Raw genomic sequence first — 115,337 nt, forward strand, 5'->3', positions numbered from 1 at the left:
GCGCGGGGCCGGGGCGGCGAGGCCGGGCCGGGGGCGCAGCGCGGGGGCGCGGGCGGCGGCGCTGGCTCACCTCACCCGGAACTGCTCCTTCCACACCTTCCCGCTACTCTGGCACAGCTCGCGCAGCCGCCGGCAGGTGCTGGACACGCGGCCGATGTCGGCGGCCGTCAGCGCGCCGCTGCACAGGATGTACTCCAGCACCTCGCCCGGCAGGTTCACCAGGCAGCTCAGGCCCGCCGCCTCCGGCGCGGCCTCCTCCGCCAGCGCCGGCACCACCTCCATCGCGCTGTCGACCGCTGCCGCCGCCATCTTGTCCGCGTACCTGGGGCCGCCGCGCGCGCGCGCACGCCGGGGCGCCCCGCCTGGCCCCGCCCACCCGGCTCGAGGGGCAGGCACGACATCGCCCCGCCCCCGCCCGCGGCCACGCCCCTTCGGCCCGGGCGGCGCGCCGGGACTGCGCCGCAGCCAAGGAAGGGAAACGCGTTTTGGGAAACAGCTGCGCCGTGGGCCCGGGAGCCGGGAACCGACCGTCGTGGTAGCACGCATCTTTCTCCTGTGGGCTGAGCGCTTCCTGTGCATGAGCTCATCACACTGTCCCGATAACCCTAGGAGCTGTTATTCCGCCTAAGTCACAGATGGGGAAACTGAGGTTCTGGGAGATGCACAGAGTTGCTCAGAGTCCCTTGTCCTAGATTCTAATCCAGATGCGCTTGACTTCTGCTTGACCGTAGTAACAACAAACCTAGTATTCTTGAGTGGGTACTGTGCCAAGCACTTGACGTATATTCTTCAAGGACTCCTCATGTGAGCATTCTAGAATAGGTACCGTAATTATACCCATGCTACAAATAAGGAAAGCCAGACTCATACAGGTGGGAGTCACTGGTTCAAAGTCGCAGAGACAAAAGTGGATTTGAACCCTCAGAGCAGGGGTTACCACTCAGGTGTGAGTGGGGCCTTCTGTGTGTACATATTTAAACCCAATCCAGTGTCATGCCCTGTGCTGTCTGCCCTGGGGATACAGTGGGGAGTGAGATGGTGTCCTTGCCTCCCAGGAGCTCAAAGTCCAATTCGGGGAGCACACAGATTTAGAACAATCTGTTGTCAGTATCTGGAGGCTCAGTAATGTTTTCCTCCCAACTTGGAAATCAGAATGCGCTGAAGGAGTTCAACAAGTAAGCTTATTGTCAAGGGATGGTGTTAAGCCATCCATGGCTCCCTATTGCCCTTAGAAATAAATCTGAAATCCCTAACGTTGTTGGAAAGGGAAAGACTCCTGTCTGCCTGTCCTCACCTCTCTGAAGCCATTCTCTCCCTCACTAGCCATGCCCCAGCCAGGCTGGTCTTTTTCCTCCTGCTTCTGACCCTCACATATAAACTATTCCCACTGCCCGGCATGTGCTTTGTGCCAGCACGTCTTCCTTCCAGCTGCTCCTCCTCTGCCTCTGTGCCTTAGCTTAACCTCTCCAGATGCCCTCTCTTCTCTCACCCCAGCCGCGGCACCAGCTATGGCTTTTTCCCCAGCATTGTGCAATCTTGTAACTATTTACTTAATTTATAACTATTTGTCCAACCTGTGTCTTTCCGGCTAGATGGGAAGGTTTTTCAGGGTCAGGACTGTGCTTGATTAACCCCGGATGCTCCGTCCCTTGGCCCAGGCCCTACACATAGCAAAGTCTCAATAATTATCTTTGATTGCAATTGTCTAACCAGTTGTTTAGCTAAGCAAGTCACTTAGCCTGCGGCCCAGTTTCTCGTCAGTCAAATGGCGATAATAATAATAATGCTGGCTACCTGGGCTGGTGTGAGAATTAAATGAGTACATTTGCATAAAGTGCAAAGAACTGTACCTGGTACAGAGAAAGTGCTCAATAAAACCGTGTTATAGAGGAATGGGGAGAAACTGCTTAATGGGTATAGGGTTTATTTTGGACTGACGGAAATGTTTTGGAACTAAGTAGAGATGGTAGTGGTCCAGCACTGTGAATGTCCTAAATGCCTCTGAATCACTTTACGTGGTTTAATTTTATGTTTTGTGAATTTCACCTCCATAAATTTTTTTAAAACTGTGTGACTGCATGCATTAGTCAGCTCAGGCTGCCATAACAAAATGCCACAGACTGCATGCCTTAAACAACAGAAATTTATTTTTTCGTAGTTCTGGAGGCTGGAAGTCCAAGATCAAGGTGTCGGCAGGGTTGGTTTCTTCCGAGGCCTCTGTCCTGGGCTTGCAGACGGACGTCTTCTCCCTGTGTTCTCACGTGGTGTGTGTGTCTATAAGGACACCAGTCATATGGGATTGGGGGCCCACTCTAATGACCTCATTTTACCTTAATGACCTCTGTAAAGACCCTGTCTCCAAATATAGTCACATTCTGAGGTCCTGAGGGTTAGGGCTTCACGTAAGAATGTGTGTGCGGGGTGGGGGTGGGGGCACTGCTCCTGCTGTCATTAACACAGAAGAGTTTAGAGGAGCCGCTGGTGTCTGGCAGATCTGGGAGAGAGTCTGGCCCTTGAGGCTTCTCAATTCAGTGGGAGATTCCAGGCCTTGTTCTTGCCTTGCCCCTGCAGACGCTGTTTACCACCTGCTTCTTCTCAAAATGCTGGCTCCCCTTGGCCTCCGTGGCCCCACCCTCTCCTGGCTCTTCTCCTACCTCCAGGGCCGCTCCTTCTCTCCTTTGCCGCCTCCCCCAGATGGTACACGTTGGGGTACCTTGGGGCTCAGCCACAGGCCCCCTTCTTTCACTTTCTCCCCCCTGTCTACAACTGGAATGATGATCCAGACCCGGTTTAAATGTCCATGTTTCCCTCTTCGGCCCAGCCTGCCTCTCTGAGATCTAGACTCGCTCAGCCAACTGCTCACCTGACATTCCCTTTGGGGTGCTGAAAATTAACTCATCCGAGAGCAACTCACTTCCCCCAACCCCCCTCCACTTACCTTGTCCTCTCCCAATGGTTGCTGCCTTGGGAAAGGCTGCCCATCCATCCTTTCCTGCAAAACCAGAACTTGTCACCATCCTTGGCACCTCTCTCTCCCTCACCATCCATATCCAAATGCCCCATAGAGGTTAACTTCTCCGTGCCTCAGTTTCCTCATCTATAAAATGGGGATAACAAAGCTCTTCCTATTAAATGAAACAATACAGATATATCAGTTACTCTTGCAGCATAACAAATAGACCCAAAACTCAGCAGCTTAGGACAACTCTGTTGTGCTCTTGGTTTTGTGGGCCAGGAAATGGAGAAGGGCTCAGCTGGGCAGCTCCGAATTGGAAGCAGGTGGCAGCTCGAGAGCCCGTGCTCTCAACCACTGCATGTACTTACTGCTGTCAGATCCCACAGGCCTGGAAAAAGGGCTGAGATTTTATCTTAATTGTCCTGGGAAGCACCCTCCACATTCAAATGCCCAGCAGAGGCTAAGTTCTCAGTGCCTTAGTTTCTTCAGGAAACAGGGAAGAAACTGGGAAGCCCTGTCAGCCCTGATGACATTCAGACCTTGATAAACCAAGTTTCCACCCAGTCGGGCAAAAGGTAGAACCCACAACTGCACAGACAGTTGGTAAGCCATTCTTATGAACGACTATTGCTTTCTTATCAATGATATCCTGGCCCTCCTTCTTTCTTCCTGTCTTCTGATCAAACATGACCAAGATACTATCAGGAAAAAGTTAAAATCTCTTGCCCTTCCACAAAATCCTCTCCACGACTCTAGAAAAGATGGAGAACAGTTTTATCGAACAAGCGTTAAACCAGAACTTGATGTACGTTACAGGTTATCTGCTGATGAGATTACAACGACAGAGAAATCCCTCCCTTTGTATATACACCCAGCCACTGCATTACATCCATGCTCTCGAGATTAATGGAAACTTGTCCTCAGGTAAGAGGACCCAACCACACCTGTCCTAGTTATTCATTCTTTCCTAGTTCATCCTTAGCTCACCTTGTAATTGGGGCACCCATTGTGCTAGCTAATTGCCCTTGTCTCAAAGAATAATAAAACTTCTCATCTTTGTGAGAAGCAGGTGCTTACCCCTTAGAACAAGATGCTCAGGTTAAACTCCCATGGTCACAGGGAGATAAGGACACTATCTTCCCTGATATTTACATTTCAAAGAGATAGTTCCTAGGTCCCTAAGAAAAACATTCCTGGGTTGTAATAGTGGCAGGAGGCATATTTAGCCTTTAAAAAGATTTGCAAAATGTAGTATACATGTACAACGGAATGCTATTCAGCCATAAAAAAAATGAAGCCCTGATACACGCTACAACATGGACGAACCTCGAGAACATTATGCTAAGTGAAATAAGCCAGACACGAAATGACAAATACAATCCCACTTACATGAAACATCTAGAATAGGCAAATTTATAGAGAGAACATAGGTGACCGGTTACCAGGGGCTGGGAGGGAGGATGGAATGGGGAGTTATTGCTTAATGGGTACAGAGTTTCTGTTTAGGGTGATGAAAAAGTTCTGGAAAGAGACAATGGTGACGATTACACAATATCGTGAATGCCTTAATGTCATTGAATTGTATGCTTAAAAATAGTTAAACGGTAAATTTTCCGTGATGCGTATTTTACCATAATTTTAAAAATAGCACTCACAAAACGGATTTACATACATGTCAAAGAGACAGGAAAGATTTACACACACACAATTTCACAAAGAAATGCTCTAAGAAAGGAAGGAGGGAGTGGATCTCTTCCCCTTTGGGCATCAGGGAACATGATCAGTTTTTAAATGTACCCTACAAAACCCTCTTGCTGGATGGCTGCCTGTATTCAACGAAGAACTGGTCCCCACTACCCAAGTTCCTGCTTAAAATCACCCAGCACAAGCCCAAATCCTGGGGTAATCCCCTCCCAGCCCGTCCTGCCTGCCCCTCCTCCCACCCCGAGTTCCTCCAGGGCGCCCTCTCCCTGATGAGGCAAGCTAATAAGTCCGTATTTGTGGACTAGACGTCTCTTTCTGGTTATCTTTGGCTGGAGGACTTCAACATCCGTCTCCACAATCTTTGAGAGAGCCCATTTCAACCCCCTTCAACCTCTTCAATGGCTTTCCTTGTTCTCAGAATAAACATACGCATCCTCTCTCTTCTGGTCCATCTCCCCAGACTCTCCCTCCCACTGGCGAGCCTTTGTTAATACAGTTTCATTTTCCCGGAGTGCTGGCTCCTAGCTCCTAACTCATCCTTTAGCTTTCAACTCAAGCGCTTGCCTGCAGGAACGCACATCTGCTGACCTGGACGAGGTGAGCTGCTTCTGTCTTGTGCCCTGACAGAAGCCCCTTCCTTTCGCACAGTGCACACTCCCAGATTGTCACAAAGCTCACCTTGGCGTGATTGTTGAATTCACCCCCCAGCATGGGCGGATCCAGGTTTTGTGGGGCCTGAAGCTTAGACTGCTTGGAGGCCTTATTTTCGAGAAGGAATACAGAAGGATGAGTTCATAAGAGGAGAGCATGTACGTAGAATGAGAAATGAAAGGGCCTTGGGTGGGGTCTTTGCAAGTGAGAGGCCCTGAGGTTGAGCTTCATCAGCTCCAGGGGAAACATGTCTCTTACTATATAATGGTAACCTCTGACACAGCAGAACCTCCGTCCAATTTTGCTCAAATATTTGTTGAATGTACTGCTAGGGTACGTGAGAGGACCTCACACTCTCCTATGAGACTCTTCTTCAGACCTACGAACCCCTACTATCGCTGTATGTGTGTGGCTTGCTCCCTCACCTACCAGAACTCTCATCAGAGTCACCTCACTGATGGAGGCCTTCCCTGATCACCTTATTTAAACTCTCCATCACTCTGCCCTGCTTTGTATTTCTCCAAAATTACTTACTCATCACCATCTAACATACTCCTTTTTTTTTGTTGGAGGAAGATTACCTCTGAGCTAACATCTGCTGCCAATCCTCCTCTTTTTTTTTGCTGAGGAAGATTGGCCCTGAGCTACCATCTGTGCCCATTTTCCTCTATTTTATATGTGGGACGCCTGTCACAGCATGGCTTGACAAGTGGTGTGTAGGTCCTTACCCAGGATCCGAACTGGTGAACCCCAGGATGCCAAAGAGGAACATGCAAACTTAACCACTGTGCCACTGGGCCAGCCCCTAACATATTGCTTTATTTTTTTTTTTAAACACTTATTCTCTCTCTCCTTCCGGTAGAATGTGAGCTCTACTATTTGATCTCCAATACCTACAAAAGGACCTGACATATAGCAGGTCCTCATTATATTTCTATTGAGTGAGTGAATTAATCCTCTAAGTGCAGCTCAATTGAGTTGAAAGTATTTTGCATGTGGGTGGACATGAATCTCGGAGGGCCGAGGACGGACTAGCCTAGGCTGAAAATGGCCTCCAAACACGTTCACAGTCTAATCTCTAGAACCTGGGAATAGTTCCTATGATGGGTATTTTTTCCCCACACCACCAAACAATTCTCCAACACCAGCTGGGTGTCCTACCATTCAACTCAGTTCCGACACGATCTACCTGAGACGCACTATCTACCATCGAGCTGGAGACAGATCCACAGGTTAAGGGTTCAGTCCTGCAAGACCACCCTTTGCAAGTCCACGTGGTCCCTGTGCTTCTGATAGACGGCTACGGATTGGGATTTCCACAACCCCCTCCTTCTGTTTGATTAATTTGCTAGATCAGCTCCCAGAACTCAGAGAAACATTTTACTCATCATATTGCCATTTTATTATAAAAGGATATAATTCAGGAACAGCCAAATGGAAGAGATGCACAGGGCAAGGTATGGGGGAAGGGCTCGGAGCTCCCATGCTCTTGGAGCGCACCGCTCTCCCTGAATCTCCACGTGTTCACCAACCCTGACCAACCCCCATCTCTGAACCCCGACCTTTAGGTTTTTATGGAGGCTTCATTACATAGGAGTGATTGATTAAATCATTGACCCTTGGCGACTGATTCAACCCCCAGCCCCTCTCCCCTTCCTGGAGGTCTGGGGGGGGGGGGTGGGACTAAAACTTTCGACCTTCTAATCACATGGTTGGTTCCCCTGGCAACCCATGCCCATCGGGTGCTTTCTGAAAGTCACCTCATTAACATAAACTCAGGTGCGGTTGAAAGGGGTTTGCTAAGAGTAATAAGGCTGAGGGCTGCCTGTGGCCCAGTGGTTAAGTTTGCCCACTCTGCTTTGGCAGCCTGGGGTTTCGCTGGTTTGGATCCTGGGTGCGGACATGGCACCTCTCATCAGGCCACGCTGAGGTGGCGTCCCACGTAGCACAACCAGAAGGACCCAAAACTAGAATATACAACTGTGTGCTGGGGGGCTTTGGGGAGAAGAAGGAGGAAAAATAAAAAGAGTAACAAGACACCTTTTTTTTTTTGAAGATTTTATTTTTCTCCCCAAAGCCCCTTGGTACATAGTTGTGTATTTTTAGTTGTGGGTCCTTCTAGTTGTGGTATGTGGGATGCCGCCTCAGCATGGCTTGATGAGCGGTGCCATGTCCACGCCCAGGATCCTGAACTGGCAAAACCACAGGCTGCCGAAGCAGAGTGTGCAAACTTAACCACTCCGCCACAGGACTGGCCCCACAAGACACCTTTATTGCTGTCATTACAGGAAATTCCAAGGGTTTTAGGAGCTCACTGCCTGGAACGAGGAGGAAGAGCAAATATATACTAATTATAAATCACAGTATCACTGTCACCTTACATGGCAAAAGGGATGTAATTTATGGATGTAATTTAGTTAGGAATCTTGAGATGGGGAGATTATCCTGGATAATCTGGGTGGGCCCAATGTCATCACCAGGGTCCTTATAAGCGGGGGACAGGAGGACGGAGTCAGAGACAGGAGATGTGACGAAGGAAGCAGAGGTTGGAGTGATGCTGGGCCACCAGCCAAGAAATGTGGGCAGCTTCTCGAAGCTGGAAAACATAAGAAAATGGGTTCTTCCCTACAGCAGTAGCAATAGGAAAGCAAAAGAGAATTAATACAGATTTTAGTTTTCTACTGTTGCTGTAACAAATTACTATAATTTAGTGGCTTGAAACAATACAAATTTATTATCTTACTGCTCTGGATGTCAGAAGTCTCGAATAGGTCTTATGAGGCTAAAATAAAGGTGTGAGCAGAGCTGTGTTCTTTGTGGAAGTTATAGGTGAACATCCCTTCTTGGCTTTTTCCAGCTTGTAGGGGCCACCTGCATTCCTTGGCTCATAGCCGCGTGACTCTGACCTCCGCAGCAATAATGCCGCATGCCAGGGAGATTTTGTGGTTGTTACTCAGCATTCTTGTGGCAATAGGTAATGAATACATAGTGGCAGATAAAACACACACACAGCTATTGCAAAGCAATACCTCCAATACGCCAAGCAGTCGGTACAGGCAGGAAGTATAGTTGGAGGGTAGAGGAATGGCAGAAGCTAAGATGGGGAGGAAGGAAAATAAGAGGTGCGTTTAGAACCACTCGGGCAAATCCACAGACGGCAAGCTCTGTGCGGAGCAGAGGAGGAAGCTGCAGCTGAGACGGCTGCTTGTGGCCAGCGCAGGCACTGAATGGTGGCTGGAGGGGTTGGTCCTCCTCTGGTCCCTGGTGGCACCGAATGCCTTTTGAGCACAGGCATGATGGGAGGAAAGAGATATTTCTGGAAGAGCAGTGTGTGCTTTTCAAGGAAGGCGATGCCACTAGCTTGGAGGAAAAAGGACCAGGTGTCTCTCTCCCCACGGATTTCACCAGCAGCTTTTCTGCTAATAACTGTATTTCCATGAGCGACTCTTTTCAAAGCCTTCAAAAGAAAACGGATTCAATTACTCACTGCATCAGGTTTAATTAATGCCACAGATACTACACCTTGAGTTTATAGGATGTGTCAGAGGCTTTCTCACAGTGAGTTTCCTTACCACCCCCTTGCCCACACCCCCACGGGACCAGAAATGGGAGCGGAGGGGAGGAAAGTGAAGCTCACCACCCTTGAAGATCTCAAAATTCTCGGAAACAGTAAATTAGGGAGGAGCTGAGAGGGCGAGGTTTCCAATATCAACTTCTCACCTCACCTCCGAGATCCAGCGGAGAAAACTGAGATGCAGAGAAGCCAGGAGACCACCCACCCCCATTCCCTCCACCTCAAGTCTAATAATACAAAAGACTTAAGTGTGTTTTTTAAAAATCATTTTACTAATTCCTTGAGTTGTAATCTTCTGCTATTTGATTAACTTAATCTTATCTTCCTCCGGGGCCACGGCTAACGCCGTTTCTTTTTAGTGATGGGAGTTAAGCTCTAGATTGTGCCAACTGATTGTAAATACTCTCCCTGTTTTCGCTCTCTTGGTGATTCTGCGAAGAGTATGATGAAAAAAATAGGTACATTTTTACTATGTAACTGACTGTGAAGCGTGTATTCTATATTGATCTGCAGTGACTCAAAAATCCTTTTTCCCCCTCCTCCACTTTTTTCCCCGCCCCCTTTTCCTTTCCATTGTGGGTGGGAAGCTTCTGTTTTGGTGTAAACTTGGATTTTTCACCTGGTTGCCAGGCAACAGAAGCCACTGCAGTAGGGAGGCATATAAATGTTAAATTGTCCCCAGCCACCTCTGAGGCTGGGCCTGTCAAAACTACAGTGTGTGTGTGAATCATGTGGGGGGAGCCAGTTAAAAATGTGGGTGTCACTAATCATCAGGGAAATGCAAATCAAAACTACACTAAGATATCACCTTACACCTGTTAGAATGGCAAAAATATCCAAAACCAAGAGTGACAAATGTTGGAGAGGCTGTGGAGAAAAGGGAGCCCTCATACACTCTTGGTGGGAATGCAAACTGGTGCAGCCACTATGGAAAACAGTATGGAGATTCCTCAAAAAGTTAAGAATAGAAATACCTTATGACCCAGCCATCCCACTACTGGGTATCTATCCTAAGAACCTGAAATCAGCAATTCCAAAAGTTCCATGCACCCCTCTGTTCATCGCAGCATTATTCACAATAGCCAAGTCATGGAAGCAACCTAAGTGCCCAGCAACTGATGATTGGATAAAGAAGATGTGGTATATATATACAATGGAATACTACTCAGCCATAAAAAAGGACAAAGTCGTCCCATTCACAACAACATGGATAGACCTTGAGGGTATTATGTTGAGTGAAATAAGCCAGACAGAGAAAGACGAACTCTGTATGACTCCACTCATAGGTGGTAGTTAACATACGGACAAAGAGAACTGATCGGTGGTTGCCAGGGGAAAGGGGGGTGGGAGGAGGGCATTAGGGGTGAAGCGGTGTACCTCCAACATGACTAATAATGATGTATAACTGTAATTTCACAAGGATGTTAACTTTCATAACCTTAATAAAAAAAAAAAAAGGAAAACCTACTTACATCTAAGAGAAAAAAAAAAAATTCGGGTGTCAGACCTTATGCCCCACGAGTGCTAATGGGCAGGTGGAAGGAGAGGCTAGGAACTGGCTTTTAAAATGAGTGTTGCCTGTGATGGCAGGTGGTCTGTGGAGGCCTGAGAAACCCAGTGCAAGTATCAAATGGCCAATGACATCAAGATGGGACAGTTTGAGCTTCAATAAGAGAAAAGGGCCGGGAGGGTTGGAAGGAACCAGAGTTGGGACCTACTCGTGCATAGGACTACTCTCTCATCTTCTATCTTGTTCTACGTGTGTTGCGTATATTAACCCTAACACAACGCAATCAAGTTGAAACAATCACAGCCCATTTTATGGTGAACAAATGGTACAGAGAAGCTGGGTAACTTATCCAAAGTTGCACAGCTAGAAAGTGGATGAGCCAGGATTTGAACTGCGACAGTCTGGGTCTCTTAGCAGCAGCCCTGGGTGGTGGTTAAGAATGTAGATTCTAGGGGCCAGCCCAGTGGCGCAGTGGTTAAGTGTACATGTTCCACTTCGGCAGCCTGGGGTTCGCCGGTTTGGATCCCGGGTGCGGATATGATACCGATGGTCAAGCCATGCTGTGGAAGGCATCCCACATATAAAGTAGAGGAAGATGGGCACGGATGTTAGCTCAGGGCCGGTCTTCCTCAGCAAAAGGAGGAGGATTGGCAGCAGATGTTAGCTTAGCGCTAATCTTCCTCAAAAAAAAAAAAAAAAGAATGCAGATTCTAGAGCGTGACGGTCTGGGTTCAAACTCCACCTCTAACATTTATTTACTAGCTATGTTGACCTTGCACAAGCTGTCTGATCTCCTTGTGCCTCCGTTTCCCAAGTTTTAAACTGGAGAGAGCAATGACAACACGTCAAAGTATTCTTGTGAAGACTGGCATTTAATAACCGTTAGCTATTATTTTCATTAACTAATGGATTTCCGTAAGGTAGTGTGGAGCCGGGTGCTGAGGAATTCCCTGACTCTTGCTCCTTCTTTGACCCGCACCTCACACTTGAACTTGGGCCTGAGGCTCAGGGATGGGGCAGAGGAGTCAGGAATGCTGTGTGGGGAATGTGTGGTGTGGGGCCAATTACTTTGTAATTTAAAAGGCTGAATACTGAGTGGTTTGTGCTTTATGACCAGGAAATAGGTGTGAAGGTCAAGATGGCCTCAGCAACCAAATGGCCATGTCCTGAAGGGCGTGATGAAGCCTTAGGGGCCCCATCTCCAGTTTTCCCTCTTATAGAAACCACCTTGTCAGGGCATTTGGGGTCAGCGCCTCATCCATCCTTTCAGTGCATCAAGGTCTCTTCCTTTTGGAAGTGGGTCTGAAGCCAGCTAGGACTTAGGTTTCAGGGTCCTTGGGGTTGTATATACAGGGGAGAAGGGCTGAGGGCGAAGGTGGTACAGTTTCCTTGGGGCCCTTTGTACAGAGGCAGCTGTGATGGGGGAGGAGGGTGGAGAGGATGCTGAGATGTGCCACCCAGATCCGTGTCAAGGGTCAAGAAGTCTTCTTGCAGCTGCTGGCAGTGCCCTCTGTGGGTCAGCCCCTTGGGGGGTGGCGTCCACTGCAGGGAGCTGCCTGGTCCAAGACTGACTGATGGAGGGGTATGAAGCCACCTTCTTGTCCCAAATAGGGACAGCTCTGGAAGGTCACCTTCAGAATGACCTTCCCTTCCTTTCCCCGAAGCACTCCCCGATCCGCCTCTGCCACCTTGTCTCAGAGTGGGCTTCCTGGGGTCACCTGGCCTTTGGCAGTGGACAAAGGCGTGAGAAATTCCAAGCAAATCAAAAAAAAGACAGCAGTCAGTCAAGTTGAGTCCACTTTTTAATGTTTTAACCATAATGCAAACAGGCATAAGTAGACTTTTGTTGAATTCCATCAAATCAGAAGATGAGAACTATACAGAAGAAGAGCATGCGGCGAACACAGCCTGGACAACCTCGCAGAGAGCATGGGGCGGGCGTCAGTCCTTAGAGGAAGGTGCTGGAGCACACGGGACACTTGGCGGAATTAGCAGCATCGAGAGCTCAGAGGTAGGGGAAGTCCGAGTTCTGACAGCGTGTGTGTGGGGAGAGGCGACTCCCGCTCTGGCCACCTCCCACTTCCCCAACCCTGAAGGGAAACCCATGGGGACAGCAACGAGGAGCGACCGACGGCGCCTTCTGGAAAACCACTGCTGAGCCCGGAGTGGGTCTTACAATCACCATGACAACACAACAACGAGGAAAACAGGGCAGGAGCAGGGCAAGGGGCACGGAAGGCACTGGGCCTCCATGGGTCTTAATCAGAACAGACACCAAGGGCACAGCATCTTACAGAAATGGAACTGTCATCCTTCCACGGGTGGGAGTTTGTGAAACCACACTTTTTATTCCCCCTCAAAAGCCTTCAGGCCTCAGTTGGGCATCAGATAATGGAAAAAACCTTCGGGCTGAGGAGATGAGATGCACTGCTTACTCCACAAGGTCCGTGATGAGAAGGCCTGGGCAGCCAGTAGAGATTCTGTTGCCCCCAAGGGACACGTGGCAACGTTTGAAGACGTACTTTGTTGTCACAGTTGGTCAGGGCTGCTACTAGCATCTAGCGGGTGGCGGCCACGGATGCGCTCAACATCCCACGATGCACAAGACAGCCCCCCCACAAAGGATGATCCAGCCCCCAAAGCCAAAAGTGCTGAGATGAGAGACCCCTGGACTAGCGTCTCCTAGAACTTAGGAACCAAGGCTGGGCACTGTGATGGCCTGGAGTGATTTTCTAGAAGATTGTGGAAGGCAGCATCTTAGGGCAGATTTGTTGCCGCCTGCCAGGGCCACCTGGTTAAGAAGGGGCTCTGTCCTGGATCAGAGAGACATGCCCTGCTTGTTCAGAGCTGTTCAGATATTCCAGGTCAAAACCAACTCAGACACATCCTGAGGCATATGGACTGCAGACCGCCTCCCTTGCCTGTGGCTTTGATAAGTATTAGTAGAGAACAGACCCTCCAGACAGACCTGCCTCCAGGGGCAAACGTTTACCTACGTCCTCACATATGAGACACGTCACTGTTGGGGAGAGGCAGCTTTTGACACCAGGAAGGGACGGGCAGTGGACCGAGGACAGGGCAGGTATGAGAGAAAGAGCAGAGGCTGGTGTCAGCCCCCAAAGGCCAAATTCAGGTTGGCGGGGACCATCTGGGTTGAGTCCCTGGGGGGCCAGGCCCCTCCCTCAGCCTCTCCAATCTGCTTGCCTCCATCCGAGCTCCCAGCCTTTAATTCTCCGGTCAGACAGCACATTTGGATGTGGGGGACTTTACGAGGGTTGAGGGAAGACAGGGAGTACGGACAGGTCATGTAGGAAGCCCAGAGGAATATTTTTTTCCCTTTGTCACCTGCAGGCAGTCTCAGATTAACTTGCCAATTCAGAAAGAAGGCTTTAAGGGTAAGGTGGGCACAGTGACATCCTGCAGGTCAGGGGCAGTGGCGATGGAAATATATAAGCAAACATGGCTGGTTTTCCTAAGGGCATGAATTAAAAGGCCAGCCTGGGGGCTGATGCTGGAGGGGTGAAGGGCCCGGACATCCAGCTTGCCCATCCTGGCGGGAACCGTCTACCCCATGATCTAGGTCAGAGATCTCACTTGTTTTGGACTCAGGGCAAAACCTGACCTTCTTTTGGAAGCCCAAAGCAGGTGGCTGCTGAGAGAGTGTTTGGCAAGAAAATCCTGTGTTCTAGGGCCAATGACTATTGGCCTGGGGTCAGTTCTCTTTCTGTGCAGCTAGGCATGGCCGGACCTTGGAAGGACTCACCCTGTTGACTCGGAGAGAAGTTGGCTAGCTTGTTAGTACCGCAAACTCATCTTTCTCTTGAGCCTGTTTTTTTCTCACGAGACCCCTTTCTCAGCTTTGAGGCAAGACTCTAGATTTTTTTCTTGGTTCTCATCCCCCACAACAGATGGGTCTCCAGGTCCTGTTGACTCAACCCCTGGAATCTCTTTATCACTACATCTGTCTCTCCCCTCCTTCAAGCCTTGGTTACTGCAATAACCTACCCATAGTTCAATGGGCCAGCCATCCACGCTCTATGCCGCAGCGAGAACATTCTTTTCCAAGCATAACTCCAATCACCTTATTTTCCCCCTTTAAAAAACACTTAAGGATTCCGCATTGTCTACCAAATAAAGTCAAAATTCCCTGACACGCCCTCCATCTCTACCCACCGTCTGGTCCCTGCCCATCTTCCCAGTGTCTCTCTCCCCACCCCCACCATCCTCAGCTTTCCAGAGCTGGGCTACATCTGAAGCCAGCCCTGATTTACCCTGCCCACCCCCCAGTCCAGGCCTTTCCTCTCACTGCTCCTGCTTCCTGGCAATCTTGTCTCCCCAAGCCCACCGGTGGGAACCCACTCATTTCTCAAACCCCAGACATTTATGTTGATTCTCAGAATCGTGTCCGTCCATATCAGATTCTAACCTTCTATACGAGAAGAACTGTGTTTTGCTCTGTACACACCATGGTGCTTTCTGTATACTGGAGAAGCAAGAAATGTTATAAATTAAGTGAAAAAAAAAACTCGACAGCTTGCCATGGGCCAGGTCCTGTCACTGGGCATTTCAGGGGCATTATCTCATTTGTGGATACGTAGACTCTGAATGGTGACTTACGCATCCCATCTACCTGAACCATGGCTGCAGCACTCCCCCCAAAGAAAGATGCCTGGCTGTCTCCTCTCAGGAGTCTAGTTAACTACTTCAGCTTCTTTCGCAACATGGGGTGCAGGAATTGGCTTCATAGTGACGACAGGTGAGCACTCTAGGCCGGCTTTCCTGATGCAGGGGACGTTTCCTTCCTCCTGGCCAAACTCACTTGTGCTAAATGGCGTTGGAGCTACTGCTGGCCAATTCAAGGGAGAGAGGGCAATAAAACGAGTGTAACTCCGGTAACTCCCAAATGCTCAGTCAACCCTATTTTTGCTCATCTATTGTTAAACCAAATTTTGCACCTATTTTTGGCTACTGGGACTGAACTAAAAACCACCACAAGAGGGCAGCCTTTACCCACCCTGGATCAGAGCTAAACCCTAAATTGGGACTCCGCTCTCTGCCTCTAGATAGGCTCAGTACAGCCAGGCTTTGGGTATCAGGAATTCTGGCAAATGAGAGAAACACACCAGACCAGTCTCCTGTCTTCCAGACAGAAGATACGAAGCAGCTTGTGTTGCGGGGTGAAAGGTGTTTACTTAAAAAAACCCTTCTTGGGAAGAAAGATGAATGCTGCTTAGACAGTCATTTCTTTGGACTCCCTGACAAAACAAAGCGATGTTTCCAGCTGTCTGCCTGCTACCAGAAGGGCAGGGATCTATGACGAAGTCGCCTGGCACACAGTAAGTGCTCACAGGTATTTATTCGGCGATGGAAAAGCATTCACGCGTGCAGCTGGATTGTAGGAGGCCAGCCCTGATCCATTCCTCTTTGACAGAGGTTGGACCCAGCAGTTGAGCCCCTGGGGAGCTAGCAACATCTTAGGAGCTATCTCCAAAAGGCTCACAGGGTTGGAGAGAAGCCCCTGGAGGAAGGTTCTAGGCGCTGGAATTGTGTTTGCAGGAAACAAGGGGTTAAGAATGGGCTTCCCTCCAGGTTAGAGAGGGGAGGCGGAGCATGGGGGGGGGGGGGGGGGGGGGGGGGGGGGGGGGGGTGGCTCTCTAAACTGTGGAAGCCAGAGCGGGAGGAAATAGGATTAAGGAAGGCAGGGAGGTCATCACTGGCATGAAGTCCAAGTCCACATGCCGGGGATGGGACACCAGCAGGGGCCGCCAGGGAGGGTGGGGAAGGGTGAGATACAGCTACTCTTTGACTTGAAGAGTCTCGGAGTTTTTCCCCTCTTGGGGACACCTCTTTGGCACCCCTATTCTAAGGCCCTTCCAAAGAGGGCCAGGCACTTTCTCTGTGGCACGCTGTCACATGGAGCATCCGGAAGGAAACGCCCATTGTGCAGTATATAAAGGAAATGCTTCTTTCTATAGGACAGAACAAAACAGAGGATGGAACTGCTTGAATGCCTGCCTTCCAACCCCGGGGGCCCCAGAGCAGACCCCTCGAGGCAGCCCCTGGGGGTCTCAGAATTTCTTGGCTCTCTCTGGGCACTGCCTGCCATTAAGTATAGAAGGGGACCCTCCCACCTCCTTTACTCCGAGAGGGTAAACACAGCCGGTTGCCTGCCAGGCCTTGATTTCTGCTAAAGACTCTGCCGCCCAGTTTTGACCTGAGTGGAGGATAATTTATTCCATCCTGGGTTGTGTCCTGTGGAAGAAGCCGTGGGGTGCCTTGTACGGCTTCCCTCCCCTGCCTGACCTGCTTTAACTGGCTGCCGTCACTTTATCCCCCAGGGTGAAACAGCGAGCACCGTTTGGGGGAATAAAAAAATAGCAATGATTCTTCCTCGGTATTGTTTCCAGTTTCTACAACTTCAAAGTTTGATCCATTCCTACTTTTTAGCTTCATAACATTACGACGAGGGGAAACTGAGGACAAGTGATCTGCCGAAAGTCACCTGGCGACAGAGATGGGAAGATTCTAATTTCCAGCATATGCCCTGGGACATTTCTTCCGGTCTGGTGAGTGGGACAGCCTGGGAAGGTGGTCCTGGCTGGGCGGGGTGGGAGTGGGGAGGCTGGGGAGGGGTTTTGCCCAGTCCATTAGGTGGGCTCCACTAACTTGTGCCAGAATCTAAACGCATCTCGTTCTGTGATCCCCCCTTTTGTTGGAGATTCCTCCCTTAATCATCACAGCCCCTCTCCACGCTCCAACCTTTTAGAACAGGGACAATTAGGGTCCTTCCCAGTGTGCCAGGGACATTAGCACAGACCTTCATTATGGACGCGTGAGGGACCAATACGGGCCAGGGCACGTTTCTTGGCTCCGAGGGTCTGCAGGTCACACACTTGCAGAGGCAAGAGGCCAGACGGAGAGCCAGGCCCGTCACACGCACACATAGGCATGACCAAAATGTCACCACCAAAAAGGATATGGGGGGACTTCAGCAGCCGAGGGACCGGCTCACAAAACTCTTTGTCCGGTCCTTGCAGCCTGGCCAGGGGAACCCCAGGAAACAAGCCCTGACACAAGCGACGGCCGTGTAACAGTGGTTTCATGCACCGGTGGCTTGCCCTTGTCAGGAAGGGGGGAACGGTTGTGTAAGAGCCACTGCGGATCATAAAGGCCTTGCATTGCAGCGGGAAAATGCCAGGAGAAAGCCCAAGGGCCACAGGAACCACTGAGGGGCGAGAACCCAGAAGAGGAGAAAAGGACACGGGGACAGGACGAGAGGCAGAGCGGGGCCACGGGGGTCCCGTAGGAAAAGGTTCAGCAGTGTCCACGCCGATGAAACCTGCAGCCACCCCGCCCGGTGCATGGGACGGCCCCTGCCATCCATCTGGGCAAGAGGATCCAGTTAGGAGCTGAAAACCCTGTGGGAGGAGAAGCGGGAGGGAGTCAGCGCCCCAGGGCAAGGCTGCTCTGTGTCCTTAAAGACCCAGAGGACACCACCAAGCTCTGGGCACAAGCCTTCATCTCCTGCGTTTCCTCTGTAGCCCCAGTGTCTGGGACAGGATCTGGCACCTAGCTGGGGCTCACCTTGAATGAATGAATGAATGAATGAAGGCTTGAATGAATGAAGGCTTGAATGAATGAATGAATGAAGGCTTGAATGAATGAATGAAGGCTTGAATGAATGAAGGCTTGAATGAATGAATGAAGGCTTGAATGAATGAAGGCTTGAATGAATGAATGCTTGAATGAATGAATGAATGAATGAAAGCTTGCTCACCAACACAGCAAGCAAGGAAGAGGGACACGTAAGAGGCTTTGTGATACCAAAGGAATTGTGATCTTAAAGGCAAAAACATGAGCCTACTGGACAAAAAAGTATGTTTTTGAGACTGCCGTGTCATTGTAAGGGGAAAAAATGAGGATGCTTAAAGAAATAGAGTGTGTGCCCTAGGCTACTGATAACGAGACAGCTGAATTCCTACCTAATTTAACACAAAGGGCACATGGCAGTGGTTTCAAGGTGTTCCGTGGCAGGGAAGGTGGGGAGTGAGACGACAAACAAGGCTGATGTGTCACAGGATTCCAGTGAGGTTTAAAGAGACTCGTGGTGCCTCAGACTGTTTCAAGCAATTTCTAGAGGACAAGTGAAATTGTCCGAATAATACCAATTGCAACGTGCATCAGTGAGAAAGCTCCCAGCAATTTGGGGGGTGAGGGAGGTGACGTAAACGCTAGGATTATGACTTCTCAGAGGCGAGAGTCATCATTCCTCTAGGGGGTACCCCAGGTGGAAGCTGGCCTCCAAAACTGGGGTTCCCCCACTTGCGGGGGCCTCATAATTCCATGGAAGGCTCGTGAAAACACACACTGCTGCACCCAAACCCCAGAGTTTCAGATTCAGGGAGTCTGGTGTGGCCTGGGAATTTGCACTTCTAACATGGGGTGCTGATGCTGGCAGTTTGGGGAGCCCACTATGGGAAAGCTATGGTAAATGAAGTCAGACATCCCTGCCATCAGGACCTGCAAGAGAGGGCTCTGCCAACCCTGTGACCGTGGGATGGAACCAGCTTACTCGTCCGTGTCTTTTTTGCTCTCCTCGATGAAGGCAATGGATTCAGATCTAAGGCGGTTGGTCACTTCGTACGTTCGCAGGGTGACCCCGAAAATATCCTCATGATACCGGTTGTCATCCTAGGGGACAGAAACAGCCAGGGAACAGCCTTCAAATGCCAGCCAAGGGCACAGAGAGGGGCAGACACACTGACACCCTAGAATGGAATATCCACAGAGAAGGTTCCTAAAGAAAGGAGGCGTAACCCGGTGCATCCTGGAGTACTTTTGGTCTCCAAGACTCTGTTGCAGCAAGACCCTCTGCCCTCCAGAAAGTTCTTTTTTTAACCTATGGGGGTTTAGCATCAGATTGAGAGCAAGGGCTTCTGCAAAACTGTTTGATGACTGCTTTCTTAGGGAGGCAGCAGGAAGGATGGGATTACCCCTGGAGCTTTGTAGAGGCCTGGACTCAGTTTCTTCTATTTGGGGCAGTTGGTCACACAGTTAGGACTTTGCTTGCTGGGCTGCGGCTAGCCTTTGTGCAAATCAGGAAAAGGCACCCCTCCTTCTGTTCTGGGGTGGACGTAGCTCTATGCCAAGGTGCACAGCTTGGAGACCAAGCACAGGGTGGCTTTCAGTCCCCACTGGCCCCACCTGGATAGACCTTTTTGTGCAGTGCTCAACCTGCACAACTGCACAGGGCAGTGCTACCACTTGGTACTAAGCACAGGAAAAATTAGGTTAGGAGGTTTCGGTCTAGCTACCCAGTGACCCACCCACTTATTATTTTCACACACCACAGTCCCCAACCATATTTAATACATACACCTGCATGCCCAGCCATTCTTCCTTCTCTCAGTTATGGTTTGGACCACTGTATCCTCTACCTCCAGTCATAATTGCAAAAATGGGAGCAGAGACGTTATCATGGCTAGTTATCTAGACAGGTAGGGTGAGAAGGAGGAGACAGGACTGGATGCTGGAAAAGGGACCCAAGAAGCCAGCCCGTCACTCACCCTCAGCCTGCTGATGAACACGCCGGCGTCCTCCACCGAGAGTTTCCCCTGCTGGGTCATGATGCGCTGGATGGCTTTGAGGACATCGGCGGCCATCGTGACGTCCCCACAGACGTAAATGTGGCCTCCTTGCTCCTTCAGGGCTCGGTACACGGTTTCTGCCAGCTGCTCCTGCAGGACATCCTGCACGTACTTCTGCGGGGAGCAGGAGGACCAGTGAGAAGGAGCCAGGCCGCGGGGCGCTCCTGTGTAGTTCACTGCCCCCCAGGGAGGAGCAGAGCCTGGCACAGGGGCTCGTGGGCAGGTGGTGTATTGTGTGAGGACAGAAGTAGGGGAGGGTGTGTGAATGATCTGCTCCCCACGGTGGGCTCAGCTCTGCTGAGGGGTCTCCAGGGAGCCATGTAGAACCCACCAGAACTGCTCCCTGGAGGGGCATAAGAGGGGGGCATTATCTACCGGCCCCTCCCTCCCATGGCCAGAGGTCGGTCACCCACAGGGTGTTAACCCCGTGCAATCTAGGTGGCGGTTGGTTATTGCAGGCATGCTACGCTGGAGGGCCAGAGGGGCCCCAGGGCGGGGGGCTGTCAGCTGACACCTGTGCAAAGGCAGCTGCTGCAGCAACAGCTGGAGTCAAAGGTGCGCTAAGAGAATATGAGGGGGGGCCGCAGGGGGTCCAATATGCCCTCCACGGGATTTGTCTTATCTGCTTCCCCGTCTCTAACTTGTCCAGAAACTGCCCCCAGGGGAGGCTGACATTCAGCTGCTACGGCTGGCAGGGTTGTCCTGGTTGTTAAAATACTGAGGTTCTTCCGCACCAGCTGTCATGTGGCCACCGCCCAGACCCTCTGAATGTCCCCCTCCCCCAGCTGTCCTGGCCCCTTTTCTGGAACCCCCTGGGTTCCCCCAAGATCTGGTTGGACCGTGCTCCAGTCCTGTGTCCATTCTGATTGGTGGTACTTCTTGTGAGCAGTTAAATATATCTTTTAATTCATGTTTTTAAACATTTTTACTGTGATAAAATACACACAACATAAAATGTACCATTTAGCTATTTAAAAATGTACCCAGTGGCATTAGGTACATTCACAATGTTGTGCAACCATCACCACTATCTAGTTTCAGAATTTTTTGTTTTTTGAGGAAGATTAGCCCTGAGCTAACATCTGCTGCCAGTCCTCCTCTTTTTGCTGAGGGAGACTGGCCCTGAGCTAACATCCGCGCTCATCTTCCTGTACTTTATATGGAGGACGCCTGCCACAGCATGGTTTTTGCTAAGCGGTGCCATGTCCGCACCAGGGATCCAAACCGGCGAACCCCGGGCCACCGAGAAGCGGAACGTGGGAACTTAACCACTGCGCCACGGGGCCGGTCCCCGGACTGTTAAATATTTTGAATCAGCATTTTTACTCTCCGTGCTTCCCAAAGTACCAAGCAATTTCATGGGGAGAATTCAGAAAGGGTGAGGGGCTTTCTAGGAGCGGGATGTGCCTGCGTGGACGAGGGCGCGTGAGTGTCGGGCTGGGGCGGGGTTATACAGGCCAGGGGTTACCTTTGGTTTGTCTGGCTCCCGGGAGTAGGCTGTGTACAGTTCTCTGAAGACCCCCTTGCTCTTGGCCTGTAGGGTCTCCTCCTTGTAGATGTGGTCTATCTTGGACTGCCGGCACCCGAAGACCAGGACCATGGGGCAGGGACTCATTCCTGGGGACCAGGAAGATCTCATGTCACTGACAGCTCTGATGCCTGGTTTGGGGGGAGGTGGCTGGTGGTGCCAGGGGTGGGGTGATGGCACCTTAGCATGTGCCACGGAGATACAGACACATGGACACCAGGGCAGGCAGGTGTACCCATTTGTATACACACGCACACCCTGAGGGAAGCAGGTAAAGTGTGTTCAGACTTTGGCAGACCCCCCCTACCCTTGCGCCCCGGGTCTCAACCTTTCCTTCTGCCCCCTGGCTACCTAGCAGCCCCCACTGGTGGGTGGCGCTAAAACCCAGGGTTTGGAGCTGGACTTCCTGGGTTCGAATGCCAGCTCTGTGTGAGGATGAGCCAATTACTTAACTTTCTGTGTCTCCATTTCCCCATGCACAAAATAGCAATGACAGCATCTACCTCATTGGGTTACTGCGAGAAATAAATGCAACACCTTAGACCTGCGCCTGGTATGCAGTGACTCCTTTATGAATGTTAGCTGGTCCACCAGAATGACAGTTCTGTGGGAGCAGGTTTTTAAAGCTGTTTCTGTCTTGTTCATTGCTCTGCTCCCAGCGCCTACACTAGCGTTTGGCATTTATCAGATGCTCAATAAATCTGTTTAACGCACACTGCAACTGCGGGTTTCTCTCTCTCTCCTCCCAAAGCTGAGCTGTTGCGTCTCTCACACAGCAAAGCCTGCTCTTGAATAACAGTCTCTGGCACGAGCCCGTAAACACATCCATTTGATAAGCCTTGATGCCTACCCCTTCTGGGGGCACTTGGACGTTAAGATGGGGTCCTATCTTAACTATCTAGGAAACATCTTCTGGGAACGGCGTTTCAGGCCCTGGGACAAGCTGTGTGGAAGGTTTGTTTGGACGGTTTCTTTGAATTACACCATGAATTTCACCTAGGTCAGGTCAGTACACGCCCCCCCCCCCCCCCCCGGCCCTCCCCAGGCGGGGATGCAATAGAGAGAGGGCTCCGTCATGCCTCCAGGCTGTGGGGACACAGGCGGCCTCCCCAGGCCCAGGGGCTAGAACCCAGGTGGCTGCTGGACCATGACCCACCTTTGTGTTGGATATCAAACTGCCGCTGCTGCCAGAAGCTTCGGAAAGGGGCAATGCCGGTGCCCGGGCCAACCAGAATGCACGGCACCAGGGGATTTCGGGGCAGGTGGAAGCTGGGCGCGCTGGACAAGGAAGGCGGAGTCAGAAGGCTTGCTGAGTCAAATGTGATCAAGAGCGGCTGGGTCTTAGGTAGACCCGGTGGCCGTCTCGGGCAGAAATCCAGTGGAACTTGCAGGGGCCCATTCTCAGGGTGGAGGGACCCACAGATTTGGGGAATGCCAAAAACAAGAGGCCCTCAGCGTCTGGCTATCACTCTACTTCCCATTTCTTGGCGTTGCTGAGCTAAGCCTCAAAGGACAGCAGGATCGACTTTACTCAGGGTTCCCCCGCCTCAGCACGGCCGACATTTGGGGCTGCAAGCCCCTTTGTGGGGCTGCCTTGGGCAGTCTAGGGTACTGAGCAGCACCCCTGGCCTCTACCTATAGCACCCTCCAGCTGGGAAAACCAAAAATGCCTCCAGACATTGCCAACTGTCCCCTGGAGGCATCTCCCCTGGCTGAGAACCCCTGATGTAACCACCCATGAGATCTCCTACAGTCAGGGTGTCACAGACTTCAGTGTGCAAAAGAACCCCCGAGGGCGTTAGAAGGGCACGGACTCTCGGGCCATGCAGTATATCTGGGCTCAGGACTATATCTTTCAGGGACCCCAGGGGATTCTGATGCTGACGGTCTGAGGACCGTACCATGGACATTCTACGCTCCGTAGTTGAGAAAGACGGTTGATCGAGGCCACTGTTCGGGGACAGAAGTTACTGGCTGATAAAGCAGGTACCTACAGTGGCTCTAGGCTCAGGTATAGCCTTTATTTTTTCTTTTCTTTTCTTTTTTTTTTTTTGAGGAAGATTAGCCCTGAGCTAACTACTGCCAATCCTCCTCTTTTTTTTGCTGAGGAAGACTGGCCTTGAGCTAACATCCGTGCCCATCTTCCTCTACTTTATATGTGGGACGCCTACCACAGCATGGCTTGCCAAGCGGTGCCATGTCTGCACCCGGGATTCGAACTGGCGAACCCCGCGCCACTGAGAAGCGGAACATGCGAACTTAACTGCTGCGCCACCAGGCTGGCCCCTATTTTTTATTTTCCTAAAGTTATATTTTTATTTGATTGATTATGATAAGAACACTGAACATGAAATCTACCCTCTTAATAAATTTGTAAGTGCGCCATACAGTATCGTCAACCATTGGCAGGAGTACCCTTCGAAAGTGAGTTTGGGAGGAAAAGCTTTGATGGATGGGGAGGGGGTGTTGGATCTGTCCATCTCTAAGAAACTGGGGACAGAGGGGGTGTCCAGTAGAACTGGGATAGAATTTCAAATTCCATGAAGGCTGAGACTGCATCTTCCTGAGTCTCTGCTGGAGCCCCAGCTTAGCCCAGCACATGCCCTTGATAAATATTTGTCGCATTGACCTGATTTTGACCAGAGGGCTTGCTTAGCTTCTGCCATGTTGCTCTGGCCCATGATCCCGTTTCCTTCACAACTAGGAGAGACGCAGAACGTTGATCTCGATTCCGTCTGACTCGACCATCTCTCTAGAACCCTTCAGGCTGGTCCACCCACCCCAACTCAGGACATCACTATGAGGATTTGGGACAGCTGCTCATTTCTCTTCATTTGCCACTCACCCTCTCACGAAACAGGGGACCCCTTCGTCAGCCTGTATCCGGTTGAGCCAGGAGGAGCACACGCCGTGGTGAATTGGCCCTTCTCCATCTAGCGGAATAACCAAGGTGGTCTGGCTCACCCATGGCCCCAACCTTCCCGGTCACGGGCCTCCCCCCTCCCTCTAGTACAGAAGGCTCACAGCCCATGGCCAAGCTTCTGCCTGGGAGTTCCTTGTCTGGATCCCTTCCTCTGAAGGGGAAGAGGACATGGTCTAGCTGGGGTGAGCTCCTGGCCGTGAGACTGCCCAGGATCCTGTTGGATAGGGGTGGGATTCAACTCCTGCCGGCTGAAAGGGTGTGGTCACTGGGCTCTCTGGGGCCTGCTGGGATCCTGGTCTCAGAGCTCTCTCAGGCACCGTGCATTTTAATTGCTTCATCAGGGAGCAAAATACAGGAGCAGAGGTCGGGTTACCTGGCTGACCTACAGCCAGCTGGACATCATGCAGCAGAAAGCTCCCTCCTCGGAGGAAATGGGTGGGGGGGCTTGTTCTAGTGCTGCCTTGGGGGGGACGAGGGGATGAAGCGAGTAAATGGGGGTCTCGGGGTTTGGGAGCAGAGGATGCTCCCAAATGCCCACCTCCCCTCCTTCTTGATCTGCACAGGATTGGCTCTGCTCCTTCCTCAGTTTCCTGGCCTTGAGGGTGGGTCTCTGCCCAGGGAACTGGGATCAGGCAGTAGTTTGTCAGACCTGTGGAGGTCCCCCCAGAGCCCCTGCCCACCTCGCGTGCGGTAGGAGACGACGGCCACGGTGAGGTGCACCTCATCGGGGTACATGTCTGGGGAAGAACTGATGGAATAGTAACGAGGCTGCAGGAGAGACAGCTGGGTGAGGAGCAGGGTGGCGGGCATCTGGATGGACGGGAACTCCTCCAGCACCTCCACGATGGTGGGGTTCTTGCCCCATTTCCATTCCTCGTATTCCTGCAAACCCTGTGCCAAGGAGAGGGACAGAGGAGAGTTTGCACCAGCTCCTGGCACAAATTCCCAATGAGCGTTTCAGGGGGTCCGGGGAAGAAGGTAAAGAAAAATAGTAGCAATTAACACACAGTAATTATTCTACGCCAGGTTTCAATTCTCACAAGGACCTTATGAAATAAGTACGATTGTTGTCCCTATTTTATAGATGAGGAAACTGAGGGATATACAGGTCACACGGCTACGAGGGGGTGATACTGGGTTTTGAATCTAGGTCGGGGGGTGGCAAACTCGAGCCCGCAAATCTGGCTCGCCACCTGCTTTGTATGGCAGAGCTACGAGTTGTTTTCACATGTTTAAATGGTTCGGGGAAAAGGAATCAAAAGAAGAATACTATTTCATGACAAGAATACGATATGAAATTCAAATAGTGTCCCGAAATAAAGTCTGATTGGAACCCAGTCACACTCATTTATACATTGTCTATGCTGTTGTGCTACAATGGCAGAGCTCAAGGGTTGTGACAGGGACCAAATGGACCATGAGCCTAAAATATTTACTACTCAGCCCTTTATGGAGAAGGTTTGCTGACCCCCCATCCTGGGCAGTCTGGCCCCAGAATCTGTGCTCCTGACCATTACACTCTCCTGCTGCGTGTGAAGGGCAAGAGAGACGCCCTGTGGAGGAGTCAGGACTTGCAGGTAGAGAACGCAGACCTGCGATTTGTGGTTTGTAAGGCTGGAGGTGCATCCTGTGAGAGCCTGGTTCCCGTTCAAGATGGGAACTGACGGCCCCCGAGGAACAGGTTAGGTTGGGGTCCAGAGAACCATGTGTAGGGGCATGCTGAGAGCCAAGCCCAGCTGTTACTGGGGAACAGAGGAACCCTCTGGGGCTCTGGGGTTATTTTTCCTACATCTCAGAAGCTGCCCTGGGCAGTCCCATGTTGCTTACAGGAGGCTCAGATTATGAGGAGGGGCAAAGCCTATTATAAGTGCATTGTATCACAAAGCCTTTTCCCATGTTCCTAAAGACCATCCTGGCTTTACTGATAGGACGTGGCATCCTTGAGAACGCGCCTCCCAGACCTGCGGCCGCGCTGACCTCCATCTGCAGGGGCGCAATGGAACACGAGCCCCAGCAGCTGCTCTGGGAAACCGACATCCACCTGAACCTGACACTGATCCCCTGGGTCGGCCCTTCCTCCACTGGACGTGCAGTCCCTGACACCTCCATTCAAACTCCCTTCCCTCTCCTTCACCTGGGGTTGGACTTGTTTTGAGGTCTGACAGTCCTCCCAGCCTTATCTGACTCTTTCCCATTTTCTCTCACACAGGTGCTTCCCCTAATAAAAATCCTTGCTCATTTAACCCCATCTTGGAGTTCGTGCTGTTCGGAAGACTAATACATATAGTTAGATCAAATTCTGCTTTAAATAATACCATGCCAGTAGTGCAATTTCTGGCCCCTCTTCAAATCAGCCTCCCCTGTTAATCTAAAATTTTGAATCAAAGTTATACGTGTACATAGTTTAAAAAGCTAAATAATTCTGCGAAACGTGATGAAAAATAATGCTCTCCTGTTCCATCGCTCCCATGTGTTTCCAGCTCCCCAGAGGTAACCACTTGCAATTCTTCAAGTGTTTCTTTGGGTGTTTATTTTCATATTTCTAAAGAACACACACTCCCTGAATTAGCCTCTTCCTTACTGCCCGTCATGCAGTCCCCGCCTTGCACAGCAGAAGAAAGCTGAACCGTCCTGTGCTGGTGGCTTCCTTACTGGGGAGGACCTGCCCCCTGGGAGAAGCCTGGGTGGTCTTCCCAGGTTGGATTCTTCCTGAGCAAGGCTCTGCAGCAGCCTGGGGCAGGCGAGTCCTTGGTTTCTAAGCAAGGATGATGGAAGCTGTGTTTTTTTGCTTCACCTCACCATCAGAGGCCTCCTATACGTTGAAGTCTTACCTACAGCTCCTCGGCATTGAAAAAGGCTGATTTTTAAAACAGGGCACTATGGGATTCTCTCTGTTTCTGTTTCTTCTAAGCCTGAGCTCAGATGGAACCAATGGGAGCTCAAGGGTTCCAAAGGAAGGAGGGAAAAGAGTAAGAACAGCAATTTCTATGCACCATGGAACTTTGAGATTCGAGGGGGTCACTCTTGTCCTGTTAGAACGAGGGGAGATGGTCAGGACCAGCCAAAATGGACTAGCCAAGATGGCGACCTTCTACAAACTAGAACCCGGCAGCCCTTGCTCAAGGCTGCCATCTGCTGGAAAACTGCTGCAATCAACATGCAACTCTCCAAGGACTAGGACACGAAAGGCGCCCCCCGAGTGCCTGAGGCCCGGGGCCCACCTTGCTGAGGACCAGCAGACGCTGCTTCTCTTTCTCGCTCGTGGCCAGGGAGGCAAACTGCTGCAGCTGGAGCGGTGTTGGGGGTGTGGTGATATCCAGGTAGTACTTGAAGGCCTGGAAGATGGTGCAGGGCGGGAGGCGGTGCTCGTCCGTCCAGTTACTGATCACTCCTGTGGAGGCACGATGGGGGCGAGGGGTGGGTGGGGGCATAGAGGCTGAGCTCAGAGGGTGTGGCTCCAGGTCGGGGAGGGCTGCCCGGCTCCAGGGGCCCAGGATGGGGCCGGCTGAGCCAAGCAACCCCTCGGCTATACCAGGGGTCCCGGGGACTACGGGATCCCCTCCTGGTGCAGGGAACCTGCCCATTATCACTGGAGCAAACTAGTCCAAAAAATTAAAAAATAAACAAATATTACAATAGCATGAGACAGTCCCCTGGCATTCTAAGCGGTGAGCTGTCAACAGAGCATGAGATATGAATCTATTTTGGCTCCGCCTGTCCTCTCCTGGTGTCAGCCTCCTACCCCTCTGCATGCTGTTCTAGTGTTTACAATTAGAGACATGCTGAACTCTTACCTTGCACTTTCTATATGCCAAGTATTATTCTCAGCCCTTTAATTATTAACTCATTTAACTCTCACAACAATCCTAGGTGGTGGGTGCTGTTATTATCCCCCTTTGGCAGTTGACAAAAATGGAAGCACAGAGAGGTTAAGGAATTTGCCCAAGGTCACACAGCTCACAAGCATGAAGTCAGGCAGTGGTGCTCCAGACCTTGTTCTAATTGCTATACAGTACTGCCTCTGTGTACTTTTCAGTCAATATAACCCCAAAACACAAGCTTCTACTTCATCAGGGGCTCAACCTGAGCTAAAAGTACTGTTCCAACACAGAGGAAGAACTGGCTGGGCTGGATTTATTAAGAGAAGGTGTGCCTCTCAAAGTGGGGTCTTTCGAAGGGATTTTTCAATAGGGCTTTGACTTTGTATTATTTTCACATTCTGCCCTGGCTCCTTTGTCAAGGTGATACGTCACCGTATCACGGGCTGCCACGTAAGGTCCACAAAGTTCCTCATACCTGAGCCCTGAGCTCACTTTGTACCTGCGCCCACTGAGACGAAGCACTGAGCCCCACTTGCCATAGAAAGTTCTTCACTAGGAAGGTCAAGGACGGTCACTGAAACAGGTTGGAACTTGATCTAATGAGGTCAGAAATGTGGTTCAATCCCTAGCGGGCCACCGAGCTTCATATGGTGTCACTGGACTCTAAGAGGAGGAGGGGGTCAGACTTCAGCTGCTTTCTACACAGTGGGCAGTGGGCGGTGGGTGGTGGTCAAGAAGGAAGGATGAGTGGGCACTAGTAAGATCAGTTTCTAGCTGATGAAGGAAGGGAGAAGCCCCCCTCCCCTAATGATGAACCATCGATGTCCTGGCCTCATGGACATTGACGGAGCCCATTGGGCTAAGGTTGTTCGGTCATGAGAAAGGGGGAGTCTTCAGTCTCAGAAGCTGGAGGCGACAGAGACCCGCTCGCCTACCTGGATTGGTGATGGGGAAGAACGGGTCTCCACTTTCCTAGCCTCCCATGGCCTCTGGAACTCCCTGGAGCAGGGAAGGGCCCTAGGGAGCCGCCAGCGGGGGGGCGCCCGGCCCAGCCATAGTTACCCAAAGCCGTGTTCCGCTCCTCCAGGAGCTCCACTTTGACCAGCTGGTTGACAGGGGGTGCGTCCTCCAGCCGCTCGATCAGGGCGTTCACGAGGTCCTCGTGGTTGCCGGGGAAGACGCCCAGGTGGTCCCCGGGCTGGTACTGCAGCTCCTGATTCCCATTGGTGTGGAGACGCACAAAGATGGTTGATCGGCTGGAGGGAAGGGCGGGGAACAATCGGATAAGGGCCACCTGCTCGCGTCCCCTTTCCTTGCTCCCTTGTCTGTCCTTATGGCTGCAACTTCCCTCCTTCCATTCTTGTTAGGGCCCATGCCAGCCAGACATCTGCCCCCATCATTCCATACCGTGGCTTTCAGCAAGCTCACTCAGGAGCTCCCCACGGCTAATCCAACGGCCAGTTCCCAGTGCTCATCTTGGTCATTGAAGCGGCACTGGACATGGCCGCTCACTTCCTCCTTCTCAACTCCATTCTCTTAGATCCTAGCACGCCAGGCTCTCCTGGTCCTCTCTCTGGCTGCTCCTGATCAGTCTCCTTTGCTGGTTCCTTCTCAGCTCCCCTAACTCTAGACATTGGAGCACCCCAGGGTTCAGTCTTCAGACCTCTTTGCTTTTCCATCTTCCTGCTCCTGCTTTTTTTTTTCTCCATAGCACTTACCATCCTCTGACCTCCTGCAGAGTTGACTTCATTATCTGGCTTGGCATCTGTGCCCCTGCCCCTCCCCCAGCCCCCAGGACAACTTAAACTCTAGACGGCAGAGAATTTGTCTGTTCTGTCCACGGCTCTCTTCCTGGCACCTGGGACAGTACACGGCACATAGTAGGTACTCAGAAACATTTGTTGATTGAAAGAATCTCAGACTCCCAGGATTAACCACCTGCCAGAACAGCTCTGTTCCCAGTACCAATTGGGGCTCTCTCAGGAGCCACTACCCCATTGGAGCCACAGGCAGTGGTGTCCCCAAGCGGTGAAATTCCATCTCTCCTAGGAACCCCAAGCTCCACCCCTGTTTGCAACAGTGGAGTGGGGGTCCTCAAATTGTCATGGAAAAGGGAAAAGGACTTGGTCTCAAGCTCGGGTTCTTGTTATACACAAATCCACTGAGATGATAAAATCAAGAGATCTAAGGAGAAAACCCAGAGAGAAACTGGTTTCTACCTGCTGGGTCATGCCCTTCCACATTGAGTTTTGTATTTCAGGTGCAGGAGACCTATGCTAAGTGAATGGCCTCCAGAATAACTTCCCAGACTGTGATTATTCTGGTTCTTTAAAAAGTTTTAGTACAGATATACTGCATTTCACACAACACCTGAAATCTCGGGGATCGATCACACTTTGGTAAATAAAATCCTCTGTACTCTTTGAGTTACGTTTGCATTTCTGATCTGCCTTTCCTTCCCTGCCACCTGGTTTTCAGTTCATTTAGATCCTTGATACGAAACACGAAGTTTCCACATTCTCCGTGGGACGTGAATCAAACTTGAATAGACCCATGGGACTCGCTATTTAAAGGAGTTTTTCGGCATAACCAGGAGCCCTTTTGTGCTGCAAATAGCCACCATCATTAAAAGTAGTTGCGCTGGCACATTCATTTTTTGGGGGTGTCAAGCATTTTCTTGAAGCAAGGCGCCCCTGTCCTGAGAATGGTGGGGAACTGGTGGCTGAAACTGTGAATGGTGGTGTTAGGGTCTGGGGTCCCCCTCTCCTTCCCTGGGCAGGTTTTGCCGTCTCTGGGACACCGATCTTGTCGACCACACGGACTTGCATGACTCATGCTGCTCTGAGCTCACATCAGCCTTTCGGTTCCTGGAGAGTCAAGGAGGAAACCCGCGGAGGCCGACGGCCAGCAGGGGGCGCTGTGGGGCCGCTCATGTGGGAGCCGCCGGAGCGAACCCCAGGCAGCCTTGAAAGGCCCCGCAAATCAATTCCCACTTTCTCCCGGATCATCACGATTTCTTTCAGAAGTATATTTGCCTCCGTTCTTTTGGCGGGTACAAAATAGAAACGCGGAGGACCCGAACTTGCTGAGCTGGCTCACGCTCGCAGCCACTTCCTCCCAGTCCTCGTGGACGTGGCAGAAGGTGGTCAGGCAGATAAGGGGCAGGCACGGGGATGCAGCTGGCAGGGGAGCTAGAAGGGGGCCCGGGCTCTGCCCGTGCTGGCAATTCAACCAAGGGGACTTCGCAAGCCGCCCACCAGGCATGGCTTGGTGAGAACCCAGCACTGAATGGCCGGGTGGCCCCGGGGCACTGTGATGGGCCGCTCCTGGAACGTCCCCAGGAGGAGGCGATCCCTGGGGGGCAGCGCTAGCCTGGAGACCAATTGTCTTCAACCTCGGTTCTGCTGGGGGTTTCTAAGTATAGGATTTTTTTTTTTTTTTAAGCTTGGAACACATACGGGCCATTGAGAAGAATCAGGGGAGGAGAAAGGGCAGAAGTCGGAAGGCAGCAGCCACCTGTGCCCTCTCGACCCCTCGGCCAGAGTATCCGCTGTGTGTGGTGTATTTACATCCACATACAGGAGCATCTCGCACACACACACACGTGTGTGCACACGCACTTGGCAGTGGTTCAATGACAGCTTCACAGATGGAAGAACAGTCTGCCGATGTCCAGCATTAAACGGAAAAACAATAGTTGATGTTCATTCGTCAACGGAAAGAGTGAACATTGTCCCCTGTGAGCAGTTTGAGTCAATAAGGTTCATGCATTCAACAAATTTCTTTTTTTTTGGTTTTGAGGAAGATTAGGCCTCAGCTAACTACTGCCAGTCCTCCTCTTTTTGCTGTGGAAGCCTGGCCCTGAGCTAACATCCGTGCCCATCTTCCTCTACTTTATAGGTGGGACTCCTACCACAGCATGGCGTGCCAAGTGGTGCCATGTCCACACCCGGGATCCGAACCAGCGAACCCCGGGCCGCCAAGAAGCGGAACGTGTGAACTTAACCGCTGCACCACTGGGCCGGCCCCAACAAATTTCTATTGAGTGTCAGACACTGTTCTAGGCACTGGGGAGAGAGTGATGGATAAAGACAACAAAGCGCTCTGTTCTCATTGAGAAGTATCCTAAAATGCTCTCAGATGGGGTTGGTGATGTGGATGGGTGGGCGGTGATGGGCTAAGTGACCATCAGACGGGATGGTCAAGGAGGCCTCTCGGGTGATTTGACATCTGAGTAGAGACCAGAACAATGAGAAGGAGTGGACGGACATGCAAAGATCTAGGGGAAGAGTGTTCTAGAAAGAGGGAGCTGCATGTGGAAAGGCCCTGAGGTAAGAAAAAGTGTGGTATGTTCAAGGAAGGGAAAGACGCTTGGTGTGTTTGGAGAGTGGTCAGCGCAGGGTGGGTGGTGGGAAAAGGAGGTCAGAGAGCTGGGCGGAGGCTAGATCACGAGGGCCTTGTCATGACCTGCCATGGCAAGGAATTTGGAGGTTTCCCCAGGCCCAGTGGGAAGCCACTGGAGGGTGTGAAGCTGTGGAGTAATAGGCTTCAATTTACATTTTTAAAAGATGACTCTCGCTACTGTTTGGAAAATGGATCTTTGAGAGAAAAGCCAGAGAACAAGGGGAGACGAGCTAGGCGTCTGCTGCAGCCACGCAGACCAGCCGATCCTGACTTTGCTCAAGGCGGCAGCCTTAGATCTGAGATGTGGTTGAAAGACAAGGCCCACCACGCCAGCTGAGAGCGATGTGCAGGGGGAGGGAGCCGGAGGAGGCAAGGAGGATGCCTGAGTTTCTGGCTTCCGGCAAATGTCCATGTTGAGATGGCGAAGGCTGGAGAGACGAGTTTTATCCAGGGGAGACCTTACTCCCTTGTAAGGCCCCCCGCTCTCCCAGACACCCCGTGATCGGGCCCATCCTGCATCTTTGCTTCTGCCGGTCTCCCTTGCTGCAAGTCCTGCTCTGTCTCATTGCCCCTCTGAAGCCTAGCCTGCATCCTCCCTCCTGCTTCTGGCTTCCGGGACTCACGCTCCACACCCCACCCCCGAGGGCTCCATTACACTCTCTTCTGTATTGTTGGCTAATTGGTGTACGTAGAAAATTTATTTCCTGGCCAGGCAGTAACAGTGATCACTTTTCTCTTTAGATTTGCCAGGATCACCCTCAAAAAGCTTTTTACTTCTTAAGCATTTTGCTTGCAATTAAGGGTCTCTGGGGCGGGGGAGGGCGTTGAGTTGTGTTATCTTGCTTATGGCTTCCTGCCCGACTTTGGCCTTCAGCGGGGGAAACGGGAGACAGTCTTGCTTTTTCATGCCATTCTCCTCTTTTTTTTTTAAAAAAAAACAGCAATAAACCTTATAAAGCTGGAAATGGCAGCAAGCCTGAGAATAGGTAGTGCTATGGAGCATGCTTTTATTTATTTACTTTTTTTGAGGAAGACTGGCCCTGAGCTAACATCCATGCCCATTTTCCTCTACTTTATATGTGAGATGCCTGCCACGGCATGGCTTGATAAGTGGTGCGTAGGTCCACACCTGGGATCCGAACCGGCGAACCCCCGGCCACTGAGGTGGAACTTTCAAACTTAATCCCTGCGCCACCAGGCCAGCCCCTAGAGCATGCTTTTAAAGAGGTCAACACCTAGACACAATTTGATCCTTTTTGTGTTAGTCCATAACTGATTTTAATACCATCTTCCAGTTCCTAACCTTGCTCAAATAGTCCCTTGTAAGTCATTCAGCATAGGGCCAGCTGCCCTTTCCAGAAGTGGGGGGGGGGGGGGGGGGGGTTATTCTGGGAACTTGGACCAACCCAGCCTTAAAACATTTGCAAATTATCTTGCTTTTTATCAAGTATAGCTTAAGGAGTAATTTTTGTGATCTGATCTTTCACAGTTTGTTGCTGAAAGAAATTTCCAGTGAATTCTTAGTCTTTCCTCTTCCAACACTACTTAAGTTGTACCATTCCACAGGACAGAAGTGGGAAGAGAGATGTGTTTTTCACATCCACTGTCCCTCTATATCAGAGGTGGTTATGCTCTGAATATGGCATTTAATCATTCAGAGGGATTCATTTTCCAATCCAGTTCTTTAATGTTTGAGGATCTAGCAGAGAACATGAGAGCTCTGGGGCTCCGTCCTGTTGATCATTTTATCAAAGGTTTGAAGTCCACGTGGAAAGCATGCATATCAATTCTGCAGGTGTATGAAGCTGGGATGCATAAGGAACAGTGATGGGAACGTATGAAATACTAGTTGCTTTGTGTACATCATCTTTAATACTTACAGCAGGCTTGCAATGCTGTGGAAGCCACATGTATAGTCATTTGGCATGCTGACTTTGGTGTCAGAGAATCGGGTCAGTGTGACCTTGAAAAAGTCACTTGTATTTTCTAATGGTCCCTTCTCACATTAAAAATGTGGACGATAATGGTGCCTACTTCCTGGGCTGGTCAGAAATTATGGGTGATCCTGCACTGAGAAGACTCAAAATGGCGCTCGGAACACAGAAAGCACTAGATCAATGTGAGCAATCTTTATAGCCACCATTCTCATTTTAGGTAAGGAGATAGGGGCTTAGAGTACCCAAGTGGCTTGCCCGAGGTCACACAGCTGGTGCATGGCAGAGCTGGGGTCAGAGCCCAGGGCTGTCCAGCTCGAGAGCCCACTCTTTGTACTATGCCATGCAAAGAATCAAGATTTCAAAAGATCTTCACGGGCTGTAAACGCAAAGTGAAAAAGATTCTGTTCCACAGGGATCGATGCAAAGACTTTCATTAATGCTAAAAAAAATTACTTATCCAGGCAGGGGGATGGACAGACCCGGCTGGACCATTCTGAGAAGACTTGATGTCTAACAGCAGCAAGGACATGAGCTTAATGGGAGAGCGACCTGCCTGTCAGAGCAGCTCCTGCGATCGCGGGCAGCATCAGCGTGTCCTGTACGGATCGGGGATGGTAATAATAGCCTCAGTGCGCTCAGCGGCAATCACAGGACCTCCACTGCACTGTGACCAGGTCTGAGAATGACACTTCCAGCAGGACAGCCTGTGTCCTTTTACTAAAGCACAAGGCTTGGGAAACCAGGTCCGAGGAAGGATGATTGGAAGGAACCCAGGAGAGACTGGTCAAGGTCATTGGCTATTTGCATGTCTCTCATTAGGAAGAACTGAATTTCTTTTGGGTGGCAATGGAGAGTGTAACTAGGATCAAAATGAAGTGCTAGGAAGAGATGCTTTGGCCATAAGCAATAGTAAGATCATTTCTAGCAATTAGGACTTCAAAACACAGAGTGAGCTGTTTTGTGAGGCAACAAGCTTCCTGTCATTCCAAAGGAATTTAAGCAGAGTCTGGGTAGCCATTTTGCAGCTCTCCATTGAATAAATAATTATCCACAAAGAGGAAACGCCTGGACTAAGTGATTTCTGACTAAGATGCTATGGCATGATGAACATTAGCCATTCAACAAGGGTGTGGTCTACGTTAAGGATTCTTTGCAAAACCTTTCTCTTTCCTCTTTCCACAATGATCATCACGCTCTCCTTTTCCCATCTCTCTGGGTCAGAGCTTGGCAAAGAGAAAGCAGAAAACCCAGACGCTACAAAGCAGCAAGGGGGGCTTGATGACACTTGGAATGGTCTGGAATTAGGGAGCCAGTCCTCGGAGTCAACAAGGGCTCCTCCCTCATCGTGGGGGGCACCTGGAGCAGAGGTGAGTAGCGCGATGCTCCTACCTGGATTTAGGACTCTGAAGGTTTTGGCGGCTGAGGAGTCGAGCGGCTGAGACCCGCTTTTTGTGGACATTGGATAGACCTACGGGGAGAAAAACGACAGTCTTCCTGAGATGGGTTAAACAGCTGTCAATAAAAAGTCTCCAGCTTCTATGGACCCTCTACGCACACTTCCAGTGTCCTCTGGAGTGAGGGGAAGAAGTAAAGAAAAGAGGTCAGGCAGGCAGTGGATGGGGTGGGTGGGGTAGTTGTGGCTAATGCAGAACAAAAAGCAAATCTGCTTGAACTGAGTTGAGAAGAGGATGGTTCGAGGTAACATGCATACTGGTGGAGAGAGAAGCTTCAAGCACATGTTTTCCTGAGTAGGGGGCAGGAGCAGCGTATTCATTTTGGGAGGACGGCACTAAAGGGGGAGCGGGCAATGAACCCCACCTTCTCTAAGTGCCTTTCAGAAGCGAGAGCACCTGTCTTTTCCCCATTGCCATGAATGCCTCCCTGGGAGGGTGGTGGGAGGTACCTTGTGTGAGTTCCGGAGCTTCAGCCACATAGGTGAGGCGGAACTTGTTCCTCTTCCAGCTGCGGTCATTGCTGATGAGGGAGTTGTTTGCCTTCTCAATGTTGACATCGTCTCCCACGCAGAACACATCGCAGGCCGCCTGTGGCACACACATGGCTTTCAGTGATCTCTTTCAGCCCAGAGGGACTCTTCCCCAACAACTCCAAGTCATGGCATATATCTCTCCATCCATCCACCCATCCTTCTATCCATCCCTCCATCCCCCTACCTACCCACCCACCCTTCCTTTCATCCATCCATCCAGTTACCCATTCACCCATCCATCCATCCATTCACCCATCCTTTCATCCATTCCTTCATCCCCCTACCTACCCATCCACCCTTCCTTCCTTCCTTCCATCCGTTCATCTATCCATCCATCCATCCACCCACCCATTCATCCATCCATCCACCTAGCCATCCATCCATCCATCCATCCATCCACCTATCCGTCCATCCATCCACCTGCCCATTCATCCATCCATCTATCTATCCATCCATCCATCCATCCATTCATCCATCCATCCAACCACCCATCCATCCATCCACCCACCGATTCACCCACCATCCATCCCTCCACCCACCCTTGCTTCTGTCCATCTACCCATCCCTCCATCTCCCTACCTACCTACCCACCCACCCTTCCTTCCGTCCTTCCATCCATCCATCCATCCACTCATTCACCCAGCCATCTACCTACCCATCCATTCATCCATCCACCCACCTCCCTACAACCCAATCATCCATCAATCCATCCACTAATCCATCCTATATGTTTTGAGTGTCTTTGATGTGCTGGACATAGCACATTTACTATTGACTTTAGGATGTAACCTCTATTTAATATGTAACTCTATTATGTCATTTGTTCCTAAAACCAACATGTGTAGAGGCTGAACATTAAACAGGAAAGTAAACACCTTGGCATTTCCGATCCATCTTCCTCTAAAGATTTAAAAAATTATACTAAATGCAGAATACACTGAATGTTTGAATACCAGCATATAAATTTTTCTTTTTCTTTTTGACAAGTTCATAAGTTCTCCAACTTTAGTGACCCTAAGAATTACTGTTTGGACTTCAGGTTTCTTGAGATAAAGCCATGGATAGATAATTCAAAGGTTTTCAAGGGTTGCTTTTACCAATTTTTGGCCTCGTGTTGATTTTCGGACAATCCAAATGTCTATCAACTGATGAATGGTGAACAAAATTTAGTATCTACACCCAATGGCATATTATTTGGCCACCAAAAGCAATGAAGTACTGAGATGTGCTACGATGGGGATGAACCTTGCAAACAGTATGCTAAAGAGAAAGAAGCCAGTTACAAAAGACCACATATTATATGATTCCATTCATATGAAATGTCCAGAACAGGCAAACCTATAGAGCCAGAAAGTAGATTAGTGGTTGTCAGGGCTGGGGGTGGCGTGAGAGGATGGGGGCGATAGCTAAAGTGTTCATGGCTTGTAACAGGTCCGGCTTCTGGGGTGTTTGGAGTTTGCTGATAGAACCACACAATTATCTCAAGGCATGAGAAAGCCATGTTATCTCGACTCTCCTTGTCTACTGACACAGCCTCCCCACATAGATATCCTTACAGGTCAGGGGCCTCAGTTTCCCCTTTTGCTCTCTACCTGCATTTGCGTGCAGAGTGAAGTGTCAGCTGAGTGACAGGAGGTTGCATAGTCCCCTTTCTCCTGGGGCCGCTGATGAGAATACATCCCAGGGCCCAGACAGGAGCAGGGAAAGGGGGTGGGTCCACACTCCTTGCCTTTTTGTGTGTCCAGGATGGCCAACTGAATCATGTCCCACATGCAGAGAGAAGGCCGCTATTTATTTACTCTCTTGTGACCTCATATCTAGAATAGCGTGTTGGACAGGATGTTCTAACGTGACGGAAATGTTCTATGCTGTAATATGGTAATTACCAGTCACTTGTGGCTACTGAGCACATGCAATGTGGCTAGTGCAGCCAAGGAATGGAATTTTTAATTCTAGCTAATTTATATATAAAATTAATACATAATTAAAATATAACATATATTTATATAGTTATATTCTCTCTCTATATTATTTTATATATGTACAGTCTTATGTATATATACAGAGAGAGAATTCATGTAACATAAAATTCCCCACTTAAAAATATACAATTCAGTGGTTTTTAGCATATTTACAAGGTTGTGCAACCATCACCACTATCCGGTTTCAGAACATTTTTGTCACCCCAAAGAAACCCTCTATCCCTTAGCAGTCACTCCCATTTTCCACTCCCTTGAACTGCTAGCAGTCACTAATCTGCTTCCTGTCTCTCTGCATTTGCCTCTTCTGGACATTTCACATAAATGGAGTCATACACTATGTGGTCTTTTGTGACTGGCTTCTTTCACTTGGCACCATGTCTTCAAGGTTCATCCACGTTGTAGCATGTGTCAGCACTCCATTCCTTTTTAATGGCTGAATAATATTCCATTGTACAGACACACTACATGTATTTATCCATGCATGATATTTAATGTTAATTAGTTTAAATTTAAATTTAAGTAGCCACATGTGGCTAGTGGCTGCTGGATGAAGATCCAGCACAAGAGGAATCAGCTTGTCAAAGTAGACAAATTGGTGAGATCTGAGTTCCAGGTCGTGGCATGGCCTCCCGGTTTGGTATCACCAACTCTGTGTTTTTTGTCTACTTGTCTGCCAAATGTGAGTGACGGAGGGACTCCTTCCAGCCCTGAAATTCCAAGACTCCGTAATTTTGTATAGACTAACTCCTTACCCATAATGCAGGAGTTTGGATTCTAGGTAGAAAACGTGTGTTTTAAGACCACCCAAAATCATCTGAGTTGTTTAAAGCTGTACCCTGGCTGGAGAAATGTGGGAAGTCCCGGGAATTCCCTCAAGTTTCTTCTACTTCTGATGGCTTAGGCACTTTGTCTCTGGGGGTCTTGCGGGGCACGACTTCTCCTCCGGAGTCTCTGAGATCTGGGCAGATGGTTACCTTAAAGACCTTCTTGGCCCAGGTCCTGAAAGCTTCTTCCTGCCCACAGAGCTCGTCGCCTTCCCTCATCTTCAGGATCCTCTCTCCTCCCAGCTCTTCCAGGAGGGTGTCCACGGCGTGTCCAAAGGCGCAGAAGTGAGGGTAGGCCCGCGAGCCAAGGCCGAACACTGAGAACCTGCCGAGGAGACAACAGAAGTTCATGCCAGGGGACTGTGGGGCTGTGGGGGGTGTCAGGTGTTATGGACGGAACTATGCCCCCCCGTCCCAAATATTTAAGTCCCAACCCCCAATGTGACTGTATTGAGAGATGGAGCCTTTAAGGCGGTAACTGAAGTTAAAGGAGGTCAGAAGGGTGAGGGCCTAATCCAATAGGACTGATGTCCTTGTAAGAAGAGGGGGAGACACCAGAGACGTTCTCTCCCTCCCGGCATGTGCAGAGGAAAGGCCGTCTGAGGACACGATGAGAAGGCAGCCATCTGCAGGCCAGAAGGAGAGGGCTCACCAGAAACCAATCCTACTGGCACCACGATCTTGAATTTCCAGCCTCCAGAACTGTGAGAAATAAAGTTCTGTGGTTGAAGCCACTCAGTCTGTGGTATTTTGTTATGGCCGCCCCAGCAGACTCATACATCTGGTTATCTCCAGAGGGACTACGTTTAGCCCACGGAGGTCAGGCAATCCCAAGGTCCCACCGAGGAAGGCCATCTTTAAACCTGGGAGCCCCCGAGGCCTCTTGTCGCTTCCTTCTGGTCTCTGCTAGGTTTTACTGTCCTCAGGAGAAAATTCCCCATTGGTCCTAAGGAGGATAAGTTAGGGATGGCAATGACCTGGAACCATTGGCTGTTTCTTCCGTGTCCCTTTCTAAGCTGGACTCACTGGGGAAATGAGTCTACATTATCAAAAGGTTTGAATTCTACAAGTTTTATAATTCTAGCAAATGAGATTAGTTTTAAGTACAAAGATAATGAGAACTGTCACATAGAGGTCCTCAGGGACCTGTATTAACGAGAAGATCAGGAGGACTTGTCATTAACACATCAAATGTTGGTGTGTAAACAGGTTCTTCTGAAAGGGGGGGAAGATTTATAAATATGCTGGCTCCGCCCCTTGCCGTGTCCGTGAAATTAATTTGCTTCACAAACCCTCTTTGCATAGATACTGTCAAGAAAATGTTGGCGTTTGAAGCAGTGGGAGAGAAGTTGATAGGATTTTTCTCTGCGTGGAGGTGGGGCTGCTTTGACTGAAGTCTGGGAAGTGGAGGGCCATGTCCCAGGTGGACCTCTTGCTAATTCACAGTCCTACAGACATTTTGTGTCACACTTCTCGGGCTTGGTCCCGGCTGTGGGTCTTGACTTCATTGAAACTGGAGCGATGAGTTCACAAGTGGGACAAGAACACTCCACCCCACTTCTTTCCCAGGTCGGTATGTTCTGCTGTAGACTGTCACCTCAGACAAGCCAAGGTGTGGAGCTGTTTAACCATCCCATACAGAGGCTGCCTCTGCCCCTGAATCTCTTTTTAGGGATCATGGGGCCGAAGTGGTGACAGATTGAGATGGGGGGATGAGGGAAGGAGGTGGGGGAAGTTGGGAAGGGACTCTCTGTCACTGGAGAATGAACTTGAGATGGGTCCAGGTGTCTCACAGGTCAAATGAAGGTTAACATGGGTCAATACCACTCCTTTCAAATCCACAGTCATGCTTTCTCATTTCACTCTCCGCTTCTTTCCGGCCCTCCTTTCCCTGGGGCTCTGGAGCCTTTCCAAGGAAATGATGTGGGATTCAGCAGTGTTTCCCCATCACTCCTCCACCCATGATCTTCCTGGAACTGCATAGCTCATCCTTCCTGCAGGGGGTGGCCTGACTGGTAGAGAGAGCTGGTGCCGGAGGGGACTGGTCGGAGGGGTGCCAGGAAGGAGCACTTCTGCCCCAAGCCATCCCCCTCAGCCTTCGCCGAACACCGATCTGGAAACTCCCAGTACTAGTCAGGCCTTGTGGTCAAGGCCTCGTGCCCCAAAACTCCAGTATTCATGTTCATGACGTCTGCCATACTTGAATCCCACCATTACTGTTAGTTACTTGTTAGCACCATTTAACTTGCTTTTAATTTGTACTCACTGGTGCATCAAACCCACTTGTGTTCACTAACAGATGGCTCAGGTGATTAACTCATTAATATGCTTCCCGACGCGCCGGAAGGCCCACACCACAGCCACCTCCCAGATGGACATTGCCATCGCATTCTTCACCTTACGACTTCAAAACTCCTACTTGAAACCTCCAAACCAGGAGTTGGCAAGCTTATTATTTATGGGGCCAGATAGTAAATATTTTTTGGCTTGTAGGCCAAGAAGCAAAATTGAAGTTATTATATAGATACCTATAGAACAAGAAAGAAAACAAATTCCTACACTTTTTTCATTGGCAAAATTAAACTATAACAATTATTATTTATTTATTTATTTTTTAAAGATTGGCACCTAAGCTAACAACTGTTGCCAATCTTTTTTTTTTTTTTCTGCTTTTTCTCCCCAAATCCCCCCCAGTACACAGCTGCATATTTTAGTTGTGGGTCCTTCTAGTTGTGGCATGTGGGACGCAGCCGCAGCATGGCCTGACGAGCGGTGCCATGTCCACGCCCAGGATCCGAACCGGCGAAACCCTGGGCCGCTGCAGCGGAGCGTGCGAACTTAACCACTCGGCCACAGGGCCAGCCCCAAACTATAACAATTATTGAATACAATTTTTTAGTAATATATGTCTACTAGTGAGAAGAATGGAATTTTGGGGGGAGGATAACATTTTGCTTAATTGGGGTTTAAAGGTAACGTTTTCTAGCACCAAATGAATTGCAAGTGTTCATCAGTGAAAACCATCCTTAGCTCACGGGTTGTACAAAAATATACAGTGATCAGGCTGGATCTGGCCCACGGCTGTAGTTTGCCAACCCCTGTTTTAAGCCACGATAGATTTAGTAAGGGAAAAATGGGTCTGACTGTCAAACCACAGAACCGATGTTTCAATGTCAAGTCAAAAAATACACTGATGTCCAAACTCAGAATGTACCACATCAAGGGTGAATCCCAATGTAAACTATGGACTCTGGGTGATAATAACGTGTCACTGTAGGTTCATCAGTTGGTCAAACGTACCACTGTGGTGGGGGATGCTAATGGTAGAGGAGGCTGTTTGTGTGTGTTGGGGGGTCAGGGGTATACGGGAAATCTCTGTACCTTCCCCTCTATTTTGCCGTGAGCCTAAAACTGCCTTAAAAAAATGGGTCTATTAAAAAGTGTGCTGATGGACATAACACTTCAATATCTAGGAACCCTCTGATCTGTACTGTCTGTTAAGCATTGTCCTGAGCAGGTGTGGAGGAGGTTCGGTTAGTGAAGGTCTGAGAGGTTCGTGGCCAGGCCTGGACACTGCCTACATCAGCCTCATCTTGACCAGTATCTGTGAAACCAAGGGTTTGACATCCAGTCTTGTTTCCCTCCAAATACCCACTAAATTGAATGCACAATGGTTGAAATACAAAATATCTGCCCATGGACTACCTAAAATTATCTCTTGGTATGTGACCACGCTCTGGGAAACATGGGGTTAGATCAGTTTTTTGCAAATCTGAGTGCACGTTGGAATCAACTGGGGAGACTGAGAAAAAAGATCAGTGCTTGGGCCCAATTCTACACCAATTACATCAGAATCTCTGGATGTGGGGCTTGGTTCTTAGTACGTTGCAAACATCTCCAATTGATTTTGATGAGCATCCAGGGTTGAGAACCACTGGGTCATGGCAAGGTGTTTCCAGAAGCTTCTATTAAGTGTAAAACATATCACTTGGGAAGGGCAGCTCATTGAGCAATTTCTAGGGATTAACATTCTTCGGCACAAATGAGGGACTGATGATGGGGTGAAACACAGGTGATGGGGCTCTGAGGAAGTGGGTATAGGAAGAGTCAGGTGAAGCCAGGGTGGAGCTGGGTGTTCCAGGGATGAATGGAATGGATGGGAGACCCCCTAACGAAGAGCCCACTTTGCAGCTATGTCCACTTCCCCAAGAGCCTTCATCTTCCCCGATGCCCTGGGACCCTTGCTCACCTCACATTCGCCAGGGGCCCGGTACTCTCAAAGTTGTCTCTGAGGTCTGGCCCATCGCCCGATGATTTGCGGGAGTCGGAATAGGAGGAAACACTGTTGAATCGGACCTTGTAGCTCCTGGCAAAACGAAAGAGAGTCTGTGAGCTCTGGCTTGGAGCCCCGACCTGAAGTCAACATCCTCATGGATCTTCAAATTATCAGTCCTGTTTCTGGCACCTTCTCTTGCATGTTGAGTGAAACCATAACACTCCTATGGCCTCTTCTGGAACATATCAACATACCCTCGCCCACCACAATGATACAGCTAGCCACCTGTGCTTGGCGCTATCTGACCACACTCGACTCAGGAAACTTGAGAACCAGTCAAAAGGATTTAATCAGCAAGAAGTCAGGAATAGAACAGACCATCAGACCAGAGTTCCTGGCTTCCCCAATTTTAAAGTGCACAAGAATCAGCCTGTTAAAATGCAGATTCTGGTTCAGCAGGTCTGGTGCAGGCCCGAGAGTCTGCATTTCTAACAAACTCCCAGGAGATGCTGAAGCTGCGGGCCCCCAGACCTCACTTTGAGTAGCCAGCAACTAGACTTGTGCTGTCCAGTATGGTAGCCCTCGGCTACGTGTGGCTATTTAAATTTAAAGCTAAATCAACTCAACTTAAATGCAATGAAAAATTCTGGTCCGTACTTGCACTGGCCTCATGTCAAGTGCTCAATAGCCACGTGTGGCTAGTGGCTGTCGCATCGGATGGCACAGACACAGAATATTTACATCATCATAGAAGGTTTTCTTGCATGGTGTTGAACAACCCGTTTAACACTCTCTTCCCATAAAGCTGTGGTCCTTAGACATCTGAAGGGTCTGTCACATCTCACATTTCAAGTAAAGATGAAAAAAGTTCAGCATTGGCACATGGCATGAAAAGAGATTGGATTTCTTATTAAATTGTTTAGAAGGGGAAAGAAGATGTCATTGGACTCAGACCTCAGCATGAGAGACTCAGGAGATTTGAGAATAAAACAAAAATCCGCTTTCCAAGTTTTCCTCTGAAAGCGGTAAGTTTTATTCTCAGAAAAGGCAAAAACAAAACATAAAACCAAAACCAAATCCCCAAGACCAAAAAAAGAAAAACCTCCAAACCAAAAAGACACCCCTCCCCCCACAAACAAAACGCAAAAACTCAACACACAAATCTGAGTGCAACAGACAAAAAAAGAAATTGCGCGTTCTGGCAGCAGAGTTTCTAAGCTGGATGTTCTTCAAAGTTTTCGCTCCAGCATCAGGAGAGTTCTAAATATACGTAAGTGTATTTTCTGCCCTAAAATAGTCGCACATTGAGTCACTTCTCCAAATAAGTCAGGCAACATATCAGGGGGTGGCTGTGTTCTTAGTGTGGGAGGGATGGTTGCTGGTTGTGAGATAAAAATACCAGCACATGTATTTGTATGAGGTTTTTCCAAATGCTTCGTTGTTATCCTTTGGTCCACACAACAGCTCCCAGAGGTGGTCGGGGCAGAGATAGTTTCTCCCCATTTGGCAGATGAGAAAGACTGAGGCTCAGAGGGGTCGAGCGGCTTGCTCAAGCTTGCTTCGTGAGTTAGTGGCACAGCCTGGATTAGAACTCAGGTCTCTTTGAGACCCAGATGTGGCCTTGGATGCTCCGGCATTGGGCATGCGGGCACACATATGCACACACAGCTACACACAAACACAGGGCATACCCATGCATGTGCACACACGCTCTACCTGCGCTGGCTGTCACGGGCTGCAGCCAGACCATGGACTTCTGTGTCACCTCGGGGGAGGGGAGGCCCTTTACGGGGAAAGAAACGCAAGGGTTCCGGGTACCTAGAGGGGAGAATGGATGGTGCCCTATCTCTCCCTGAAGGAGGGGTGAGGGGGAGCCAGCTGGAGACCACCAGGATGAGTGGGAAGGAGAGGGGCAGGGAGAGTGAGCACTAAGAAGCTGGCACTGGGCACAGAACAAGGGCTGCCCACAAGGGACTCGGCTATGGTGCATCTCCTGGATGTGGAGTGTATGTGAGTTTGGCAACACGTTCTTGGCTAAAAGAAAACCAAGAGGGATTGTCTGTGTAACACCTCATCCAAACACCAGCCAGCTTTGGCACTGGATGCTCGACTTAAGACACGGGGCTCTGCTCCACGCTGGAGGAGACGCTGCGCTGGCCTCATTGACAGGCAGCTCAGTATGCATGCGCCATATGTTCTCTACTTTATGGGGGCTTTAAGGGCTTTTCAAGGGTAATTCTGATTACAGGTGTTTGTCATCTTACAAAACATCTTTAGGAGCCAACCCCGTGTTAGATGTAATTTCACCATGAACATCTTTGGACTGCAGGCATTTTTCGTCTAACGAGGTATCTTTTGGACTCAACTCTACATAAGCTGCAACTCCGCCATGAGCATCAAATGGAAAAGTTCTACGGAAACAAGTTCATTTCACCGACTTTGAATGTATGTTTCCAGAGGGGGAGGAGATAATAAGAGCTGATATTTACACAGAGCTCTTCATTTTTCCCAAGACGCTTCCATCTATTTTCTAATTTTCTTCTCACAAATTAGAAAGTTCAGGCAGGTATAATAAGCCCTATTTGGTGGAAAAAGAAAGTGAGGCACATGGCTGTAAGGCGACCAGACCAAGACCTCCTAGTCATCAAAATGTGGGCCGCAGACACCCACCGGCTAAAATAGGTCACAAATGGACCTTAGGTCGGTCACAACTGCCATCCAGAACTCAAATGTGAACACTAGGTGCCAAAAGACAACTTTCAGTTACTCCCATGGGATGTCCTGTGACACTGGAGGGTCATCCACTTACTTCCTTTCCTCGTGCACAGAGTTGGGGTGCCTCATTTCCATCAAAGCACAGCCGAATTTCTAGAGGCAAAAGAGATGAGTGGGATGTAAAGCTCGTATCATCAAACCTGGCAGATGGTCGGGTGCTGAGGACCTAGGGTCCTAGGTGGCCAAAGAGGAGCTGATGCCTGGGTCTCAGGATGTCAGAGACGCTCAGGGGCTCGGGCTGGGCAGCAACGCTTGAGCTGCACATGCACATGGAAAGGCCAGCTCTTTAAAGGACTACAGCTGTGGGCTCCTCCACCCTCAGCATACAAATCCCCTTTGTGGCTTTCTCTCTATAAAAATATTGTCCCCACTCCTCTTATCTGGAGCAAGGGACACCAAGCTCTTGATTGGAGCATCCATTCCAAAGAAGTAATTCACTCAGGTGACAACATTTTCACCCGGGATCAGCTAGTCGGTGGACACCAATAGACTGAGGACACGCAATTGTCCAATCTTTGCAGAACTTGGATTCAAATTGAAGTCACCGGCTTTGAGGCCTCTGGGAGGATTGCTACTGAATAGGAGGTCTAGCTTCTGCCCCTTCTTCCTCCCACTAATGGAAACACACGCTAGAACTGCTGAAAGCTCAGCTCACCTCTCCATTCTCAGGGGGGTCTCCATTGCCGAAGGTGCTGGTAACCACCAGGACCAGAGTTTCATGTTCCAGGTGCACAATGTCATATTCTTCCATGGACATCACCTATGTGGGAGAGGGCAAAGGAACGGCGGAGGGAGAGGAAGGAGGAAGGTGATGAGAAAGAACCAAAAGTGATGGGGGAAGGAGAAAGAGAGAGAGAGAGGAAAATGGTGACCCATCTTGAGCCATCTCCTTTGGAAGGAGAACGAAAGTTCTGGGCATCACAATTTCAATGGGCTCAACTGGGTAGAACTAAAAGCTTTTTGGTGGTGTGGGACCTTTCTATGGTCACTGTGGCTTGAAGGGCCATAGAGAATCTGGGGCAATGTTACAAGGGGTCAGCTGCCAGTAGAGACAGATCTTGACTGAGACCTTTGAGCTTCTTAGAATCAACTGATCCTGGAATCTTCTTGACCACATTTAGGCTGGGAATGATGGCTGGGTCTGACCCAGTCTGCTCAGCCTCCTTTCTTATCCTGCCTCCAGCAGTGGGGAGGACCTGGGCCAAACCAGTCTGTGACCCCTGCTTCAGGGAAAAATTCCTGCCCTATATCTTAGCATCACTTGAGCAACGTTTCCCAAAGTGGGTTCTAGGGAAGCCCTGTCTCCTGAGATGCTCCTTGAAAATAAGTGAGCCATGAAATGTTTGGGAAACATTCATATTCTCTCCCCTCCTCTTTTGGAGATCATAACACATACTTGCACATGAAAGGCTCTGAGAGGTCCTGTGGCAAAGAAACCCATTAAACTGTATTTAATGTAGAGTTTCAAAACTGACTCCAGTTTTTCATAAACTTTCTAACATTTTTCTCTAGACATGGGGGTTTCATTTTGTGACTTCTGGACTCCTGGAGGGCTCACAGGGACAGGGGCAACACGGTCCCCTGAAATTTATGCAGATGTGTACGTGCATGCTGACGGGCACCTTCCAAAGTGCTTTCACCCATTCTCAAAGGGTTCTTGCCCGGTGACCTCCCTCTCTCCCCTTATTTACCACGAGGGGCCCGAGAGCAGGCACTGCCCCCACCCACCTTGGCATCAAAGGCGTGTTTGAAGATCTCACACAAGGTTTTGGCGTAGGCCTGCGACTTGCCCGTCTCTGTGGCGTAAAGGATGGTCGCCTTGACCCTTTTGGCCATTGCCTGCCCCATCAGCTTGGCCGAGAACTTGACGGCTCTGCGGGGAAGAGAGTGGAGAGGAAAATGGGAAATGCCAGGCTGGGCCTTTGGGGCAGAACCATGACCCATGACCCAAACAGGAGACAACTTGCTCTCCTGGTCTTTGATGGTGGCATGGACAGAGCAGGCCTGAGTTTAGGCACCATACTCACCCCTTTATGAACTCCCTCCAGAGCAACTAGTCATGAGCTAAAATGGTTGGTTAGTTCTGTTAGTCTGTTACTTGATGGATCGAGTCCCGGCTTGAGAACCTTGGTTTACCAAGCATCACCCCAAAAGATGATCCTTCACTCATTCACTCATTCATTCGTTCCTCAAATGTTTGTTGAGTGCTTATCTATGTGCCAGGCACTGTTATAGCAGCTGAGGAACGTAGCTATGGACAAGCAGCTGTCATGGGGCTTACATTCGTGTGTGCACGTGTCAGAGAGAGGGGAACAAATCACTAAGAAATCACCATGTGTTGAGTTAAAAGGAATTTTAGAGGTTTACAGATCCCCAAAGGAAGGACCAGGTCTGGTTCAGTCAGCCTTGCACATCCAGGGTCTTGCACAGACCTCGATACCCAGTGGGCGCTAAATGTGCATCTCTCAAAAGAAGGAATGAATTTTAAAGATGTTGCTACATCAAAGCCTTGGAGAGTTTAAATGGCAAGTCTAGGCTCTTTCTAGCTACATGGAGAATTCAGAACCAGAGTTCCTTCCTCCCTGCCTAGGAGGGCATGGGGCTAGCAGACAGGCGAGAGGCCCAGACTCTCCTTCTGAGCGAGCATCCCTGATCCAGCTCTCAGTGTAGACAAATTGCTAATTACCTCCACCTGGGGATTATTGGTGGCAAATTCCTCATTTTTTAGAATCAGGGAAACCACCCACGCTGCAGGAGCACTCCAGCTAGGAGGGAGAAATGGAAAAGAATAAAAGGTGCCTGGAGGGTTCCCTTTGAATGATGGGAGCAGAAAAAGGCATCTATAATTAACTCCCATTGTTTCCACCCCAAATGCAATAGTGCAATTAACGTTTTAGATTTCTCCCTCCCTTCTTCCCCCAGAGACAGTTGAACTGAACTGAAGCCAAACGCTGCCCTCCCTGCGAATATTTGCGATTCTCTCGTTAGGGAAAGAATGGCTGCTGATATGTTCTTGCTTGGCTGGAAGATGGGGTTAGGAGAGAGGGAGAGAGACGCCACGGGCCATATTGATGGAGCCAGGACCTAGGTTAGAGTCCTGCAAGGCCCACCAGTATCTTGCTTCATGGGTCCATGGCACGGACAGCACTTTTTGCACAACTAGCTGCCATATGTAGAGAGTTCTGGGTGCAAGGGGGCTGAGGGAAGAAAGGAAGGAAGTCAGTGCATACCCAGCTCCTCTGCCAGAAAGCGAGCTCCAAACAAGGGGTCTGTGCTCAATGGACCAGTGGGGCTCTCTTTTTTAGGAGAAGGCTGGCATCCCCATTGGATCATCATCATTGGTTCCATCCCACTTGTCAGCCGGTCCCTTGGCTATCCATGCATTCTTCAGGGCAATCGCTCTTCAGTGGTCTTGGTCCGTAACCCCCTTCCCTCCCTTCTTTGTCAATTAAGTCTTATTCATCTCTTCAGCTCAGTTGTCATCTCCTGAAGGAAGCCCTCTCTACCCTCCCCAACTTGGTTAAGTCTAATTTGCGGCCATGAAGTGTTCCCAATGGCACTCGCAACGTTTACCGTATTTGTGTGATTCTTTGACAAATGAATGGCTGCGAGCTTCATGAGGGCAGGGACCACATTCATCTGGCTCATCATGGCATCCCTGGAGCCTAGCACAGTGCCTGGCACAGAGTAGGCGCTCAGTATTTATTTGTTGGCTGAATGAATGAATAAATGAATGAGTGAGTGAAGATAGAGTTCAGGCCTGGACGAGAGCCCCCTCTAGGCAGCGGTGTGCTGGAGCCGGCTCATCCCAGCTCCCCTCTGCTCTGGGTTCAGTGACTTCTTGTTGACATGAAATTGGCCATAGTGGGAATATTTACACCATGGACATTGGCCAACGTTACAAACCTATTATTACTATTATTGCTATGACTATTATTATTATTCAGAGAGCTGTTTTACCAACACACCACTGCCTCCAGGACAAGAATTTAGGAAAATGGGGCAAGGAAAGGGAGGCTGGGGTGGGGGAAGAGTTGTGGCGACATTCACATCCCATACTCTGAGGCAAAGAAGGCGCAGGGGGTTGGAGAAAATGGAGAAATCACATCACACAAGAGGTCAGAGGCACAAGCACCTGGCCTGCCTCCTTTCCTGAGCTCTCTGAGATTTTGGGCACATCTACTCCCCCCACTCCAAGTCCAGGAGACTTACTCTGCCAGCTTCTTGAAGCCGATGGCTCGCCGCTTTGTGGGGGTCCCGTTGGTACCCTTCCAGACATGGGTGTTCCAAGGATCAGGCTGGAAAGAGAGGACTATGGTCAGCAGCGAGGGAATGTGGGTCCTCTTTGGAGATGCTCAGGATTCCCTGGGGGCTTGTGGCTGCCCACCCATGCCCAGTCCCCAGCCCCTTAAGGGAGTGATTCTGCCAGTGGCGACCAGGACAGAGTGGCTGGTCCAGCCTCCATGCATTGTCCTGCTACACCTTCCCACCCACTCTTAGTCCCTCTCAAACACTCTCCTGTGACCCCAGACTACTCATTTCGGCTCCATCAGTCTTCCAGCTAGAGCTGTGCTGTCCCACACGGTAGCCACTAGCCATGTTGGCTACCGAGTGTTCAAAGTGCTAGTCTGAACTGAGATGTGCTCTAAGCATAACCCACACACCGGATATTGAAGACTTAGCCCGAAAAGAAGCAGGGACGGGGCAGGACCTGGTATTCGAAGGAGGGGGTGAGCCGGTAGTTGAGCATCTCCTGGTGGAAGACAGGGGTGATGCTGCCAGACATGGGGGGCACAATCCACACCCAGTCAGCGGGGCAGCCCCCCCGGCAGCGGTATTCATTCTCCATGTGCTTGATGAAGGACTCAGTGGCAGAGTGGTGGTCAACGATGGTCACTTTGTCACTCTGTGGGAGGAGAGGGGACAAGGAGTCAGGAGGTAAGAGAAGCTGGGGTATTTTGGGACTCCCTCCCCCATAGAGCAGTGGTTCCCAAAGGCTGGTCCTGGAGATGATTTTAGGCGGTATAAAGTGATTCTCCACACTGCTGTTTCAATCCCTCTGATTACACCCAGGAGAAAGTCTCTGTTTGGTGCTAATGTGTCTTTAACGCCTCTCTTCCCAATCTTCCTCTTTCCTCCCCCTTACCCCTCTCTCTCTTTTTTTTTTTTTAAGATTTTATTTTTTCCTTTTTCTCCCCAAAGCCCCCCGGTACATAGTTGTATATTCTCCGTTGTGGGTCTTCCTAGTTGTGGTATGTGGGACGCTGCCTCAGCGTGGCTCGATGAGCAGTGCCATGTCCGCACCCAGGATTCGAACCAACGAAACACTGGCCCGCCTGCAGCGGAGCGCGCAAACTCAACCACTAGGCCACTGGGCCAGCCCCTCTCTCTTTTTTTTTTAATAAGAGAGAGGAACCTCTCTCTTATCTAGCTAGAATTCAACAACTTGGTTTCATCTTCCTTGTGTTGTGTATTTATTTACATTTAAAATTCTCTTCCTAATATGACAACTGATATTGGCTCTCCATTTATGATGTTGATACAACAGCCTCCTAAAATAGAAATTTTTAAGTCATAAGGATGAGTTTAGTAAAATGAAAGCAAGGAAATCCCAGCAGAGGCGGGTGGCCTGAACATTGGGTACCCAGCCCCGGGGCCCGCTGTGGTTGGCTGGTTTGGATTCACACCTTATCCAAGCAGTGCTGTCCATCTCTGCCCACAAAACCGTGTCCCCTTCCTGCACTTTTCCTTTTCAATCACTCATCTCCCTCTCATCTCTGCTGTCTCTGACTCGCCGGTCTTCACGCCGGTCCACCAGTCCACCAAACCACGCTGCATCATTTCAACAACTCCGGAAAGCTCGCTCCTCCGTGGCTGAGGGAGAAGGGAGGGCACGTCCGTCCCCCTCGCCTCATCTCCACTGTCTCTTCCCTGGGATATTCCTCAGTGTCCCCATTCTCCCTACTCTAGACATGGGACCTCTGGTCCATACCCATGTCTACCCATGACTTGCTATGTTCATTCTACTGTCTGTGTGTGCCTTCCATGGATGTCCATGAGGGTCTAGCTCCCCAGATGGTCAGCCCCCAGAGGACAGAGCTGCTCTCTATGGTAGAGAGCGACCTTTATACTATAAGTCTCCTGGTTTGCCCAGGAGAATCCCAGCTATGCCCATCGTCCCGGCACAGCTATTAGCAGGGACAATTATTGCTCTCAAAAGCGTCATGGTTTAGATGACACAGTTTACAGCCATCCTACTTTAATACCATTTACCACAGAGCCGCATGCATGGAGGGGCCTATATGCTTCTGAGAACGATGATGAGTATTTGCCTCTGTTATGCGATCGTCTGAATCCCTGAGAGGCAACAAGACACAGAGGGCGTCTTGCCATCTCAGTTCTAAAAAATTGTAAGCAACATCACCCACTCCCCTACCTATTCATCTCTGCCTCAAACGGTGCCCACCCAAGATCCACAGTGGAGACGCAGGCACGCATGATGGGGGCAGACCCTTCCTGGGGACAGACTCCCCCCAGGTGCTAGGTCTCCTGATCTTCTGCTCCAAGGCTCTGAAAGGGTTTGGTGCCCCTTTGAGGCCTGACCGCCGGGATGCGCGCCCTGGCGCTACCTGGAAGCTGTAGAGAACGGCAATGTTGATCTCCACCAGCGCCTGGTCCTTCCACAGGGAGGACGTCTTCCTCAGGTCCAGGTTCATCTTCTTGGCCACTTCCTGAAAGGAGAAGGAAAGACAGACTCACAGGCTGGGGCGCCTCTGGATTTCAGACTAAAGAGGGGCAGGGCTAGCTGGTGTCACCAATGAATTTCTTAATTAGTTAATCAACCCATTGGCAGACTGATTACTCACTCACTCACAAGGTTGTTTATTGAGAACCTACTGGTAGCAGGAAACTAGAGAGCAGTGGCTGGCCCTTTTATTGTTGAGTTTACCTTCCAGTGGGGGAGAGAGATGGTTAATATTGTGATGAGTGTAATTCCTAGGAAGAAAATAAGTCAAGGAAATGGGATGAAGAGGCATACGGTGGCAGGATTAATGGAGCCAGGATAGTCAGGGAAGGCCCACTGTGGAGATGGATGCCAGGTGAGAACGAAATGATAAGAAGCAAGACATTTGCAGAGCAAGGGAGGGAAGCTTCTAGGAAGAAAGAGCAGCACGTGCAAAGACCCTGACGTGGGATCAGGCTTGAGCCATCTGAGATACAGAAGGAAGGCCAGTGGATCTGGAGGATAGTGAGCCAAGGGGAGCTCATGGGAGAGAGAGAGAGGCAGGACTGAATCATGCAGGATCTTGAAGGATGTGCCAAGGAGTCAGGATTTCCTTCCAAATGGGATGGGGTGTCTTCGGAGGGTTTTTAAACAGAGGTGTGGGTCTGGGAGTGACATCATCTGCTTTGTAGTAGGAAAAACTCGCCACTCATCCTGTTCCACCCTGGAATGGCCACTATTTGGAATCTGGATCATGGGTGCTTTGAGCTCATGGGGACACCTGCCTACTCCATCTGGCAGAGAGGAAACGGAGACTCAGAGAGGTGCATGGACTTGTCCAACGCCCACAGAGCCAGGTGGCCTTGGAGCTGGAGCCCAGGCAGACGCATAATGACAAAGACCTTGGAGCTGCTCCCCAGCCAGCTCACTCCTTTGGAAAAACTACCTGGAAAAAACAACCCCTGACATTTACGTTATAGCTCAAGCTGAAGCAGGCGCTGATGTCAGGAGTGGGGAAGACCCAGTAGAAAATTCATTAATTAGATCCTCGCTTTTCACTTCCTCTGTCAATTCTAGTCACTTGTGGGAACCCAGGTCTCATTATGGAGCTCGAATGCGACAATGTCTCAGGTTTACGGAAATCGCTTCCCAGCTCCAGCTGTCAACATTTGTACACGATGGCAGCTAGAATCAGAGGGCTGGGTGGGAGGGAGTGTCATTTAAATCACCCAGTGACTACTCTTCGCAATCGAAAGGTAAGCAGAGATCATGAAAGCAGACCTATTAATGCACTCTTTGAGGCTGAGGCATCAGGTTCTGCTTGGGGGTCATTGGCAGTGATACATATGCAGAAAATATGCAATTTGCTGCTTTACATAAATACATATAAAACTGGAGTTATTTTATGAGAGAGGAAAGTGTGTATAGTCAGTCAGGATGCTATTGTCACTTCTACAGCATTATTTTGGTTAAAAGAATAGAATTTAGTTGCAGAAAAGAAGACTATGTGACCAAAAAAATCCCCAAAGGTAACTTGAGCCACATCTATGGAAATTGCCTGAAGTGTCTTTTCCTTTCCTGCCAGAAGTTTGTAGAGATCAGTGGCTGCCCAGTAGAATCTTCTGGGGAGCTTAGAAAAATGCGGATGCCCAGGGCCTACCCCAGACCAAGGACACCCGAATCCTGGGGAGTGGGACCCCACATAATAAAGTTCCCTAGGTATCCAATGTGTGGCAAGGCTCAGGACCCCTGGCTTCTGTTTCCAGGCTAACACCCACGGACTTTTTATCTTCATTGAGATGTAACTGACATACAACATTATGTGAATTTAAGGTGTTGATTTGATACATTTATATATTGCAATATGATTACCACCAGAGTGTTGGTTTACACCTCCATCATGTCACATAATTATAATTTCTTTTTTGCGGTGAGAACAATTAAGATCCAGTCTCTTAGCAACTTTGAAGTTTATAATACAGTATTGTTGATTATAATTATTATTCTGTGTGTTAGATCTGCAGAGCTTATTTATCTTTTAGCTGCAAGTTTACATCCTTAAACATCTCCTCCCTAATGCCTGCACCCCGACCTCTGGTAGCCAGCATTCTTCTCTCTGTTTTTACGGATTGGCGTTTTTTAGATTCCACGTATATGTGGGATCGTCCAGTATTTGTCTTTCTCTGTCTGACTTATTTCACTCAGCATCACCCCCTCGAGGTCCATCCGTGTGAACATCCACGGATCTTAACAACATCAACCCAAGGCTTGGGTCTGGTTCTAATCTTGGTTCTGTACCTTGTTTACTGGGTGACAGAGGCCCAGCACTTAACTTCTCTGTTTCTCAGTGCCTTCTTTGAAACAAGGCCGACCACAGCAGACCGTTGTAGGAACAACATTTGCTGACAAAACCGGAGCAACCCTGATGCCTTCACCAGAGCTCAGCTCCAGGGAGCACTCGGCCCCAGCACTCTCTAGGAGAGGAGGATGACTCAGCCAGGGAGGGAAGCAGACCCTCACCGAGAGATGCGTATGGTGGGGAACCACTGGCAACCCTCCTCTCTTGCTTTTCAGAAAAGAGACAAAAAATGCCCCAAGTTCACAGGTCATTCTCAAACCCCTCTAACAGGGTTTGATGCTGGGAGGCAGTGTAGCAGAGTGGTTATGAACTTGGACCACAAAGCCAGACTGGGTTCGCATCCCAGCTCTGCCGCTTGCTAGCTGTGTGACCTTGAGCTTGTCTCTTTCCCTCCAAAAGACCTGTTTCCTCAACTGTGAAAGGGGGATTATCATACCCAAAGGTTGTGGTGAGGATTAAATGAGCACGTAATACACGCAAAGTACTTTGCACGGGGCCCAGCACATAGCACACGCATTGTTAACGCCACAGACGGCTCTGCAACCGCCAAGGACTTCAGCAGGATGGCAGGTTCTGTTTGAAGCCCTTCCAGTTTCCAAGCGCCAACGCCCAGCTGTGGGGAAGGGCTGCCGAGCCCAGCCCCTCTGCCTGTACTTTCCCATCACGTGACAGGGAGGGACCTTACCTCCAGGATGTTGTATCGTGAGTTGTCACAGTAGTCACGGACGCCAATCTCCGTGCCCATGTACCAGCCGCTGAAGGGACAGGCACTGAACTCCAGGCCGCCAATCTCCAGAAGCATGTTGGACACAGCGGGCAGGCCGTACCACTTCAGTCCCAGGTCCTTGAACCACTCAAACCTGCAGAGAGCAGCAGAGCCCCGCTCGCCAGGGGGCAGGAGCCTCGTCGGCAGGCAGTGGGTGGGACAGCCTTAGTCTGGGGATGCTGGAATGCCAGCGACTGACCAACTGACCACGTCAGAGCCTGATCCCTGGGCTCTGCTTATGACCTGTGGAATCTCAGGTTCCACAGCTGGGGCCTGAGAATATGCATTTTAACACATTTCCCAGGTGATTTGGATGGACACCCAGGCCTGGGAACCACTGCCTTAGGGGGCTGTTTATCTCCCAAACCCAGCCTGAAGGTTAGTCCAGGAGAAAGCGAGTCTCACTGAGTTCCTTCCTACCCCAGGGCCTTTGCACAGCAGTTCCTTCCTCCTGGGATCTTCTGCCTCCGTCTGTGCCTGTCCAGCTCTTAGCCACACTTTGGTTCTCAGCTAAAATGCAGCTTACTCTGGGAAGCCTGCTCTGATGCTCACTCTGGGTTGGGTCAGGTGACTTCATGCCTTTCAGTGCCATAACATTTCCTTTGCAGGACTTTATTGGAATTAAGCGATTATTTGGGTAACTATATGTGTAAGATGTGTATCTGTGAGATCGAAAGCGCCATGGAGGCAGGGACCAAGTCAGCCCCAAAGCTAACACAATGCTTGGTCCAGAGTGGGAATAAGAGATTGTGATGAATGAGCAAATGAATGAATGAGTGAATGTAGGCCAAGTGTCATCAGGCAGACTGAGTGAGTTCCCAGATATGGGGCAGAGTGAGGAGCCTCAGGACATTGCTCCCTCTCCAGGACTGGGACTAGGGCACCAGCCTTGGGCGCAAAATGAACGGGGCACCGACGAACCCAGTCATCATGATCATTATTATTACTCATATATTTATCAACATTTTTAATTAATTCAATGTTTACAAAAATCAAAATTAATGCAAAAAAAGTCCGTGATGAATAAATCATCGAAACTTTAAATAAAGTCAGGATTCCCCCTTGGACTCGCAGGATTCACCTTGCTCACTCCACCCTCCTCTCAACCCTGAGCTGGATCCCGTGTGTTAAATTTTGAAATATTATGCATCATGGATCTTTAAAAGAGTTAATTTTGATTTTTTAAAATATTGCATTAAAATGATATTTATCTTGACGATCGCGTTTTCTAGTGGCCCCCGCAGTTCTGCCCCCGGGGCCACTGTCTCCCTGTGGATTTCCTTGACTCTCAAAGCGCACAATCTGCCCGTGCTGCTGGCCCCAGCTCTCGCAGCTCCTTCCCGGCTCCAAATTCCTCTTGGACTTGGCCCACGCTGGGTCAGGTAGAGTTTTAAAAGGCTCCCTCTCTTTAAAATTTGTGCACACAACAAGATGGTGGGTGCTTCTGCTCCTCCAGCCCTTGGGGCTGGACGAAGAGCAGATGTGGGGTGATCGCTCAGGAGTGGGGTGAGGAGGGAGACTGAGTCAGGAAAGACGGCGGGCCCCAGGCTGGTCAAGGAAGATTTACTGATTCTCGAGGGAGCCCGGTCTGCCCCGGCCCCACAGTGAGTATAGGAACCAAGACCCCCTTTCAGCCTCTGTCTGGGCTGGAGAGAGAGGCAGGGGGATACGGGATGGGCAGAGAGGGGCCCTGGGCCAGCCCACCCCCCCTCACCCACTGCATGCCAGCCCCTCTTACTTGGGGTGTCTGATGGGCACTTCCAGCACCAGCTCTGGAGGGATCTGGAAGAGCTCAGGGTCGTTGCCGTTGGCCTGGAGCAGGAGTGGCAGGACGTCGAAGCGGCCTCTGGGGGGTTTCCAGCCCTGCTGTGTGCAGATCTGCAACCAGACCCGGCCAGGTCACGCCCAGGTGCCCCAGACCCTCCAAACACGACCGCAGTGGGGGAGGGGCAGAGATCCCCACGTGATCCCCTGGAGGCTGCAGGCCAGGCCACCTCCTTCGTGAAGTCCTCCCTGACATCATAGGTATCTCGAGTAACTTCTCGTGGGCCCGGGGGACAGGGTGTCCTCCTGCACGGGCTGTGTTATGTTTACCAGGTCTTCCCTGCCCACTGGGAACCCCCAGAGGGCAACAACTGACTCTGACTGTCGTGTCTCCAGCACCCTGGGGCACAGGGCCTGGGACATCACAGGCGCCCACTCCAGTGTTTGCACTGGGTGCCCTGAGACACGAAGAAAATATAGCGAATTTGAGGAGGGCAGAGCTATTAGAATTAGTGCGTACAATGCACCTGTTAGATCAGCTGCCCAACTGACATATAAAGCGAGCCCCATAAGTGATTTAGAATTTTCTAGTCGCCACATTGAAAAAAGTAAAAAACAACAAAAAATCCAAACAAAATCAGGCAAAATACATAATATATTCAGATTAATTAATTATACTAGTTAGTATAATGAAATAATATATTCATTTTTAAATAATACATTTTAATTTCAATACTACTTAATTATTAAATAATTACTTGTCATAATATATTGATTATATTAATTTACTAATACTGTATTAACTAAGGTATTGATATTAACATATTTTAAGAATACAACTGACATTAAAATTAAATACATAATGTATTTATTAATCCAATATATCAAATACTGTATAACAAAATTAAATGTACTAAATATCACCATTTGTTATTAATGACAAATTATTAAATAAATTATTAATGTTAATATATTTAAAGATATTTAACATAATTAAATGTTTATTAACCCAATAAGTGTGTAACTTATGAATAAATATAATAGATCAACCCAATATTATTCACAATATTATTATTTCAATATGGAATCAAGAAGAAAATTACTAATGGGATATCTTCCAATCTCTTTTGTTCTTTGTCTTTGAGATCCAGCGTGTATTTTATGCTTACGGCACGTCTCAACTTGGACTCCCATTTCAAGTGCTCACTAGGCACCGTGGCCAGTGGCTGCCGTATTGGGCAGTACAAGGACAGTGGGTTTCAAAAGATCCCACTACATGGGTAGGTCTGGGGTGACTCTTTCTGCTGTGTCAGTAGAAAGAGGAAACACGAAATCATGGAGTTGGGAGAACACGACCCGTCTGTGAATTTTCTGGAGACAGAAGGAGAGGAAGGGGCCGTGGCGTTCATGTTCCGGTGGCCACGAGGACAAGGTCAGCCAAGTATACAGTTAGCGCTCAGCCAAGTGGAGCAGAGAGTCTGGCTGAGTCTAAAACAGCACAGGTGCGACTCCTGGTCGCCTTGGTTACAGCCCCCTCCTCACGATAGCAACATTTTAATAAGAAAAGCCACGTTCGAAGGAAGGCAGCAGCAAGGAGCTTGTGGAGGGGCCTTGCTGGTTCCATGGGGTGGGGGGGTGGGGTGGGAGGAGGAAGGTGCTCGTGGAGTGTGGGGGGCATCATTGGAGGAAAGAACAAAGATGCAGCTCGGCTGGGGCTGATGGTGATCAATAACAGGAGCTCCAGGCCTGGGTGCCGAGATCATTCTAGGCATGGGGTCTGCCGGTGGGTCTCCCATGGGCACGGTCACTGTGAGCGACTGTGCCTTACCTGCGCAGCCTGTCCACATCAGCACCTGAAGGACCCCCGGATGGGGAGATGGTGGTGTTCATTTTCCTGGTGGCTCCTATGAATTGACTCGGGCTGCCAGCAATTGTGGTACACAGTGCTGGTACCACAGAGAGTCCAGCCCACCCAAAGAGGGGATGGGTGGGTAGAATAGTTGTAAAAACGAATGAAGAAATGAATACTATGAGTCTGACATATTAGCCAACTCAGAAAAGCTGAATGCTAGACGCAGCTTCCATATGTCAGCTCCTCTCCTCCTGGTGGGAGGCAGGAGATTTGGACTATAGTTCAGCTTTCCCTCTGCTCATTCAGTAGCTTTGGGTCACTCATTTGGCCATGGTGAGACTCAGTCTATTCATCTGTGAAATGGGACAATAGTTCCCATCATGAGGGTCAGGTGGGGTAGGGCCGTGAAAATGACCCAATGACCAGCTGTAACAGAACCAGCTGGACCGGGGTGGCGAAATGGAGAAGAGTAAGCTGCCTTCCACTGGCTGCTCTCCCTGGGATGTTAACATGAAACTAAGAAGACTATGGATAAAGACCATCCTGGGGATGAGAGATCACGTGGGGGCCACGCACCTCTGTGAACTCCACATTGGCTGGATCCCCCAGGATGGAGCCGTCGGGCTGCTTGTAGCCGGCATAGCGGATGAGCTGGGAGTTCCAGACTCGGAAGTCGTGCTTGCCGTCGGTCCTCTGGGGAAATATGGTGATGGCAGACCTGTCATGGAGAGAGGGGGACATCTGGTGTGAGGGCGGGGCTTGCATTTTGGGGGCATCATGGAAAAGACGTCACCAGGTCAACAACTGCCTGAGGTTCAGGGTGGATTACATTTGTGCCAAGGTCCCCAGGCCCGTGGGGCAGCTGCTGGAAGGGAGGGACCTTGCTCCATCCCTCCACTAGACCAGCGGTGTGAGGAAAGGTGGAAGATGGGAGGCCCCACGCCAGCCCGCTGAAGGAGGGAGCTTCTCTAACTGGAGACTCAAACGATCTTGAGTTTTCCAGAGAGTTCATCTCCAAGCATCTCGGACCCTCTTTCCCTTTAAGAACGCACCATCAATTTCCAGTTCCATTCTTTCTCCTGCCCCCATCATCAATTCTCACCCAATTTGCCCACCCTCCCTACCGTACCAAAGTCTACAAACTTGCAACTAAAGGGGAACCAACTGCCATTTGCTTTCAGTTTTATTTACTTGAAAAGAAAACTATAGATTGCCACTGTCCTCGCCTACCGAACTAGGCAACTATGAGAGCGTATAGCGTTACTAAATTGTGGAAAGATGATGTTGTCTGCTGAAGGCACCTAGCTGGAGCCCCGCTCTCTTTTTGTTTTGGGGGAGATCGGCAGTGTTACGGCGGCGTTAATGATGTCTTAGCACCACACTGAGACTTTCTCCTTGGCATCATCAGAAGGATTAAAAAAAATTGAAAGGAGAGTAACTTTGCAGGTTGTGGTTCAGTGTTATCTCATGCCAGGAGCTTCTGTCACTCAGACTCGTCAGTGCCATCAGTGGCCCGAATCCAAGGCGATGGAAACACTATCTCGGCTTGTGTCAACGTGGGAATGACATGGTAGGTCCAACTCATAGCTCATAGATCTTCTCCCATACACATTCGAGCCCTGGAACTCTGCCTCACTGTTCCCTTGGTTAGAATCCGTCTCTGCTGTCATGCATCTAAATTCAAGGCCCCATTCAAAGTCACTTTTTCCACACGGCATCCCTTGTCTTGTCTAGTACCCAAGGCCTTCTTTCTGAGCACATTTAGGTCTTATCATCTGCACAAGACAATACCATGTTTAATACTGCAGGGTGGTGCGTCACACCTGGGGGCGAGTCTAGAAAAGGGGCTGAAGGCGAAAGTTGCATAGAACCAAAGATGCTCTTAAAAAGCTTGTAGCGAAGGCGCCATATTGGAGATGAACATAGAATGGGTCAAACCATCAGTTTTCCCTCCAGCAGTAAAACCCATGGCTGTTCCTTTGGTTGAGCAGCAGATAAGGGGGATTTGGGTAGTATGTACATTTAAAAAGCATCTTTAGTGACACCGGAATCACACACGGCAGGGTGGAACGCTTATTCTATGTGTGGGAACCAAGGCCAATGGAAGAAATATAACACATTCGCGCCTCCCATCCCCGCAGCTCCCCAGCACGATCTCACTGAACGGCAGGTCCCATGCCCTGCGCTGCTCTCTCCCTCCCGTCTTCTCTCCTGTCTGCCTTCCTCTCCTATATTTAGATTATTTCTAAACATGGTATACATTCTCTTACGGCTTTCTCATCATGTCCAGACGTGTGGTTTAAAAAGTGTGAAAAAAAGAATCAGCTGAATATTCTCTTCAATGGAAAATCTCATGAAGCTCTTCAATAGATAATTGAAAAAAGTGGAGGTATAGGGCCTGGCCCACGGTGAGCCCCCCAGATTGCCTTGTCACACTTGTTCCACTATTTGGAGCTACCAGAATGGCCCATAAGCTCCTTGAGGGCTGAGACCTGACCGGGCCCTCTTTAAGGCTCAGGATATGCAGGAGGGTTCTTTGAAGCTCTCAGAGGGCCAAGGTCTTTAGGAAAAAGATCTAGATACCGATTCCCCAAGCAGGCCCTGGGCTGACATTACAGCCCCTTTTCCTAGTGGTGGGCTCAGCTGGCAAACACGGCTTCCACCTCAAGGAAGAGACACATCCAAGAAAACCCACACCAACAAGCCACTTTGGAGATGAGCTCAGCTTGGCCTGGGGGCTTGTGGGAATATCCCTGCAGTGGCCCCCAGATGGGGCTGGTCCTCAGCAGCTGGGAACAGATGCCAGGGCAGGACTGAGTGAGCAGGATTAACAAGTGTAACGGCCTGTCTGCATGGCCCAGCTGTTCCTTTCCAGCTGCTCCTCTCCCAGCTGCGACTTGACAGTGTGGAAGCCACCAGCCCACATCGGTGCCTTTCCACCTTGGCCTGCTCCCTGGGGCTTCGTTCTTTGTATGGCGCAAGAAGGGTCCAAGGTGTGGCTTGGCTTGGTGGGAACCTGAGGGAGTGGTCCCCACAGCAGCGGGAAGAGAAGTTGCCTTTTAAACCGAGGAGATTCTGAGGCAGCTCCAGGCAACAGAGAAGGAGCTGGAAAAGCAGGTCACCACGGGCAATGAGTTTTTCTGATTCCCGGGAATGGGAACCATTCCTTCCTGCCCCCTCCATGGGTGATATTGGACTGTGGGTTGAATGTGATTTTGGTTGCTGCAGCTTTGCAAGCCACACGGGAGTCTGTTTTTCCCAGAAGAGGAGGGACACGGCGTGTGCAACAAGGATGCCAGGCCACCTCTCCCGGCTTGGGGCATCTCCCCAGGAGGAGAGCGGGAGCATTTCCCTGGCCAGTGGGCCAAATCCAGACCCAAGGGTCAGCCCCGTGGGGATGCTGGCTTCCCTCCCCCAAGCTGGTCGGCTCACCTGAGGTTCCCTTTGTTGGTGGCATACTTGATATGATTACAGATGTAGTTGAACATCCCGTGAGCCGTGGTGCAGTCGCGGGCATCGAACACCTGGAAGGGGTGCATCATGGGATTGAGTGGCTCCTCCATTCCCTCCTCGGCTCCCCCGAGCCCCCTTCTCATGGGAGGAGAGCCCAGAGCACATACTCCAGCTGTACCCATCCAGTGCCTTGCTAGGGAGTCCCAGGCTGCATTTTATATTTTCTTTTTCTATCCTAATAACCACGGTTAATCAAACCTGGAAAAATCCCCTAAAAGTAGGCATGGAGTGTAAGTGAATGTGGGAAAGGGATGGTGAGTAAAGGAGGGACTTTTAACGGGCTGGCTATATTTCCTGTTAGGTTCCTAGGGATTAGGGATTTAAAAACAAAACAAACAAAAATTAAACAAAAAAACCCCTGAACTTGATAACTTGCTTCCACCTTCAAACTATTCCCCGGAAAAAAAATCATATCAGGGTGCACAGAATCTGATGCTTTCAGGGAGTAGGCAGAAAATATAAATAAGCAAAGAGTGTAGGTGGGATACAAAAGGGAGTGGTGGGGTCTGCGGTAAACTGAAGAGTATAAGCCCTACCAAAAGACATGCAAATTCATTTTGAAAAAACCACTGTGTTGGTTAAACAAGACATGACCATAAGCCAGATTCGGTCATAATCGGAGAATTTGGGACCCCATGACCATCATCTGACAGTTCACCATGGCCTCCAGGCACCCTTGGTAGGAGATGATGCTTTTTAAAGCTCAGCCCTCCCCATCCACCAAAGGGTTCCTCAAGGAAGCTGAGTCTCCTGCCCACCTGCAGCTTGGACCACTGGATCCTGCCGACGCAGCGGGAGGCGTTCCGCCAGGCGTGCTTCGCCCCGTAGATGAGCTCCGTGTCTCTGAGCTGGTAGGTGCTGGTGGTTTCGATCTCTTTGTTCACCTCTTCCAGCCGCTCCATGTGGGCTTTGGAGCCAGATCTGAGTGAGGAGGGAAGGCACACAGGAGCATCACCCTCCCTCCTGAACTAGAGGTTGGTGGAAAGAGCGGGCTATGACAGGAGCCCAAAGCCACAGCAAGTCTGAGTTGATATCTAGACACAATAGTTTAAGCATAATGCAGAGACTGCAAACTCAGATGCCCACAAAGGCCCAGTGACTGAACTGGCTGGGTGGGGACTGCGGCAAACAGGCCAGCCGTGCCTGGTCCAAAGAGGGCAGCCACAATGCTGCTCCAGCCCATTGTTGCCTGATAGGACTGGAGGCCCAGGGTTGTCAGATCTTCTTGCAAGAGAAACTAGAAATCTGATATCTAAAGGGAACTCTTCTAATTTTTTAATGTCGGCAATGAATTAAGTTTCAGAGAGTTAAAAAAAATTATTATGAAAACCTTCAGGCTTACACAAGGTATAGAGAAAAATATAATGAACACCCAAGCCTAGAAAATAAGAAAGAAATAAATAAGAAATAATATTATAGTTCCCTGGGGACGACTCCCCATCATAGCCCACCTTCCTTCCAGAAGTGACCACCATTTTGAATGTGGCATTTACCATTCTTATGCTTTTGTTTATATTTCTGCCACATGTGTGTATATCCCCCAAATCACACACAGTATTATTTTACATGTTTAAAAAGTTTATATAAATGATGCTGTCCTGAATACATCCTTCTTTCTTTTGCTCGAAGTTATTTGTGAGCTTCATTCCCATGAACGTGCAGAGCTCCCATTCATTTTTCACAGCTGTATGGTATTTCATTACTTGGAAAAATACCACAACTTATTTACACATTCTCCTGTCGATGGATTTGACAGGGTTTCCAGTTGGTTCTTTAATTTTCATTATTTTCCTATTATAACAACATTTCAGTGAACATTTTTAAGCATGCCATCTTGTAAACAAGTGTGAGAGATTCTTTGGGATTTAAGTGTAGCTGTGGAATGGCTTGAAATGTTTCAAATTTAAGCAATACTTTGCAGGCCAAACAAAAACATGTCTAGGGGCCGCATATGGCCCTTGGGCCACCAGTTTTCAACCTCTGTGTATGGCGAGCAGAGGCCCTATGCTCAGGCTTGGGTTCAACTGCCTGCAAAGCTGGAGCTGAAGCCTTTGTCCCCAGGATGCGGTAACTTATCCTGGGTCCCTGGAGTCGACACAAACTTGCCTTTTAATTGAGGAGTAGTACTGATCAATAAATTCTTTGGCGAGAGGGAAGAGCTGTTGCTTTGTGCGGACGTCCTCAGGCCTTCGTATGTGCTGAGAAGGGAGCATGATGGAGCCCATACAGATGTGCTCGGTGCATCCCGTTTCCTGGAAGGAAAACAGAGGTTTAGGTTATTGCTGGGTTGAACCCAAGCGTGGCACTCGTTGGGCTGCGGACCTGGCTCTGACATTCCCGGTGGAGTTTATCTGGGTTTTAATTCCTAAAGGGGACTCCTCAAGGACCAGCTTCAAATCCTTCTTGGACGTGGTCATCAGCCAGGGTAAAGAACGCTACGTGGCATTTTAAGGTTCTGAAGGTTCTCTATTCAACGGGGGAAAGAGGAGCTTTGTGAGTGGCATTTCCTGGGAATCAGAACCACTGGTACCAGATCCCAGAATATTTTTGATCCCATGTTGATGAAGAGGGAGCTGGATGAGTGGCTACAGTAACTCATTTGCACACATCTGTGGGACGCTGATTGCAAAAAATAGCCCCAATTTTCCCCTCCTTGTATGCACACCCTTTGCACTGTGACTTGACTGGAACTCCCATCAAGGGGCGGAGCCTGGCCCCTCACCCCGTGACTCTGGGTTGGTTTTGGCCAAGAGAATGTGGCAAAAGCGATGCTGTGCCCCCTCCGGGCTTGGCCTCAAGAGCTCTTGCACGCTTCTGCTCATCCTCTCAGAACCCTGCCAAGTACGTCTGCCGGAGGATGAGAGACCACAGGGAACAGAGTGGCGTTGACCCGCTGCGGCCAGCCTACACCAGCCTGCCCTAGGCTGACGCTTGGACGAATGCAGATGCGGGAGATCAACTGAGGTCAGCAGAACCACCCAGCCAATCTGTGGACTTTTGAAAGATAATAAGCGGAGGTTTTTTAAGACACTAAGTTTTGGGGCAGTTTGTTATTCTGCAATAGCGAACTGATACAACCTTCCTCCAGGAGGCCTGTTCTCAACAAACATTTAAAGCAACATGTTGATTTGTTGACTGTTGAAAATGCGAGATAAAAATTCAGAGGGCATGCGGTGAAAGCAAGGGAGGGTCTGGTCAATATTCCATCAGTGGTCAGACTGGGAAAGACGGAGAGAATGTCTTAGGAGCCAGTAACTCCCCTGAGAGTCTTTTGGGTACAAGGTACACACATAGAAAGTATTTTCATGAGTGAGCGTCCAACAGTCGATCTCAAATAGAGGTGAATGTCCCATCCAGGGGACATCTGGCAATATCTGGAGACATTCTTGGTTGTCACAACATCAGGGGGCTACCGACATCTGGGGGGTACAGGCCAGGGGTGATGCTAAACCTCCTACGATGCACGGGACAGTCCCCACAGCAGAGACTTACCCATCCCCAAACGTCAGCAGTGCTGAGGCGGAGAAACCCTGGTCCACCTGCTCGGGGACACTCACCAACGTGCTCTTGAGGTGGAGGGTGTCAGTGAGAACCACGTCCGTCTCCCAGTTCTTGACCTTGAGGAAGCGGGGGCACTTGGAGGGGCTGCCATTCTTTGTGGGGGACTGTTTTCCTGAGGCAGGGGGCTGGAGGAGAGAAGGAAGATGGGACCTTAGGCAGGTCTTGAGGGCACTGGAAAGCCGTCTCCCCTGGGACGGGAAGAGGCGTTGCTCTTCCTGGAATCTACTCCGAGGTACCAACTGTCAGCACAGAGAGAGGGATCCGACTCGCCCCAGTTGACACGTGCAAGGTGGCTGGGGACCCGGTGCCTCCACCCATGCAGAAGGAGGCATGGTGGGAGAACCTTTTGGGTTCTGTTCCGGGGAGAGGGGTCAGGAACTCAAAGGTGGTCTCTCTGGTGCTAGCAGGGACTCAATCAATGTTTGTTGAATGAATAGATGACTGAAAGGACACCAGCAGTCTCTCTGAATGATAAAAGCTCTCGGGGCCGAGGACTCAAACCTGAGCCTGGGTCAAGTTACTTGGATTTCTGGGCTTTCCTGGTACAGCCCAAACTCACCATTTCTGGCAAATACTGGAAAAACAGAAGGTTTAAATTAGAAAGGTTCAAAGCATGGAATATTTTCCCCGAATTTCAGGTTTCTGCCTCTCAAAAATGTGAAGCGTGTCCCTGCCTCAGGGCCTTTGCACTTATGGTTCCCTCTGTCTTGAACTCCTTCCTTCCCTCATTTATCTTCACCTCTGTAAACAAACTGCCCAGTGGGTGGTTGGGGATGAGTCGTGGGCTGACCAATGTTGGCCTGTGCATTTTAGACCTCATCCATAAGGATCACATTCTGTCTTAGGTGTTTCTGAGTCACTGTCTACCCGCCTGGGCAGAGGTGCGCCCGTGCATCAGATAAGCATCAGTCAGTCAGCAGCTGAGGGAGAGGCAGCAGGTACACCCTGATGTGCTAGCTGAGCAGGGGAGGGAAGACGAGCCGATGTTGAGTGACGCTCACGCCAAAGAGTAGAGCAGTGGGCTGTGACCTGGAGGCAGCATTCACACTCTCAAACTTGTATTTATTGAGCACCTACTCTGTGCCAGCCACTGTTAGGCACTGATGACACTGTGGTGGACAAGACAGACGTGGTCCTTGCCCTTCTGGAACATTGTTGTGGGAGAAGTGGAGATAAATAATAAGTAAACTAAACACAGACAACAGAGTTTCAGGTGGTGATGAGAATGTAAAACAGAGGGAGGTGATGATGACCAAGTAGAGGGGAGAAAGGCACATGCAAAGGCCCTGAGGCGGGAAGGGTTGGCTAGGTTCCACGGACCAGCACAGAGGCCAGTGTGGCTGGAGTGTCTGAGTGAGGATGAGTGCAAGGAGATGCAGGCAGGCAGGAGACAGGGTCCACATCTTTTCAGCTTGGAGGAGCTCAGGCTGGTGAGGGAGCTGTGAATTAAGGTGAAATGGGTTAAGTCCAGCACAGAAACCACAGAGAACTCTGAAGGACTAATACTGAAAACTAGCATTCAGGGAGCACTTACTTTGCACCAAGCAACAGCCTTATCATCCCCATTTTACAGATGAGAAAATGGAGGCACAGAGAGGTTAGCTAAGTTGTCTAAGACCACAGAGCTAGTACGCTGGAGCCTGGAGTCAAATGCAAGCCGTCTAGCTCTCAAACCATGCCCTTAACTGCTTGACTATCCTGCCTCTTGGCCATTATGCATAATTCACTCACTCATTCATTCAATATGTGTTTATTGAGTATCTCCCATGTGCCAGGCAAGGTGGCAAGGGCAAGGGCTACAGTGACAAACTAGACAGACATGATCTCCCCTCGTGGAGATCACAGTCCAGGGGGGGGGGTGCCAATAATTTAATGAGCCATTGTAATGAGTGCAATGGGTGCCGTAACATGGGACGTTGGCAGCGTACAGGGGACGGTGGAAGCGCACAGAAGAGACACCTAACCCAGAGCATTTGACCTCTAAGTCAAGACCTGAAGGACAAGTAGGTGTTAACCAGGCAAAGAAAGAAGAGCAGGGTCTTGCAGGGAGCTAGAACAGCTTGTGCAAAGGTCCTGAGGTGAGAGGCATATCATAGCCACCCTTCTGGCCAGTGTAAGAGGAGCTCTGTGCTAAAATATCCATGCAGCATGTTGGAGTTTGGGGGAGAAGAGGCAGGCAAACAGGACGCCACTGTTAAAGATTGTTCCAGAACAGTGCAGGGAGCGACGGCCAGGAACAAACGGAAGGTACTATGACTCACGGTCTTCCACACCTCCCCGCCCTGGGCAGACCCAGTCATCCCCAGTGGTTCCCACCTCAGGGCTGGGCACCACCACCCATCCATCTGTGCAAGCCACAGGTGGGAGCCGTCCTGGACCTCCTCCCCTTTCTCTCCCGCCCCTAATCCAGCCCTGACTCCCATCACGTTAGCCTTCTCAGGAGCTCTACACTCCATCCACTCCTCTGTTGGAGCCACCACCATCTCCCCCTGGGATGACGGCAGTCCCCTGAACTTGGCCATTACTGATGACTCCTAGGGTCATTATGCTGCTGCCACGAGTGCAACTTCTAGTCATACTCCTACTAGTACTACGGCTGCAAGTCTTATTACTACAGTACCTCCCTGGGAGGCAGGGGAGGAGCATCTGGAGTCCTGCCTTCATTCCTCATGGGCCCTGTCTATCGTGCTAAGCTCTGAGTTATTTTGCTTATGTCCCCGTGTGAAGACACATTTGAATGGCCCCTCTTCCTTTGAAGGTCTGGCCGGACATCCTAAAACTTCCTTAGGTTTCTGTCTCCTCCAGCAGACATGCAGGTGACAGAAGTCACATCTGGGCAGGCCTTTGTTGTGACCAATGCCTCTGACTGTGTGGACACCCTGCACCCTTGAGAAAAAAAACATCCTACCTTGCCCATGTGGGAGGCACCCCAGCCATCCTCCCCAAATACTAGGCATTGCTCCTTTCCGAGCTCTCTCGGCCACACACATTAACGCCCTGGAGGCTGAGAGCAGCTGGAATCCCAGAGTGGGGATAACAGACGCAGTGTAGGCCTTGGGGTTGGGCCCAGGGCCCAGGGATGGGGTGGGAGGGCTGGGTGGGGAGTGTGGTGAGGCGGGAGGAAGAGGTGAGGGGTGTGGCCGGTGGGTGGGCAGCTGGCAGCCTTCGTTGGCAGGGAGCAGAGGGAGCAAGGCAACAGGCCTAATAAAAGGGGCCATCTGTCGAGGTTCCAGATGTGCGAGGGGTGGTCATGACGAGCCGAGTAATCGGGCGCCGAGCTCGAGCTGTGCCCTCTCCACGCTGGGCTGCGGGGAACCGCACACTTGAAACCAGGCATCAGGAGGCCGCTGGCAGGGCTGTTGTACTTGGGCCTTTGATGTTTTAATTAGCCAGCAGTCATATTAGGTGACTCAGGAGGGGACGAGCGGGAGATTAATACGGCAGTCAGAGCCCCTGCACGGGGGATGCAAATGACTTTTCTGAGTGGGGACTGAAGTGCTCACGCTAAAAATGCAGCTTAGTGGTACTTGTATGCATTATGCTGGGGACACGGCTGTGGCTATGTGTGTCCTTTTCTGGATTCATGTCCAGGGTGGACTATGGAAGCTTCTCGGGTGGCAGAGACACTGACTCCATCTCAGGGGGTTTGTCAGGTCTGCCTGGGACGCCCACTCCCAAATTTGGAAAGGAGGCTCCGAGCTTGCGGGCATTTCAAAGGCTGTGTCAACACCTCTTGCTTTGGGAGCCTGCAGAGGCCCTGAGGAACTAGAAGGAAACGGTCTTGCAGCCCAAGAGGAGACAGCGAGGTGAGGTGGTGTCAGCCTGAGGCCCCGTGCCAGGAATTCAGCTTTGTAGGATCCGTGACACCCTGATTCCTTCCCCGCTCTCCTTCCCTCCTTTCCTTCTCTCCTTCAACAAATCCATATTGAGTACCTACTGTGTGCCAGGAACTTGTGTTGCAGGCCCTACAGTGGTCCCCATTCTCATCTCACAACTGGGAGAAGCATCTTGCAGCTGCGAGCTCTAAAGCAGGGCTCTGCAAACTGCGGCCCGCGGGCCAAATTTGGCCCACGGCCCATTTTGATACAGCCCACGAACTAAGAATGGTTTTTCCATTTCTAGCTCGTTGAATAAAAACATCAAAAGAAAAATACTGTTTCGTGACACATGCAAGTTAGACGACGTTCAAATTTCACTGTCCACAAATAAAGTTTTATTGGCACACAGCCACGCTCATTTGTTTCTATATCGTCTACGGCTGCTTTTGGATACAACGGCAGAGCGGAGAGCTGCGATGGAGACCAAGATCACAGGGCCCGCAAAGCCAAAAACATTTCCCATCTTGCCCTTTACAGAAATAGTTTCTGCACTCCTGGCCTAAAGGATCAAATTCCAGTAGCTGAATTCTAAGTTATCTTACTTACGTCTCCATCTGCTTACATGTCGCTGCATTAGAGATCTTTCCAGATCATTCTTTAAAACAGCGCCCGACCCCTGTGCCTCTCTGCTCCTTCACGACCTCTATAATGCTTTCTTTTTATTCATCGCACTTATCACTGCCAACGATTGTTGGGAGTGTATATGCATTTGCACGTGAATGTATATATCTCTATATGTTACAGATACAGATTTATATGTCACTATAGATATTTAGACCTAGATATAGTTGCCTGCCTACCCCCTGCTCATTTTGCTCCACCTCCAGCCCCTACACCAGTGCCCAGCACATGGTACATATCCAACAAATATCTGAACTCGGCTGTGAATTGAATTTTTTCCCTCCTGAATTCCTATGTTGAAACCCTAACCCCTAATGTGACTGTATTTGGAGACAGGACCTTTAAGAGGTAATTAAGGTTACATGAGGTCATAAGGGTGCATCCTAATCTGATAGGATTGGTACCCTTATAAGAAGAGAAAGAGACATCCTTTCTCTCTCTCTCCCTGCACATGCACAGAAGAAAGGCCATATAAGGAAGTAGCAAGAAGGCGGCCATGTGCAAGCCAGGAAGAGAGGCCTCGCCAGAACCCAACCACACTGGCGCCTTGGTCTCTGACTTCCAGCCTCCAGGACTGTGAGAAATGACTTTCTGTTGTTTAAGTTGCCCAGTCTGGTATTTTATTATGGCAGTCTGAGCTGACTAATATAAGGTGTAAATACACTTCAAGATTGTGGACTTCCTCAAATGCTAAGCCGAAAACTTTGGTCTTGATTCAGCAGAGAATGGAGAACCCCTGAAGCGGCCTGACCGAGGGGGTGACCTTATCAAAGCCGAGTTTTAGGAAACGTGGCTGCAAGGGGTGCCATGGAGAGAGGGCGAAGGCTGAGTGACCCCCGAGGGGGCTGCTGCACCAATGGAGGCAAGAGGGCGTGAGGGTGGAAAATACAGCTGCAGGAGCAGCAAGGCAGGAAGGGAGGGGATAGAGACTGGGGTGTGGGAAGCAGGACAAGAGCTGGGGGTGTGAGAGGATGGGAGGGAAAAGGGCAGGGTCAACATTGGCTCAGAGGATTCTGGTCTAAGTGGAGGATGGTGGGCCTGCAGCAGAAGTTGGGAAGTAAGGAGCAGGAGCGATGGGAAGGTGGAGGGAGGGAGGGAGGGAGGGTTTTAAGGCAGGAAGATGGACACTAGACATCAGAATCTGATCCAGACACAGAGGCCAAGCACCCTGCCCTGCCCCCAGTCATGGGCTGTGACCGTCAGGAGCCTCACAGCGAAATGGGGACAAGAGCCCATCAGCAGCGAGGGAGGCCCCTGCGAGACAGAGAACATCTCAGGAACAGTTATGGGCTGAACTGAGTCCCTCCCAAATTCATATGCTGGCATCCTAACCCTGAGAACCTCAGAATATGACCTAATTTGGAGTCTTTAACAAGGTAATTAAGTTAAAATGAGGTCATTAGGGTGGCCCGAATCCAATGGGACTGTGTCCTTAGAAAAGGGGAAATTTGGAGACAGACACGCACACAGGGAGAAGGCCGCATGAACATGAAGACAGCCACCTACAGGCCAAGGAGAGGGGCCTGGAGCAGAGTCTCCCCCACAGCCCTCAGAAGGAACCAACCCTGCCCACACCTTGATCTCAGGCCTCTGGCCGCCAGCACCGTGACACAACCAATTTCTGTAGTTTCAGCCACCCAGAGTGTGTGTGTTGTTACGACAGCCCTAGGAAGCTAACCCCGGAGGCAAGGCCCAAACCTGTACAAAGCAAGTAGTTTCTCAATCTTTCCTGGTTGGCACCAGTGACAGCTCCTCCATCACAGGCCTGCAGCAACCTGCCCCGCTTGGCTTGTCCTACAATGAATGCAGCATGCTGGGGCCGAGCTGGGCAGAAGCCCATCCACAGCAGGGGCAGAGGCCACACATCGTGCCCTTCTGCAACTCCAGGCAGCCCGGCTCCAACCTGTGGGTACCACCTCTTCACGGCAGCAAGTGTAGCCTGGTTACGAGCTGTGGCAGCTCAGGGTCCAGGACCACAAACCAGCAGGTACACACCTATCCATGCAATTAAAAAATTGCTACTTACAAAGCATGACCCACTGCGTTTAGTACCTCAAAGTATAATTTCCTTGTAGTGTATTCAAAGCATTATTTCTAGAGTGATTCATTCTTTATAATAACTCCACGGAAACTTGAAATCACTTATTCTTCCTCTCTCTCTCTGCCCCCGACAAAGGTCCGTGTCCTCCGGTGTGTGGAGGAGGATGAGGGAAGTGGGTGCTCTGGAGTCTGACCCATCGGTTTGGGTCCACGGACGAGGGTCTCTGGAGACTACAGGCCTTTAAGACACATCATCGATGCTTTCTCCAAATCAGTTTATGCTTATAGTTGCCATGAGCTCACAAGATAACCAGAGGTTACTAGACAACCTTAAACTTGGTTCCATTACCAGACCAGAATGTCTACGTGCACTGCGAATTAATTTTAAAAGAAATCCTGTAATTATCCTGCGGCCCACCCCCATTACATTGCATTATACTGTGTGTGTGCATTTATTAAAAGCATTAACTTGCTAAATGTAAATATTTAAAATGCACAAGAAACTTTATGATTATGTTTTGGCCTTTCTACCTCTTAAAATATCCTGGGACCTTCAGAAAATGGGAGTGGGTTGGGCTCTCCGAGAATCTCTTTTTGGATGGGGTCTTGGCAACGGACATCAATTTGCAAGGAGAGGGGGGAAAAATGACTTCGCCCCAACTTGGCCTATCCGGGAAAGGCATTTGAATACGTCTGATGAATGAATGGGCATGAAGAGTGGTGTCACCGATTCCAGAACCAGAATGTCATTGTCCCCCTCAGACAACAGCTGGGACAGCTTGCATTGAATATATTCACTGTTAAAACAAACAGCCAGCAAAATATGTGGAAATTCCAGCGGGGTTAAACTCAAAGACCATCAGTTCAGGCCCCACTTCCTGGCTCCACCCTGGCTCTGAGCCCCTAGGGCAGCGGGACACGGAAGGCTGGTCTCCGGACTAAGTGACCTACAGAGACCCTGGTGGTCACTGAGCAGGTGATGGTTGGGTGGAGGGAAGGGAAACGTTAGCAAGAGTTGGAGTCTGCTGCTGCTGGGGACTGAGGGAGACAGCTCAACCTATATTCCTGGAAAGCATCCTTGTTGAGGGGCCTTTGTCCCCTTTGAGGGCACCCGGGGAACACTGGGTAACTCGCGAAGAGGGGCAACTGAAGATGCTTTTGGGAAAATCCAACACGGTGTATAACTCTAGCCATGAGCCAGATCAAGGCAGAGGATAGCTGGCTCCATGGAGTTGGGGGTGAAGAATGAAGAAGTTTAACGGCATCTTATTCTGGGGACTGGGGGCACCTCCCACAGAAAGAAATTCATCTCAAAACACACGAGGTTTCTAGAGAGAATCTTAGGGGATGGAGTAATTCAACAGGCAAGATGTCAACCTGAGTGGAGCCAAGAGAATCTGCTCAAGCCAGCCTGTGGCTGTGTGGGAAGCGTGCATGCACGATTCTACGAAACCCCAAATATCACAGCGTCGTAACTGCTGTGGGTGTGTCTATGTCTGCAGCTTGTCTTGGAAGTGGAAGTTTCTGGAAATCGAGGCAAATATTTGATGACGAAAAGATGTCTTGGCGGTGAACTCCTCCAGGGCAGTGATCAGGTTCAGTTTCTTTTCATTTTGAGTAACTTTTAGGAAATGCTATTTTGTGCCTGACCTGGGCTAGCCCATTGCACGTCCACGGGTTCAGTGAACCCTTGTGGTAACCTGTTTTTCAGATGAGGAAACAGGGGCTCTGAGAAGTGAGGGGATCGTCCCCCAATTAACAGCTAACCGGCAACAGAGCTGGGCTTGGAATCCAGGCCCTCCCACCTCCTGCCTGCCCTCCCCGCTGTGCATTCCTAGAGCCTGGCCCCCAGGAGGTATAAACCACAAACGCCCCATTGATGCGAATGAGCGACAGGGATGACGGTGCAGTCAAACGGGGAAAGAGGTGCACTCAGTTGCCAAGACTCAGCGGGTGTCATCTGTAAAATGGGGACAGTGCTTCCTGCATTCTGTGCCTCACATTAGCGATATAATAATTAGTAACATAGCTATGCCTAAATTAGCAATATAATGATTAGCTGAATAACAGCAATAATAATAATCATACACAATTTTGGAGCACTTATTCTGTGCCTGGCTCTATAGAGTTAAGAGTGGGCTCTGGGGGCTCCACAGCCTGGGTCTAAGTCCCATCTCCCCCACTTACTAGTCACGTGACCATCATCAAGCTACTAAAGCCTCTGTGCCTCAGTTTACTCATCTGTAAAATGGGGACAAAAACAGCACTTCATTGGGTTGGACTGGGGATTAAATGAGACTGTGGACTTAGTGCTCAGCACCACGTCTGACACTGCTCAACAAACATTTGCTGTTACTGTTACAGCTGATGCTGGCATTTCCTGCACTCTCTCATTTCATCTCCCCACAACTCCCTGGGCCCATTAGCCCCTGCCGGGAAATGAGGCTCAGCACAGGTGCTAATTAGCTGTCTGACCAAGTTCACCAGTAGGAGGAGGCAGAACCTGGGCTGACCCCGGAGTGAGTGAGGCCAAGAGCGAGAATGGCCACACCCCCACAAGGTGGTCCGGTTATCCCGTTATTATTATTTTTTCACATATTCATGGGAAGTGTGTCAGGGCTGGCTGAGGAGGTTTCCCCAAGGCACGTGGCTTGTCGCTGAGGGGCAGAGCATTTTGCTGGCTTGCCCTCGTTCAGAAGCAGCCAGGCTGGCTCTGCCGGCCCCCTTTTGGTTTCCAGCAAAGCCAGCACCAGCCAGCCAGTTGGGGCGTGTGCTCATGGACAGAGGGGCCCCGGAGACCTTTATTCTCTGAAGAATGGGGACCCACGAGCACGCCCTGCTCGCCTCATAATTTGGAGCTCTCCAGAGAGGCTGGGCTGATGTTGACACTTACCAGGAAGTAGAGAATAGCTTCTCAACAGATTTTGACATTTTGAAAGCAGCCGGCAAGCCCTGAGTCCCCAGGGGTGAGGAACTGCCAGGCTTCTGATGGGGGGTGATTTCAATATGACAGTCGTCTGACTACCTGATCCCCTTTGTCAGTAGGAGGCTGGGGGGGGGGCAGCGGGCTAAGAGGGGAGAACCCCAAATGGAAATCCCACTTCCTGAGGCCTGAGACCCCCTCTTGCATCAACTAAGGATGGGACGGATGCTTAATTAGTACCTGCAAACAGACGTTCTGCCCTGAAGCAGGGCATGGGTCCACCTCTCGCCCCTTAGGAGGGCAAACCAGGCAGGTAAGGGGAATAGATGCTTAATAAGAAGGGAAGGCGAGAGGGCTTGATTCAAACTCTAAGGTTTTTCAGGGAGAATGTACAAACAGCAGTTTCTCATGTCATTTATCTCAGGTAGCATCCTCTCTTAAAGGGGTTGTTATGTAAACGGCCTTTAGAATGTTGTCAAAACTCAATACCTGTCTCAGGTGGTATTAGCATTAAAGATAAGGATCCTCAGCAAGAAAAAAAAAGGCAATATTATCAGCCACAGCTGTTCCTTTTACTGTAACACCTTTTCCCACTTTCTTCTGGGCAAACTCCTATGTGATCTTCAAAACCCAGGTCAAATGTCACCTCTTCCGGTAAACCTTTCCTGACACCTGCACTTCCCACAGCATTTTGTGTCTCTCTCTATTTTAGGATTCATTGCACTGTACACATGTCTCCCCACATTCATCCATGAGCGTCTCAAGGGCAGGGAGGATGATGTTCGCATATCTTTGCTTCCACCCCAGAGCTATGCACACGGCACGTATTGGGCGAATGCTGGGGGATGGGCAAACTGCTTCATTCTGTCTACCAGCCCAGGCCAGATACAATTGGCAAGGGGATGTTAAAGATGAGCATCACGAAGTCATTCACACGTTGTATCCTAGTGACCAGGGACTTGGGTCTCACTGGTCCCACCCATGGCTGACCCAGACTACTGGCAAGAGAAATGACTGCTAGATACAGATTAACGTCTCAGCCTTCTGAGACTGATTTAGGAGAAGCTGCCTCTATGGCCGATTTTCCTGGAATTTGGACAAACGAGAGCATCAGGGAGGATGGGCCAGACCTCACTATTTCTTCAGGGAGCTAACGGTCTTCTGAGTCAGGAAGTTCTTTCTCATGTCTAGCCTGCATCCGCCCTGCTTCACTTGGGCTCTGTCGCCTTTTGTCTGGTCCTTGGGAAAAATGCAGACCTTCTCCCTCCTACGTGTCCTCCTGAGTCAGGGAAGCAGGTGGTGGCTGGGTCTCTCTTTGTGTTAGTAACAATGCTGACCCCCAACAGATGCCTGAAAAAGCAGCCAACGTGGGTTACAAGTGGGAGGAGGGAAGCAATTCCAGGAGCTCCAGGTAAAGTGCCTTCCAGCAGCAGAGGAGAAGCTGGGCCTAGGAGCCGGTCTTCGGGCCAGAAAGAAGAACACTGCATTTTCTATCAATTTGCTCAGCCTGGAACATTTCTGAGCCCTGTGGTCTGGAGACATCCAGCAGGAGGTAAGAGGGCCATCTCCACGACAACTGAGGCCCTGCGGTTCCGCCTCCTGGCAGCTCTGCATCTGAGAGGCATCTGGAAAACTGAGTCTCAGACAGCAGAGCCAGGAGGATCTCGCGGGCCAGTGGTTCCGAACCTGTTCTTGGGTCATGGAGCGCACTGAGGGTTTGACGATGACAAAGGAGGGACGTAATCCCCAGGCGCTGCTGGTCTCCATGCTGTGCTGCCAGGAGCTCCCAAGTCTAAAGACGTTTGGCAGGTGACCTCAGGAAGACTCAGTCTCCCCAGGGACACGGAATTCTGAGGCCATGGAATTGCCGTGTTAGAGGGGGCCCTGGGGCAATTGCCCAGCGCCACTCCCTGATTGCTAGAGACTGAATGTGTGTCCCCAAAATTCATATGTTGAAACCTAACCCCCAATGTGATGGTCTTGGGGGAGGGGCATTGGGGAGGTGACCGGGTCCTGAGAGCAGAGCCCTCATGAATAGGATTAGTGCCCTTATACGAAGAGACCCCAGAGAGCTCCCTCGCCTCTTCTGCCACGTGAGGACAAGGAGAGAAGATGCCTCCCATGAACCAAGAAGCGGGCCCTCACCAGACCAAACCTGCCGGCGCCTTGATCTCGGACTTCTAACCTCAGAACAGTGAGAAATAAACTTGTGTTGTTTATAAGCCCCCCAGTCCACAATGTTCTGTCACAGCAGCCTGCCCGGACTGAGACGTGGTCACTTCATCACGATGCCCTGCAAAGAAGGCCCGTGGTCCTACTACTCATGCCTGCCCTGTTCCCGACACCCACCCAGACTCCTCAGGCTTGAAGTTCAAGGTCACGTTTCTCAGGCTGTCACTGTCTAACCGAGGTGGACGGCAGGAGAGGAAATGGCCATAATTCTGCCATTGCTCAGATTTAAGCAATGACTTTAAGGGTCTTTTTAGTGGGGTCTAGGCTTCCTCAGCTGCTTCCCTATAACCCGGATCTCAGAGGCTGCTGGGGACCACCAATTACAAACTCTGATACCGAGAGGGGACAGGCAGGTAAGGGAAATTAGTAAAGTGCGTGTGTGAGGGAGTAATTTCAAGATAGAACATGAGGTTGCCTATTAAACACAAAAGACTATTCTTCATTTTCATAAAACAAATCTTTCTCATCTTTCCGGAAACATATGAACCTCTTGTTCTGTCTCTTCTTATCCCTTATCATAAAGATATGGATACAAAAGATCTAACTTTCATCCTATTATAAGAGAATCAACAGCACTAACGTTATAACAAATGACAACAGACACTGGCCTTAATGAGAGGGAGACAACAGGGAGTGGTGGGGATTGTGGAAAACTGCAGAGCCCATGCTGTGTCTAGAGGGGGCAGCTGCTACTCAGTCCAGGCGGATTATTGCCCCATAAGAACATAAGCTCAATGCGGTCAGATCACCCACATTTTTAAGAGAAGCTGTAAATATGATATTTAAATAAAATTTTGAAACATCGGCAATAAATTCCAAGTGTAAACATCAATTGTCTCTTAGGACAATACAGTGCAAACCTAACAAATCATGTCTACAGCCTGTATCTGGCCTGAGGCTGCCTCTTTCTGTTCTTTGTCTTGGGAGGGTTTGAATGATGGCAACACCGTTTTATTTTCAATTAAGAAAGAAAATATAAAGAAAAATTCTAACATTGTTCGTTTAATCATTGATGGATAATAGTCCTCTCACGCTCACAGCGTGGCCATGATTTTTGAGGACAGCATCATAGAAACCTACATTGTGCTCATCCTCCAGACACTCCCAGATGCCACTGCAAGAGGGAGAGTAATGGGCCAGCAGGAGCATGAATCTGACTACTGCAGAATCCCTCAGGTCCTTATCTTCCTGGCCAGCCACAGCAGCTGAGAAAGGCATCCCCACTGAGAGACTGGAATGGCCCATCCTCCCCGTGAAGCTATGTAGAGAGGCTCCAAGCCATCGCTCAGTTGGGATGGGGATGGAAGGTGATGATGGCAACCCCGCCTGTGCCATCCAGGGCTTGGGGCAGGTGGAGGGAAGGAAGGAGGCGACCTGGGCCATCTCCCCATTCTGACCTCCTGCTGGTCGGTCCATCGGGACCCACTGCAATGCAGAGGCGGGGCGGGAAATCCACATGCTTCACTAGGGATGCTCTGGCTTGGTCCCACAGCCGCCTGGGCAGGTGAGAAAAAAGTGCCACTGATCTCTAGCCAAATCCCGACTCTCAGGAAACCATGTTGACTCAGCCGTCAAAACACATCTCAGCAAATTGGCAAAGACTAAAAAGTTTGATAACACAGCAAGTTGGTGAGGCTGTGCAGAAACACTCTTCTGCTTGGCTGGTAGGACGGGTACAACCTCTATGGTGAGCAATTTGGCAATTTCTGCCCAAATCACAACATACATGACCTCTGACCCAATAATTCCACTTCTAGGAATTTATTCTATTGATAAGCCTGCCCATATGCCAAATGAGGTAGTTATACAATGTCACTCATCACAGCCATGTCATAGCAAAATATTGGCAATGATCTAAATGTCCATCATGGAGGTGTGGCTCAACAAATTATGGCAGAACCAAACAAGGGAATGCTATGCAGCTGTGAAAAAGAACCAGGACTCTCTTTATCTACTAATTGGGACTAATCACCAAGATATGTTGATATGTAAAAAAGCAAGGTACAAAATGATATGTATAATGTGCTCTCATTTGTGTAAAAAATATATCAAAATAATGTTTGTGTCTGTCTATGCATAAAATGTTACTAAAAGGACCACAAAAATGATGAATATTGCTTACCTCTGTGGAGGGAAACTGTGTGTCTGGGTTTAGGGGAGAGAGAAAAGCTTTTCACCATGCATCTTTTATATCCTTTAAATTTGGAACCATGTGAATGCCTTTCATGGTAGAAACAATTAAAATTTGAAAAATGGCAAGCTCACAAAGAAAACAAAACAAAGCAAAAGCCAAAATCCATATTCCAGGATAAGCACTCCTGGCCCCAGCCCCCCGAGGGCTCCAGCCATGGTGGCGGATTCCAGTCCAGCATGTTTTGGGGTTTGGCTCCCCTCACCGCATCTTCACACCCGAGAGGGTTCAGGGAGCCGTGGAGCATGGGTGCCAGGTTGGCACCACCCGCTTACCTGCTCCTTCTCTGAATACGGGTTGTTGAGGACGACGGGCACGTTGCCCTTCCCCCACAGGTCGTTGAAGACTCGGTCGTTCTCCACGCCGAGGGGCAGTGGTTTGTGTGACTTGCCATCCAGGTCTCTGCAAAGCAAGGCAGGGGAGGTGAGGAAGGTGTGATGTCGGAAGGACCGGCTGGTGGCCCTGGTCTGGAAGTCCTGAGTCAGCACAGAACCTCCACGGTTCACCCACAGCACCGTACGCGGAGCCAGCGTGCCTTGGGCGCCCAGCCTGACGCTGCGTAGGGTCACCAGCGACGGGTGGAAGCAGCCCTGTTGTCAGGCGTGAACATGAGCTCATCAAGTCGGCACCGATGGCTGACACACACCCGTCTTTGTGAACATCATCTCAGAAGGGCTGTGATGTGCATTTTGCTCCCCTCCCCCATTTCATAGATCTAGAAACACAGGAGGCCCATCTCCTAGCAGAACCCCAGGACAACTTAATGCCCACAAGATTTAATGGTGGAAAATGTAGGAGGCGGGAGGGGTGGGGAAGGAAACCAGTCCTGGGGGCCAGGGTGGTAAGTCATTCCATCGCTGAGACACTGATTTATGTAAGTTTTAGTTAATTTAATCCTTGTGACAACCCTATGAGGTAGGTATGAATATTAATCACCATTCTACAGATGGAGTGAGTGAGACAGAAGCTAAGTTGCCCAAGGTCACAGTATTGCAGCCTACTCTTCACCCATTCTGAAGTGGAGGCTCTCGTTACTGTCATCATTTATCATCAGCATTATCATTATCATCGCCACCACCATTGCTGCCACCACCAGCATCATTGTCGCTACCGTCACCATCACCACCATTACCATCACCACTGCCATCGTTCTTAAAATCATCACCATCACTATCATAATCATCATCATCCAACATCTCCTCCTTATCAGCATAGCCATCACCACCACAGACACACGACCATCATCGCCAGTGTTAGTATCATCCTCATTATCACTATCACCATTGCCGTAATCAACCTCATCCTCCTCATCACCTTCATCCCATCATAATCTTGATTACCAGCACCATCATTACCAGCATCGCCCCCCCTCCTCTATTATCACCATCATCATCCTCACAATCTCCACCAGATGAAGAAACAGAAGCTCAGAGAGGTTAAGTCACCAGCCTAAGCGACACTGCTAGTGATGGTGGAGTTGGGATTCAAAACCAAGCTTATTTCTGATTCTAGAGGCTGCCTTCTTAACCGTGAAGCTTTCCTGGCTGCCCGCTTGTGACCTCTAATAGGTTCGGAGGAGGCTGTCTCAGCCAGGTTCCACACACTGGCCATCCTCTGCGACGGACAGAAGTCACGGCTGAGATGGGACTGACTTCGCATTAAAATCCACATCTCCCTGCCAGCCCCGCCTCACCTCGGTTCCTCCACCCTCTGAGCTCTACCCTCTGCTTCCTGACAACCTGCCTCTTTGTAATCCTCGCATCCAGTTTTACTCTGACTACGGCATCTGTCTGTTCTCCAGCCTTGGGCAATGTGGCTGCTCTGTGGCTCATCTCGGTTTTGGTCCCAGGTGTCAAGGCTGGCCCTCGTCTAGCCCTTTGTTCTATGTTCTCAGCTTTGAGGACGCCCTGTCTTGGCTCCATAATTTCCACCAACCCCTGATCCGGTGCTGATGGTCATTTGGGATGAATTAGAAGCCAGAGCCCAGGGGAGTGCATAGTCCCGAGCAGCCCCTCCGGCTGCTCACTTGGGGGCTGCCAGACCCCTCTCTTTGCTGTATTTCACAAAGTCCCGGCGGCCCACGTCTAAGCCACTTCCGCTCTTCTGCTTGGAGAGGTCAGCAATTGTCAGACGGAACATTCTGTTTTACCCTCTTTAAAATGTCACTGAAACACACTGGGAGTCGTTCTTGATTACAGATATTTTCCAAGTCAATGGTTTACCTACGTGGTGATAAACAGACGAATTGTCTGTCAAGAGGGCTGCTCTAAATGTCACTCAGCTCCCTCTCAGCTCCGAAACTCCTGATTCTAGGATCTCACATGGCCACAAATGGGGATTCGGCAGAGGAGGGAAGAGGTGGATATTGTTCGAACATCTGTAATGTACCAGGCACTTGCACAGAAGTTATTTCATTTAACCTCAATGGACATGCATAGTCCTATTTTACAGACGCAAAAACTGAGCCCAGAGAAGTTACGTAAGTTTCCCGGGGCTGTGCAGTAAGCGCACAGCAGAGCTGGAATTCGAAACTGGGTCTGATGGCTGCTGGGCCCAGATCCTTCCTTTTTTTAAACAGTGACAGGAAAACCTATTCACGTTAAGCCAGAGGCTAAGGAGCAAGTTATCCAACATCTTTTGCTGAATGAGGCCAGTTTACAAAATAGCCAGGGTACAATTACCCAGGCAATTCTGAAACGGCTCTCGCGGCTCGTCCTGTGTGAATCTGCAGGCAGAGCTGCTGTCACTGTCATCCTTGTTTTTGTTTTTAAGCCTTTAACGCCTTTGTTTAAATAATGCATTTGAAGTGTTTTGTCAACACGGACTTATTTAAGAGTCCTGTGTCATGAGCAGGGGAAGAATGTTTTTAATATGGGACCATGGGGAGCATCCGGATTGAGCTATTTTGCTTTTATTTATCCAGGAGCAAAACCAGGAGATTTAGGTAGATTCCCCACCCTGCGTCTGGCAGCGATAACCGAGGTCTGAGGGAAATATCTGGCTCATTGCTAGAATTTGCTCACCCGGGAAGCCAGCTGCTGGACGGGTTCTTGTGGGCAGTGTGGCACTGGACGGTGGATAGGGTGGAATCGGGTTCAACTTTTGACTTTGCTGGTTACAAGCTGTGCAACTTTGGATATTTTGGACACTTAAGCTTTCCAATTCTTAGTTTATTCATCTCTAGAATAGGGTTAAAAATAATACCCAGTGCAGGGAGTTGCTGCAATGGTTAAATGATCTAAAGCTTACCGCGCTACCACGTGGCACCTGCTGTCGCTCGTACTATTCATTTGCTTATGGGCTGATCGGACAGAAACAGAAAGGGAGATGCTGGTTCTGCAGGAAACAGCCAAGATTTCTCTAAGCCAGCGTGCTCTGGGAGAACCTTCCGGCACGACGGAGACATTCTACATCTGTGCTGTCCAGCATTCCAGCCACTAGGCACTGTGGCAACGGAGTGCTGGCACTTGGCTACTGTCGGTGAGGGACTGAATGTTTAATTGTATTTAACTGCAATTAAATTTAAGTAGCCGTATGTGGCCAGTGGCGACAGTATTGGACAGAGCAGCTGGAAGCCTTAATGTCTCTGAGGACTGGGAAATCAAGGGACACACGGCTTCCAGCTGAGAGAGGGGTGTCTTCCCTGGGGTGAGGGGGTCCCAGGCAGGGATGTCTGTACTCAGACCCTTTCTGAGCTGTCATGTCTTGTTCACAGAGCCCAGGAATTTGAGAATTCTCTGCTTCCCTTCTAGATTCCCACCTCTCACCATTCTCAGCCTTGACCTCCACTCTCCACTGTTCCCGGGGAGCACACTGTGTCCACTCTGACATGTACACTTGCCCTCCCAGGATGCCCTTTCATCTTCCCTCTGCCGAGAGCTGACTCCTACTCACCCTTCAAGGCCCACTTCACAGCCCACCTCTCCTGGGGGTTAAATAAGGTCATGCACGTAAAATGCCTAGCACACAGTCGGCACTAACTAAACAAGAGCTATGTTTATCTTCATTGACAACTAAGGAAACTGAAGCTCAGAGAGATTAGGTCATTTGTCGAAGGTCACACTGCCAGCGAGCAGTGGGGAAAGCTTGAGTCAATTGTCTCCTTCTTGCTGTTCTCCTAGCTGAGAATCACCGAGAACAGGGCTTTTAGGGGTGGGGGAGTGGCTTGATGGGACCTTATGCTTGTAAAAAACCTCAAATTCAGATATTGGGTATTCCCTCCAAAGGCAGTAGAGCTGCTGAATGTATTTATCTGTTAAATGCAATTTTGGTAACTCTGATGCATCATTTCCTCCCTTAAATAAATATACTGGGAGCCCCTAGATGGAGGCGGATGGGCCTGTCTTGACGTCTCAGAAGCCTGGACAGTGGCTCTCCTTTGTCAGTGCTCAGGGTTCCTGGTCCCGCCCAGCTGCCCAGAGTGGTCTCAGTTTAGATCAGGGTTTCTCAATCTGGAACTATTGATATTTTGGGCCAGATAATTCTTTGCTGTGGGGGGCTGTGCTGTGCATTGTAGGATGTTTAGCAGCCTCCCTGGTCTGTACCCATGAGATGCCAGTAACTGCCCCAGTGCCCTTGACAGTTGTGACAACCAAAAACGTCTCCAGACATCACCCAGTGTCCCTTTGGGGAGGAAGCAACATGTACTCTTCCCTATTGAGAAGCACTGGCTTAGATGCAGCTGAGGACGCCAATCTCAAGCTTCCCACTGCCTCCCATCCTTGCTCTACACCCACCCAAGGGCTCGCCAGCATTTATTTGCTAGTCCCTTATTCCCAGGCCTCACTCAGTGGCTCCCACCTCCTCTCAGGCATTCTCATCCCTCTGGAAAGGCCATCCTCCCATGACCTTGGCAGTCTGGGTGGACCAGTGTCTCCAGAGCCATCATGTGGTCACATTTGGTGGTTCTCAAACTTCATCAGAATCAACCAAGGGGGTTGGAAAACTGCCAGAGCCCGCCCCCTGGCGAGTCTGAAGAAGGGGGTGTATGTGGGAACCCTGGAATCTGCATTGGCAAAAGCACCCCACAGGGGGCATGGACACCCCTGAAGCCCCACCTCCCTGGAAGAGCTCTGCCCGACTCTAGCAGTGAAGAGCACGACTCCCTCCTGGCTAGAAACGTCACCGCCCCCCAGCTCTCCTGCTCCCCTCCGCTTTCCTCCTATAAGACCAGCACGCACCTGGTGAGCGTTTTCTACGCCTCTGGCAAGGACTCAGCTAAAGCCCTTTTTCTTCCACTTCGCTAGCTGGATGATCGTACTCCAGCCAAGAGTCGGTCTAGCATCTCGAAACCTTCTGAGAACCTTTGCCAGATCCTTTCAACTGAGGCTTGGTGGGAGCCAGGGCCCCCTGACCTGTCACAAAGCGGGGACGGGGTCCTGGGCCTGACTCCATAGGAAGTTTGCATGGTGTTAGTCGGCCCAGTGCTGACCACTAACCAACCCCGAGGACCCAGGACGGCAAGCAGGTGGGCCAGGCCTGCAGACGGGGCCTGCCTGCTCAACCAGGCGACGAGGCTGCTGAGGAGCAGCTGGTCCTGGCAGGAAGCCTGCCTGCGTCTCTCAGCACACTCCCCTTCTCGCCCTCCCCGCGCCAACAGCCTTTGGTTTCTGCCTCCACCTGGCCGTGGATGCTGGGAGCGGAGTTAAAGCAGGAAGACTTGGGGGCTATGGAAGCTGGCTCTGGGGTCTCTGCAAAGCTTTTCTCCTAGATTTCATCATCCTGGTGTAGGGGAGATCTCGATAGAGAAAAGGAGATCTCGATAGAGGGCCTCTGGGCTCAGGAACAACCATGGTTCTCATTCCTCATGTCACACAAGCTTGGCAGAATCCTCAAACTCGCGTCTACAGGGTCCGGGCTGGGCCGATCAGGCTGAATTTGGATGCTGGGGAACTGGAGAGCCCAGGACAGCCCCTGTCCAGGTCCCGGGGCTGGTTGTCTGACCAGGATGTGGACTTTGTGCTAACAGCTCTTCTAATATATTTTATTTTTTTCTGAGAGGCTGGAAACCAGTTTTAATGTGAAATCTCTTGATTTCTCTATTTTGCCACAAATTCACTTTTCCAGAAAACTCTGCAGGCCAAATAAAAGTCATGGGAGAATGGGGTGTGACCTTCAACCTCCAGTTTGTGACCTCTGACCTAAAGGGATGTTGGAGCTCCTCCTCCTGGAGTGATGGAGAGGGCGCCTGGAGCGGTAAACCTTCTGGGTGCGGCTCGACAGGGGGTAAGCTGGTCAGCTGCTCGCCTGCAATGAGCAGTGACCACCACTGACCTCGGGAGGAACCTGAATGGTAGTTCTGGAAGGAATCTTGGGGCTCCTCTGGTCCACATACCATTTTTACAGATGGAGAGACTAAGGCCCAGAGAGGGGAAGGGGTTTTCCTAAAAGACGTAGGCAAAGGGTCACTAAACCCAGTCCAGAGAGACCTCATGGTGACGGCAACGGGGACAGCTATGGGTCAGCGGCAGGGCCTGGCCACAGCACTGCTCAATGGGGCTTGCCGGATGAGTGTGCGAGGCTGAATAATGGCCCCAAAGAGACCAGGTCCAAGTCCCTGGAGCCCACATACGTCCCCATGGAAGAAGGGGCTTCGCAGGTGCGATTCAGTCAAGGGTCTTGAAAATGGGGAGATTATTCTGGATTATCTGGATGGGCCTAAATACCATCAAAGTGTCCTTATAAGAAGGAAGCTGATGGAGATTCGACTACAGAAGAGGAAGGGCACTGATGACTGAAGCAAGACACACACTGCTGGCTTTAAGATCGAGGAGGGGACACAAGCCAAGGAAGGCAAGGAATTCAGTTCCAGAAGGTGGAGCAGGCAAGGAAACGGATTCTGCTGTAGAGCCTCCCGAAGGAACGCAGCCCTGTGGACACTTTGACCTGATTTTAGCACCGTGAGACCCACTCCAGACTTAAGACCTCCAGAACTATAAGAGGATAAATGTGTGTCACTTAAGCCACCACGTTTGTGGGCTTTTGTTACAGCAGCCATGGGAAATTGATACAGTGAGTGGGTGGGGACAGGGACAGGATGACATGGTGGCAGGAGGGTTGGTGGTCCCTGCCCCTCTGTCTGTTCTCATGGCCTGCCACACTCGCCTACTCGCACTCAAGCCCCAAGGCCTCCTTTCAGTTCCTTGAATGCCCCAACCTCAGGGCCTTTGCTCCTGCTGTGCCCTCTGTCAGCAACGCCCTTCCCTAGATGGCACATGGTTCGCAGCTTCTGGCCTCAGTGTAAATGTCGCCTCTTCAGAGAGGCCTTCTCTGACCCTTCAATCTACCCAAACCCAGGCTGTGTTCCTTCAAATCACTGTTTTATTTCCTTCCTAGCACACAACACAATCTAAAACAATTGCATATGTCCAGTTGTTTACTATTCATTTCTAGTCTATGATCTGACTCCAAACGGCAGAGCTTCATCAACAGATCCCCAGTTCTGAGGACGATATCTGGGGTGGAAGAGATGCTCAATAAATATTTGTTGAATGAAAGATGGTGAGAAACAGCCTGGTTACGCGCCATTTGGGGTGGGTGGGTTTATTCCATAGCTCTTCCCAGAAGGAGGGGCTGGGTGCCACTTGACAAGATGGCAGGGACACAGATGGAAAGAGGGTGTGATGGGAGAGTCACGACTACAAATAGGACCTCTCTGCTCCACCCAGGAAAGGACGGCCGGGGAGCCACACACGTCCCGACGGTTGAGGTGAGAGGGCAGAGCTGCAGTGAGATCTGCTATGACAGCACCGTCAGTGAGTCAATTCCTTGGTGGGAAACTCCCAGCAGAGTCGTTCAAGGCTCTGAGGCGTGCCAAGCACGGCCAGGGGGAGATCGGCCACCACAGACAGTCCTGGAAGCCACGCTGTCATTGGCCGCGCTGAGTCGGTTCTCCAGGGGGGCTGTCTTTCATAGACAGCACCTTGGGGCCTCAGTTTCCCTTTCAGACTGAGAAAATATTCTGAAGTCTTCAGAAACTGGATGGCGAGTGGCCAAAAGTGCAATCTACAAAGTCAGGAGAGGTCAAGAGCACAGGCCTGCGGTCAAGTCCTGGCTTTGTCACTTGCTAGCTGTGTGACCTGAGACAAGTGACCACTCCTCTCTGAGCCTTAGTTTCTTTCTCAGGAAAATGGAGTGCTATGAGGAGCAGATGAAGTACTTGATGTAAAGACCTTAGCCTGGGGCCAGGCCCACCTGGAGTACTCAGTAGAGGTTACCCAGCAGAATGATTTTAAAACTTGGGCTTGTCACAGAAGGCCTCTTCCCCCCAACTAAGCTGATTCTCTAGGGTCAAAATTGACTTCTGTTTCTCCAGCCACATTCTCTTATCTGGTTTCTCTTTAATTTTAGACACTCCTAGTGAGATTTCTAGGTAGAACCAGGACCAGCACCCTGTGGCCAGTGCTGTGTGACCCTGGGCAAGTTGCTTCACCTCTCTGAGCTTCAGTTCCCTCATCTATAAGGGGGCTGAAACCACACATTCTACTTAGAGAGCCGAATTCATGCAAGCTCTGAGGAGGTGACTGTGCTGAAGGTAATCTAAGAAACCAAGTGCCCTGCAGTGGAGAAGTTATCAGAGCGCAGGGTGAGGTGGGCCGGCTGGTCCAGATGGATGCTTGGACCAGGGACCTTGGCCTCTTTAAAACCCTCCTTCAGGGCAGCAAGCTGAGCAACCTGGATATCTTCTGACATGCAGCCGTTTAAAGGGACCGCTCCCAAATGCAGCAGGCCCAGGAAGTTCCTGGATTTCTCTTCCTTACGCATCCTCATGCTGCCACCACCTGCCAGGGCCACCGCCCCCCAGGAGGAAGGGATGAGTCTGTGTCTAGAATAAACATCACTTCTCCCCCACCTCAGGGCGAGCATCCCCGGACAACAGGACCAGGGATGCCTCAGGAGAGAAAGGGGCAAGACAGAGCCGGAGAGTAAGTCTGTGTCCACGAGGAGAGGACGATGGAAGGAAGCACATGCGGCCAAGAGAATGGGAGAGTGGGGGGCATTACTGAGGACCAGCGATGGCTGCAGCCTCGGCTCGGGCCCCAGAAGGTGGGTGTGACCTGGATGTGGGGCTCCCGGCCTGGAGGGCAGCTGGCCTCATGGTCACCTGTCCATCCAGCATCCAGGATGCCAGTTCTGACCCCCACCCCAAAATGCAGCCCGGATGGAGTGGCCCCTGGGAAGATGAGTCATTTCCAGGCAGCCTCGTGTTCCAAGGGGCTTGCACCCTCCCAGGCCTGCCAACTCCGAGAGTGACCCCAAAGAATCCTCTGTCTCCAGGCTTCCATTTCCTGACTTGGGATGCTGATTCTCAATGAGGCACTTATTTCAGCCGCTAGGAGGCAGTGTGGCAATTTGTGAGTGCACGTTGGGTTGTTAACGATGATGGTGAGAAGGCTCCTGGCATGACAGTGGGAGGGAGGTGGCCTCAGGGGTGGTGGATACCCTGCTACGCCAGCGACAAACCCACATAAAGAAGAAAGGTCCTGGCTGCCTCACGACCTTTGGACATCCACACAGATAAAAAACAGGCTTAAATTCCTGAGCCACGGTCCCAATGTGGGCTTATGTATAGATAGGGCTTTCAGGCAGACTGACTTTTCCACGCATGCAACTGTTGGGTAAATCAAAGAAAGACAGGACATCGTTTTATTGGGAGTCGTTCACCATTTTGGAAAAGCACGTCACCAAGGCGACACTGCTGGTGGCATTTGAGTTGCCAAAACCATACACCTGTGGCAATCCGCATTTGATGCTATCGTGTCTACAGCAATTCTGTGTCTAGGGGCAAACGTCTGACCATTTTGGTGGAGTCTGGCCTGAGCACTGATATATTCACTGATAGGTTCTGGTATCATAAATTACTTTTATGCTCCGTCACTTTTATCTTACAGTTAGGGCATTATATTGGTTAAAAAGTGTAAAGCGTGGGTAGGTTATATGATCTCTGAATTAGCACCTGGTTAGTAAAGGGTAAAATAGTTTAAAAATATTTGTTAAAAATGGGGGGCTTTGAGTCCGGCACGGTGAGCCACTGAGCCAGGCGGGCACCCTCTATTATTAAATATTACTCACCCTTAGAACCACTCACCTTAGTGGGGTTCATGGAGCCCTTACTCACCCTGGGTCACTTTCTCCCGAACCTGACTGCCCCCAGAACGGTATTTTCTGCTCCTTTTGCTCAGACAACTGTGCTGTGTGCAAGGCTGCCGCGAGGTCAATGGAGGGAGGACCGTGATGGATGAGGGCAGGCGGAGAGCTCAGATGCAGGTCTGCCAGAGCAGGACCCCAAGTCAGAGCGGCCTGTCCCTCCCTCGTCCTCGGGCAAGCAAAGGCTGCTGCCCCAAGATGGTGTTGGAGAGGCCCCTCGGGGTCGGGCTCCCGTTAAACTCCTTCCCACTCCACGATCCTGTCCGCGCCCGGCGGCCTGCACCTGCCCTTTGTGTCCCAGACTGTCGGCTGGGAGAGGGCCACACTGGCTCCTCGGAGGGGAGGGCCCAGCTCTCAGCGATGGGAGGGACTTGTCTATACCACACACGGGGAGTCAGACTCCTGGGCGGGTGGGGGTGTGACAGAAACAGAGCCCCGGGGAATTCTGATGCTCAGCAGCCCATGCCCACTCAAGAATCAGAAGCAAGCATATGGAACATTAGCTACTCTCAGGATTCAGCTGCCCGTGGGGAGGGGACTGCCCTCTCAAGGCAAGAGGGCCCCCTTCAGTGTCCCACTGGTCCTCGTGCGAGAGGCGGTGTGAGGGTGAGGAGGCATACATAGGATCGGGAGGGAGGGGTCGTGCCCATGAGCCTTTGAGGAGGGCCTTTCAATGCCCCCGGACAACAAGACCAACGATGGGTGCTGGATTTTACAGCTGCTTTGCAATTTAAGTCCATGGAATGAGACCCGAGGGGATGCTGGCGGCCCAGAAGCTACATGGAGACTAAACATGCCACCTGCGCTGCTGCTGTAGGGACCCCTGGGAGGTGGCAGCCGCCCTGAGGGCTGGGGTCTAGCCTGGGTGGCCTCCTGTGCTGGTCATGCGTGAACCAGGCCCCAGATCTCTGCCAGCCAGGAGAACCCCGAGGACTGATCCTGGCCCCCAGCTCTGGAAGTGGACATCAGGGGCCCGGTCCGTCGCCCCACCAAGAGGGTCCCACCACGTCCTGTGCACCGGGGTCAAGACTCCCTGTCTGCCGACTCATGGACATGGGACCAAAGGTGTGGGGGGGACTCCAGGGTGACCCCAGGGAACTCGAAGAAGAGAGAAGGAGCAGGTTGGAGGGCGGGGCTCAAAGGGCAGGAAGTCACCGTGCTTCCCCTCTGCCCAGGGGCTTCCAGCAGAGCCTCATCTTCCTACTGGTGGGCTCTGGGGTCTTGCTGGAATCAGCTTCCTTTTTGCCCAGGTGTGGGACATTGGGCAAGCCCAGAATGTAATGGGGGCTGAGGTGGGCCGCCATGGACTTAGAGGCCCACCAAAGGGCAGTTTTGGGGCTGCCCCATCAGGAAGGAGGACTGGATCCCACTCAGTTCCCCAAACACCCCAGGTACTCTCGCACCCCAGGACCTTGGCACCTGCCGTTTCCTCTGCCTGGAACACTCCTCCTCCACAAAGTTGCAAGGCTCCCTTTCCCCATTCTCTGAGGGTCTTCCAATGTCGCCTTCCTAATGAGACCTGCCCAGACTCCCTATCTGAAATTCCATGCTGCCCAACACTTCCTACCCCATCCCTGTTCTGGGTACCTCCTTAGCACGTATCACGAATGGACTACCTATTATGCTTCTTCATCTTGTTTATTCTTTGTCTATTTCATTCACTGCTCCATCCCTGGAGCCCAGAAGTGTCGGGCACACAGTAGGTCCTCAACGAACATTTGGTAAATGAATCAATGCAGGGCCTGCAAAGCTATTTATTTATTACAGGCCCCGGAGGGACTTCCTGGTGACCTCTAAATGTTCTTGGGACACTCAGGGGTCCTTGGGGAGGGGGTTGGGGAATCTTGGCCTGGATTTCTGGGTGGCCCCAGACCTGACTTGGCCCCAGAGCCACCTCCCTCTACAGTCAGGGGTGGGTAGGAGGGGACTGCCGAGACCCACCCTGGTAGCCCTGGGGGCTGTGGGGTCAGTGCTAGACCTGAGATGACAGTGAAAGGAGGCAGAAAGGATCTTCTCTCTCTCGTACCTCCTGATCCACCAGTCTCGGCCCAGCTGCCGAGCCTTCCCCAGAGGAGCTAGAATCGCCCACTGTGCTGCCAGCTCTCCTCCCCCACAGAATCAGAAAATGCCAATCTGGCAAACACAGAGGGGCTGGTACCCAGTTCTTTGAGTTCTAGTATCAGCTCCCGCATGATCTGAGCAGGGCCACTGCTCTGGGGAGCTGGGGCCAATTCCCTACTCTGATTCCATTCCCTTCCTTTAGAACTGCCTTGCCCTCGACCTGCTGTCCCAGGGAGAGTGCTGGTTCAGGCTGCGGGTTGCCCAGCACTCAGCTCGTCCCCTCTCTGTTCTCAGAGCCCTGGCATCCACTCCATGCCGGGGTCTGCCATGCACACGTGCCTCTCACTCCCTGGGTGACCCCAGGGAAGGCCCTCCTGCCCCAAACCTCAGTCTTGTCACCCGTGAAATGCAGATTGCGAAAAGATCCACCTTGTGGGGTGGCTGGAGGATTAGATGGGAAAAAGACCGGAAGACATGATGTGGGCTGCCATGATGATTAGCTCCGGGATTTGTGGCAAGAGGAACATCCTAGGAGCTATGCCCACTCCGCTCTTGCAATTGCAATTTTAAGGGAAAGAGGCAAGGGAGGCGAGTGGCCGTGCCTGTGCAGACGTCTGGGACAGCTCAGGCTGGCTTCTGGGCTGTGAGATGGAGTTCGGGACGTGCCTGTGCACAACACACACACACACGCATCAGTGGAGCTTACCTGTCAACCTGGACTTCTGCATCTTTTGTCTCCATCTTGGCAGGTCCCCCTCCATTGATGCCTTTGCCCCCACTGGCGAGAAGGCTCAGCACAGGCTCTATCTCTCTGAGTAGTTCATTGTTCTTCCCGCTGCCCTGGAGGGCGATCCCGGCACTTTTCTTGGCAGGCTCCTGGCTTGAGGGCCTGGGAGCCAGGCCATTGGTGTGGCAGAGCGAGCCAGCTTCCTGTCTATTGTCTTGGGCATGCTGTGGCCCATTGCCAGGACCTGTGGCCCCATCCACGGTGAGTGGCTGCTCCTTGCTGGCCGATGGCTGGTGGGACAGATCGATGGCTGCAGTGGGGGGACCCAGGGGCCGTGTCACACGGATGGTCTTAGGGGTCCCGTCTCCAGTGAAGGTGGTCTCCAGGTGCGTGGTGAAGCCCTCAGGACCCCTCAGAATGAGGACCACGTGGGTCTCGGAGGCAATGCCCCTGAGGACCTCCAGCGCGCTGTCGTAGCTCAGGTCCACCAGGGGCTGGCCATTGACAGCAAGAATGATGTCTCCAGCCTGGATGAGGCCGCTCTGCTCCGCGGCACCCCCTCGAATCAGGTCTGAGATGATCACGGGCGGCTTGCTCACCCGCTCCTTCACCAAGAATCCCAGGCCCCCCACTTTGCGCTTGAAGAGGCGGACGGAGATGACATTGGGTTGGATTTGTTGAACACTAAACATGTGATTCTCCATGGCATCCATTGTCCAAAGGTCTGACGACCTCCAAATATGTCAAGCCAAGACCGTTTCAGCAGGAGGAGCCAGGCTTCAGGCTGTGCAAAGAGAAGGAGCTGGGGGCCGGTGCTGCAGGGGCTGCAGGAGCCTGGAGAGCAAGCTGCTCTGGGGCTTTGGTCTTCTCTGTCTTTGACGTCAACTCGGCGTCATCCACTCATTGCTGTTCGGCCATCGGTGGCATGATCTCATGCGTCTGCCTCCTTCCCTGTTCTCTAAGGAAGCGATGGTTGATCAGGCAGACGTCAGGAGAAGCAGTGGGACGTGTCCCTAAGCGACAGGCCAGGCGGACTGGGGAGAAGTGTCTGGTGGATGTGTCTAGATGTGTCTAGAGGTGACGCATGCTAGTGTGGACTCTTCTCTGGGCATCGCCAGCCCACTAGATGCAGATCAGATCTGGGGCTTCCTGAGCTGAAGAGAAGGAACAGGGAAGGGATGAAGAGAATTAAAAAGATTGATGTGGAGTGCCCAAACCACCTTCAAAACTAAGATGGAAAACGCAGCCAACTGAGAAGTCTAGCCATGAGATGCTCTGGAGTTTTGAAGCCAACACAGAAGTGAAATCCTTCTTCCTCGAGGGAGAGACCTCCCCAGTTAGCTGCAAATTGCCTGGTTTCATCAAAGCCCTCCGAGACCAAGGGTCTCCCTGGGGAAACCACTGACAGTCAGCCCCAGAAATCAGATGGCAAGAGTCATAAGACCTCTCTTATCTCTTTCCTACCGCAAGAAGTCACCACTCCAACTTGTCACGCGACCTTTGGCTCAGTGTGTTTCACAAACATTTCCCATTCACAGGTCAGGAGCTCAGCTGACACTGATCTTTGGGCTCTCCATTTCGGCCACACTCCAAGCCCCCACAACAAACCTACTAGAAGGTGAATGATGCCACCTTCTGAGGAACCACCGACGAGCAATGTCAGTTGGCCTTTATGACCATTTTTGTAATTATTGACTTATTTTGGATTCAAAAGGACAGATTTGGCCACATTACAAACTATTATAAACCATATTTTGTATAGTAATTACTAAAGATGTGGGGCCACACAAAACTCTGGAGGACATCTCTACTCTGTAGACCGCTTGAGACCCTAATGGAGAAACATTAGGAAGAGTGGACTGAGTACTCCTAGCGTAAGGGCATAACAGGAGTTCAATGAGTGTTTACTGAATGAAGAAGAAAAATCCCCAAAGACTAAACATAGCAGACACTGATTGAGTACATAACGCTCTTAATGTATATTTTTTTCTCCTTTGATCTGTAACAGACAAAAAGACCAACCCTGGGAAGGTTCCGTCACTTGTCCAAGGTCACGTGCAGAATGATGACAGAGGGAGGATCTGAACTCAGGTTGGTCCTGCTCTTGGGCCCGAGCTTTTAAAGTTCTACTCTAGTTTTTAAAAATTTACATTCCAGTTATTTTTGCAATTCCCACCAGCTCCCCCAGGCTCAGGGAAATGGGGTATACGGTTGGGGTACCAAAGGCCACCAGGAGGCCCAGTTGGAGACGCTGTGGCCCAGGTGAGGTGTGTGCACCTGTGGCATGTACACGGTGGGCAGCTACGTAAGTGTGTCTCAGGTGTCTGGGCTGGGGCAGGTGAGCTCTGGGTGTGGGTGGAGTGGGGGCGGGTAGGGGGCAGCAGAGAACCCCTCCGTCTCTTTCCCTATCCCCCAGCTAAGTTCCAGTTCCCCCTCCGTCTCAGCACCCCTTTCTGTCCTCATCCTCACTAGGAGGGAGCCCCCATCTGCCACCACTAACAAAGTGACACTCTCTCGCTTCCCTTTTAGTGAATTCCCGGGGTCACCCCAGGGCTGAGGCAGCTGACAAGCTCCTGCTGTCTCTTGAGAGTGGGAGGTGGGTGCAGACATCCCCCCCGCCCCGAGAAGGAGGTGCCACCTCCTAGATCCCCCCAGGGCGGGCTGGTTAGTAAGTTCAGCCTCCGTCTTTTGCAGCTTGCATTACGTAACTCCGCCAGCCCCTCTGTGTGGGCGAGAGAATAATGACTACCCGGGCCCAGCCCAGGCTGCGTTCTCCATCTGGCGTCGCTGTGTGTGTGTGTGGTTTTTTTTTTTTCTCTGTGTATTCATGCATCGCCCTCATGCTGTGTCATTTCTCTGCTGCGTGTGTGAGCGTGTGCGGTCCGTGTGTCGACTGGCTGAGTGTCTTTCAGCGTCTTGCTGCTGGGGTCCCGGTTTGCAGAGAAAACCATCCAGAACCACTGTGCTCTTCCCCACTGGGGAGGACTGGTCTACCTCCCCCACCCAGCCTCCTTAACTCTCCCTGAGCTCCATTTCTTCCGGGTACCAGACCCAGGATGTTCATCGTTAAGCTGGAGACAGAGGTAGCTGGGACCTCCAGATCGCTCTTGAGTGTCCAAGTCTGGCACTGGGCTCTGCTCTTTAATTAAAGAAGGACCTGAAGGTGAACTCTTCGGGAGGCGAGGCCCTCCAGCTCACTTCTTCCACATGTTGCCTTGGGCCAGGCCTCACCCAAGGACAGAGGCTGGACTTGGCTTACGAAAAAAGGAAAAAAGAAATAAAGCAATCCAGAAACCTCCTCAGCCACTCTCAGCTTTTCCTCTCTCTTTCTCAGCTTCTTTCTAAATCAGAGAGGGTTGTTCGCTGGTGCTTGGGAAATTGGGGTGCTGTTTCTCAGATTTTGGCCCTAGAAAGGCAACTTGATCTTTGGAAGGGATTAGAAAGAGGCTGGGGGGGGAGGAAGAGAGGGAGAGAGAGAAAATAGTTGTGTGTTGAAGTAAGTGGATTCTGAGCATTGCCAGGGTCAATCACGGACCTAATACCCATCCCACAACACCAGGCCTCCCTCCTTTCCATTCCCAAAGCACACCTCATCTGCTGCCATATCTGTATCCTGACCAGGGTCAGGTTTCACGAGCCCATTTTACAGATGAATAAATCAAGCTGCTACATAAGCTGGAGACCCACTTGTCCCAGCTCGTCCATGTCCACTGTCCAGGAGCCGCCTCGGTCCTGGGCCAACCAGGACGGCTGGCCCCCCTTCTGCCCCAGGGAACATTTTAAAGCCCCTTCTGGCTCTATCTGTGTGTTTCTGGGTGAGTTCTTTATTTTCTCTGAACCTCAGTTTCCTTATCTATACATGGGGTCACAGTAATGACCACCTCCCTGGGTAACCGGGGGAGTGAACCGAATGGTGAATGCAGAGTACTCAATGCAGAGTACTCAGCAATGGCACAGAGTGCATGCTCCGAAGAAATGGCTTCCTGTCATTGTTCTATAATATCAACTGAGACCGGCTTCCTGGCTTTTAATTCAGCGCGCTTTCTACTCCATCACAGTCTCGCCAAAGGGACTCAAGGTGCCATCTAGAAGGGGGCCCTTTTCTGGAAATCACACTGAGGAATCTCGCGCTGGTCACGGTATCGGGCATTGAATGAGGGAGACGGGTGTAGAGTAGCATATGCTGCCAACCCAGCCTCTGCCCTTTGGAGCTGTGATTTTAACCAAATCACGTGTGTGTACACTCCAGAGTACATGCCATGGAAACAATACTTGGCCCCAGGCCTCGTTCGAGTCGTTCAGTGGTTTTGGGTGTATTTATTTCATTTACCTTGCTGCGAGGAAATTAGTGGCTGGCTTTTGGAGATGACTGCCAGTGAGAAGGAAGGAGCCAAAATAGGCCAGCATCTGCTACTACTGTCTCGCTGTGTGACCTTGGGCGAGCCGCTCCCCATCCTGGGCCGCATTTGTGCGACCGGAGGAATGGTCATGGCAGCAGTTTTGAGGGATCGAGAGTCTACTGTGTGCTGGCCATGGCGCCAAGCCCTCTGCATGGATTTCTTTAATCCTGACAGTGACTCTATGAAGTGAGTGCTGTTTTTATCCCCAGCTGACAGACGGACGAGCTGACTAAGGGTCAAAGAAGGAAAGCGAGGAGGTGGCCCTGGGTTTCAGCGAGTGGATTCTGAGCATCGCCAGGGTCAATCTTAATCCTAACAACAACCCCACAACCCAATGCCTCTGTCCTTGTTGTCCCCAAACACAGCCTCATTGGCTGCGGTATTTCTCATCCTCACCCCGACCGAGGTCACGTTTGATTGTGCCCATTTTGCAGATGGAGAAATTAAGCTGCCACAGGGAGACCCACTGGTCCTGGCTTGCCCATGGCTTTCCATTTTTAGCACTGAAACTTGGAGGGGTCAGGATGAAGTTAGGGTGAAGTGGAGCTGTCAAGCCAGCCCAGTCCAGCTCCCCTATTCAAAGATGAGAAAAAGAGGCCTGGAGATGTGAGGGCTTCTTTCCACATGGATCAGTGACAGTCGGGTAGTCTAGAGCCCGGCTGTCTAACAGGACACGTGGCCAGCGACCTCCTGAGCTGGGGCTGGTTCCACTGACATTCTGTAAGAGGCAAATACACCTTGGGTCTCAAAGAATCGCATGAAAAAAAGAACATGAAATATCTCAATAATTCTCCAATATCGATTACATGTTGAAATGATAATGTTTTGGATACACTGAGTTAAGTAAAATTACGAAAATTCATTTCACCTGTTGCTTTTTCCGCTTTTTAAGGCGACTACTATGAAGTTAAAAAATCACACATGGGGCTCCCATTATATTGCCACTGGGCAGCGCAGGCCTAGAGTCTGACCTCCTGGCTCCTGGACCAGAGCTCCTCCCCGGATCCCACTGTCCTCAGGTCCCCTCGAGAACCTACCGATGACTTAGCCAGACAGAGGATACTTCATCTTTCTAATGAGACTAGAAAAATGACACAGAAGCTTAGCAAACACCTCAACGCTTTTAGAGTTTGACCACTGGAAATAGACGTGAGAGGGATAAGAGGGAGGACAGAGAAAGTCCACCTAGAACCACAAGAAGAGAAAGGAACTGGAAGGATGTCACCTGGATGAACGAACAGTCCAGGATCGAACATCCTGCAGTCCAGTGTCACCTGAAATCTAACCCATCTGTATGATGAACGTTTATTTAAAAAGAATGAGGCAGATCTCTATATACAGGTAGGAAATGAGCTCCAAAATATACCATTAGGTGATTAAAAAGGTGCAAATGTGTAAATGCTGCACACGTAAATGCAGAGAATATTCTAGAAGGAATGGGTATCAGTGGTTGCATCTTACAAGGAATACGAGAAGTCAGAAGTCAGAGGCAGACATACTTTGCACTACAATACTTTTTTTTCTATTTGAATATCACTAAAATTTTTTTTATCACATGTGTATTACCTTTTAAATGAACAATATTAATGCAAACGGCCCACCTGTGAACTCCTGCTACCTTCAGTTCACACACCCACAAAAGCTCTGATGGAGTTACAGCCCTATTTCCCATCTCCCTCCAATCTCATTTAGAAACAAATACCAAGTCCTCCAGGTCTGAAAAACAAAACAAAATACTGTCACCCCCAACATAAACAAAAGACCAAAACCATAACCCAACTGTGCTCTTCAAAAGACCGGCAGAACAACCCACTGCCTTACATCTCCTCAACTGCTAATTTGCAGTCTTTCCCCAGAGGGAAGACCGCTCGGCATCAAGTTGACGGGCTTTCTCCCACGCTGGCAAGTCACCACGACAACCCCGCCAACCTCTGCAAATCAGGGGGTAAGTTGTCATGCTGTGTCTCGGGGATCCCAGAGACACGGGCACCCTGGTCCCGGGGGGGGTCTCCCCAGCCACGTCATTCCCCCCAGTGTCACGGCTGCAATTGGCTGGCGATGACTTTGATCTTCACAGATCTAATGCCCACACCTCCAGGCAGGAACGAGTGCAGTTCAGAGTCAGGGGCACGAGGATTAAGGATTGCTGGAAGTTTGATCGTACGCCCTGCCGCGAGGCCTTGAGAAACCCACGCTCTCTCACATCACTGCTTCGTACAACCTTTTCGAATGGCGGTTAGACAATATCGACCCCCAAATTTAAAATACACAGATCTTTGCCTGGCAATTCAAGTTTTGGGACTTTCTCCTGCAGATACACTGGAGGCAACATCCTTAAACGCACACACACACACACATTCATGACTCTTCCTTACAGGGTTGTTCAGAATATCAAGAGATTACGAAAATCTGGGTATCCATTGGTAGTGGATTATTACGTAAACTATGGTACATCCATTCAATGGAATCCTGTACGGGCAATAAACAAGTGGGGATTAAATCTAAAAGGACTGATGGGGAACGATCTTCAAGACACATTGGTAAACTTAAGAAGCAAGATGGAGAGCACTATATAAATCTATTCACATATCCGTCCTGTGTCTTGATCTATTCTTCCATATAAGCTTGGAGACGCAGTGAAGATCTCTGGGAAAACATCCAAGATATTGGTAACACTAGCTGCTTCGGGGAAAGAAGACCGGGAGGCTAGGGGTAGGGTGGGAGGAAAGCTTACTTTTATTGCATATTCTTTGGTATTGTTTATTTTTACTATGTTTTTGGATCATCGTTAGAAAAGAGCAAGGTCTTTGAAGTCCGACTGTCTTGGATTTGAACCTTAGCCTCTGCACTTGGCTTTTGGACAGTGGGCAAGCCACTTAACATCTCTGAGTCACGGTTTCTGCCGGGATGAAATAGCATCTATTGAGGGTGTGTGTGAGGATGGAATGAGATAATAGTTAATATTTTCTGAGTTCTTACACTGTGCCATGCACTATGGTAAGTGCCCAATAAATGGATCCTTTTCCTACCACTATTGCTAATAATCATCGAGCAAGCAGCCATCATTCTATTGGCTGTCAAAGGTGCCAAACTGACACATATCACTTAAATTCTTTGGGTTGAAGGACCCGGCAAATGCTGTGGACACACAGATTGCTCCTGCCTTCCAGTGGAGTGGGCACTGTCACCGGCTCCTTCTCAGAACACCAAAGGAGCAGGGTTTGGTGGCTGGAACGTGGACCTCAAGAGTGGCAGCTAGAAACTCAGGCTCTGGAACTTGGTGGTGAATCAATATCATGTGTCGAGGTGGGGGGAGCAGGTGGGTGTCACTGGTTCAGTCCATCCTCAGGAGAGAGCTACATGGCGGTCGTCCTCGTGTTGGAATAGATCTGGGGAATTATGAAGCCTTCATTTCATCTTCATTTTGCAAAGCTCATTTTTATGAGCTAGTTCAGCAGGGTGTAGAGTAGTATATCCATCATATAGACAGAAAATTCCAGCGTTTGGGGCTAAGGTTCTTAAATTCCTTCCATGCATGGACCCTTCAGCGGCACAAAAATCCCCAGAGATGTATCTCTCCCCCCATTCTCACCAGACACGCTCCACCCCAGAAGGGTCATGTAGTGGTCAAAGGCATGGGCCTTGGAGCCAGAAAGACAAGGGTTTGTGACCCACCTCTGTCACCTATTAGCCTCATGTTCCTCATCTGTAAAATGGGCACAATGGTGGTTTCTACCTTATAGGTAGAAACTAATAAATTACATGGGATAATTCAATGGGAATCATTTAATGGGATAATCCACGTGAAGTGTGGCACCGCTAACTATTATTTTTAGAGTCCTTTTAGATTACACCTCAAGGAAAATAAACAATTTCAGGCCAGATATATAAACATAATCAGGGACAAGACCTCATTACTACAAAAAAGAAACATATTATCAGTGGTCTCTGAAACGTTTCTTAAGAATCATTAAAAAAAGGTGGCACATATTTTCTACTTCCAATAAATCTTATCCTCTTTTACTTTCTTTTTCTTCCTCTCCTTTTTTTTTTTTTTTTGAGGAAGATTAGTCCTGAGCTAACCACTGCCAGTCCTCTTCTTTTTGCTGAGGAAGCCTGGCTCTGAGCTAACATCCGTGCTCATCTTCCTCTACTTTATATGTAGGATGCTTACTACAGCATGGCGTGCCAAGCGGTGCCATGTCCGCACCTGGGATCTGAACTGGCGAACCCTGGGCCACCGAGAAGCAGAATGTGTGAACTTAACCGCTGCGCCACCGGGCTGGCCCCCTCTCCTTCTTTTCTTTACCCTCTTTCCTGTCCTCTCTTCCTTCCTTTTCATTCTTTCACGTCATCCATTCATTCACTAACTCTTACATAGCTCCTGCCTGGATCGCCAAGGAGCTCGGCACCGGGAATGCAGGGATGAACGAGACAGACAGCACCCCAGCTCTCAGAGTTCACAACCTGAGGGTGGAGGGGTGGGAGTGGAGAGAGATATTAGCAACAAGCATAGTGGGTAGAAAAAAGTGGAAATACAGGGTGTTAACGGGAGCATGGACAAGACTCCTAACATACTCTGGTCAGGGAAGGCTTTCCGGAGGAAGAGTCAGGATACAGAGTCAGCCAGATGAAGGGGTGGACCCAGGGGTGAAGGGGAGAAGGCACTGAGAAGCATGTGAGAAAGGCACTGAGTTGGAGGGAGCAGACATTTGAGGCACTGCACGAAGTCAACTTTGGCAGGAGAAGAAAGCCAACAGAGGTCTTCAGCAGCTGGACCATGCAGGTCTCTTGAGAGCCAAGTTCAAGATCTTGGACGTTATTCTTAGAGTGATGGCAAGCACTGCAGGGTTTTGAGAAGAGAAGTTCTGTGGTCAGATGCAGATTTTACAAAGATCACTCTGGTTGCTGGGTGCAAAATGAGTGGGAGAGGCAAGGCTGGCAGTGGGGAGCCCAGCTAGGAGGCTGCTGCAGGCCAGAGATGAGAGACGATGGTGGTTAGGATTAGGGTAGTGAAAGGGAGGAAGGAGGGAAGTGGGAGATTTGAGAGATACTCAGGAAGCTGATCACAACAAGATTTTGTGAGTGATGGGATGGAGGGGCTAAGAGGGAGGGCTCCATGGTGACTTGCCAGCTTCTGGCTTCTCCAAGCAGATGGAATGTGATGCCATTTCTTGGGAGAGGGGACATTGAGGGGGTGCGGTAAAAATGGGTGAAAGAAAGGATAAGAATGAATGAAACTCATTTGATAGAATTGTCCTTCCTGAGTAGCAACAATTTCACCGGGGCCATTAGGTTGAAAGAGTCAACATTTCCTGCTATCATTATTTCCAAAGTTCTGAGAATTCAGGAGGATTACAGAAAATACACTTGATTTGGCTCATTCCCCAGCAGTGCCATTTACTGACCATTTGATAGTGGGCAAGTCATTTCACATTTTGAATCTCAGTGTTTTTTTGTGAAATTGAAAAGGTAATAACAACTACTTCTCAAGGTTTTCATGAAGATTACATAGGAAGGACGCTGCGTGGAGCACTGTGTCAACTGTAATGGGCAGCGTGGAGTCATTATTTTTAGGAAGACATCAAGAACAGTATCCTCCAAATTGCAGCTCAGTGTTAACTCGAGACTCAATCAAGTTTCTCCTCTCATATCTGGCATCCTTGGGTGCCCCTGGTACAGGGAAGTTGGGTCAAGAGGACCCAGCTCATGAAAGGAAAAAGAAGTAAGAATGATTATTTTAAGAGAGCATATCTTAAATGACAATATCTGCTCCCTTAACTTGAAAGTTCCCTATAAATAGATCGCAGCATCCACTTGGGCCTGAATCAGTTACAAATGAATTTCAGCAAAAGGAGAAGACATTAAATAGAAAACACAAACTACAGTGGCGGGAATAGCTCCACATACGTCAGATATATCAGTAATAACAATAAATGTAAATGGGTTAAACTTGAGGAAAAGATCAAGACTCTCAGATTAGCTAAATGCATTGCATCCACATTAGCACAGATGTAGGGACAAGGGACAAGGACCGGAGGGAAAATAGCTCATCAAAGCAGGTATAGGCTGATGATCACTCGACTCTACGGTAGCATAGGTCTGCTTTGATTTGAAAGATATAAGTGACTCTCTTCTTAGAATATGTTAGACCTAGTAAGCACAAAATAAATATTTACTGAACAAATGATCAGCTATCCATAGCAATATCTTTTGTGGAATTTTTATTAATTAGACTAAAATATATGAGATTAGCAGTTTTACAAATGATCAAGTTCACCAGTTCATAGTTCAACCTAACATTTTGAACATCTTTATATGTAAACATTTTATTGAATTACCTAATTTCATTCTTGCAACAACCATATGAAAGACATGATACTATTATTCCCATTTTACAGATGCTGAAACTGAGGCTCAAGGATGTTAATCAAGTCACAGAAGTTTACCCAGCTAGTGACAATGACAGGGAGTCAAACCAAGGTTGTCTGAGCTCAAGTCTTTGCTCCTTTATTTATTTTTCTACTTACTAAACTGTTTCATTAGCTCCAATAATTTTCTGTCTCAGATTTGCTAAGCAGATAATCACATCATCTACAAACAATGACAGTTCAAAGTCTTTGCTTTTGTCACCTTCCAAATACTACCGTGCATTTTTATTTCAGTTGGCCTGATCATCACCCATAATTAGTCACTGGAAGTTGAAAAAGACTCTGGAGATTTTCTATTCCAATGGTTTATAATATAGAGCCTATGGACCCCCTACAGTACTCAGGGATCCTCGAAAATCCTGGAATTATGTGCACAACTTTTGTGACTATGTGCATGTATACATTTCTATGAGGAGAGGGTCAATAGCATTAATATGATTTTCCAAGCAGTCTATGACCCAATAAGCAAGAAGAGTGGAAATCACTGGATTAACCTTCATTTTACAAATGAAGTTTGAGTTTGAGGCTCGGAGATGCGGAAGGACTTGCTAAGGTCCTTAGAGACAGAGTCAGAACCAGGATTCAAGTTTCTTCTCAAACGCAGATTACATGCCCATCTTCCTTGCCTCCCCCATGAAATTAGGAAATTTACTGAGGGTCCTGTATTCGAAAGTAATGCTCATTGCAGATGTGAGCTGCAGCCTTCTTGGTAGATGCCCTTTCTAGCCACAAATACTGATCTTGGTTATGCAAAATAAGCCCAGTCAAGGAGCTCTTCATCCCCCTCCCCCCTGCTACCCCCTCCCCCCCAACTACTGTCTGCCTCTCCAGGAATGATAACAGGAGGTCTGAGGATCCCATGACAGGTGGTGGGAGGAGGCTAACTATGACAAAGTTGTGGACACAGTTCCAGGACTTTCAGGTGTCCCAGAGCCCTGTAGGGGTCCACAGACCCCATACTAGTTGCCTGTCAAGGTAAATATTGAAAAGATAGATTTCATAATTAGGATAAAAAGCTGATTGCACTTATTTAGAGTTGGTTAAGGGAACTATAAATGATAATGTAGCTTTTAAAATAAAAAATAAAATTAAAACAAGGATCATAGTACCAGAGACCCCTGCAACAACCCCTTCATTTACTCGGCTTTTATCAAGTAACTACTGCGTTCCAGAAACGGATCATCCTAGTGAGCTATGAGACTGTACGCTCCTTGGAGACAGAGACCATGGTTCCCTGGTCTGTTGCTACAGCCTCAGTGCATGGCAAGGTGATTGGCACATCGTATGTGCTCAATAAATTAGCGTCTCTATCTCCCAGTCTACAGCTATTGAACGAAGTAGCCGAGGTGGGAGGTGAGAGGGAGTGGTGGAGACTGCAGAGAACTGGAGAGCCCATGCCACGTCTAGAGGGCCAGTCCACCTGGTGGTCGCCATATAGGAAGGCAGGGCTGCTATCAGTTCACTTCCTGCCAAGCAGCTGCAGAGAGGTGATAACATGGCAAGCTACAAATGAAATAATAAATAATTGAGACTTCACATTCATGGGGAGCAACACTTGGATTCAGGAAAAGAAGAGCCAAAGATGGGTCTCAACGGAGTTTGTAAAATCACCAAAGATGGACACGGTCGAACGCTTTGCTACACAAAGTGTGGTCCATGGACCAGCAGCATCAGCATCATCTGAGAGCTGACTAGAAATGCAGAGTCTCAGGCCCCGCCCCAGACCTATGAATCAGAGTCTGCATTTTAGGAAGACCCCCAAGTGTGCACATTATAGTTCAAGAAACACTGATCCAGTTTGCCTCTAAAAGCCTATGTTACTTTTCTGAGTCCCACGAAGCTCCGAGTAGAACACTTACGTCCAGGGAGTGTGATAACATTAGGTTGAATCGTCTAAAATCACAGATATTCAACTATTTTGTGACTTACAAAAACAGCCATTTCAAACGAAATTTCAATTTCAACCCAAACTATAACCTGTTCTGCACAAAAGTGCTTCAGACCCAGGATATCGCTTGCTTCAAAAAGGCTCTGGTCAGATTCCGCAAACAATAGTCCATAGGCATACAGATGAGTTTTGTTTGGTTAACACGGTTAAAAAAAATTTTTTTTCCAAATTGGTTACCACCGTTTAAAAACTGGAAGTTTCACATGAAATACAAATTTCTGGCTTTCTTGGAACATTGGAAGGTGTGTTCATACTGGTCCGTATCCCTGAATGTCAGCGAATAGCTGGAGGGGGTGGTGGCGCCCCTGCCAGATAGAACATAAGCTCTCCAGTTCCCCCGGCCCCCATGCAGCCCCTCTCACTCATTTGTTTCCTACCAGTACCTGTAGGTATTTAACTGACTTTGGGATCCCTGTTAGATACTGGGTTTTAAAGGCAAACAAGGAAGGTCATCTTTAGAAGTTGCTCAATGAAGGAACAGAGGTGCTCAGTGATCTGGGTTCTGTCACAGGTGCCCCCAGTGGCTCCAGGTCTCAGTTGATCCATATCCCCACCTTCTGAGAACGCTCTGCCTCTGTCACAGCTTGTGCCCTGTGACTAATGTTCACCTTGCCCTCAGCCCAACAAGAGCCGGATGGAACCCAGCCTCTTTCCTCCATTCGGACGAACACACAGTCTCAGATCCCAGACGTTTTCCTTAGTGACTCCACCTGGGGTTACCTGGGCTGGCTGGGTCTTTCTCTCCCGCTGTACCAGTGCACCTGCTGAGCCCGTAGAAGACAACCCTTCCGCGGCACTGAGTGACACATGCCCACCTGATTCAGCCTTACTGTACACAGTTCTGCAAACTTCCCCTTGAAATAAAATCACAGAAAAGGAGAAAGACGTCCTCGTGAGCAGCCTCTAAGCTGATATCACAGAGGTGGGAAGGAAGGCTTATGGGGGGATGTCATAGTCAAGATGTAGGTCCTGGGTTCAGATCCTGACTCTGCCATTTACTGACTGTGTGGCGTTGGGCAAGACATTTAGCATCTCTGTGCCTCTGTTTCCTCATCTGCAAAATGGCAAATAATAACAGTATCTACCCTGCAGGGCTCTTGTAGGGTAACGTGAAATAATGTCACGTTTCCCAAACTGGTCTTACCACCTTCATATCTTTGTGCCATCCTGTGTCTCCCTTATGCAATTATTTATTTACTATTTTCCCTTAAAGTTGACTCACTTTTTCCTGTATGTACTTACTATAGCCTCATCCCGAAGAATAATACCAAGAAATCAAAGTACAAAGGTGCCAGCTACACTTTTCTATTATCTATCAAAACAAATATTTAATGAGTAAATTTTAAAAAATAGATATCATCTCGCTTCAATCATGAGAAAACATGGAACAAACTCAAATTGAGGAACATTCTACAAAATTAACGGCCCAATAATCTTCAAAAGTGTCAAACCCATGAGTAGCAAGAAGAGACTCAAATTATCACCGATCAGAGGAGACTAAGGAGAAATAAGCACTAAAAGTGGTGTGGGATCCTGGATAAGATCCTGGAACAGAAAAGGTCATTAGATGAAAAGGGGGTGAAATTCCAATAAGATCTGTAGTGTAGTTAATATCATGCCGTTGTCAGTTTCCTGTTCTTGATAATCGCACCATGGCTACGTAGGATGTGCACATTAGGGGATGCTGGATAGGGGATATAAGGAATCTCATTGCATTATTTTGCAACTTTTCTGTAAGTCTAAAATTACTTCAAAATATAAAGTTTAAAAAAATGGGTACCAGTTAAACAGTCTCTCTGCTTTTCTGTCTCTATGGATTTGCCTATTCTGGGCATTTCACATAAAAGGAATCCTACAATATGTGACCTTTTGTGACTGGTTTCTTTCACTTAGCAGAATGTTTTCAAGGTTCAACCATGCTGTAGCATATGGTTCTTCATACTTCATTCCTTCTTGCCACTCAATAATATTCCACTGTATGGATAACCACATTTTGTTTATCCCTGCATCTGTTGATGGACATTTGGTTGTTTCTACCTTTGACTCTTGTGAGTCGTGCTGCTATGAACATTCATGTACAAGTTTTTGTTTGAACGCTTGTTTTCAATTCTTAATGGGTACGGCGTTTCCTGTTGGGGTGATGAAAATGTTCTGGAACTAGACAGAGGTGATGGTTGTAGAATATTGTGGATGTACTAAGTGCCACTAAATTGTACACTTTAATATGTATCAACCACATTTTGGAAAGCCCGTGCTCATGCGAGCCCAGCACTCAGAGCACGTGGCCCCTAGCAAGTGTGTGAAGAATGCTGGCCAGTGTTATCATCCTTGCTGGAGCCACACGAGACTCCCAGCTCCCACTCCAGGGTTCTTTCTATACTACTACACTGCTTTCACCAAGAAAGTTCCTCCAAGTTGAATCTTACTCTCCTTGAAGGTCAGCCATACAATCCCAGGGTCCCTGGGAAACTCTCTCTCCAATGCCTTGCTTTGGCATCCAAGAACTTTTCCCATTTCACAAGGTGCACACCTGGCTGGTATGACACACTAGCCATTGCCTCTAGATGTGTTCAGAACAATGCAGAGTGGACATTCAACAGACACTAAACCGGTTACTTGTCGACTGAACCCCAAACCTACTTCCACAGCTTCTTGATCAAGCCTTACCTCCTCAATAGACCAAGTGCTTCATTTACCCAGGACTCTATGCTACAATCGGCTGGTTAGGTGGCAACGCCCTGGTGCCGTTCACTTGATTTTATAATGCCCACTCCCACTCCATTTTATAATGCCCACTCCTTTGAGGAATCAAAGTACCTTGGGATGCATTTCGGTATTTGAAAGGAAAGCAAAGGCCTGATGGGTTTTGAGGATTTCATGAGGATCCTACAGAAAACTGGAGACAGACCAGCGCATCCCAGATCAGGGAAACATCTTTCTGCCCGGAGCTGACAAGTTGAAGTTGGTTTTAAGGATGATTATGTGCCTGCTCTTCCTCTTTTCCCCTGTCTGTGCTGGTTTTTCTCCATCCTCTGCCCCCAGATCCATTCTCCACCCTTCTCCAAACTTATCTGGGCCCTAGGAGGAGGCTGACCTCTAGGGATATCAATAAGCTCCTTGCGCTCTGGCTTCCAATTGGGTTAGGCCAAGGGGAGGCACAAAGGAGACGAGGCAGAGGGATGGGGGAGAGGCTGCTCCCTCTTCCTCTGTTCCCTCCTGTCTCAGTGCTGTGGGCTGGAGGCGGCTGCATTCCCCACCTGCACAGCTTCTGCTAAGATCCTCCCTGACCCCACCATTTCATGGCCCGAAGGGCTTCTGTCACACAGTTCCCTCTCCTGGCTTCATCAGGCCCGGGGCGGTCATCTCTCCTCTGTTGCTAGGCCCTGGATACTTCACCTTCCCTTGTTGGTGCCTTAAACTGTGTCCTTAAATAATTCTTTCATTAAATCATCTTAGAAATCCCAGCTGCAGGTGCCTTCTGTTTCCCAGTTGGACCCTGACTGATAAATCTTCATCCTCATTGCACCTTGGGTCTAAGGATGAGGAAGATGGGAAGCAACGGTAATGGTCAACGGCGTAGCATGTCTAGGTTGAATTGTCCTCATGGCCATCCTCATCCTTACTAATAAACTGATGGAGCACCCAATATGCGCCAAGCATTTAATGGTCCCAATAACTCAGTGAAGTGGAATTATCCCCACGTTTCAGAAGAGGAAAATGAGGTTTAAAGAGAGGTTGAATTTGCCCAAGTTTACAGGGTGAATAAGTGGCAGCGGCTGGATTCGAATCCAGCTTGGATGGGCTCCAGAATCCTGCCCCCTCGCCCTCATCTCACATCCAGAGGAGTCTAATGCGTTTGAGAGCCGATGTCATGGCAAATCAGACCCTCGTGCTTGGAAGAAAAGCTTGCTGACACCAGGAAAGATGTCAAAGCTGCGGTTTTGAATCACCCTTTGGAGCTCTTACACGTTCAGCCACACCCAGGCGATAAAGCCAGCGGTGGAAGATGCAACTCGGGAAGATATTCCAGGGACGAAGCTCAGGCTCATTTCCCAACTCCTCAAGAGGCCCAGAGCCTGTTCTGCTGCTGACAGAAGGAACTGTCGCCTGCTCACTGCTCAATGCCCCTGATGTAATGAGCACCGCAGAAAAGGGCTCAATTGGGATGCTAAACAGCCGTAAATGACATTGTCACCAGGCTTCATAAAGCACAGTGACTCACAGCCCTAATTAAAATGCTGAGGGAAAAATGTAAAGAAAGGCTGCCATGGAAAACAGTGACATTCTGCTAAACCGCAGGATTATTTCTTCCAGGAAAAGAGGTGCTCATGAGTGTGTGTGTGCATGAGTGTATATGAGTGTGGGGGGAGGAGGACAGAGACGGAGAGGCTGACTATTATCCTGCTAAGAAACGTGGGATTTTTAACGCAGAGGAAAGTCTGTCTAAAGCTATTCCTGCCGCCTTTTTACTATTATGAAATATTTAAACACAGAAAATTTAAAAGAATAGTACAACTCCTATAAACTTCCAACTAGATCGAACAATTAGTAGCATTTGCCATATTTGCCGTCTGTCTGTCTGTCTGTCTCTCTATCCATCCATCCATCCATCCATCCATCCACTCATCCATCCATCGTCTCTCTCTCTGACTTCATCTCTCTATCTATCCATCCGTCCATTTATCAGTCTCTCTCTGACTTTTTCTACCTACCCATCTACCTATCATCTCTTTCCGTGACTCTATCTAGCATCTATCTATCTATCTATCTATCTATCTATCTATCTATCTATCTATCTATCACCTATCACCTCTAACTCTATCTATTTACCTACTTATCTACTCTCTCTCTCTGACTCTATCATCTATCTACCTATCTATCTATCTACCTATCTATCCTCTATCACCTCTGACTCTATCTACCTACTTACTTACCTATCTTCTCTCTCTGACTCTATCTGTCTCTCTGTCTCTCTCTCTTTACACTGAACCATTTGAAAATGAGTTGCAGACATATGAGGCTTCAGCCCTGAATTCTTAAGCATACACAGCCTAAGAATAAAGACAGACTCCCACCAAACCCACACTATCATTATTACACCTAAGAAAATGAACTATACTTGCAAAATTTCACCAAATATTCACTTAAGGCTGTTTTTGAAACAACGGCAACTGAAGTAGTAAGTTTAATCCCCACTGCTTAGGAGAGAAAAGTCAGTCTGCCGCACAGAAATAGGCTGTCAAGGGGTTCTTGACTGGGGAGATTTCTGACTTCATGGGGGCTGGTTCCTGTCATGAGAGTCTCAAGATGAAGTGCACAGGGCACAGTGTTTGACTGAGACACCAGCCTGGAACCAGACAAGAAATCCAGTCTGATTACAACATAATGTTTTGAAAAAGAGCCCTTCTCAAAACGAAATCTCCACGTGATTTCCTTCAATGCAATCACCCATTTTTATCACAATCTGTGGCTCCCAATGACTCGTTGCCATTTCTGAAATGCAAATGCACCCTTGAAAGCCCAACAAGAGATCACCAGTAGGGAGACTTCAAAAGAAACATAAATCCTGAAGGAAAAGTCTTGAAGAAGGCACCCCCAAGAAATCCTGGGCATTGAAGGCAGCTCTTAAGGAAACAACATTTATCTACACAGAGGAGTTTTGCATGTTTGTTAAAAAATAACCAAAAACAATAAAAACATCAAGCCAAAAAATCCATCTGGTCTCATTATTTCACACCACACTTTGTGAGAAATAAGGGGACTTCATTTCAGTGACTATGATGCTATTAGGAAAGAAATGACAACCGAGGGTCTTTCCAGCTAAGACTTACCTTAATGAACTAGCACATGGATGTCATTGACTCTTTTCATTAACTGAATTCTGGTACATGAACATAATTGGTTTTCATTTTCCTTATTGAATATTTCAGAGCTAAGAAACTGCTTCAAATATCAAAGAGAAAAACATGCCCAAAATATGTCAGTTGCTATCGAGTACTATTCTGATTTATCCCTGTAGGTTGCATTTTTATGCTTAAAATTCCTGGAATGAAATACAGTACAGTGTGGTCCACACATCTATTTTAACGATCGAGAGGATGGACTGCCCACATCGCTTGCCCTACTGCATTCTAGTCATTGGCAAGTTGACCCCTTTCTCGGACACCGGGAGCTACTTGAAGGCAAGGATAGTGTCTTCCAGTTCTTTACGCCCCAGCCTCTCTCATGGGGTCTGGCACAGAGCCGGAGTTAGGGCTTGCCTGTTAGATGAAGAAGGGTCTATTCTGACTCTTGTTCATGACAAGAAATCCTTTAGCTGAGAAATGCCGGCTGTTCATCAATACTACCTGAAGTTGGGTAAGCTTTTTGAGTTCGCAGGCTCCCTTCTTCATTTCTACCTGAAAAATCTCACCTTTTTAATCCCTATGGTAGCTACTTAGTTGTCAGATTTTTGATAAAGAAGAGATCCCTTGTATTATTTAAGGTTAGTGGGCAAGGGTTCCTGGCAGAAGCTGAGACACTTTTCAGGACATCCTTGAAAATCAGTGGGATTTCTTTCAGGTGTCTTTAGTCCAAGACTCCCGAAGCATCTTGGATGGCCAGGAAGGAGGCCCATGTTTTCTGGGGAATCCCAATTGAGAAGAGGTGATCTTATGATGCTAGGTGACAGAATATGCCAATCAGAGGTGGGGAAAAAGAAAACATTGCCCAGGCCGGAAATGGGAACTTCGCCCCTGCAGAGCACTTCTGTGTTTTCAATCCCAACAGACTAGCCTTTCTTTTAGGAACTGTCAGCAGAAAACACCAATGCGACTGATGGATGAGAACTGGGCAAACATCTGTCTCAGGCGAGGCATGGAACGTTATGGTGGAAAACGTCTTTGAGGGAAGTTAGTCCAGGGGTTGTAAACTGAAATGTCTTGAAGAACCAGGCAAGCGACATAAACAATCTTTAATGATGGGGCCTGTGACCCAAAGGCACGAAAAACAACCAAACCAAAACACAAACTCTAGACCAGCCAAGTAGAATGTAACTGCAGGCTTCCGATTGGAATTGCCCTTCAATTCCAGCTCCTTCATTTCACAGAGGAGAAAATTGGAGCTGAGCGAAGGGAACGGGCATGGTGCACATCAGCTGGCTACCTGAAAGGGTCTCTCTTTGTTGCATTTCTTTCCTGTGTTACGACCAACGAGACAGGCCTGATGATGTCCCCTTGCCACAGTCACACATACGCTATCTCATTGAATCCTCCTAACAACTCATGCGGTAGCTAGAATCCCCATTTTACGGATGACATGCCTGAGGTTCAGAGAGGTTAATTCACTCACCCGGAGTCACAGATTCCACAAGTGTCCGAGCCTGGCATCAGATGCTTCCCCAGATGACGTCTTCTTTTGATTTTCAGCATGGCCCTCTGCCTTTCAACCTGGCTGCACTTGACCATTCAGCACCAGAGACCCTGTCACCGAGAGGGTGCTACAAATCAGAAGGCTACCAGCTCTGAGGCTACCTCCTCTGAGAAGTCTTCCCTGATGCCTCTAGTCACCCATCCTGGGCGCTTCAGCAACATTTCACCTCCACCTCTCTTGCAGAATCTTCACACCTGGTACAAGGCTTGTTTGGTGCCCCTTGCCCAACCAGACTGCAAGCTCCATCAGAGCAGGGCTCACCCAATGCTAATCTGGGCACCTGCCCCTGGGGCCCGGCACTCGGCCTGCCATTTAACACTCATCATTACACACTTGACAAATGTGCTGCCGTCTGCCACAGAACCACACAGAATTGCTGCTCGTCATCGGCTTAGCGCCACTAAATACGATGATGCCAAGATCCACGCCTGCTGCACCCGGTTAGCTACACTTCTGTTAGGGGCTCTGGGGCATTTTCTGTTGATAGATCGTTTTCATTTAATAGATTCAAGTAGACTCAATTTTCCAGCATTTCAGGGGGCTGCTCATAACTCTCCTTCCCCAGGAACAGGCATGTGAGTGACATAAATACACACAGGACTTGCAAAGGTTGGATGCGGGGCTGACTCAGCTGTCAAAGTGAGCTCAAACCAATGGCTTTGGTGAAATCAGCAGTAGTTGGACTGGATTTATTAGCTCCTGTGATCACTTGGTTCCTAAAGTTAAACCCAATAGGTCACTTTTAAAACGAATCTCTTTTCTGAAAGGACAGATGGATCAACAAATGGGGCTAATGCCCACCATTAGACGGGGAACCAGGGTTGACGTGCACCAAGGTCAAGGTGGGAGGAGTCAAGCTCAGTCTCTCCCAAACAGTCTGTCCGATCTACGACAACAACCGAGAGAGATGGAATTAAATTTCCCTTAAGTTCAGAATCTGAGGCTTCTCAGCACTGAGGCAGACAGGCAGTTATCATAAATGAGCACCGGGCAGAGAGTCGAGACACTGAGGTTCTGTCCCAGCTTTGTGTTATGTGACTTTTAGCAAGTCACCTACCTTTTCTGGGCCTCAGTTTCTCCATCTATAAAATGAGGCTGATGGACAAGAGCTGAGGGCATTGGAATCGCCTAGAGAAGTCTTGTTAAAAATACAGAAAGTTCAGGGCTGGCCTTGTGGCTCAGTGGTTAAGGTTTCACATACTCTGCTTCAGGAGCCCCAGTTTGTGGGTTTGGATCCCTGGCATGGACCTACTCCACTCATCAGCCATGCTGTGGAGATATCCCACATACA

General features: G+C 49.7%; 2 protein-coding genes across 9 annotated transcripts in view; both read right to left on the minus strand.

The window, feature by feature from the left end:
* The window catches only part of FBXO21 (F-box protein 21), a 41,233-nt gene extending 40,876 nt beyond the window's left edge, over window positions 1-357 (minus strand). For all 7 annotated transcript variants that reach the window (XM_046639532.1, XM_046639533.1, XM_046639530.1 and 4 more), the window contains exon 1: window positions 71-357. In XM_046639532.1, coding sequence (XP_046495488.1) covers window positions 71-309 — 239 coding nt within the window. In that variant the 5' untranslated portion in view covers window positions 310-357. The remainder of the gene's footprint in view (window positions 1-70) is intronic.
* Window positions 358-17,498: 17,141 nt separating this feature from the next.
* NOS1 (nitric oxide synthase 1) lies at window positions 17,499-114,068 on the minus strand. Of its 2 annotated transcripts, XM_046640251.1 has the most exons (30): window positions 113,966-114,068; window positions 93,837-95,011; window positions 81,199-81,325; window positions 67,035-67,163; window positions 65,584-65,729; window positions 64,236-64,398; window positions 63,397-63,488; window positions 60,541-60,682; window positions 58,087-58,226; window positions 56,268-56,442; window positions 53,129-53,230; window positions 51,211-51,405; window positions 50,712-50,797; window positions 48,228-48,372; window positions 47,155-47,259; window positions 46,534-46,592; window positions 45,441-45,542; window positions 43,698-43,814; window positions 39,599-39,773; window positions 36,559-36,697; window positions 36,045-36,123; window positions 29,377-29,570; window positions 27,715-27,884; window positions 25,174-25,384; window positions 24,416-24,503; window positions 22,727-22,848; window positions 21,511-21,659; window positions 19,962-20,156; window positions 18,968-19,086; window positions 17,499-17,813 (listed from the first exon to the last, which is right to left on the minus strand). In XM_046640251.1, exons 2-30 carry the CDS (start codon window positions 94,568-94,570, stop codon window positions 17,798-17,800), a joined length of 4,416 nt encoding a protein of 1,471 aa, XP_046496207.1. In that variant the 5' UTR covers window positions 94,571-95,011; window positions 113,966-114,068; the 3' UTR covers window positions 17,499-17,797. The 2 variants fall into 2 exon arrangements, with proteins under 2 accessions (XP_046496207.1, XP_046496208.1); XM_046640252.1 differs by lacking the exon at window positions 45,441-45,542 and having other exon boundaries at window positions 113,966-114,067.
* Between the last annotated feature and the right edge of the window lie 1,269 nt (window positions 114,069-115,337).

Source organism: Equus quagga, chromosome 15 (assembly GCF_021613505.1).
Source record: "Equus quagga isolate Etosha38 chromosome 15, UCLA_HA_Equagga_1.0, whole genome shotgun sequence".
In the NCBI taxonomy this organism is placed as follows: Eukaryota; Metazoa; Chordata; class Mammalia; order Perissodactyla; family Equidae; genus Equus; species Equus quagga.

Excerpts from the sequence above, each read along its gene's own strand:
- NOS1 (XM_046640251.1), bottom strand. The coding sequence starts at position 94,570 with ATGGATGCCATGGAGAATCACATGTTTAGTGTTCAACAAATCCAACCC. Across the intron at positions 47,260-48,227 it reads AACACGCCTTTGATGCCAAG|GTGATGTCCATGGAAGAATA; the intron begins GTGGGTGGGGGC and ends TCTCCCACATAG. Across the intron at positions 45,543-46,533 it reads TCTGTGCACGAGGAAAGGAA|GTACCCGGAACCCTTGCGTT; the intron begins GTAAGTGGATGA and ends TCTCCCCTCTAG.